Below are 144,179 nucleotides of genomic sequence, written 5' to 3'. Positions count from 1 at the left end.
AGCTCCATCAACCAATCTATTGATACTCGGTAATGGATATGAATCATTTGGACATGCTTTATTTAAGTCTGTATCACATTCTCCATTCTCCATTTGTTTTTTTAACAAGCACCACATTCGCTAACCACGTTGTATATTAAGCTTCTTGAATAAAACCAACTTGTAATAACTTCTCAGTTTCTTCAAAAGTTGTCTTTCGCCTCTTTTCCCCCAACTTCCTTCTTTTTTGTGCTACCGGCTTCGCTTCTTAATAAATAGATAACTTGTGAGAAATAACATCAAGGTTTATTTTTGACATGTTAGCTGCCTTCCATGCAAACAAATCTTTATTTCTTCTTAATATTGCAATCAATCTACTCACCAATTCTTCAAGTAGACTTCCACCTATATGCACACATTGTTTTTGATCTTCTCCTAACTGAATAGACGTTGTCTCTTCTTTCGGTTCCAACCTCTCCCCATCATTCATTTTTAGATCTAAGTCCACCATAGCCACCATGTTCCTGCTATCCTCTGTACTTGTTGTTCTTGAATTTTTCATTTTCAATCCTGCTGCATCACATTCTCGGGCAGCTCTTTGATCAACATAAATAGTTGCAATCTCACGATTCTTAGTTGGAAATTTCATGGCCAAGTGTGGTGTCGACACTATATCCTCTAATTTATTCAAGGAAGACCTTCCCAACAAAGCATTGTACGACGTGCACACATCCACAACTAAGTACTTGATTTTAATCTTCTTTGTTGCATTTCTTCACCCAAATGTTGTTGTCAAATCAATGTATCCCTTCGTATCCACCCTCTCTCCCGAGAATCCTATTATTTGTTCCCGGAAGGGCACCATATCTTCTTCCTTGAATTGTAACTTGCGAAAGGTTTCCCAAAATAATATATCCACCGAACTACCTTGATCGCAAGAGTCTTCATAACGACATACTCTACAATTTCTATTGTTATCACCATTGGGTCGTCATGATCAGGATCAATCTCTTGGAAATCTTCATCAGTAAAAAACATAGGTGGCAAAGTTCTCTCTTTAAAGATATGGTTAACCATTCTAGCATTTCTCCAATGTTGATTTCTTGTAGATGAGGACTCTCTTCCGGAAAAAACCTCCAGAGATCGTATTAATGAAACCTCTAACAGGTCTTCCCAGACTTCTTTCTCTACTTCTTCTTATCGGTTGAGAACTATGACAACTTCTTTCGTTTCTTTCCTCCATTCTTCTTTCTCTTTTTTCACCTCTTCTCTTTATCCTTCTGTTATCTCTCCTTTTGAATTGTTCATCCCTCATTTCCCCCATTTCTCTACCTCTTGGCTCTTTTTCTGGACTTCGCCTCATCCTTATCTCTCCATCCTTAACAAAAACGCCTCAACTGCGCAGCTTGGATTAACTATTCAATTTTATCCTTCAGAGTTACGCATTCTTTTGTATGATGATCATGGTTCTTATGACATTCGCAACATTTACTATGATCTTCTCTTTCTAGGGTTCTTGCCTTCCTTGATGTTGGGATTATCTCTGTTGTCATTTCCTCTTGTAAAATTCTCGCTCTATTAGTACTCAATGGTGTATATTTTTGGAACTTCTAGCTTCGAAATTCTTCTTTTCCTTTCCTAGATAAATGTCCTCCTTCCTTCTCGGGTACCCTCTTGTCACCTCCATCTGCCCTTGCTTGATTGTGAAATTCTCTCAACTCTTCCATCTGCATAAACTTTGATGCTCGTTCCCTTAATTCAACAAGATTTGTTGTCGACTTTTTGCAAAGACTATCAGCAAATGGTCTCGGTTTCAGCGCTGTAATCATGTGATGCATTGTGACTTCTGGACTGAGATTGCGAATACTTAGTGCCACCTTTCCAAATCGCTTCATAAATGTTCTCATAGATTCACCTCTTTCTTGCCTTATGTTTACCAATGCAATTGATGTTAAATGATGTGGCCGACTTGTTGCAAACTGTACTCCAAACTTCTCTACCAAGGTATCAAAACAATCAATAGATAGTAGTGGCAGCCGGGTGAACCAACTTAAAGTTGCTCCTTTCAGGGTTGTTGGAAACACTCGACACATAACAACATCATTCCAAGTATACAAACTAATATGAGTTGTGTAAACTGCAGTATGCTCATCAGGATTTCTACTTCCATCATACTTATCTATGGTCAAATTCTTCCAAATTTCAGGTAACGGAGTTTCCACAATGAGTTTCAAACGATGTGTTTAAAACTGTTTCTTCGTTTAACTTTCTTTTCATATATGCATTTTCTGCTCTCAACATGCTTAATTCTTCTTCATTACTCTTTTTGAAACTCCTTTTGCAACTGCATTAACATTGCCATCGGCATCATGCTTTTATTATCTCCCTGCTCTCCAAATTGTTCCTCTCTTCTACTCATGTTTGCTTACTTTCTCAGGTATCCTGTTTCTTGGTCCCACGGTGGACGCCAAAATGTTCTTACAAAGGGCCTAGAAACTATTCTTCTTTCAGCAAAATGTGTTGACTTCTCGAATCTTCTGGGCCTCTCGGTCTCTACTCTTGGGTTGGGCTTTCGGTTCACTCCTACTTTGACTTTAGGTTGGGCTTATTTGTCTGGCAAGCTCACTTGGTTGGGCTGGATCAATTGGATCTCTCAGCTTCTCCTCTCGGTTAGGTGTGTGTACCTGCAAGGTGCTCCGATGCCAAAGTCAGAATCAGTTTTATATAATTATCAGATAAATTTACGCTACATACCTCTTAGATTGATGACCTATTTATAGTGTTCTCTTATTGGACCCATAACCTATTTGAACTTTTTTTTTTACCTAATATTTTTTAAACACACACTTGTTAATTTGGGCTTTGTTATTATAGGTTTTGCTACCGTAACCAATTATAATTTTATTTATTTTTTACACTCCACCTTTCAGCTTGACCTTTCGGTTGACCTCTCAGTTCACATTTCGGGCCTAGCAGTATAATAATAATAATAATAATAATAATAATGTCATCAATTAGTGAGTGTTTTAAAGATATTAATTGAAACAACTTATTACTCTAATTTAAATATAGTTATAGTTAATAGGTTGTGTAGTCTAAATAAACCTGTTTTATTTAGCAACTTGTATAACAATCCCAGTACTTAACGTTAATTTAGTCCTAATGACAAAGTTGTCTATTTATATAGATATGGTGAAGTCAAGAAGTACGACAGCGGTGTTAAGTATAAGTGACGTATATCACATGGACGTAGGTGCTTGTGTTTCTCCCCCATCAGCTCATGTTACATCATGTTCCTAGACGTACAAACATTTTTCCTTATAATTTTCATCACAAAAATAAAGATCTTTTTTTAATCCAATTGATGCAATTTCATACAAAAATTATTCAAAATGGATATATTTTTTATTTATATGAATAAGTCATTCGAGTATCACTTAATTTATTATAAAAAAATCGTTCATACACAGCATGTCTAAAATTATTAAAATGAGATTTATCAACTTTAATATGATAGAAAAATTTATGTTTACTTCGACAATTTTTATTAATATTATTACTATTTTTTTATTTTAAATGAAATTGTGTATAATTTCGGTTGTTTTTATGTTAAATTAAAATGATATTATGTCTATACGATTTCTGTATGATATTATTTTATTTTTTAGTATTAATATTAATACATGTAGTTTTTTTATATAAAAAATATTAATGTTAATATTAATAGTTTATACAAAAATATTATCTGTGATATGTAAAATATATTATCTACACATTATTAAAAAAATATGAGACCAATAGCTAATTTTATGAAAATTATAACAAAAATAAAATATGTTAACAATAAAGAAATTATTATAAAAATTGTTATCACTTGGAATGTAATGAAAATTAGATTATTACTTTTATGCAGTTATATATTAATATTTGTTCGACTATTTTGTGTGATGGTAAAAGAAAATGAACTTATAAATTGATACTGCAAAATAAACAAAAAGAAAGAAATTAATAACTGAAATTGGAAGTAAATTTTACTATCAACTTTCTCTATTGTTTCTTCACTTTGACAATAACAACAATTTTTTGTTTATTTTGGAATTGACTTATCTATTTTGTTATGGATACAATGAGTATTTGGTCTTCCTCATTTGTGTTGCCGCATCATGGGATTAGTATGGAATTTGTTCTCGTAAGTAGATAAATAATCCTTATTTTAAATTAGTTGACCAACCTCAACCACAACCTCTTTATCAACATGTTGAGACTCTTTTTATGGTCAACAATTACATTTTGGTCAGTCAAACCGGTCATCTACAATCATTGATGTCTAGATACATATCATCATCACCACTTTTCTTTTCATTCTTCACACCAAAAGTTTCCCTGTACATACAATGTTTTTCTACTAAACCAGATCTTTTGTTCAGTCCACCAAATATCTTTAATAGATAAATTACTTAATGTATTCATATTATAATTTAATTATAATTTACATTATTAACTTTTTCTCTTTCTTCATTTTGCAGTCAAAATTTTTACGAATCAAACACAAATTCTTCTACCACATTGAAGTTCACAACTTCACGAACTCATACTTGAGTCATGCATACACGACTTCTTCCTAATAATAAAAATCATGTTATACTTATACGACTTAATCCCTCTTATGCTCAACAATTTCATGTTGATCAATTAGATCGGTCTTCACAACCATCGATGTCCACATACATGGATCACCGTTACCATTTTTCTTTTCATTCTCCACATCAACATTTACTACAAGAAAAAATGATTATAACGGGGTTTATTTTTACATTTTTCAAGGTTAAACCCTCTATTAACTCATTTATCCAAGATTGCACTTTCCCCCGCTAAACCATCCCTGGGGAACGTGTTCCCCATGTTTTTTAAACCTCGAAAAAGTCTTTCAGAACTCATGTTAAATACCATTTAAGAGCCTCCGTAAAATACCATAGGTTTCAAAACTCCGTTTAATACGATGAGTTTAGAACCCTCCGTAAAATACCATGGGTTTAAGAACCTTAGTAAAATACCATGAGTTTCAAAATTTTCGTAAAATGACTTGTCGTTTGAAATAACATTCAATCCCATTTTCCACCATCTCCAACGATCATCCTAACTTATCTCTTCCACCACAAACACACTACTCTCTGGCACAGGTTCAATGGTCGTCGGCGGCGGTCCTAACAAGGAATCACAATTCAGCCACACTTTTGTCTATTATATCTAAGAAGAAACACTAAATAAGACATTATCTTCTTCTTACTCCAATATTGCTTCTTCCATCACCTTACTACCCCAACTTGGGTCACAAGCCATTGTTACATAGCTTGGAAACAACTGGTGTTTATCATTGCTTTATAAATCCTAAATAATTGCATTATTTGACAGACGTGGACTTCAAAGTCATGTGTGTTCTTGGCTAAAAATTGCAAAAACATATTGCAAGGAGAAATTAAGTTTATTACTTCTCACTTTCACAGTAAATTAATTATTAAATGTATTTTAAAATAAAGACTTTAATTTAAAATATTTCAAAATTATGATAATTAAATATTAACAATTATAACTAAAACTAAAATTGCAGATAAAATATATTTACATCAAAAGTTAAAACAAAATAAGTCATTTTTTTTAAGTATGAGCTCGTAACAAAGAAAAAACTAGGAATTATACAAACCAACTACCATCAATCATAAAAAAATGCAATAATGTTAAAATACTTATTATCCAAGATTAGTTGTTTATATACTTATTATCCAAGATTATTTTGCTGAGTTTTTAAAATAAATTTTTGAAACTTTAAAAAACTTATTTGTAATGTAAAGTTATACACTTTCAAAATTTTAGAGAATTATAAAATATATTAAAACTATTTAATTTTTAATTTTATTTATAAATAGATTTAATTATATTTATTTATTGAAGTTTGAAAAATACAAAGTGTTTTATTAAGGTTCTACAATACATCTTTGGAATTTAATGAAGGTTAAAAAAATCTTCGTTATTGTGCTGAGGTTTTAGAAAAAACCTTTGAAATTTAATGAAGGTTAAAAAAACATTTGTTATTTTACTAAGGTTTTAGAATAAACCTTTGAAATTTAACAAAGGTTAAAAAAAACCTCTGTTGTTTTGCTGAGGTTTTAGAATAAACCTTTGGAATTTAAGGAAGGTTAAAAAAATCTCCGTTATTTAATAAACCTTTGAAATTTAATGAAGGTTAAAAAAATCTCTGTTATTTTGTTGAGATTTTTGAAACCTTTGGAACTTAGCGAAAGTTAAAAAAACTTCCGTTAATTAAATCAATTCTTAGGGTTATATCAACCTCTGCTAAATAACTTCTGTTAAAACCATTTTTTTCTTGTAGTGATTTTCTATACATACAATATTTTTCCTAGTCAATCAGATATATTTTTTTTGGTCCACCAAATATGTTTAAAACTTTGACATTCAACCATCCTTTTGCATACAATCCAACATCATCAATGTAGTGACTCAATAATGAAGGTGCTAACAATGATAATTCACCTCCATCTCCATCTCCACCTCCTTTCGACCATCACTCTTTGCCTAAAACACAAACAAGAAGATCACCTTGTGAATAATTTACTTGATATAATATAACAATATTTATATTATATTTTAACTACAACTTTCATTATTAATTTTTTTCTCTTGCTTCATTTTGGGTTCAAATTTTTAACTTTAAATTTTTTCTAATTTTCTCACATTTAATTACTAATTTCTATATTCTTAATACATCATTTTTTTTTATAATTTCTAAAAAATTATCTAATATTCTTATTTATTTTCTAATTTCACAATATTGATTTTTAATTTCATAATTAATATTTTTATTTAAAAAATATTATATTAAAATATAAAATACTTTTATAAAATAATATAAAAAGTGAAAATATCATGCATAAGTCATGTAAACATACAATGAATATTTTTATATAAAAATAGCTTAAATCCAAAGAGTATGACACGTAGTTTAAATAAAATAATAATAATTAATATTATTCAAAGTTATATCAAACACAAATTCTTTATATATTACTAATACTAAAGTTATACAAAAACTGAAACAACTTTATTTTCACACATTCATACTCATATAATAAAGTCATGCTATACTGATATGAATTAATTAAAATATAAAATACTTTTAATAAAATAATATAAAAAGTGAAAAATATCATGCATAACATGTAAACTTATAATGACTTTATTTTTGTATAAAATTAACTTAATTAGTATGAGTATGACACGTAGTTTAAATAAAAGTAATAATTAATATTAATAAAGTTACATGAAACACAAATTCTTTAAAATAATACTAGTATTAAAGTTATAAAAAACTGATAGAACTTTATTTTCACACATTCATACTTTTTCATCATATAATAAAGTCATGTTATGCTGATATGAATTAATTAAAATATAAAATATTTTTTATAAAATAATATAAAAAGTGAAAAATATAATACATAAGTCATGTAAACTTACAATGACTTTATTTTTGTATAAAATTAACTTAATTAGTATGAGTATGACACGTAGTTTAAATAAAAGTAATAATTAATATTAATAAAGTTACATGAAACACAAATTCTTTAAAATAATACTAGTATTAAAGTTATAAAAAACTGATAGAACTTTATTTTCACACATTCATATTTTTTCATCATATAATAAAGTCATGTTATACTGATATGAAGTAATTAAAATATAAAATACTTTTTATAAAATAATATTAAAAGTGAAAAATATCATGCATAAGTCATGTAAACTTACAATGACTTTATTTTTTATAAAAATAACTTAAATAGTATGAGTATGACACGTAGTTTAAATAAAAAAATAATTAATACTAATCAAAATTATATCAAACACCAATTCTTCTATATAATACTAATACTAAAGTTATTTATTTTCACACATTCATACTTTTTCATCATATAATAAAATTATGTTATATTGATATGAATTAATTAAAATATAAAATACTTTTTATAAAATAATATAAAAAGTGAAAAATATCATGCATAAGTTATGTAAACTTATAATGACTTTATTTTTTATAAAAATAACTTAAATAGTATGAGTATGACACGTAATTTAGATTAAATAAAAATAATAATTAATATTAATAAAGTTATATCAAACACAAATTCTTTTATATAATACTAATACTAAAGTTTTACAAAACTGAAACAACTTTATTTTCACACATTCATACTTTTTCATCCTTTAATAAAATCATGTTATATTAATACGAATTATTGATATGAAAGTTGTTTTTCAAAATCTGAAGAAAATGTAATTTTGAAAATAAAGACATATGAAATGGTAAAAGTAAAGTTTAATTGTGAAACATGAGAAGAGTAGGTGGAACTATTGAATACTAATATTCTTAAGAAGAATCCGATGAATCTTCCCGCATACTATTTATATAGATTACACTCAACTTAGATAAGATGAACGCTCCACTTCAAGTTTCTTTGATAGGTGTGAAAAAAGTAATAATTAAAATGAATGAGTTTGATGAACGTTAACAAGAAGACACATAACTCACAAGTTTTATTGTTTTGTTTTTATTCGCACTTTCTATTTACACTTATTTTATTAACTTACTTTTCTTTCTGCCACATGATCTTAAAGTTTTGAATTTATCCTCTCCCTTAACAAGTCCTACCAATTGTAAGCGTACTTGTCAAAATTTTCTGCTTGTGAAGAGATAACTCTATTTTTAAAAATATTAAAACATAATTATTTTCATAAAATTAAAACCCCTCACGTGGTCATAAGGATGAGATGTTCCAGCAGTAACATCCTGCAGAAAAAGGAGGAACGTGGAAGATTGAGCTGAATGGAGTTAGAATTAATAAATGAACTTCGATGAAATATTATAAATAGAAGAAGTTAAGCTCAAATTGAATTTGTACAACAAACTACAGCTTTCGTGGCATCACTCGCTGTTACTATTCACAACACAAACTTTTTTTTTCCAACACCACCACTACAATCAATGGGCGACACGTACGTTTTGGCCACTCAGAAGCGCAACCGCTCCGACGATGCCGACGCCGGTGACTCCAAGAAGCTCATGCTACATGCCGAGGCGGATCCGGCGGCGGCGCTGGCCAGCGCGCGCCACGAGTTCGGGGAGCACGGTGGAGTGAACATGTCCATCGAGGCATCTGCGACCTTCACGGTGATGGAGCCGGAGACGATGCAACGCATGTTCAACGGCGAACTTGGCCCTGACCGCGACTTCTTCATCTACAGTCGCCACTTCAACCCGACGGTGCTGAACCTGAGCCGCCTTATGGCCGCACTGGAGGGCACAGAGGCGGCGTACTGCACCGCGAGCGGGATGTCGGCGATTACCGCTGTGCTGTTGCAGCTGTGCAGCCACGGGGAACACATGGTGGCGTCAAGAACGTTGTACGGCGGGACCCACGCACTGCTGTCGCACTTCTTTCCACGCACGTGCGGGATAATAACAAGCTTCGTGGAGGTGACGGATCTTGAGATGGTGGATGACGCGATGGTGGAGGGGAAAACAAAAGTGCTTTACTTCGAATCGATTTCAAACCCGACTCTGACGGTGGCGAACATACCGGAGCTGTGCCGTATAGCGCACCGGAAGGGGGTGACGGTGGTGGTAGACAACACGTTCGCGCCTATGGTGCTTTCCCCGGCGCGTCTGGGTGCTGATGTGGTGGTTCACAGTATCTCCAAGTTCATCAGCGGTGGGGCCGATATAATCGCAGGTATATTTGTCCTCTCCTCTTTCTCTCTCTCACTGTCTTCTCCAGTCTTCCTTATTCACCACTGAATCAATGAATTAATATTAAATAAATAAATAATATTATTAATAAATAATTACTGTTACATCTCTATCACCCTAACAGTAATTTTGTTGTCCCAAGATACTCGTCTTTATTATACTGCTATACACAACCCAACAATTTTATGAAAAAAAATATGTAACAATTTATTTCCCTTAGTTTGACAATCAAAATTAGATGTATTTACTATCAATTAAAAATAAACAGTAAAATTATTAAAAATTACATGACATCTTTTTTTTTTACCTCTTCAAATTAATATTTTTATATTTAATTATTTTAGTTGATACATTTAATAATTTTTTTATTTCTTATAGAAGGTAAAAGCATTATTCTCAGTTTAAGTTTAAGGCGAGGAAGAAAGTGTGAAAAGATGAAAATCTATAAATATAATAAAGGAGGAAAAAAACATAGAAATTTACACATGTATTGAATGAACAAATAAAGATACCAATAGGAATATAGAGAAAATAGAGAAAAAGAGAGAAATTTGTAGTTATATTAAATGATTACTGACAAAAATAGAATTGAGGTAAAAAAGAAAGATAAAAGTTAGAGGCATAAACAACTAGGCATATAAACAAAACAATCCCTTAAAAAAAATTGTTTGCCTTGTGTTGTTGAGTTTATTAGGGGTATCTTTACAAAATGTTCTTAAAATAAAATAATTATAAAACAACTACTTTTTATGGATCACGAATCTACATAGGACAACTAATCGAGTTTATCCTGATAATGATGTGTACCCATCTCACATGTTGAAGTATCATTACTACTTAATAAAAAAAAATTAATTATTTTATACTACGTAGGATGAATTTTAAAAACATAACATGATAAATGTGATTTTAGATTACACAAGATAGTATATTATTATTTATTTATTATTGTAATTTTGTAATAACTCTGAACAGTGTAGATAGAATTAGAAAAGAAGAGATAAAAAGGAGAAAAAGGAGATGGAGGAAAGTAAAAAACAAAAGATGAAAATTAGGGTTGGTGATTTTTAAGATAGGAATATCCTTAGCAGTTGATGGACTAATGAAAGTATATCACGACTGTGTGAGGATATATTAAAAAATATGATAATGTAGTTTGTCATTGTTCCAACAACTCTCTTTTCCTGCAGCGTTGGAAAGTTGGAAGTGGGGTCATAAACTTTTTAAAGTAAATGACATTGTTTTTTAAAACTAATTCCCAAACATTTCCTGAATTCATTATGCATGTCAGTGTAATTATAGTTTTATTGTCAACCAGAATTGTATGAGTTTTATAATATATTATAAAAGTAAATAAATTTAAAATTGACCATATATTTAAATATTTTATAACACCAAATAAACTCTTCAACCGCACTAAAGTCCTATTTAGATGAATTTTGCTAAATAGTTTTAGGACAAAAAAAATTGAATTAGGTTGTCTTATACTTTATTTTTCATTTAATGAAAAATTGTTTATAACATACGTGCATAAGTTAATTTAATTTACAAGATAAATATAATTTATTTTACAATAATTTCTAAAAACTACTCTTTGAGAAAATAAAGTTAATTATATTTTTGTCAATAGTTTTTAGAAGTGTTTAGACTTGTCTAGAAGCTGAGCACTCTATTTAATTACTATATTGGATGTGAACAATTGAATTTATTATTATTCAGCTAAGCAATTAGAAGAAAATTATTTCACACAACCTATCAGTGTTTGGATTTCAAATTTTGGTTGTTTTTAAAACAAATTTTTTTAAGTTTCTTTATAAACTATAATTATTTGTATATGCTTAAATATCTATAAAATAATATTTCTTTTACAGCTATGAAACACATTTGTTGAAGTTTGTTTACAAACTTTATGCAATTTTTTTTTCAAATATCTCTTTTAATTAATTGTCAAACATGTCTTATTTTATATTTATGAACGTATACAATAGTTATATCATACTTTTTTTTTTCATCTTATACCCTTTATCATATTTTTATTTATTTTCTTCTTCTTTTAGTGTAACTTTTATATTAAATTAAAATGATCATACATAAAATTTAAAAATATTACACAATTAAATAATACTTTTATTAATTTATTTCTTATATACTCATAGTAAGTTTAGCAATAATTTTACCACTTAATATATTAAATAGAATATTTCTTTTTTGAACTGATGTGATGTTAGTGTGGCCCTGGATTACTGACCTCAATATCACGTGAATTGGCTAAACTTTCTGCTCCCTTCTTTCTGACGTGGTACACGTGTTACTTTGCTTTTAAAAGGACTTGGTTTTAACCACAAAAAATAGAAATAAAATAAAACTTATTTTCAATGCTCACAACATTTAATATATTTTTACTTACATATATATAAAAAATACAATTTTAGCTATTATTGTTTATTAAACTGATATATGTAGTATCTTACTACAACAAAATTCTATCCTTTTAGAAATAATAAAATTAACAAAAGGTTATATATCTACAAATGCATTTGGTGTAGAAAATGTTAAACTATTTTGATAGAAGCGATAAATAGAACAGCAAAAGCAATAAAAATTATAGATTTAGAAAAAGTGTAGAAAAGGAGGATGTAAGAAAAATATTTCCATATCCTAACAGAAGAGAAAATAATATTTTATTTGATAATGGTTATGATTGAAAACGTAATAGGGGCTGTGTGTGGGCCTGAAAGCCTGGTGAACAAGATGATGGACCTGCAACAAGGGGCCTTGATGCTCTTGGGCCCTACGATGAACCCAAAGGTGGCATTCGAACTTTCAGAGAGAATCCCGCACCTTGGGCTAAGAATGAAGGAGCACAGTCAGCGGTCCTTAGTGTTCGCAAGGAGGCTGAAAAGCATGGGCCTGAGGGTGATCTACCCGGGCCTGGAGGAGCACCCACAGCACCAGTTACTGAAGTCGATGCATAACGCTGAGTACGGGTTCGGTGGGCTTATCTGCGTGGATATGGAGACTGAGGAGAGGGCGAATCGGTTGATGAACCACTTGCAGAACTATGGGCAGTTTGGGTTCATGGCGGTGAGCTTGGGGTACTATGAGACTCTCATGTCATGCTCTGGAAGTAGCACAAGCAGTGAGTTGAACTCTGAGGAAAAGAAGCTGGCTGGAATTTCACCTGGGCTTGTGAGAATGTCCATTGGGTACATTGGCACCTTGGAACAGAAATGGGCCCAGCTCGACAAGGCCCTAACTAGGCTTCAGGAGCCTCCCTTTAAGAATTGAATCGCATTAGCACCTCTCTCTTCATGCTTTCAAACTAATAACAGTATGCGTAATAAGTTAATTCTGTATCAGAACTTTTTCTATTCTCTCTAATGCATACCGATTTACTTTTCTATTTTTTCTCTCTCTCAAACTCTTCACTCAAAAATATATATTAGTTTTAGTTAGATACTTCTTAGTGGCTTCACCAGTTTATAAAAATTAAAAAAAAACATAAAATATCATATCAAATTAATTTCTGTTCTATATATTTTCAAATGTCTATTATCATCGGATTTAAATCAAATAAACAATTCTTACAAAATTTCAAACGGAATTGGATTCTCCCAACTATATATACTTCATGTAAAACGTTTTATTCTTGACTCTGGGTACCTCTCTCTCCGGGCCCAAACTCACAAATTAAGGCAACTAACTTTAAAAAGGATAAAGAAACATCGAAAAAAAAAAATCAGAAGGGGGACTCATATTGTTGTGCAAGATAACTAAGGCAATTAATGTTCAATATAACATACTACACACATCACACAGACACACCAGTGCGCACTTCACATGTGGACCTATAACACACCACACATACACAACTGCATCTGCATTTCATCCTTAAAAAGATTATGCATGTTGCTTGAGCAACACTAGTTGTATATAGGAAAGATAACTAGTTTAGTCTCTTTTTTCTCAAACATTTCTCATATTATTATTTTTATTATATCGCTTAAGTATCACGTCAATGTTTGAACTAGAATATTTGTTGTATAATCCAACAACTTTTAAAAAACACAAAACATTACTCTTTTCTCTCAAATCATCAGGAAATAAAACTTTTTCTCTTCTCTCTCTTCTATATATATATATTAAATAAATGATGACTTTATATCATGATTTTTTACTATACCAATAAATTTTTACTAAATAATTTCATCTGAAGGATCACCAATGCCACTTTTTCCTTAACTATTTTTTTTTTCTTTTTGTTAATTTTTTTATCTATTTAAGTATATGATTTTTTATTTTATTTCAAATTATGGTTGAGATTATTTTAAGTTTTAATAAAAAATTAACATTAAAATGCACAATATAGAATATATAATAATTGAAACTAAATAAATATATATTTTAAAAAATAATAATTAAAATTTAAAAATAACTAAAATATTAAAGTTATAATCACAAATAATACATTTTTATTCATAAAGTAGCATTAAAATGTATATAAAAATATTATACAAACTTTATTTACGATATGCTTTAATAAATAGTTTTATCAGGCTCCTTTTACTCTTAGCTGAATAATAACTACTAAAACCGTTTAATTAGTTTTTCAAAACGTTTGTTAAAAAGTAATCGGACATGACAAACACCTTCCTTTTATTTGGTACACGAGGAATCACGAAAAATTAGGAAAGAGAGAGAATAAATATGTGAAAAATAAAGAATTAAATGTAATCAATAGATGGACGATGATGTTAAAGAATGTGACTTATGATGGAATGATAAATTTCATTTATATATTAAATTTTTAGGAGATTGTTCACATATGATAAAAGTAAAGCATACAAAAGTTAAAATTATTATATGTATAAATTAGTATGTAAATTTCTGTTAAATTTTTTTATATGTAACATGGATACATTTTTTTTTTTAATTTTACGTTTCTTATTAATTGTGAATAGGATAGGTGATGTTCTCAATAAATATAGAGATACAATATAACGGTCGAAAGATGACATGGATGATATAGTTAATAGAAGGTATAAATATTCAATTCACATGTCTCACACCTACGTAGACCTAACTATTCAAATAGTATCATGATTCATATGTATGCAAATAAATGTAGAAAACTTACTATGAATCAATTGATTTAATCTAAAAGGTGACACCACTCATAAAAATTTAAAGAGAACACAACATTTAATGGTATAAAAATCACTTTTCCTATCAAAAGTTTAATCTAACATCAAACCATATTATTTGGTAAACAAAATAGCTTTGATATTATTACTGAGAGTTGAGGTAAATTTAAGATTTGGTATTGGAGTCAATTTAAGGATACGATATAAACCTGAAAAATTTGTTAAGTTAATAGATAGGAATATTTTGGTATAAACTACTAGTATTTTTATTAATGGAGTGACAACTGGTATCAAATCAAAACTATTTTATGTGAAGTAATTTAGCTAACAGAGGTGCCTTAAACTCATGGTATGTATGTTTTCGATTAAAAACTTGTGACTGTTTTAGGTTAGTTGGTTTGTCTTCTCCGTATTGATGAGGAGTACTTGATTTTGAGAGAAATTTAAGTTGTAGATGTTCATGTTTTATTATTTATTGGCTTGGTTGAGATTGTTTGTTTGGTAGATAGTTGTAAGCACTCCGTTGGGATGTGTTTTATTAAGTTATGTATTAGAGTTGAATCATATTTTTTTTTTGTTATAAAAAAATTTAGCAGTAAATAGTTGATTAAAAAATATTTTTAAATTTATACTCAACAAAAAAATTTAATTGATTGATAGGGTAAATTTTTTTACTAGAATAAATAGAGGTTAAGCTCTTTATTAAAATAAAAATAAATTATGTATACATTAACATTATAAAGAAGTTTTACCCTAACTTATAGTCAATTAACAATTTAACTTAAAAGTTATAGTAATTATCATTTTTGTTTGGTTGCTTTTATAAAAAAAAATTAAAGCAATGGTAGATATTATTTAAAAGAATTCTTAAGAGAATTCTGACATTTATTATTTTTGAGTTTGAAAGTAATTTTCACAGCCATCCATTATAGGCTTTTGCCTACTAGGAAAAATTATGCTATGTCTTACTAAATGGTGTTCACATGTTTGTGGTTCTTTTAAAAAACAATTATCAAATAATGATTTTAACGAAAAACATAAAATGTATTTTAGAATGATTCCATTTTAATATAATATAGAATTTAAATTAAGTTAATGTTTTATGGTTTGATTTTGATATTTTTAATTTTTGCTATTATTAAATTATTATTTTTTTTATGAGAAAATGATTAAACATCTTATAATAAAAAGAACTTAAATTGAGAAATATATACTGTAAATTTTTATATAATCTCATTACATTTATAATTTAAACTTTCTTCCATATTTATAAATAAATTGACTATTATATTTTTATTAATGTAGGTATATTATCAAAAGGTAAAACTTGAAGAAAAAAAAATACATATATGCCTATAAATGTTATATCAAATTTCTTTGATGAGTTATAATTATTTTTTCTGAAAATATTTATTTATGTAGTATCTTCTCAACCTTCTCCGATTGAAGGGTCATCATTCATATATTCAAATCTCCATTACAATTTTGGACATTAGAATTTTTGGTAGAAGAATCTTTTTGACAAATTAGAGTATAAGTATAAACTTAATCTATATTTTAATAGGGTTACCTATAATTATTTGTTGTTCTTTTATTTATTTATTTATATATATATATATATATATAAGATATAATTTCATGAATTAAACTCATTATTATTTTATAAATGATCTAAAATTTCAAATATATATAGTCTTAAATATTTTCTTATTACAAAACTTAATCTAATCATGATGTAAAATGTATTCACATAATGCATAGTAGTTGTTGGTGATATACTAAAAATAATATACAGTAATAGACTAGTAATGTGGACATTTGTTGATAACTTTGGTGGTGAAGGTATTGTTTTGTAATTGAAAAAAAAAAATTGTTTACCATATGAAGTCGTCATGTGAGTATGTTTATATTTTCTTTATTATTTTATAAAAGATAAATGGTAAACATGAAAAACACAGGAAGTGAAAACAATTATCATATAATAAATTGCATAACACAAATGATAGGAATATATATGGAACGGTCAATACAATCAATTAGACTAATACAAACACAAATGATACTATTAGTCAAACTCAATAATACAAACTCAAATGATGTAAGTAATTAGACTCATTGGTATAAATACAAACCAAGATATAAGTACAAATGATTAGTCAAACTCAGATTGTGAGACTTAGACTTACTGATATAATTGTATTCTTATCTTTTTGCATTTTATTGATTATTTTATTCTTTCTTTTATCACTTCACAATTTGTAATTGTTTTTATGCTTAAACATTTTTTTTAATGTTGCATCAATTTTATGTTCAATTGATGCTTTTTATATAGTATATGCGTCATTATTTATTTTTAACACATATTCCTAATTTGTTGTTTCCCACTTCAAATGCTTTGTTTTGCCTAATTGATAAGATATTGAAGTTTGCTTAAGTTACCTTTTGTATTTTTTTTTGCCTACAATTGAATGGACTTGAACCTTGAAGCTTATGAAATCTTTTTGTTACCGTTATGATAGTGGCAGTTTAATAATGCTAACTTAATTTTGTACCCTAGTGAATATGTGTTAGGAAGATTTATTATTGGTTCCAAAGTCATGCTTGTCATGTTATAATGCACAATCCAACATCTCTCTTTAACTTAAATGCACTGTTGTGTACAACTGATGTTTTCACACTATATAACTTCGTACACTTAAATTTTTATTATAATATTTTCTTAATTTATTTTATAAAAATTGAAAATGAATAACTTTCAACAAATTTTTATTTATTCCAAGTAGTGGATGTTGGAATTAGTCCTCCATCACCAAACCAAAATATTGTAGGATCAAACAGAGGGAGCAAGACAAATTAAGATGTGTCTTGTATCAAACATTAAGAACAATACTTATTTTTCAAATCTTAAGTTATATATCCATGTACTCATTCTTTGGTATACTTTGTTAGAATATATGGCCTTAAACAAGAGGGGGATGAATTGTTTATAAGAGATTTTCGAAGACTTTTGAAGGTTTAATGAAACTCAGTGAAGAAATCCAGAAGAGGAATCAAGTTAGCGAAGAACACAATCTGTTTTAAAGTAAAACACAGAAAAACAACCGGTTGTTTCTTCGATTCAACAGTCAAAACTTAAACAACTTAAAACAGAATTTAAAAGAGATTAGGGAAAGAGAAATGCACACAAGCAGTTTATACTGGTTCACTCTTACAACAAGAGCTACATCCAGTTCCCAAAAACCACTGGGTAATCCACTAAGCAATCAAACCAGATTACAAACACCACACACCAAAGTAGTGATCTTGAACCCCTCAAGAAACACACTACATTTGGCAAATCACACAAAAAGTATTGATCTTGAACACCTCAAAAACACACAACACTCCTTGGAAATACAACAACAGAAATACAAAAGATTGAGAAAAGAATTACACCTGATCAAAGTACAACTGAAAAGAATACAATTGCAATCCTATTCCACTCTCACTTGAAAATCCAAAGCTTGATGTGAATCTTGAAAACTTAAGATCAAATTTGTCAAACTGAATTTCTCAAAACTATTTCCTACTCTTCAGAAACATATAAAAAATTATTTATATTTTCCAAAGATTGGTTAAAACATTTAATGAAGGAGCGTATTCAGTTAGAAAACATTTAAGACAAATTTACCATTCAAAACTGAATTTTGTTAGGATTTTCAAAGAAACAATCCGTTGAAAACACGAAACTACCGATTGAGTTGGTTTGACAGTTAAGTCAACCAAGTCAAACAACTTTCAACCTTTTTCAAAACCTCTAAGACCAAAACAACTGGTTGATTTGACAAAACAACAGGTTGTTTTTCACTTAGTTGGAAAAACATCTAATTTAGAAAAGGTTTCAATTCACATCAGTTTTAGATTTAACAAAAGGAGTGGATCACACTTTTAATCTACCTAGATCCCACCCACACACAACAACAACACTAGCCTTTCATCAAACACCTTGGGTTTGGATTCTTCAAAGCTCTTGATCACTCTTGATTAACAATCTCCCCCTATTTGACGAAGAAAAATCCCTGGTTGCTTGTGTTGATCTTGTTTGAATCTGAAACAACACCTACAAAACATAAACTATGTAGACCAGAGCATCTCTAATAGCAGATTTTGATGACACATTAACTAGTTTTCTACATAACCACAAGAGTAGAAAAACTAGCCACAAACTATGCCAAAACTAACCAAACTGCAGCACCAAATCAACCAACATATGCAGCAGAAACTTAAAGCATACTTAAATCAGAGTTATAGTAGTTTTAAGACAAAACATAAACCATATTCTCCCCCTATTTGTCTTCACAAATAGAACTAGGAAGAGATAAAAACAGAATAGTTCAAAATAAAGCAATATTAGCATAGAAATTTAACAAAACTTGGCTTCAATCTTCTTCCCCATACTGCAGCTCAAAAAGTTGGTTTTGAACAACTTCAATTTGTTCATCAAGGTTTTGAAAACGTGTATCCATGCTTTGAAATCTATTGTCAAAGTTCTAAAAGTTTGTAGCACAAAGATCATGAAGATTCCTTTGATTTTCAGCAAAGCTGCCCAACCTATTGACCATAAATCTCTCAAAATGGGACATTGAGAGAATTCTATTTCCTTGATTTTCAGCATTTGTTCCAGCACTTGTGTCAGCAGCAGGTTGATCTTCATCTTGATCATCAACATCAACACCTTCAACAACTTCTTCTTCTTCTTCATCATGTTTAGCATGTGCATCACTTGAGGAACCACCTTGTTCACCATCCTTGCTTACCCATCTTCTACCAATCTTGGTAAAACCCATCTTGGTTAGTGAACCATTGTTCACTTCATGTGTTGATTTCACCAATTCAGATATTTCTTCCTCAAGATCTACTTCAAAATAGTTTAAGAATTTTGAAATCAAGATAGCATAAGGATAATGATAGTCACTTAACCTCATAGATTTCTACATGTGTTCCTTCATGATATGGATTCAATTGATCTTGACTTTGCTCATAATACAGTATATGTAGATAAGATCTTCCTCAGTAGGAACAAAATGATTGCTCCCTCTTGGTGTTAGAATCCAAGTTACAATGAGAGACATTAACCTTTCATTCAACTTCAACCCTCCAACATAACAAGTTCTCACTTGTGCTTGAGGATTCTTCAAACAACTTCTATAATATTGAATCTTGTTGAAATCTTCCACCACACCAATGTTCCCTTTGTTGATTCATAACATACTTCAATCCAGTTACAGCAGTCCATACCTCTTGAGTAATCTCTATATCCACACCTTTGACATGAGAAACAAGGTTGTTGTCAACAAACTTCAAGTTGGTGTAGAAAACCCGAATAAAATCAGGGTAAATGTTCCCTTTCATCTCCAAGAACCTCTTTAGCAGTTGTTCCTTGAGAAGATTTCGCACATCATCCAAATTTTGAGTTTTTAGCCAACTGAAAGAGACAACTTTTGGGTTGTTTATCACTTTTCTACTTGTTTCAAAGCGATATTTTTCAATCAACTCATTGTCTCCTGAAAACTAACCTTCAAGACGCCCTCCTGTTCTTACAGTCCTGGTTTTGATCCTTTTTTATGATGGAGGAGTGGAATCCATGGTGACAGAATAGGAAAAAATGGAAACAGAGAAAAAATTGAGATGTAGCAAGAGATGTGCCAATTGGTTCTTTTTGTGTAGAAAAACAACTGCAGAGGGTTTTATAGCAGCACAAAAACCCTCTTTGGTCCTCTGGTTGTAGTGGGTTTCGATCTTCTAGAAGAGGAGTCTGGTCCAAGCTTGCACAGGAAAAACGTCAGCCCACAACAGAAAAAACACATGGCCAACACATGTGAATTTAACTAGTCATAAAGGCACTTGAATTTCCAAGATATGGAATATATTCCTTTTATGACAAGAAGTAACCTCCTCCTGAACCAAATCAGACCCATATGACTGCTTTTTGGCTCAAAATTCCTTTAAGATTGAAATTTGTAAAAGATAGAATGCATAAAGAAATTAAATCAATTTTATGCAGTGCTGTCATAGGAGAAACAATCGGTTGTTTCGAGAAAACAATCAATTGTTTTTCTGAAACAACAACTAATTAGAATTTTTTAAAAGAAAAGAAGAATCAAAATGTAATTGCTCCACATATATCACAACTAGATGAAGATTTAACACAAATTAAGAAAATAAAAACAACATATACAAAGAAAGCCTTATCCTTTTGTCATAAAGTTCCTTCAATGAGTCATTGTCCATGATCAAGAAAACTTATTTTGGCTTTTAAGAAGACTTAAGCCGGTACATAATCCTTAGTTCAATTCCAGACAAATTCCTTTCCTTCCAAATGCTTGATTTGATGACTCAAGAGTCCATGCTTCCCTTAGTATTCCTACAACACAACAAATTCAAGCAACAAGATTTAGTCCCCTTACAAAAGTGGGTCCTTTTGTATTACATTTATCACTGGGAACTTCAGAACCATTGGGAATCCATCTCATAATACCTTTAGGAACATAATATTTCCTAATTTTACATAATTTAACAGAGTGACCTCTCTTCATGCAATAAAAACATGTAACAACCAGTTGTTTCGATTTTTTAATCGGTTGTTTTTCTGACACTTTTGAAAAAGGCTTTGAAATCCCATTTTTCTTGCTTTGTGGATTAAACCCCAAACCAGATTTTCCAAAAACATATTTTTGGGATGCCAAGACAGTTTCAAAGTTAGATTTACCCTTTGAAAGTTTATCCACAGTTCTCACAAGATAGTGGACTTTACTCTCAAGAGTTTTACAATTTTCACAACCTTTTGAGTCACACAAGCAAGAAGATTTCTTGTAAAACAGTTCAAGTTTTTCAAAATCAGTTTTTGAATTTTTCAATTCTTCTTCTAGTGTCTTGACTCTATTTCCAAGTCAGTTATTCAACCCTTTCAACCAGTTGTTCAAGAGAGCCAATCAGTTAGCTTCCTCATGAGTTTCTTTAAAAGCTTGAAGCAATTGACTATAATTTTCAGCATTTAAAGAGGCACAAGAACTTACACTACTTGAATCATCTTCTCCCTTTGCCATCAAACGCAGATTGGCTTTTTCATCTTCACTTGATGAGGAGAATTCATTTTCATCCCAAGCAATGCAGGCCTTTTTTTTTATTTCCCTTTCTTGCTTGATTTCTTTTCCTTGCCTTCTTTATTTGGGCATTCAGCTCTCATATGCCCATGTTCTCCACAACCGAAACAAGTATAATTGTTAGGATTAAAATCACTAGTTTTCTTGTTTCCATACCTTTCTTTGTTGGATTCTTTGTTGCGGTTTCTCTTCAAGAATTTGCTGGAATTTTTGGACAACAAACTAAGAGTTTCTCCCTCACTTTCATCACATGAGTCTTGCTTATTTTTGTTCTTGGCAACTTTCAAGGCTATGTTCCTTACATGCTTGTCTTCACTTTCTTGAACATTGAGTCTATTCATCTCCAACTCATGTTCTCTAAGCTTTCCAAACAAGGAGGTTGTGGTTAAGGATGTCAAATCCTTAGACTCAAAGATGATAGTAACTTTTGGTTGCCAAGATCTATAAAGACACTTTAAAATCTTGATGTTCAACTCTTCCTTGTCAAAGATTTTTCCAAGACTCATTAGATAATTGACTATGTGGGTGAATATCTTTTGCACTTCAGCAATTGATTCTCCTTTGAGCATTTTGAACATCTCATACTCTTGTATTAAAGTATGTTTCCTTGCCCTTTTCACATCATTTGTCCCTTCATGGGTAACCTCTAGAGTATCCCACATTTCCCTAGCCGATGCACATTGTGAGATCCTGAAAAATTCATCAGAGTTCAAAGCAGAGGTTATGATATTCTTGGCAATGCAATCAAACTTGGCCTTTTTATTTTCAGCATCAGTCCATTGGGACCAAGGTTTCTCAATAGAAGCACCTTCCTTTTCAAATTTAGGAATAAAAGGGTCATTTTCAATTGCATCCCAAATCCCTTTATCAAGAGATTCAACAAATATTTTCGTTCTAACCTTCCAAAACCGATAATTCAAACAACAAAACAAAGGTGACTTGTTAATTGAGGCACCCTCCCCAAAAGGTAGTTTTTCAGCCATAGAAAAAAGATTTAGGATTGAAAACTTGAGTAACTACAAGAACTTAGCTCTTGATGCCAATTGTTAGAATATATGGCCTTAAACAAGAGGGAGGTGAATTGTTTATAAGAGATTTTCGAAAACTTTTGAAGGTTTAATGAAACTCAGTGAAGAAATCCAGAAGAGGAATCAAGTTAGCCAAGAACACAATCTGTTTTAAAGTAAAACACAGAAAAACAACCGGTTGTTTCTTCGATTCAACAGTCAAAACTTAAACAACTTAAAACAGAATTTAAAAGAGATTAGGGAAAGAGAAATGCACACAAGCAGTTTATACTGGTTCACTCTTACAACAAGAGCTACATCCAGTTCCCAGAAACCATTGGGTAATCCACTAAGCAATCAAACCAAATTATAAACACCACACACCAAAGTAGTGATCTTGAACCCCTCAAGAAACACACCACCTTTGGCAAATCACACCAAGAGTATTGATCTTGAACACCTCAAAAACACACAACACTCCTTGGAAATACAACAACAGAAATACAGAAGATTGAGAAAAGGATTACACCTGATCAAAGTACAACTGAAAAGAATACAATTGCAATCCTATTCCAGTCTCACTTGAAAATCCAAAGCTTGATGTGAATCTTGAAAACTTGAGATCAAATTTGTCAAACTGAATTTCTTAAAACTGTTTCTTACTCTTCAGAAACATAAATCAAACTATTTATATTTTCCAAAGATTGGTTAAAACATTTAATGAAGGAGCGTAGTTAGTTAGAAAAAATTTAAGACAAATTCACCATTCAAAACTGAATTCTGTTAGGATTTTCAAAGAAACAATCGGTTGAAAACACAAAACAATCGATTGATTTGGTTTGACAGTTAAGTCAACCAAGTCAAACAGCTTTCAACCTTTTTCAAATCTTTTAAGAGCAAAACAACCGGTTGATTCGACAAAACAACATGTTGTTTTTCACTTAGTTGGAAAAACATCTAATCTAAAAAAGATTTCAATTCACATCAGTTTAAGATTGAACAAAAGAGTGGATCACACTTTTAATCTATCCAGATCTCACCCACACACAACATCAACACCAACCTTCATCAAACACCTTGGATTTGGATTCTTCAAAGCTCTTGATCACTTTTGATCATCATACTTTTCAAGACATGTGAACTTTAATCTTTGAATGAATGAATGCCTTCTTTTATTATAAATTTGTGTATATTGTTGAATTATTTTATTAGTATTTATTTTAATTAAATTACGAAAACAAGTTTAATTATATTATGAAACCTAGTTTAATTATTATGAAAATAGGTTCAGTTAAATTATGAAAACATGTTCTATTAAATTATGAAAACATGTTCAATTAAATATTAAAAATTATAATATTTAATACTCGAATTACAATAGTTGAAACTAACGTATAATATATCACAATTTATCATAATAATGACCATTACAAACGTTGTACTATAACATCAATAATAGCGTTTAGATGCACGGTTTTTTGAAATCATTTTGACTAGTTAAATAATTACGACATTTATAACTAACATAAATTATAAGCTTAAAATGTCACTTTATACAAGGTGATAAATGGTGCGTCCTCCGATAGTTTTCATTAGACCAAACCATATTATACTTTGTGGCGGCCAGATCTATGGCGTATGCAGAACCACCACACGTGTATATAACGACATTTGTAAATGACATAACATAAAAAAATAGTCGTCACTATTTACACAAATTGTAGTTCTTCCCTTACTTGATTTCTTTTGAAGATTGATGTATTGATCCAATGTTGTTATTCTCACTTATGATCTCACCGTTTCTCTTGTAATAGTGGGTGTACCCATCTTATGATAATGCTCTTATTTATAGTATAATTTGTAATGATTACACTTCTCTCAATTTAAATTCTAGTTTTTTGCATTTAGGTTCCAATTGAGTTGAGATTCCAACAATATTTTTTAAAAGATAAATCTTCTTGGTGATTGGTAAAAAGATAACTTAGAAAGTTTGCACTTGAAGGATTTTTAGTGTAATAGAAGGAATTAAGTTTATCCTTACATTAAAGTCTTCGTATCATGAACAATAATTTTTGTTCTTATCCTAACAAGTGAATTTCGTAAGAAAGATTCTAAATTATATTGTATCTGATCTTTTGGTTCATATGATAACTTTTTACATGTTTTTATGCTATTTTCCTTCTGACATGGACTATTTGTCCTCTTATTTTTTCAATCTAGTTTGTCTGGTCTGTCTAGAGTGTATCAGATGAAGCCTTTAATCCACTGAATTAGGCACATTACTTTAGAAAAATCCTATCATCTATTAGTTTATTTCTCAAAATATTAAATCGTCAAACTCATAAAATGTTAAATACTTTATTAGAAAGTGTAGAGGAGGTAATATGGCTTACAAAGTTGATATTCATAAAGCCTTTGACACTCTGAGTTGGAAGTTCTTATTATTAGTTTTGACACGCTTTGGTTTTCACCATTCATTTTTCGGTTGGATTAGTACAATTCTCCGTTCAGCTATGCTTTCTATCAGAATAAATGACAGTTTGGTGAATTTTTTTTCCTTGTAGTAGAGGTGTCAGACAAGGTGATTCTTTGTCTCCTTTAGTTTTCTATCTTGCAGAGGAAGTTCTTAGTAGAGGTATCTCTAAGCTTGTGAATGATAAGGAGATTCTACATATGGCTAGTCCGCAAGGTTATCTCACTCCTTCTCATATTTTATATGTTGATGACATATTTGTTTTTTGTAGGGCAGATAATAAGTCTCTTAGAAATTTGAGTATTTTTCTTAAAACATATGGTGATTTTCCGGGTCAATAAGTTAATAATTCTAATAGTAGTTTTTCACCATGGATAATTCTGCAAGATTTGTCAACAAAATTCAACATATTCTTTTTTGTAGTCATGGTTGTTTGCCTTTCACTTACTTAGGAGTGCATGCCTTTGTTGGTGCTCCAAAGTGTCAATTTCTTCAACCTTTGGTTGATAAAGTCAAATTGAAGATAACATCTTGGAAAGGTAAATCTATTAGCATGATGGGTCAGATTCAATTGATCAATACGGTGATTATTGGATTTCTAGCTTATAGCTTTAACATGTATAAATGACCTATAACTTCTTAAGCAAGTTGAGAAGTGGTGTCGAAATTTTATTTGGACTGGTGATATTCTGAAAAAAGGCATAACTACCGTTAATTGGGCTACAATTTGTTCTCCTCTTGAGAATGGAGGTTTGAAGATTATTAACCTTCATCATGAAAATAATGTGTATCTTCTTAAGCTTGTTTGGAACTTTGCTTATAGCAACATGCCTTTGTCTTTTCTCCTGAAAGCTAGGGTTCTTAAATCAAAATACGAGTTTAGAATGGTTTATAGATCCTCATCTCTTTGGCCTGAAATTAAGTAGTTTTATTCTACTATACTTGATAATACTTCTTGGACTATTGGTACAGGTAATTTTATTAATTTATAGAATGATAAATGGTGTTCTACTATTTCTTTAACAAATATTGCAGGGTTATCTAATTGTGCTAGCATTTCGGATACAGTCTCTCAGTTTTGGACTGGTTGCGATTGGAATATTCCTTTGTCTTTACAACAGACGCCTCATTTTTTTAATCATATCATGGTTAGGGAGGAACAAGATATTCCTAATTGGATTCTATATGACTTTGGTTGTTTCACTCTTAAATCGGCTAAGAATTTTTCTTAGAACCAGGAGTTCCCTATGGCTGGGGTAAATTCATTTGGTCTTCATATATTCCACCTTCCAAAACTCTAGTACTTAAGAAATTTTTCATGGGAGGCTTCCTTCAGATCAATATATTCAGAATAAAGGTTTGCATATTTGTTCTATGTGTACGCTTTGTGAAAAACACGAGGAATCTATTCAACATTTATTTTTTGAATGTTTTAATGCTTTGCATATTTGGAGTTGGGTTCGACAAATTTTCTTACTTCTCATTTCTCTAATAAAGATGATCTTCTTTCTTTTATTAAGAGTGATGATAGTCCTTTGATTAAATTGATTAAGCTTGTTGTGATAACTTTTTCTATTTGGATGATATGGTGTATGAGGAATTATACTAGATTTCAGGATAAGATTGATGTTTCTAGGGCTGTTTGAGTAATTAAAGATTTAGCTTATCTAGTGGAAAATTCGTCTAAAACTTCCATGAAGAATGATATGTTGGATTGTGATTAATTTTTTTGGTATTAATACTCCTACTGGTAAAGTTCTTCATCCTCTTCCCAGGCAGGGTTAAAATTAACAGTGATGGGGCTGCTAGGTGATATCCTGGTCTTGCTACTTGTGGAGGTATTTTCCGTGAGAGTATGTGGGAGTTTATTGGTGCTTTCTCTACATTTCTTGAAGTTCAAACTGTTATGGTTGTTAAGTTTTATGGAGTTATACATGCTATGAAGGAAGCTCAAAAGATGAGGCTTACTAATCTATTACTTGAATGTGATTTTGCCTTGGTTTGTGTTGCGTTTATTGCTAGAACTAATGTTCCGTGGATGTTTCGTAATCGATGAAATACTTTTCTTAATTATAGTTGGAAAATATGGTTTAGGGTTATTCATATTTTTCGTGAAGGGAATGCGTGTGCTGATAAGTTGGCTAATTTAGGATTTATTCATAGAGAATAATTTCATTGGTATAATAGGCTTCCATCTAGTGTGTTCTTAGACTTCTTTATGAATAGGTAAAGTCTACCTATGTATCGTTTTTGTTAACATATGAGTTTTGGTCTGGTATCTCCATATTTTTTTTGTATTTTCTTTTTTTTTAATAATACTTTTTTCATGTGATGGCAAATGATTGTTGTTACTTAATGTGTCAACCTAGTGAGATGTAAATTGCATAGTAATACCTTATACATGAAAGCTTTTATAAAAAAAATACTTTATCACAAAAATATAAAATTTCAATTTTTGAAATGTTACGATAAATAAATAATTGGATCAAAGTGTTGGTTGGAAGAGCTTCATCCTCTTATATTTTATGGGCAAAATAAAAACCAAAGGTTTGGAGAAACAAAAAGTTTTTGAATATATATCTTAGAAAATGACTTTATTTTTTTATAACAATAGAATAATAACATTAGATGGTTTTAAAGGTGTTGATAAAGAAATGCAGAAGAATAGAAACATGACACATGGTTGAGGGATCATGAAAAGCCATGCAGCTAACAACCACATGCCCTTAGAAATTGAGCAAGTTTGAATTAAAATGGTAACTCCACTTTGGTTATTACTTACACTTGTGTTGAAGGTCCAGCTCATAAGCATTGATAGTTTTAATGTCCATGCCTGGTATTCCAGCAAATCAAGCCTCATAAAGGGACCATACGCAATGCATCGCAATTCACAATACATCACTGTGGAGGTAGTAATTAAAGTCAACAATTGCCCAAGCCACAATAACTCTCTCTATTTCATGCACTCCTCAACTATAGAAGGATGAGTCACCAATGAACACAAGAAACCTCGTAGCGTCTTCCTCGGAGAGGTAGCATTGAAAAGGTAAAATCTTCATAAATTAATTAGGTGAAGGAAAATTGAAGTACCCATGTCTCCTATGAGTCTAAGTGGTGTGGTTTTGTTTCTTTGGGAGGTCTACCAAATTTTTTGAAATAAGTCTTTCATGTCACATCACTCTGCACCAAGATTAAATTGGAACCAGAATTATAATGCATTCATCTAATTTTTGTGAGACATGTGGCTTGTGGTTTGGTGTGGAAGAGGTTTGACTTCTGATGAGTAAAATTAAAAGCCTGCTGCAAAAACAGTTCTGCTGCCATGCATCCTCTCTCTCTTGTTGACCTTTGCTTCTTTAAAACCTTCACCTTCCAATTAATGCTCTTATACCATCATTAAGATATATAAATTTTTATTATAACAGTATAAAATATTTAAATTATAAAAAATTATTAAATAAAAATCAATTTTAAAAATAAAAATAATTAATCTCTATATAACTAGATTAAATATTATTTAAAAAACTAAAAATTATTAATATCTAAATTAATTTTTATTATTAATAAATATTTTTTAATATTTAATTAGTTACTAAAATTTTAAGGATAAATTTAAAAATTTAATTAAAATTCAATAAATTTTGATAATTAATTAAATATTAATTTTAAAATTATTTAATAATAAATTTTTTAAAACTATTTATTAATAAAAGAAACCAATCAATTTGTAATTTCTAAAATAATATCTAATTTAGTAATTACTTATTTTTTAATTTTAAAATTAATTTTTATTTAATAATTATTTTAGTTTTATATTGGATACCCAATATCAAAAGTATCTCAATGAAGAGAATTTATATATAATATACCATATGCATTACAGGTTGTTTTCCAATTATATTTAGAGTTTTACTATGGAAATATTATTTAATAAAAATATAAATCTAAATAAACTTCAAATATGATTAGAGAATAATATCGCAATACCTAAAAACTTACAATATCCAATTATTTTGCATAAGTTATGTTCAAAGTCAAAGTCTAATCCTGATATAACTGTGTAGTCTCTCTCCGTAAATCACTTTTAACATAATCCAACATACTAATGAAAATAATTTAATATATGTTTACCATTATTTATTAATAAAAATACATATATTTAAAACAAACAAATTTTTTAATATATACTTCATATTAAACTTGTAAATTATCCTATAGAAAAACATAAATTTCTTATAAAGTATGTTTTATATGAAGTAATTTTATAATTCATATGTAAAAGAACCAAAACATCATTTAATGATTGAAAAAAACAAAAATATTGTCATATTTATTAGAAGGTTAAAAGTATATATCGCCATAGGTTTTTAATAGTGAAAAACTACATTTTAAGTGATTTTTATTCTCATAAGAAATGAACTAATATCCCTCATTCTCACGAGAATGTGTATATACTAATTATTTATTTTCACTACATTTTGTACGTTTTTTTTTACTATTTTCCAATTTTAAAAATTAAATAATTTTTTTTTATTTTCTAAATTATTAAATATCAATAAAAAAATTCAACTATATTGGATATTTTTTATGATAAATAATTTAGATAAATATCACTACTTAAAAAACATATGTATAAGAATATTCTCTCTTAAGTATAATATTTAAGAAAATACAATCTTAAATTGTAAACATTATGCCATAAAACAATCCTGTGACATTTTTATGCTTATTTTTTCAAATCAAATAGTGAATACTGTATGAGAGATATTTTTTTCTCTCCAAATATAAGATTTTAACCCAATATTATGTGATACATAATTATTTGATACATTAACAACTTGGATGTGGATGTTCAACTCTCATAAAATATTTCACATTTACAAGTCTAAATAATAAATATCTATCAATCAAACTAGTATAAATTTTATTTAATGATTAACATGAATAATTTAAAATTTTATTATAAAAATATTAAATAGAAACTAATTTTAAAACCAAAATAATTAATTACTATTTGACTATATTAGATACTATTTTATAAACTAAAAAAATTATTAGTATTTAAAGTAATTTCTATTATTAATAAAAACATTATAAAATAGTTTCTAAATTGGTATCTAACCATTAGCTACAAAGGTTTTAGTTAATTACTACTTTATACTCTAAATTAATCTCTATTAATCTTTTAGAGATTAATTCAGAATATAAAATATTAATAACTAAAACCTTAGTAACTAATTTAGATACCAGTTTATAAACTATTTTATAAATTTTTATTAATAATAGAAATCCCTTTAGATACTATACATACTCCCAATTACGACCAGATACATTCAGACAACACTACAAGAAAATCAATAAATAGAAACTAATTTTAGAGATACCAAAATAATTAGTTACTATTTAATTAAATTAGAGACCATTTTATAAACTAAAAAAAACTATTGGTATCTAAAGTAGTTTCTATAATTAATAAAAATTTATAAAATAGTTTCTAAATTGATATCTAACTATTAGCTAACAAGGTTTTAGCTACTTACTACTTTATATTCTAAATTAGTCTCTATTAGTCTTTTAAAGACTAATTTGGAATCTAAAATATTAGTCACTAAATCTTAAGTACTTAATTTAGACACAAATTTAGAAACCATTTTTTTATAAATTTTTATTAATAATAAAAACCACTTTAGATACTAATATTTTTTAGTTTCTAAATTAGTATATAATTTAGTTAATATAGTGACTAATTATTTTTTGTCTCTAAATTTGGTTATTATTTAATGATTTTCTTGTAGTGCCATAACTGCTTGTTTAATATTATATTTAAGACACATAAATCGGACTATAAATCAGTTATAGGTTACTAGCGATTATAGTTACTATTATAAAATGCATTTATATCTCATGATAACCATTCAGACACCCTATCAATATGAGTTCTAATGGCAGAAGACCCAGCTCAGGACCAACCACTAGGGCAATGACAAGGAGGATTAAAAAAGATTGGGACTCTGTTACTGATGGCAGAGACACCCTTCTATACATGTTAAAAAAATGTCATAACCTAATGTGTTTTTTCTAGAGTAGAATTTTAATTTCTTGCTAAAATTGGAATAGGAATTTTACTTGTAATTTGTATTAATTGAATTATGGTTAAGGTTAGGCATCTAAAAACCAACCTAGGTTAAATTAGGATTTCATTAAGCTCCTAAACTAACCTAGGTCAGTCATTTAGACCTAAAAGGATCACATGAAGCACACCTAGGTCATGCTTGCAATATGACTCCAATTAGGTGCCACTTTCAAACCTAAATCATTTGAATTTTCCTTCTCAAATTTGTGTAACCTTGGTCAGACCTCTAGGATATATTTAAAGGGGTGCTTGGCCCATGAATTAATAAGATCAACTTTGAGTGTTATGTTGCCAAGTTGCTAGCCTATTCACTCCCTTGTTTAAACCTCTTTAGGATAAACGTCTTTGGTCTTCTTCTTCGTCTTTTCAAGTGATATGGCCCAACCAATCTCTCTCTCTACTCTTCATGCACCTTCAAGGAATCCATAGCTTCATTGGAGTCATCCTTGTTCCATTTCCTTCATAAGCTTCTGCCAACTCTCATCCAAAATTCAAGAAGAAAAGCAATTCAGAATGAAGGCACCTATAAAGTTCTCCATAGAGTAACACAAACCAATAACTCGAGGCTCTACTCTGAAGAGTGATGTGAACTTGCAAAGAACAATGAAGGACGCCTGGCCTAGATGCAACACAAAATGGAGTAGGACATGTCGTCCATGAAAGAACAACAGAGGGTAGAATTGCTGGTACCATAGGATCAGATAGTCCGTAGGGATGAGGATCACACTCAGGATGACCCGGATTATTCGGGGCATACGGCGGAATCCCAGCAGAGCTCCCCTAAGCATTCCACTCGTCTAGAATAAACAACATCCCGCACCTACACGCGTAGATTGTCTTGGAGGGGAATCCATACGAGCTTGTTTCAAGTTTGACAATACAGGAAAGTCAGGGCCACAAGCACCAGCCTTTTAAGACGATCCCCAATTCACTGATCAACCAAACTATGAAAAACAACTTGAAAGGCTTTCATCCCTTCACATTCGAGGTGACGAGAACCCAACTACCTCGAAGGTGAAGTGGCCCAACTTGGAGAAATATGTGGGAACCTTGGACCATGTCAAGGCTTACATGACACAAGTCAATTTCTTCTCGGAGAACATGGTTGTGCACTACAGGTTGTTCCACACCACTTTTGCGGGAGTAGCCCTGGAATGGTATTACTCTCTATCTTGGAACTCGGTTGACTCTTTCGACACATTGTGTGGCGGATTCCTGGTCCGATTGGCCGACTCCAAGCCCATAATCATCACCTTTGCATCCCTACACAATGTAATACAACGAGAGGGGGAAGGCCTTGTTAGAACTGTAGGCCTTAAACAAGAGGGGAGTGAATTATTTTTAACGTTTTTCGAAAGTTTATAACCTATAAAGAGAATCAAAGAAGAATCACAGCCAAAGGAATAAAAGAATGCAAGATAGAAAACATTTTTAGTTGAATTCCAAAAATTCAACCAGTTGTTTCTGCGTTTCAACTGGTTGTTTTTATCAGCAATGTATAAAAACAACTAAAAATAGTTATACAATAATAAAGGGAGAGAAAAAATCACACAAACAATTTTATACTGGTTCACTCTTATACCAAGAGCTACATTCAGTTCCCAGAAACTTCTGGGTATCCACTAAGTAATCAAAAACCATATTACAAACACACAACCACCAAAGAAGTGATATTGATCCCCTCAAGAACACACACTTCCTTTGGCACACACAATCACACCACATATCAGAACACCCTCTGACTCTGTGAACATAAATCCTTACAAAAATACAATTGAAGGAAGAAATAGGATTTATCACACCTAGTACAAATCAAATCAAAGTACACAACAAGTTCTACTTCACTCTTAGAGAAAAATCCAAAGCTTTAAGCAATCTTGGAGAAAAACCTTGATTTTAAAAGCTAATCTTGTAACTATTTTGCTAGGAGCATATAACAGAACATTTATATTCCAAATAGTAGTTAAAAACATTTATTATTAAAGTCAAATCAATTTGAAAACATTTAAAGCAGATTTAACAAACTTAACAAAATTTTGTTAAGGCAGTTAAAAAAATAGTCAGTTGTTTTGTCGAAACAACCGATTGAATTGGTTTGACAGCAAAGTCAATCAAGTTCAAATCTGCCAAAACTAGTTTCAAAAACCTTAAGTATGAAACAACCGATTGAAACGATAAAACAACTGGTTGTGTTTCTGCTTCTTCATAAAACACTCTTTTAAAAGGATTTGAATTAAACCAGATTTTGGATTCAAACTAAGAGTAAATTAACAAATTCAAACTACCCAACACACCCAACTAAGCTACAATCAGCCTTCAAGCAATCCATGGAGATTTGGAGTCATCAAAGCTTTTCCTCAACAATCTCCCCCTATTTGATGAAGAAAAATCCCTGGTTTGCTTTGTTGAGTTCTGTTTGAATTTGAAGGTACATGCAAAACAATCAAAACAACAGTACCAGAGAACAATTCAATCTAGAACCTCTTACACTACTGAACCAGTTTTCACTATGTGATTTTCTCAAAGAGAAACCACAAAATCAATGTGCAAAACCAGTGAAGTAGGAGAGAAAATAAGAGTTTCCTACACAACTACATATTAGTTATTAAAAGCAATTAAAAATAACAATCAATTAGCAATCAAACCAGCATATTCTCCCCCTATTTGTCTTCACAAATAGAGTAAAACAATTTGATAATATTAAGTTTAAGAAAGATTTTGAGAATCAACAATTCCCAACTCATTTCTTAAGAGATAGAACTTGTCCTTTGGCAAAGGCTTGGTGAAAATGTCTACCAGCTACTTTTCTGTTTCAATAAATTTCACTTCACAATCTCCATTACTGACATGATCCCGGATAAAGTGATGTCGGATCTCAATGTGATTTGTTCTGGAGTGTTGAATCTGATTTTTGGTGAGATTTATAGCACTTGTGTTATCACACAACAAAGACACATTTCTAACATGCAGTCCAAAGTCTTCCAATTGTTGTTTGATCCAAAGAATTTGTGCACAACAACTCCTAGCAACAATGTACTGAGCTTTTGTAGTTGACAAAGCCACACAAGCTTGATTTTTTCAACTCCAAGATATAAGACTCGAGTCAAGTAAATGACAAGTCCCACTTGTGCTCTTTCTATCCAATTTACATCCTACAAAATCAGAATTAGAATATCCAACTAAATATATAGAAGAATGTGAAGGATACAATAAACCCACAAATGTTGTTCCTTTTAGATATTTCAGGATTCTCTTGACAGCTTTGAAATGAGATTCCCTTGGACTAGATTAAAATCTTGCACAAAGACAAACAACAAACATGATATCAGGCCTACTTGCAGTGAGATAAAGCAAGGAGCCAATCAACCCCCTGTATTTAGTTTTATCCATTGCTTTTCCAACCTCATCAGCACTCATGTAACAGCTTGTAGACATTGGTGTTGCTGCATCTTTACAATTTTCCATCTCAAACTTTTTGAGAATCTCTTTGCAATACTTAGATTTACATAGAAAAATTCCATCCTTAGTTTGTTTGACTTGTAATCCCAAGAAGAAAGACAGCTCACCCATCATTGACATCTCAAACTCCCCCTGCATGGCTGTCACAAACTCTTTACACAAGTTATCATTAGTAACACCAAAAATAATATCTTCAACATATATTTGTACTAAAATAATATCAAGATTAGACTTCTTAATGAAAAGAGTCTTATCAATTTTCCCTTGTTCATACCCATGAGACAAAAGAAAATTGTTAAGCCTCTCATACCATTGTCTAGGAGCTTGTTTCAGCCCATTTAAAGCCTTTTTCAGCTTGTACACATGATTGGGAAGCAAATGATCCTCAAATCCAGATGGTTGTGATACATATACTTCTACATTGATAATTCCATTCAAGAAGGCACTCTTCACATCCATTTGAAATAATTTGAACCCACTCACACAGACAAAGGCAAGCAACAACCTTATAGCCTCCAATCTCGCCATAGGAGCAAATGTCTCATCATAGTCAATTCCCTCTTCTTGATTGTACCCTTTGACAACAAGTCTAGCTTTGTTCCTTGTGATCACTCCAGATTCATTTAGCTTGTTCCTGAAAACCCACTTGGTTCCAATGATGTTCATCTTATTAGATCTAGGAACCAAAGTCCACACATCATTTCTGGTAAACTGGTTAAGCTCCTCATGCATAACAACAATCCAACTTTCATCCTTAAGAGCTTCACTAATTGACTTAGGCTCAACTTGAGAGACAAAGGCCATGTGTTTGCAGTAGTTTGAGATAGTTCTTCTTGTAGACACACCTTTCTGAATCTGCACAATAATGTTTTCCATAGAAAGATCCCTTGGAATTCTCCATTCTTGAGGTAATCTATCCTGCTGCATAAATTCAACCGGTTGTTTCGCAAAAAACAATCGGTTGTTTTTCTGGACAGTTTTCCAGATTCTTCAAGGTAATGATCTGCTCATCTTCCTCTGCAAGATTTCTTTGCATGGTTAGTTTCATAAAAAATGACATGTATAGACTCTTCTACAATCATAAGTCTTTTATTATATATTCTATGAGCATGACTAGATAAAGAATAGCCAAGAAAAATACCAACATCAGTTTTCTCATTAAATTTTCCAAGACTTTCCTTACCATTATTGTAGCATTTGCATCCAAATACCTTCAGATGACCAATGTTTCGTTTCTTGCCATTGACTAACTCATATGGAGTCTTCTTCAAAATAGGACTTATGAGAACTCTGTTCATGACATAGCAAGCAGTGCTGACTACATTCGCTCAAAAGTACTTGGGCAAGGAAGATTCACTCAATATGTTCATTGCAAGCTCTTCAAGGGACCTGTTCTTCCTTTCAACAACTCCATTTTGTTTAGGGGTTCTTGGAGCAAAGAAGTTGTGGAAGATTCCAAGCTTTTCACAAAATGAACTAAATTTTTCATTTTGAAATTCTCCACCATGGTCACTTCGTATAGAACAAATGTTGTTGTAGGTGGTGTTTTGCAACCTCTTGACAAGCTTCTTGAAGGCAACAAAGGCATCACTTTTTGATTCAAGAAAAAGTGTCCAAGTGAACCTGGAAAAGTCTTCAACAACAACAAGAGCATAGTAGTTTCCCCCAAGGCTCATAGTTCTTAAAGGACCAAAAAGATCCATGTGAAGCAACTCAAGAGGTTTTGAAGTGGAAACCACATTTTTCAGTTTAAAGGAATGTTTAATTTGTTTTCCCTTTTGACAAGCTTCACAAATGTGATCTTTCTCAAACTTGAGCTTGGGTAATCCTACTACAAGATCCTTAGAAATAAGCTTATTCAAATGCAGCATAGAATATGAGCTATTCTTCTATGCCATAACCAGGATTCTTCATGTTTGCTTAGAAGACAACCAATGGAAGAAGGATGGGAGATATCAAGTAAGTAAACATTGTTGACTCTTTTACCAATCAACAATACTTCCTGTGAATTTGGTTGACGAATCTCACATGTGTTGGATTTGAAGGTTACTTGATAACCTTTATCACACAACTGACTAATGCTTAGTAAGTTATGCTTCAATCTTTCTACATATAGGACATCATGAATTAGGAAGTTGCTCTTGTCACCAATGGTGCCTCTCCCAAGAATCTTTCCTTTATTGTTGTCCCCATAGGTCACATGCCCTTCTTGCTTTAAACTAAGGTGGATAAACATGGATTTCTCCCTTGTCATATGCTTGGAGCAGCCGCTGTCAAGATACCACAAATGCGGTTTTTCTATCATGAGATCCTGCATAAGAAAAAAATAAAGCAACAAGATTTGATCCCCTTACAAAATTGGGTCCATGATTATTAATTGGATTTGTTGAAGCTTTAGGATTTAGGAATCCATTTCCTAACACCTTTAGGAACAAAAAAATTCCTAATTTTGCAGTATCTAACAGAATGACCTCTTTTCATACAATAGAAGCAAGTAACAACCGGTTGTTTCGATTTTTCAACCGGTTGAAATTTCCTAACATTTGAATAAGGCTTTGAAACACCACTCTTTTTGCTCTGTGGATTAAACCCCAGTCTAGACTTCCCAAAAACACAACTTTGAGATGCTAGGACAATTTCAAAATTTGTTTTTCCTTTAGAAAGCTTGTCCACAGTTTTCACAAGATAGTAAATCTTCTTTTCAAGAGATTCACAATTTTCACAAACATTTGAGTCATTATTGTAAGAAGATATTTTGTAAGATTGTTTCTGATTTTCAAAATCATTTTTCAAGTTTTCTAGTTCTTCTTCCAAGACTTTGACTTTCTTTTCCAGCCAATTATTCAACCCTCTTAATCTATTGTTTGAAATAGCCAATTTGTTAGCTTCTTCATGTGTTTCCTTAAAAGCATTGTGAAGTTGACTATAGTTTTCACTATCAATAGAAGAGCTGAAACTTACACTGCTAGCATCACTTTCCTGCCTTGTCATTAAACACAGATTTGCTTCTTCTTCTTCACTTGAAGAGGAGCTTGATGAACTATCATCGTAAACTCTTCTTGATTTTCCTTTCTTCTCATGATTCTTGAAGTCTTTCATCTCTTTGTTAGGTCATTCAGTTTTAATATGACCTTGTTCACCACATCTAAAGCAAGTATATTTGTTAGAATTAAAATTGATAGGTTTCTTGTTGTCATACCTGTTGGGCAGGTGATTTTTTGTCATTTCTCTTTTCGAGGAACTTGCTGAATTTTTTTGACAGCAAGCTAAATGTTTCCTCATCACTATCATCGCTTGAGTCTTGACAACTTTTGTTCCCAACAACCTTTAGTGCAATTGTCTTCACCCTCTCATCCTCATTTTCTTGAAGATTTAGCCTATCCATCTCCAATTCGTGCTCCTTTAGTTTTCCAAATAGTGAGGCAATGGTCATGGAGGTGAGATCCATTGATTCAGATATGTCAGTGACTTTGGGCTGCCATGACCTATCAAGACACTTGAGAAGTTTGATGTTAAGTTCCTCTTTGTCAAAAGTCTTTCCAAGACTTAAAAGATGATTTACTATGTGAGTGAATCATTTTTGCACTTCAACAATGGTTTCACCCTTTTGCATTCTAAACATCTCATACTCTTGTATGAGAGTGTGCTTTCTTGCTCTCTTCACATCATTTGTTCCTTCATGAGTCACCTCAAGAATGTCCCACATTTCCTTTGCAAACTCACATTGAAATACCCTCGAAAACTCATCAGAACTTAAAGAAGATGTGATAATATTATGAGCAATTCAATCACATTGAGTTTTCTTACTCTCTTGCTCAGTTCATTGGGACCAAGGTTTTTTAGAAATAACTTTTTCATCTATAACCATAGGAATAAAAGGTCCATTTTTAATTGCATTCCAAATGCCTTTGTCAATAGATTCAACATAGATTTTCATCCGTACCTTCCAAAATTGGTAATTCACACCACAAAAAAGTTGTGGTCTGTTTATAGAAGCACCTTCCCCAAAAGGTAGTTTATCAGTCACCAATTCAGAATATTTGATCAACTTGATATCTTTCAAGAACCTAGCTCTTGATGCCTATTGTTAGAATTGTAGGCCTTAAACAAGAGGGGCGTGAATTGTTTTTGAATATTTTTCGAAAGTTTAGAAGGTATGAAGAGAATCAAAGAAGAATCACAACCAAAGGAATCAAAGAATGCAAGATAGAAAACATTTTTAGTTGAATTCTAGAAATTCAATCGGTTGTTTCTGCGATTCAACCGGTTGTTTTTATCAGCAATGTATAAAAACAACTAAAAATAGTTATACAAGAATAAATGGAGAGAAAGAATCACACAAGCAATTTTATATTGGTTCACTCTTATATCAAGAGCTACATCCATTTCCTAGAAAACTTTGGGTATCCACTAAGTAATCAAAAACCAAATTACAAACACACAACCACTAAAGAAGTGATCTTGATCCCCTCAAGAACACACACTTCCTTTGGCACACACAATCACACCACATATCAGAACACTCTCTGACTCTGTGAACACAAATCCTTACAAAAATACAATTGAAGGAAGAAATAGGATTTATCACACCTAGTACAAATCAAATCAAAGTACACAACAAGTCATACTTCACTCTTAGAGAAAAATTCAAAGCCTTAAGCAATCTTGGAGAAAAACCTTGATTTCAAAAGCTGATCTTGTAACTATTTTGCTAGGAGCGTATAACAGAACATTTATACTCCAATTAGCAGTTAAAAGTATTTATTATTAAAGTTAAATCAGCTTGAAAACATTTAAAGCAGATTTAACAAACATAACATAATTTTGTTAAGACAGTTAAAAAACAATTGGTTGTTTTGTCGAAACAACCAATTGAATTGATTTGACAGCAAAGTCAATCAAGTTCAAATCTGCCAAAACCAGTTTCAAAAACCTTAAGTATGAAACAACCGATTGAAACGATAAAAAAACTGGTTGTTTTTCTGCTTCTTCATAAAACACTCTTTTAAAGGGATTTGAATTAAACCAGCTTTTGGAACTAACAAATTCAAACTACCCCATAACACACCCAACTAAGCTACAATCAGCCTTCAAGTAATCCATGGAGATTTGGAGTCATCAAAGTTCTTCTTCAACAGGCCTAAGGCAGTACATGGCTAGATTTTCTCGGGCCACACTGAATTAACCTTACTTGCACCTAGTAGTGTCCATGCACGCCCTACTAGTAGGTTTATGTCTTGGAAAGTTCCTGGACATTGTGTATGTCGAACCATCGTGAGACATGGACCAACTACGGGCCAGGGTGGCAAGAAATATGAGCATTGAGGAGAACACAAACGCTTGAAGAAGGGAAATAAAGGCACCAACCTTAGGGCCTTCTAAAATATTAAAAGAAAAAGGTTAGGGAAGTTTGAAAACTACACCCCCTGAGTGCCTCAAGGGAGATCATACTCTAAGAGGCCTACAACTTAAAACTCATATGCCTGCCAACAGCAAGCCCCAACAATCCTTCAGGGGACTCAACTAACCGTTGCAGCTATCACCAAAATCAAGGTCATAGGACGAAGAAGTGCTTTAAGGTAAGGGATCTTCTGCATGAGTTGGTCCAATCAAGGACCTTAAACCACTTCATACATTAGACTGGGTCAGGGAGGAGGCCGCAAAGCATAACACAACTCACCGGTATAACTCCCACGTTAGAGCTTGGGTGCTCCACAAGGGAGACCTTGTTTGGAGAAAGGTTGGTGAGGCAAGAAGGTGCAGAAACGAGGGAAAACTGGCACCCAGTTGGGATAACCCATATAGGATAGCAGATACCTTGCAAAATGGAGCGTATAAACTCCAGGAACTAAGTGACAAGTTGATTCCAAATGTGGAACATAACCCATTTAAATATGTACTATAGTTGAAAACCAAGAATTTGTACTCTTTTTCCTTTGCTCAATTTTTTTCCCTAAGGGTTTTACCAAGGTTTTAGCGAGGCAAGCTCGGTAAAATAAAGTCCATTTTTTCTCGGTACAATCTCGTCAAGTTTAATCAAGAACTAAAAACGCTCAACCAAGAGCACACAAAAATAATAAACTTCAATCAATAACTAAAAACGCTAAACCAAAAGCATAACAACTCGCTCAACCAAGAGAAAGCAAAAATAATACAAGTTCAATCAAGAACTAGAAACGCTCAATCAAGAGCACGATAACATGTTCAACCAAGAGAAAAATAAAATAATGCAAGTTCAATCAAGAACGAAGCATGTTCAACCACGAGTATAGCTAAAAACCAAATTCAAACGGAACCAAGTTGAACTCGTTCATCCTTCAAATTGCTCCACCTGTACATCTTCTTGATTTCGAGCGGGGGGCACTTATGTACATACTCCCAATTACGACCGGGTACATTCATACAATAACTTTTTGTTTAATATTATATTTAAGACACATAAATTAGACCATAAATCGGTTATAGGTTACTAGCAGTTATAGTTACTATTATAAAATCCATTTATATTTCATGATAATCATTCAATGCTTTTCTTAATGGTCTGAGTCAAACAAGACCTATAAAGAGGTGATGACTCTCTCAATAAGAGGACACATCAAACTCTATTTTATAGTCTTACTCTTAACTCTTTGTTAAGAATTTATCATCATCTTTGTGCTCCTACTGACTTAAGCATTGGAGAGTTCCCGAGTTCATTTCTGGTAGAAACAAATACTGATATTCTTTTATTCTCTAAAATATTATCTAATTTAGTCAATATATTGAATAATTATTTTTGACTTTGCTATTTAATGATTTTCTTGTAATGTTAATTTAATATTATTTCTTTAAAATTTAACAACTTTTATAGTCTTAATTGATAGGGTAGTAAGAAATGCAGTATGTGAATTAATGTGTTTATAAGTGTGTATTTCATATTGACATTAGTCACGTTTAATTATGTTAATCATTTTCTTGACAGACAAATATGAGTTAAAGAGGGGTGTCCTATTATTTATGCAGTTTATCATTTACACTTCAACAAAATGGTTTGTTTTTTTTTGGAAGAGTAATGAAGTTTTCCTTTTTTTTCTTTATTTTGGCAAGAGTATCAAAGAATCAATTTATTACTATCTAGATAGTTTAACAATCTCACCCTAAAAGTGCTACTATACTGTACCTTTTCATCTTATAATTATATATATTTTTTCCTTTTAAAAAAATTAAAAAGTTTAGGATATTTTTAAAATTTATATAGTTTATTTTTTAACTAATGTATTGTAATATTAAAAAAATATTTTAAAATGAAGACCAATAGTTTTATTTTAGTTTTTCAAATTAAACTACATTTTCCAATAACACTTAGATATAATTAAGAAGATAAGCTAATATTTATTCTTTTCATTTAAAATCATAAAACAAACAAGATGTTATGATGTATTTATGATGAGAATATATATTTTTTTTATTAAAACTCGTGTTAGGTAACATCTTTTATTAAAATAATTTGTTATTTATAATTATTATTTATATTATTATTAATGTTAATGTAACGTAAGTAAAAAAATAATAATAAGAGTCTCCTATCCTTTCTCTCTCTCTTTCTTTTTTTCTCTTTAATTCTTCTCCCATATTTCATCTATTCCAAAATCTAATCACGTCAGTCAAGGTACATTCCTACCTGATCATATTTTCAAACATAGTAAGTTCATTTTTACTTTAAAGATCTCTTATTCTCTATTTTTTTCTCTATGATTTAGTCATCAATCTTAATGGGGTGAGTTGAAAAAAGTGTTTCTCTCAACTTGATTAAGCTCATACTAAAATTTGATCATGTTTGGATAACTTATTCTAGGTTCCCAAATTATTCTCTATTTTTTTCTCTATGATTTAGTCATCAATCTTAATGGGGTGAGTTGAAAAAAGTGTTTCTCTCAACTTGATTAAGCTCATACTAAAATTTGATCATGTTTGGATAACTTATTCTAGGTTCCCAAATTTTGGAGTGGTTCCCCTGTTTGAGGTAGAATTTCCATCAAAATAAGGAATTTCAGGTAAGGGAAACTAACTTTAATTTTAATAGTACCCTAGGCTAGAAGATTTGGATGTGGAGGGACGTGATTCCAATATTCAATTTATCTTCCAGGGATGTTGTTTGTTTATATATTATTTAAACTTGTAGAAATATTAGATTTTGATGGTTTAGTAGTTAAGTGTTGTTTTTTTTATGTTAAATAGGATTTTGAATGTTGTAGATTGCGTTTTGAATGATATTGTATGATGAAAATTGTAAGAAATTGAATTCATACATTTAGGATAATGTATGGACTGATATTTTTTTGTGTATTAAGTATTGATGCGTGTGTGGTAACAAAGATCTCATAGCTTCACTGATGATTTAAGTCACATAGACTAAGATCTCGAGTGGTAAGATGTTGATAGAGGAGTTCAGGCACACTGTGACATGTGAGATGCACGACTTAGGTTGTATTGAACTTCCCTTATCCTTTCTCTTGGATTCACTAGTAATCTAAGTCTTGGGTACTGGATCAGGTGTTAGTCTCTGGTAGGACTAACTTAATACGGGGTTCCGAAAGACGTTCATTGTTATTTTGTTTGTTGAATATCTTGGATGTGTAGATCCATGTGGGATCTATGTGATTTTTTATGTTGGGATTTGAAGAAGATTGAATAATAAGGAAATTGATCAATGTAATTTGGCTTGCTCTTTTGATTGAATTGTGTATATTATAAAATTTTATTCTCACTACCTTACCCTTGCTTTTCTTATTGTGTTGTGAACTGCAGATCATTGTACTATGTACACGAGCAAATAATCATATAGGTGGAGGAAAGTCTGGAAGGCTTTAGAATTTTGTTTTGAGCTATGAACGGTAAATATTTTGTATTTTTATACGTTCTAATCATGTATTAGGAATATTTTTAAAAACTCTAAGCTTGTATATAAACATGTAGAATTTGTATTGTAATAGTTCGATATATTTTTGGGTGTTACCGTTAATAATAAACTTTTCTTATAAGGACTCAACCCACATGAAATGTAATTATAATATGTTGTGTCTGAAAAATATTGTATTATAAATCTTTAAATTATATCACTATGTGAAATTGAACCCAGAAATATATTAATTAAATATTTTTTTTAATTAGTATACCACAATTAAAAAATATATATATATATATTGAAAGAGAGGGAATCATAAATAACTAACTAACCTTATCTTGGAGAAAAAATTAAAGACTCACAATGTTATATTCTTTTACTTTATGGTGCTAAATTATTTTCCTATAATTTATAAATTTGATAAACTAATAATATATTCTTGTAATGTAAGTGGTACAAGTAAGTTAGGTAGGAATTAATGGATGAAGTACCCTTCAGAATGGATAATGTACATACATAACTCTTAGGAATCAAATTGTACAGATAACAATTATTTTCATATAGAGAAAAAATTGTGTGCTTATGTGAATGTGAATTGGTGTAATACTTATCACAAATATAAATTATTTTAATCTATTGAATTTAGAATATCGGTTTTTAATTTTATATATGTTTAATTTCTGTTATTTCAATTAATTAAAATTTAAGTTTAATATATTTATCTGATCCTGCCTGCTGACCGGGACGCTAGAACCTTGCCTCGTCAAACCTGGATCGACTTCCGCGCCGTGTTAGCCTCTGTCTTTCACCGCGATCCACCTCAAGAACCTGCAAAAGACAGAACGGCGCCGCTGCGGCCGATCACGCTCCGACGCCCAAGTCAGCGACTGAACCACCAATTACCAAGAGAAAACTCAAGAACTCTAAGGAATCGTGCAAAGTTTCTCTCTCAGCGTACTCAAGATTCGCAAGCGTAAAGAAGCAATCTAGACGTGCGTACCTCAGAAGTTCGTTAGAATCTCTTATATACCTGCGCACTTTCTCTCTTCAAACAGTTACACTTCTGGACACGTGGCTCGCATCCAGCTGTACACGCGTCACCATCTGGAGCATCCTTGACTTGGGCGCCACTTCTTACTCTTCAGGTTTTTTGGCTAAGTTACTTATGCATGACACAACTCAGTGCATAGTTGCCTTGGAGCGTGATCTCTTCTGAGTGGCGAGTTCGGGTGCCTTCGTACACACCTTCCCTGTGGTCTCGCCGGTCGTCTTCATGATCTACTCTACCTGCTTCACCGTGTATGTTCAGGTAAGCTGTCTCCTGAGCTCATTCTCTGGCTAGCTAGGAAATGACTATCTGACTTCATCTTCGGCGATGTCCTCGTTTCGGCGATCTCTAATCACTTGGTCGCCTGGGTTCACATCTGGCGACTTCATCTTCAACCCGGTGACCGCCGGTTTAGGTATGCTGGAGATCGGAGCACGCCAACTTAATAACTGGCGACTACACGAGCCCCCCGACTTCCTTCCCTTCTGCCAGCCAGGTGTCCCGTTCAACACGCCTATATAATAGCCCGATGCCACGTCATCACTTCCGACTACCAGGGCGGTACACAAGCCCCTCAGTCTTAAGCGAAGACTTGTCCAGCGAAAAGACTAAAGGAGTCACGTCACTACCGATCTACGTGGCGCTGGCGCAGAATTCCAAACGTTCGTACTTTCTGCTTTCCTGACGCTCCACCAAATACTTTCCCAATCGCCCGACACGTGGCTTCATCAACGGTCATCTTTAGTTGTCGTTTACGCTTCCAAAAATCATTTGAAAAACCCTTAAACCCATTTCATTTCTACTGTTCCATCATCTCTTTGCCTTCTCAAACGCTCTGAGTTTCTTCTGCAAAACCCACGACGCTCTTCAACTCTCTGAATCCCCAACTTCCTTCAGCGTTCGTCTGATCATCGAAAGGTACTCCCTTTACTTCTTGTGTTGATATCTACTGCATTTTAACCGATTCGCATCATCCATTAACTGTCTGGTGCATACGCTGTGGGTGGTTTCTTCTTCTTCTCCCTTTTCGCACTTAGGGTTTCGTCTTCCATTTCTCCCATCATAACAAACTTTCGTTCGTTCGTCTTTTTCATCCTTCGTTCACAATCAAGTCGACCTTTGCAACCTTCGCTCACCTTTCTTTTCTTTTTTCCTTTGCAGTTCCTGCGATGGCTCGAACAAAGACCACCGCGAATCCTCCTCCCTCGTCACGAAACCCTCCATCTCAAGCTCATAACCCACCGCGAGCACCTGGTGCTTCCTCCTCCCAGGCTGAGAGGCCTGCAACCTCTCGCCCCAATCTTGCTCAGGCAACTCCACCCATAGCCGGAGGTGCCTCCATTCCTTCCCCAGACTATAAGAAGTTATACCCATGGGCCACTTCAACTTTACTGAAGGAGACTTCTTCAGTAAACTCCGCTGTGGCAGTGCTTCGATTGAAGAAAGGGGACGAGCCCAACCTTTCGTTCCACAAGGAACACGATGACAAACTGACAGTGCTGCCTTGCCCCCCCGACGTGCCAGTCTACGCAGATGACAAAGGGAACAACGGCGAGTTGTTTTGCTTTGTGTACACCACCTTATTCAAGAAGGTGAAACTTAGGTTCCCCCTTACCCGTTTCGAACGGGAATTACTAACCGAGCTCGACATCGCCGCCGCCCAGCTCCATCCCAACAGCTGGGCATTCGTGCGGGCGTTTCAAATCGTGTGCGCACATTTGGGACTACCGGCCTCGGTAGACGTGTTCCTCTTCCTGTTCGAGGCCAAGAACCCGGGAGATCGCCTTTGGGTGAGCCTGAACGGGATTGCTGGGAGGTCGATCCTCTCTATCTTCCAACAATCTTACAAGGACTGGAAAGGTAAATTCGTCCAAGTGCGCCAGAATGATCGGGACACCTCGCTGCTCGACGGCTTTCCCTTGTACTGGGTAAACAAGGGAAATAAAGACTCCAAGGGAAGCTTTAGAAAGCCAAGAAGCCCCGACAACATGGGTGCTTTAGACAAGGACCTGTGCCTCTTCTGGAAGAGCATGGCAGCCGCGAACATTACCTTTCTCACCTCTGCGATCATCTCCTTTGAGTTCTTCGAGGGCCAACTCGAGGCTCGCATAGGTTAGTGCTTACCTTAACATCTAAGTTATTGCCCTGTGCTGCACCTCTGTTATCTGTTACTGGGCGTCTTGTCTGTTGCGCACTAGACTTGGTCTTTATTTTCTACACCACTTGTCTGTCTCATTGCATACTTACCCATGTGTTTATTTTTGTCTTTGAGCTGACCTGTATACCTTCGCATTATGCAGATCTCATGCTGGGTAAAGGCAAGCTAGCTGAATTGAGGGCGCTCGCCCGAGCTCATGGGTTGGCGTCGGGCTCCCAGACTGTGCCCAACTCAGTGGTGGAGATCGCCGCCTGAGCAGATCGCCCCCTCAAGGCCCAGCTCCTTCAGAAGCCTTGCCCGCCCCACAACGCAAAAAACTCATCCTTAGGAAGCCAAAGAGGAAAACTCCTCAGGTGGTGAGTGATGAAGAAGAGGACGATGAGGCAACTGAGGATGGCCTCATCACCAAAAGGAGAAGGGTGGCACCTTCTTCACCACCTGCTCCACCTCCTCTTCCAACACCAACACCGCCTTCTCCCCCAGCTGCAACTCCGCCAGTTCAAGCAGTGCCTTTGGCGGCTGCACTCCCTGCAGTTGAGGCTACTGAGCCCAACTTCATGGAGAACCCTCCGAGCGCCTCCACGCCATTCATATCCGCTGGAGAGGGTCCTCCTTCAACCGCCTCAAACGCCGAAGCCGCGCCAGGTGGGGATGAAGGTGCTCACAACTCGCCCATCATCATGACTGAGTCCCCCACGTCACCACCACGCCAAGAAGCTCTACCTCAACAACCAATCCAAGAGGGCGTTGGTGAGAGCCAGCACCAGGCTCCTTCAGCGCCTCCACAAACAGCAGTTGCAACCCTCCCCCTCGCGGCTAAGGGGATCTGGGAACCCTTCACGGCCAAACTCAGAATGATGGCAGAGGACCTCCCCTCCATCATATCAAAGGCTGTGGAGAGTTCAAGCAAGAAACTTCAGGACAACATCTTCGTGCTCCAAGAGGAGAATCGCCTAATAAGGATCGAGGCGGAGAAGTTGTCTTGCAACCTTATGCTGGCAGAGATCGACCATTCGAGAGTGGAGGACGCTATGAGCACTGAGCTGAGGGTGGCGCGCAAGGAGGCCACCGATCTACGCCATAGGGTGCACCTCTTAGCTCAAGAGAAGATTGAGCTGGAGAGCAAACTGGTCCCCTACCGTCTCAAGGTGGCCGACCTGGAGGCATCGATCAAAGCAATGCAGCCAAGGTGGAAAGCCTTGAGAAGAGGTCAGTAGATCGGGAGGTCCTCTTGGGGAAAGTTGAAAAAGAGAGAGATGACACCATGGCTAAGCTCGCTGAGGCCAAAGAGGAAAACGAAAAGATCGCCGCAGAGCTGGCCCAGGCGCAGGCGGAAAACAAGAAGGTTACTGAAGACCTCTTTCAAGCTCGTGAAACAACTGAAGAACTAAAGAAATGAGTTAACGAGTTAGAGCAGCAGACCGAGGGGCTCAAGAAGCAAACTGAAGATCTCGAGCTGAGCTCTGCCCAAATCCTCGCTGCTGGGTTCGACGCCGCCCTGGAGCAATTTGCCTGCCAGTACCCTGATTTGGATCTCTCCATGGTGTCGCTAAACAATGAAGTGGTGGATGGGAAGATCGTTCCTTCTGAAGACTAGTTGCTTCCCTCCATCACTTATTCATCTGTTTTCTCTCTTACACACACTTACTTGTAATAATTTTTCCCTTTTTGGTACATGTATTTTGAACTGATGCCACTGTGTTATGACATTTCCTGCTTCTTTATATAATCTCCCTGTTAGCTTTATTTCTTCTTGTATAAATCTCTTAAACGAAATTGACTTAGCAATTCTGCGAGCGTGACTGTTCACTAACTGCTTCAAACTACCAACTTTCGAACGATAGTCTTCTAACAACTTGTGGACTTTTAAGATAATGAACCTCAGCGCGAAACCACTTTCCAAACAACGAGTTTCAACCCAACTAATAGTTTAAAACATAGCTCACCCGATCTGCCTTATCAAACGACGTATGTTCAGGTAAGCTGTCTCCTGAGCTCATCCTCTGGCTAGCTAGGAAATGACTATCTGACTTCATCTTCGGCGATGTCCTCGTTTCGGCGATCTCTAATCACTTGGTCGCCTGGGTTCACATCTGGCGACTTCATCTTCAACCCGGTGACCGCCGGTTTAGGTATGCTGGAGATCGGAGCACGCCAACTTAATAACTGGCGACTACATGAGCCCCCCGACTTCCTTCCCTTCTGCCAGCCAGGTGTCCCGTTCAACACGCCTATATAATAGTCCGATTATGAAATAATTTAACTCATTAAAATGTAATAAAATAAATGCAAAGTTAAAAATTTAACGTGGAAATTGACGCCTTTGTCATTGTTGTTGGTGTACTTATCCAGGACAACCACCCATTATCCTTTTTCAGCAAAAGAATTTGTTCGCGCCTCTAAGTCTCATCTATGTATGTCCGAGAGATGTATGCAATCACATAAGTAGTTAAAAAATGACGTTAGTATTTGTTGGGAAACCATTTCAAAATTTATACAGATCAAAACAGTTTTAATACACTTCTCTTCCAAACAATTCAAACACCAGAACAACAAATATGGATAGTAAAATTACAAGGCTTTGACTTCCAAATACTGTACAAAACTTTGGGAAAACAACGTGGTAGCCAATGCTCTCTCGCGTCAAAGGCCTCCAACTTTGTCATTGTTGTTAGCCATCTCATCTGCACCTAGGAAACAACCACTGCCTCTCACGTCAAAGGAAACAAATTAATTCAAGCTTGCACCTAGGACCAACCACTGCCTCATGTCTTCTCCATGCGTCAAGGCCTATTGTTTTTGTACCGACCCGTCCCCGGGCGTTGACCAAAGTCAAAGTCAAAGTCAAAGTCAAAACATATGGTGGGACCCACCAAGGGGCCCCAAGGGAGGAAGTCAATAGGTTGACCACTTTGGGCGTTGCCAGGTGTGGGCGTCGCCAGGTTGAGGCATCGTTGATGTCACCCCCCGATACCCACAGGTAGGGAAGACCGTGGAGGGGGCGGCACAGTAAGGGGTCACGGTATGAGCAAGGAGGCCTCGGGCCCCGGTACCTCAGAACAGTAATGAAGAGAAGAGAAATGTGGCTTCAAGGCCATAATCCCAGTACCAGTAGGGGGTAGCCTGACTCGTGAAGTACCCACGCCACCTCTGGAGAATCCCTGGGACAGATACGACCGGGGAGAGGGCCACGCCCAGGGGTGAACCATGTGCGTGGTACGAGAGGAAGGCAGATACACTTCCAGGGCGAGTGACTAGAAGCTGGGGCGCATGAGTTGGCACCCAGGTAGTCACCCCTCGCGCCAGATGCACTTCGAGGAAGGAAGACTTACACGCTGGAATTTCCCTAAGTTGGGTTACAACGTTGTAAGGCCTTCCACGTGGAATCGCGGTCAAGTCAGAAGGACACGTGGCAGTAAGCACTGAAACCCAACGTATATAAGCTTTTCTGAAACCTTAGTAAGGTACGTTTTCACAAAGTTTACACACTTTCTGATCATTTGCTCGCTTACTCATTGTATGCACGGGTGGTTGGAGAGAGAGAGAGAGTTAATTACGATTCAGTTACACACTTTCAGAGCATTCAGTTACGGTGCTCCGAGACGGAGGTGTTTGGTGTCTCTTGCTTGCTGACTTGATCGTCGGAGTGCAAACGGCCGCGAGGGCGCCTTTTGCTCACTCCTTTTCAGGTACTCACGGCGGAGTAGGGTGAAGATCTGAGTTGGAGACGAAGGAGTCCTTTTCGCGAGTCAAAGCTACGCACGAAGATCTTCTCAGTCAACCGGCAGTAACATTTGGCGTCCACCGTGGGGCGGATTTAAAACCTCAGTCCCACCGCAAGTGTTCAGTGGTTCAGTCGCAGTTTTCGTGTTAGTTTTTCAAGAGTTGTCCAAGATCCACCGTTCATCGTCAAGATTACGCAGTTTCACCGATCGCTTTCGGTTCAGTTCGAGTTTTCGTCGTTCGTTGGTGGAGTTTAGATCGTTTCACCGTTCATTGTGGAAGTTGGCTTAGTTTCCACCGTTTGTTCGTAGTTTCTTTGAAGTTTGCTGAAGAGCCACCGTTGTTCATGGTTTGTTTGTGGTTTGCTCTGTTTTCACCGTTTTTCCTCGATCTTGATCAGTTTCAATTGCTAGTTCTTCGTCTTCTGGAGGTTTCTACCGTTCGTTCGTATTTTCGTTTGTTTTTACCGGAAAAGTTGTCAAGAACCACCGCAACAGTTTGAAGATTTCCAAGAACTGCAAGAAAATGAGGACAACTAGGCAGAGTTTGACACGCGCTGAGAGTGGAGATATGACCATGCAGTAGGTCATGGATATGATGCAGGGATTGCAGGAGGCAATGGCAGCATCGAAGGTTGAGCAAGAACGCATGCAGGCGGATCTCGCGGCATCTCAGGCGAGAAATGAGGAGTTGTGTCGTACGAATGAAGAGCTGTGTCGCGGGTTGCGCAACAACTCAGGGCAACGTGATGTAGATGATCGTGATTGCTTCACTCCACCGAGGGAGTTTTCCACACCGTTCTCACAGTCAATCATTGAGGCGGTGATCCCTCATACGTTCGTGGGTCCTAAGGTGACTTTCACAGGGATGGAGGATTCCGAAGCACATCTCACTGCGTTCCACACGCAGATGATGCTGGTAGGCAGATCCGACGCCGTAAGATGCAAGCTCTTCATGAGCACTTTGACAGGGATGGCCACATCACATCGTTCGCCCAGCTCTCCCAGCTGTTTTGCGAATAATACATAGCAAACAGGGCTCCACCACCAGTATCGTATGACTTGTTCGATGTGAAGCAATATATAGGCGAGACCTTGAAGGAATATATCAATTGTTTCGGAGCCTACGTTGTGAAGGTTGGCACCACAGAGGAGCCCATGATTGTCTACGCGTTCAGGAAGGGGGTGTGCCCTGGGCCTTTCTGTGAGTCAATCATCCGCAACCGCCCCCAAACTTTTGCTGAGATAAGGCGTCGCGTTGTGGAACACATTGCCACTGAGGGCGAGGTATGCGAGAAGCGCACAAGTGTTGCACCCGCACGCCCAAGAGCACTGTCGCGTGCACAACCCGCCAAGGTCAACGAGGCCACGACGGGAAGGAAGAATTCGGAGAGGAGGCGCCCATACGATGCGAGGAGGCCCCAGGCTAGGGGGCGAGCAGTGGGGAACAGGCCGGCGAGGGAGGGGAATAGGCCGCTGAGGCACAATTTTGTGGTAGAGTTGAAAGATCTCATCGTCGTGCCTAACATAGCAGATAGGCTGAGGCCACCAGTGAAGACTGACAAAGTAGTGGGACCTCACAAAGACTTGTGGTGCAAGTTCCACCAGGCCTTTGGGCACCACATCAACAACTGCTTGGCATTGGGCCATCAGTTGGATGAGCTTGTGAAGAACGGTTTTCTGAAGGATTATTTGGCCGGATCATCTACTTTCGCAGCTCTGGCGATACCAGAAGAGGAGCAGGCACACGAGATGCCGATCCATGGGGAAGTCCACACAATCTCTGGTGGCTTCTCAAAAGGAGGGCCCGTTGCCTCTCAGCGCAAGAGGTATGTGAGGTCAGTTAATTCAGTGGCTGAGGAAGGTTCAGATGACCCGTGGGAGTCAGACCTTATGTTTACCAAGGCTGACCTACGTGATGTCGTCCCACATGATAATGACCCCGTGGTCATTTCGGTCGTCACCGCTGGGAGGAGGGTGCACCGAGTTCTAGTGGACCAGGGCAGTTCAGCAGATGTCATGTTCTGGTCCACCTTCAACAAGCTGCAGTTGTCCCCAGATCTGTTGATGCCCTACACTAGATGTTTGTATGGGTTTGCAGGGACCAAGTAGAGGTACATGGCTACTTGGAGCTAAGGACGACGTTTACGGATGGAACGACATCACGTACCGAGAGCATTCGATACTTGGTAGTGAATGCCAATTCAGCTTACAACATTTTGTTGGGAAGGCCTGCGCTGAATAGGCTAAGAGCAGTGGCCTCCACACGCCACATAAAGATGAAGCTGCCAGACCTTAGTGGCCGGGTGATCGTGATCAAGTCTGATCAGGAGGAGGCCCGGAAATGCTACGAAAATAGCTTAAAAACGAAGAGGGGCGTGGTCATGGTGATGGAACGCCCGCCCGTTTCAGATACGCCAATGAAGGTAGAGCCCTTGGAAGAGGCGATGCCCGCGAAGTCGACGCCTGTCGAGGCCACACCCGCGGAGGAGACGCCTACCGAAGACGCGCACTTAGAAGAAACACATGGGGAGGCCTCGCCGATGGAAGAAGTATACGAGGGGGTCTCGCCCATGGAAGAGTTATCAGAGGAGGCCTCGCCTGAGGTACCCGGTGAGGCGACACCTATAAGAGAGGGCCGCAGAAGCGAGTCTCGTGCAGAGAGCGTGCGAGACAGGCGACCCCAACCAGTAGACAATGTGGTCGAAAGGTGGATTGGTGGCAAGGTATTCAAGTTGGGACGATTGCTGAGCCAGGAGGAGCAAGATGAAGTGGCAGCGGTGATCTCACGCCACCTAGACGCGTTCGCATGGTCTGCCTCGGACATGTCAGGTATCAACCCAGACTTTCTATGCCACCACCTCACCAAGGACCCCAAGGTTCGCCCTGTACGACAGAGGAGGAGGAAGTTCAACGAGGAGAGGCGCCTCGTCGTGCAGGAGGAAACGAAGAAAGTGCTAAGTGTTGGGCACATCAGGGAGATCCAATACCCTGAGTGGCTGGCCAATGTCATCTTAGTGAAAAAGGTGAATGGAAAGTGGAGAATGTGTGTCGACTTCACGGATTTGAACAAAGCGTGCCCTAAAGATTCGTACCCATTACCTAGCATCGACGCGTTGGTGGACAGCGCCTCAGGCTGCAAGATGCTGAGTTTCTTAGACGCATTTTCGGGGTACAATCAGATAAAGATGCATCCACGTGATGAGAGCAAAACGGCGTTCATGACCGAGACGTCTTGCTACTGCTACAAGGTCATGCCGTTTGGGCTGAAGAATGCAGGCGCCACCTACCAGAGACTGATGGATAGGGTCCTCGCACCTATGCTAGGAAGAAATGTGCAGGCCTATGTTGACGACATGGTGGTAACCTCTCAAGAGAGAGGGCGACACACAGCTGACCTGGAGGAGTTGTTCGCCACAATAGCCAAGTACCGCCTCAAGCTGAACCCGGAGAAGTGCGTTTTTGGGGTTGAGGCGGGAAAGTTCTTGGAATTTATGCTCACTGAGAGGGGGACAGAGGCGAACCCCGACAAGTACGCAACCATCATAGCCATGCGAAGCCCAACCTCGGTGAAGGAAGTGTAGCAGCTAACGGGGCGCATGACGGCTTTGTCAAGGTTTGTATCAGCTGGTGGAGATAAAGGCCACCTATACTTTCAGTGCCTAAAGAGGAACAGTCGTTTCGTGTGGACAGAAGAATGCGAAACAACTTTCCTCAAGCTGAAAGAGTACTTGGCGACTCCTCCCGTGCTATGCAAGCCACAGGCAAGCGAGCCCCTCCGTTTGTACTTTGCAGTGACGGAGTGGGCCATTAGCTCTATGCTGGTCCAAGAGCAAGATCAAGTGCAGAGGCCCATCTACTTCGTAAGCAAGGCCTTGCAAGGCCCAGAGACGAGGTACCAATCGTTGGAGAAGGCAGCGCTGGCAGTGGTATTCTCAGCCAGAAGGCTCCGTCACTATTTTCATAGCTTTATAGTGGTGGTGATGACGGACCTCCCCATTCAGAAGGTACTACAGAAGCCAGATGTCACTAGGAGGATGGTTCGCTGGGCAGTGGAGCTGTCAGAGTTTGATATTCAATACGAGCCCTGGGGGTCCATCAAAGGGCAAGTCTATGCAGATTTCGTTGCAGAGCTCTCACCAGGAGGTGCCCCCCAAGAGGTGGAGTTAGGATCGCAGTGGATGCTTTCAGTGGATGGGTCCTCCAATCAACAGGGGAGTGATGCGGGGATAGTTCTGGAGGGGCCTAATGGGGTGTTGATCGAGTAAGCCCTACGTTTCGCCTTTAAGGCAAGTAATAACCAAACTGAGTATGAAGCTTTGATCGCTGGAATGATCTTGGCCAAGGAAATGGGTGCACAGAGCCTCTTGGCAAAGAGTGACTCGCAACTGGTCACAGGACAAGTGACTGGGGAGTATCAGGCAAAAGACCCGTAGATGGCGACATATCTGAAGTATGTCCAAGCGTTGAAGAGAGTTTTCGCTATGTTTGAGCTGGTGCATGTCCCTAGAGAACAAAATGCCAGAGCTGACCTGCTCGCCAAGCTGGCCAGCTCAGGCAAGGGGGGAAGGCAGAGGACAGTCATCCAAGAAACGATCAAAACGCTGCGAAAGTTTGTGGCAGATAATAAGGTGGATGTTCTTCACATCAGCGCGATGAGAGGAAAGCCGAGGAGTCATCGGTCGTTAATTCAAGATACGGCGAGGGCACCCCGTGTCAGCGCTTATGCGGCCTCGCCCGAAGAAGAGAAGTGTGTGCAAGTGTGTGTCGTGGAAGAAGGGGATACATGGATGACGCCTTATAAGCGATACATTACAAATGGGATTCTCCCAGCGGAGCTTGGAGAGGGCAAGAGGATAAAGAAGAACTCCGCAAGGTACACTCTCATTGATGGAGTGCTATTCAGACATGGGTTCACGCACCCAATTCTGACATGTGTGAGTGGCAACGAGTGTACGAGGATCATGTCGGAGATCCACGAGGGGATTTGTGGAAGCCACGTAGGGGGAAGATCATTAGCTTCCAAGGTAATTTTCACAGGGTTCTATTGGCCATCGGTGAGGGAAGATTGTGTGAGATACGCCCAGCGATGCAAGTAGTGTCAGATGCACGCTGACTAGCACAAGGCGCCTCCAGAAGAGCTGAGGTTGATTTATAGCCCGTGGCCTTTCCACACATGGGGAATCGACATTCTGGACCCTTTCCCTCTGGCGATAAGGCAGATGAAGTATTTGATAGTCGCCATCGAGTATTTCACGAAGTGGATAGAGGCAAAACCAGTGGCGCAGATCACTGCACATAAGGTACAACACTTCGTATGGAAGAACATTGTGTGCCGCTTCGGCGTGCGGAGGCATCTTATTTCAGATAATGGCACTCAGTTTGCTAGCCTGCAAATGAGTAAGATATGCTCTGAGGTAGGCATCAAGCAGGTGTTCGCATCTGTCGAACACCCCCAGACAAACGGACAGGTGGAGTCCGCGACCAGAATTTTGTTGAGGGGGTTGAAGCGACGACTTGAGAAAGCTAAGGGGGCGTGGGCAGAAGAGGTACCAAGGATCGTGTGGGCTTACCACACCACGCCTTAATCTTCCACCATGGAAACGCCGTTTAGCCTAGTGTACGGGTCGGACGCCATGATCCCAGTGGAGATCCATGAGAGCTCACCCCGTTTTCTAAGCTTTGTGGCAGAAGAGTCCAACGAGGAAAGAAGGGTGAATCTAGACCTGTTGGACGAGGACAGAGAATAGGCGAGAATAAAGGCTGAAGTTGTGAAGAGAAGGATGGAGCATCAGTACAATTCTAAGGTGAAGCCGCGGCAATTTCAAGTAGTTGATCTGGTCATGCGCAAGGCTCATCCATATGAGTTGGAGAACAAGTTGTCTCCCAAGTGGACCAGACCCTTTAGAGTAACCGAGGCTAAGGGGAGTGGTTCTTACAAACTTGAGACTCTGGAAGGAGGCCTCATCCCACGCAGCTGGAACGCGGCCAATTTAAAGTTTTATTTCAGCTAAAAACACTATGTAGTACACAGTTTAAAAGGGGACACTCTTTTTCCCTTTCGGGGGTTTTTTAATGAGGTCACCCAAGTAAAAAAGAAGTTAAAGAATACTTTGTCTCATCTCCCTTTACCCTTTTTCTTGTAATGTAAGGAAACGCTAGAGGGAAAGGCCGCCGCTTTGGGCGTCGCCAGGTGAAGGCGTCACCAGGTGCGGGCGTGGACGCCAAGTGCGCAAACCAGCTTGGACGTATCGCCACCCCCAAAAGGAGTGGCTGGAGCACACTCCTCGGGCGTGGGCGTCGGGTTTAGAAGGTACGTATAAGCAAAGTTAAAAATCCGGGCGTTTAGTCCCTGGGCAGAGGTTAACGGATTCCTTTGGGACGCCCCCTCCCCAGGTGAGAAAGGCTAGCCCCGGTGTCTGATGCCTCGGCACCTCACAAGGAAGTGGTGAGGGGCGTTTCCTTCGAGTGTGGGCATCAGGCAGTAAGAAAGTTCAGAGCAGTGGAGAGCCAAGCGACGCTGGTGCAGATACACGCCATATAGGAGAAGCGCCATCCTTAGGGAAACCTTCTCCTTAGGCGTAATCACCAAAGTCCCTGGTCATCTTGGTGTTTAGACGCACCAGGGATGATACGGAACTGCTTTCAGCATGCCTCTCCCTGGGCGTGGGCACCAAGAACACTGACCGCCTTGGTGTTTTTAGACACCCTGAGGACGAAACGACACTACCCCCGGGCAGGCCTCTCCTCAGGTGTGGGCACCAAGCGCGCAGACAAAGATACGGCGCTGCTTCAAGCAGGCCTCTCCGTGGGCGTGGGCACCTAAGCACAACTTTGTCCCAAGTGTTTAGACACGTTGAGGACAATACGACCTTGTGTTCAGCAGGTCTCTCCTCGAGCGTGGACACCCAGTGCAGGTAAGCAGGCTTCGGCTAAGATAAACTGTCCTCGCCCTCGAGCGATGTCAAGGCCACGGAAGAGATAAGCCTTCCTCGCCCTCGAGCGATGTCGAGGCCATAGAAGAGACAAACACTCCTTCATCTTTAAACGATGGTTAAGGAGAAGTAAATGAAGATCAAGTTGAAGTTATTACAAGTCAAAGAAGCAAAAAGGATTCGAAGAGTAAAAGGAAAGGCATAGAAAATACAAGTCATCAAAGGCATTAAGTGCAGAAAAGAATGTACAAGAGTATAAAGCCAGAGCAATCAATTATATTCAAAGTGTGCAGAAGAAAGAATTCACAGCAGATGAAGCCAAAGATCAATTATATTAAAATTATATGGAAGAAGATGTTCATAGCGATTACAAAAAGAACAACTATGTACACATGTACAGTATTACAAAGGTGTTACAAAGTTGTAAGGATAGGCTAATCCTCTGGAGCCGTCAAAGGCACGATCTTGCCTTTGACCACTTCGCTGAAGGGACTGCACTCTGATACGTCGATACCAGGGTTCGCGCAAGCCGCTTGGACAAGGGCCTCAGTAAACCCGTCGGCGAACCCCGTCGCAGCTTCTTGGACTAGCCTTTCCTCCGTTGCCTGGAAGTGTTTTGCTTGTGAGGTCAGCTCCTCATCTTTGGTCGCTACGGCTGCGACCCGCTCTTGATCTTTGACCTCCAGAGCCTTGGTCATCTCTGCCCGCAGCGTTGTGATTTCAGCAGTCAGCAAGTCACAAGAGTTGGTCTTGGCCTCAAGTGCAGCCTCAGTCTTGGCCAACTTTTCCTCTCGATCGACGCAGTGGTCTTCAAGTTTCTTCTGTTGTGCCTTGGAAGCCTCCACCGCGTCTTGGAGGTCCACAACTTTTACGCGAAGGGGCACGATCTGCCCCAGAAGTTCAACATGGGCTTGCCCCGCCTCATGCAGCCTTTTGCTAGCCTCTTCCTTGGCCTTCTGAGCTAGTTTCAGGAATCCTTATAGGCTTCCTCTTGGCGGGCCCAGTGACGCGCCAAAGTCTCCTTCTCCTCCTTCAGCAAGGCGTTTTCCTTCTCCAAAGCTTGGACAGCAGAGGCCTCGCTAGCTTTGGCCTTGGCTTTATCACGCCAAGTGTTGGCACAAGCCATGAAGGCACCAAGATAGAAGTTCATGCCTTCTTTCTTGGCTCCCTCAGCTTGGCTCCCTAGGGAAAGCTTGTGGAAGTAGCCCCTCAGCATCTCTTGGACTGGTGGGGAAAGTTCTGGAGTAGGTGGTGGAGCAGATGTGGGCTCAGTTTCAGTTCCACCCTCCAAGGCCATTGGTTATGGGGGTGAGGTGGCACTTGGAGGGTGCTCCCTTAGCGAGTCAGCATCATGGTTTGAGGAGGATGTGGAGGTAACAACATGGGGGCAGCCCGGGTGGTCCTTCTTCTCTTGAAGACTTGTCCTTCAGCAGACTCATCTTCATCCTCAGAAGGAACCACCACCACCCCTTTGGCTTTTTCTAGGGGGGCTGGTTCAACAGTGGTTGCGGCCAAGGCAAGTGGGATGGCCGCTATGGGGGGTGGTGAGTGCGAAGGGTGAGTTTGAGAGGGTAGAGTTTGGGGAGTTGTTGTTGGAGGTGGATTTTGGGGGGTGAAGGGTTGGGGAGGTGGGAGCGGTTTCAGAGGTTGGAGGTATGGAATCCCCACCCCCTTTTGACAAAGCTTCGCTTTTGGACTTCAAGGCTTGGGCGAGTTTCCATCTCCTTTGCTTATCCATTTTTGAATCTGTATCAAGATGGCAAACACAGTAAGAGTTAGGCATAAGCTAAATTGCGGCATGAGAAAGCAGATAACTCATATACAAGCGAAAACAAGCAGAGGCAGAAAGTAAATAGTTAAGGAGGGTGATTCTCGTACTTATGTAGCGGGTGAGGCCTTCAGCATCGTATTCACGACTTATCAGAATGGAGGTATCAAGGACCCCCACGCTAGCCAGGATTTGACAAACCTCTCGATCAGTCGAGGGCAACTCGTCTAAGGACTTGGGTTTGGTCAGTTTGACTTCTTACACCCAGTACAGGGGGGAAGCCATCCAAGGCGGCGCGGTCGTACTCAGAGCAGCACACCTTGAAGAATTTTGCCCTCCAGCCTTTGTAAGATTGCTGGAATAGGGAAATGATGACTCTTCCGGCGATGCTGCTGAAGCTCGCCCATAAGCTTTTTCCTTGCTTCTTCACCTCGAAGAAGTGAAGGAAAATGTCTACTGAGGGGGGCTGACCAAGTGCCCACAGAGAATCCTGAAGGCCTTGACAAAAGCCCAACTGTTGGGATGAAGCTGGGCAGGGGCAACGTTAATCTCCGTGAGAAGCTCCCTCTCGAACCCAGAAAAAGGTAAACACATTCCAATACGCTTGAAGACTGTTTGGTAGAAGTAGAAGAATGGTACCCCGTTGTTGGACCTCTCATCCCCACAGACAGGCTCGCCTGGAGTACAGGGAAGCACAGCTATGTCCTCATCGTGCCTCCTAGCAAAGGCGCGATGCTGGTAGACGCTTGGCCCGTCAATATGATCCCTCCAATCCTTCATGTAGGTTAGGCTTGAGCACTCATCGAGCAGCTCATCGGAGGCCCACGGGTAAAGGGCTTTGTAGTTGACCCTTGGGGGTGGAGGATTGGCCGTCGTTTTAGTACGCGCCATTGAGGAAAGCTTAAGAATGAAGAAGAGAAAAGGTTTAGCAAATGGGGGTTAAGGCGAAAAGGGGAAAGAAACCCTAAGAAAAACCCTCCCCACGCGAGAGATCGAGAAGAGGTGAAACAGAGAAATGAGGAAGAAGAGCGTGAATGCGAAAGAAATAAACAGGCCCAGGCAGTTATATCAATACAAAATATTAAAGGAAAGAGCCATCGGAGGAGAAAAATCATACCTTTTGATGATCGAGTTGAGGGAAGTTCGAAGTTCGAGGTTCGAAGAGAGAATGCAGAGGAAGCTTTGAGAAGATGAACAGTGGAGAGGAATGTGAAAGAGTGATGAAACAGTAACTGGAAGCGTGCGTTTTTGAAAGATATAACGTAAACTTGAGGAGCACGAGTGGCGTTAAGTTGTGGTCGTGCGATTGGGCCACGTGTCAAGAGATTAGGGCATGACTTAAGGAGGCACATCACCAGTGCAGAGAATGTCACGTCACCGGCTCAGAGAATATCACGTCATCATAATTTTAGTCATTAGTGTCCTCTATTATTCTCGCAATATCTTAATATAGTTGTAGCAAATATATCACAATAGTCATTTTATATTCCCTTTAACACTTTTAATCCTATTAAATTAAAACTTAATTTTTCAAAAATATTTTTTAAACGAACTTTGATTTATATGATTTGAAAACTTGACTTTAAAGAATATTGAAAAAAATCCAAACTTGATTTCTTTTCATGTTAATTTTGAAGTTTAATATAATGTTAATGTTTTCAAAGTTTTAATCTATGTAAACGCCTCGTAAAAAATCCTAATTGAATTGTCTTTTCGTCAAAACTTATGTATCTCAACTAGTGGAGATGAACCAACAACCTCTTTAAAATGAAATATTTTTGTAATGCTGCCAAAACACATCTTTTCTCAGATTAATTTGCTATCCCCATTAAATGTGAGTTTTATTTGTTGGTGTCTTAAACGCACATAATTTTCTACATTAATAACTTGTATTTCTATATATTGATTTACTAAAAAAAGTAGTTGTCTCATGAATAGAGGTGGTTGAGTTTATGGATTTGCAACATCAATGATGATAAAAGCATCTTAAATCTATACTGATATAACTGTTCGTTCTTAGGACCCTATTAGGTGGATTATTATGTAAGGGATCTAACAAAAAAGAAAAAGAAAACAAATGTACATTTTCGAATTGTGATTGTTCTTCTTCTATCAGTATAGTATTTATTACAAGTGCTGAAGGATATATTTCTTAACGAGGAATCTTGATTTTTGGATACCTGTGGAATCTGGTATCTTTGCACACTCTACTGTGAATCTGTGACACTTGAAGAATTCACTGTCAGAATATAAATAATTAAATAAATTGATTGGTTTTGTAAATAAATATGGCCCTTGTGTAGATTGAACAAATAATTAATCGTGTTTAAATTTTTATTTTATTTTTTAAATTATCCAAACCTAATTAAAGGTTTTGCTGAGAATAATTTATAACAAGAATTAAATGGTATTTAGACAAAATTTTGAAGCATTTTATAAATAATTTATTTAACCTTATTAAAATTATTCATGGCCATTTTAGAAGTCCTTTTCAATTTATTTCAATTAAATATCTAAACTATTGACATGTACGGAGTGGTTTGAATAAATTCTCTTTATCAAATAAAAATAAATAAAGAACAACATTGATTTTAAAGTAAGGATTGTCCTTTAAAACAATGAACGGATAATTAATAGTGTTTAAAAAGTAAGTTGTTGGACAGTTAGAATTTTCCAACCCATATTAGGACAACTTGTGGAAACAATATATACAAATATATGTAACTAATAAAAAAAGGTAGTTAATTAGATATAAATTTAAAAATTATAAAAATATTTTAGATATTAATAATTTTTTTAATATCTAAGATAGTATTTAATTTACATTACAAGAAAATAATGAAAAAGAAACCAAATTTAGAAACAAAAAATAATTAGTTGCTATAGTTGTAAATTAATATATGATTAAACATGATTATGAACACATACAATAATGTTCTCATACAAATTTTATCATATCATGATTCTCACATATATCCATACAATAATAGGCACTTACATTGATCCATGAGCGATCCTACTTGAGCAATTACTTTATCTCCTTTGTCTCAATCTTTCTCTTAGCAATTCCGTTCTTGTCACACACTTTCGTGATGGTTAACAGCGAGACAACTATTATTTGCATAGACAGAACCCTATAACTTTTAGTTCCCAATCTCCATCAGATGTAGGTTTTCATTAGGTATTATTATTAAATCATATTTGGGTCCAAAGTCCAAACTTTAAGTCATGTGAGTCACTTTATATAAATTAATTTACATAATTTCTTACATTCTCCCACTTGACTCATATGAGTTATAGTACTTTCATGATTTAATAATTACATAAATGCACATTTAAAAGGTCTTACATAAATTGGTTCTATCATTAATCAAAATTAAGGATACATAAATAATAAGAGTCATGGCGGTTACATGTCATTTCAATCGACACATTTCCTTTCATGTACTACTATATCATCCTTTATCCTTAATATCACTTTATAATGACAAATCCATAATAGGTTCAAATATAATTTCATTTTCATCAATAACAACATAATTTGTTTTCCACAACATAATTTACATGCATATACATAAAGTAGAAAACATAAATTTCAGAAACTTTATTTATCAATGAGCTTAGAGTGTCAAATAAGCATTAATAACAACATACATCATTCACTAGTAGACATAATGCCCATATTTACAACATGACCAGTAAATGTTTTGGGCGGTAACCCTTTTGTTAAAGGGTCAGGAATCATAAGATCAGTGCTAATATGTTTTATTGACACTCTATGTTTCTGAACTTCTTCTTTAACGACAAAGTATTTCAATTCCATATGTTTAGCACCTTTGGAATACTTGTCGTTTTTAGAAAAGAAGACAGTTGCGGAGTTATCACAGTAAATTCTCAGCGGCTTGACAATATTGTCAACAATTCCAAGTCCTGAAACAAAATTCCGCAACCAATTAGCCTGAATTGTGGCCTTGAAGCATGCCACAAATTCAGCCTCCATGGTGGATGCAGCAATGACTGTCTGCTTCGCACTTTTCCATGAAATCGTTCCTCCGGCTAAAAGATACACATAACCAAAAGTAGACTTTCGTGTATCCACACAGCCAGCAAAATCTGAATCTGTATATCCAATCACCTCAAGATGATCAGATCTTTTATAAGTAAGCATGTGATCCTTCGTTCCTTGCAAGTATCTTAAAACTTTCTTTGCAGCTTTCCAATGATCCAATCCTGGATTACTCTAATATCTTCCAAGCATACCAACTGCAAAACTAATATCTGGTCGTGTAAAAGTTTGAGCATACATTAAACTCCCAACAATATATGCATAAGGTATATTCTCCATTTGTTTTCGTTCCAAGTCATTCTTTGGACATTGCATGAGACTAAATTTGTCTCCTTTCTGTATTGGAACAAGAGATGTCGAACATTTATCCATTCTGAATCTCTCTAAAACTTTATTAATATATGCTTTCTGAGACAAACCTAACAGTCCTTGTGATCTGTCACGGAATATTTCAATTCCTATCACATAGTATGCCTCACCCATATCTTTCATCTCAAAGTTATTAGAGAGAAACTTTTTAGTCTCACTTAATAGACCAAGATCATTAGTTGCAAGCAAGATATCATCAACATACATAATCAGGAATATAAACTTGCTCCCACTGACCTTCAGGTATATACATCGATCAACGATGTTTTCCTTAAACCCAAAGGACACAATAGTATCATTGAACTTAAGATACCATTGCCTAGAAGCCTGTTTAAGCCTATATATTGATTTCTTGAGTTTACACACCATGTGTTCCTTTCCTTCTTCAATGAACCCCACTGGTTGGTCCATATAAACATCCTCTTCTAAATCCCCATTCAGAAAGCCAGTTTTGACATCCATCTGATGCAACTCAAAATCATAATGAGCTACTAATGCCATGATAATTCTAAAGGAATCTTTCTTAGAAACAGGTGAAAATGTTTCCTTATAATCAATGCCATCATTTTGAGTAAAACCTTTGGCAACAAGTCAGGCCTTGTAACGTTCGATATTGCCATGAGAGTCACGTTTAGTCTTAAAGACCCATTTACACCTGACTCTTTTGCATCCTTCTGGCAATTCGATAAGGTCTCATACATCATTTTGTGCCATTGATTTAAGCTTATCTTTCATGGCATCTAACCACTTATCAAAATTATCATCATTGATGGCGTCTGAAAATGAAACTGGATCATTATCAATACTTAAGTCATTTTCTGAATCTTGTAGATAAACCACATAATCATTCGAAATAGCATACCTTCTTTCTATTTGAGATCTTCTTAATACTATTTATTGTGGTTGTTCTACTACAGGTTCATTGTTAACTTCATGATCATTAATTTGTTGTTCTTCTTCATCGTTGAGTGATTCAACTACATTAGGAACAACAATATTTGAAGTAGATGTACTAGTTAAAGGAACTTGTACTCTAACTTCCTTAATCTCCACATTTTGTGAAGTATCACTCCCACTGGTTTCACCATTTTCAATGAACCGTGCATTTCCAGATTCAACAATTCTTGTGTTATGGGTAGGACAGTAAAACATATACCCTTTTGACTTTGTTGGATAACCAATGAAATATCCACTGATTGTTCTTGCATCCAATTTCTTTTCTTGCAGATTTTATATTCTAACTTCTGCCTGACATCCCCAAACATGCAGGTGTCTCAAACTGGGTTTCCTTCTTGTCCACAATTCAAAAGGTGTCTTTTGAACTGCCTTAATAGGAACCCTGTTCAACAAATACATGGCAGTTTTTAAAGCATACATCCACAATGAAACAGGTACAGTTGATTTACTTAACATGCTCCTAACCATATCCATTAAGGTTCGATTACGCCTTTCTGAAACACCGTTTTGTTGTAGTGTACCTGACATTGTGTATTGAGCATAAATACCACGTCTCTCAAGGAACTTAGCAAACGGACCAGGGTGTTGTCCACTTTCATCATACTTTCCATAATATTCATCATCTCTATCTGACCTGACAATTTTCACCTTTCTGTCTAATTGTCTTTCCACTTCATTTATATAAACTTCTAAGGCATTCACTGCTTGCGATTTTTCATGCAGTAAATAGACATAACCATAACGTGAAAAATCATCAATAAAGGTGATAAAATACCTTTCTTTATTGAAAGAACTTGCATCAAAAGGTCCACATATATTAGTGTGTATAATTTCAAGAAGTTGAGTACTTCTTGTGGCTCCCTTCTTTGTGTGTTTTGTTTGTTTGCCTTTAATACAATCCACAGATACATTCAGATCAGTAAAATTCAAACTTGGAAGTATTTCATTCTTTACCAATCTCTCCATCCTTTCTTTGGAAATATGTCCCAAACATTTGTGCCACAAGAAAGCAGAACATTCATTCACTAAACTACGTTTAGTGTCAACATTATGATGCGAGGTCATAAGAGTTTCAGCATATAAATTATCAAGGTTCAATCTATATAATCCATCATAAAGAGTATCAGATTCAATCAAATAGGTACGCTGATATAAACTGAAACATTCATTCCCAAATTTAAAAGAGTATCCGACAACATCAAGTTTAAACAATGAAACTAAATTCCTAGATATACTAGGTACATAAAAAGTATCCATCAAGTCTAAATAAAATCCAGTGTCGAGGATTAAACGATAAGTCTCGACTGCTTCCATTGGAACCTTCTCTTTATTCCCCGTAAAGACAAACTTTTCATTTGGCTTTATGGTTCAAGTTGAAAGGAATCCTTGCATCATGTTAGAAACATGAGTTGTGCATCCATAATCAATCCACCAAGAATTATGTGGAACTTCAGTTAAGTTTGATTCAAAACATACATAATAAGCATTCATGGTGGTTGATGTACTCATTGATGTCTCAGCAAGAGACTTATCATCTTTTTGGGAGCACTCTTCCACAAATTTCATAAATTCTTTTGCATTCTCGATTTTAGGAAGAGCATACTTAATATTGTTTGCTATGCTCATTCGCATAAACATCAGGCTAAGTCTATTTGACTTTTCCCAAGCCCTAAAAAGAGCTTTCTCCTCATTGCTACTATCATCAGTAATAGCAACAGGTTTCTCGGTTTGAATGGTCAAATCAAGATCCAATACACCTAAGTGAAATTGGACTTTTTCACTCCAGTCAGAAAAATTTAGACCATTAAAGACTGGAACAGACGTAGCTTGCAAATGTAACGCTATAGGAACAGATACTGCAATCACACATGCTTAACATTAATACTTCGAGTCATAAACTAAACATACAATACAGATTCAGAAAACATTCTATGTATACTAATGTTCTCCTTTGAGAGTTTCATTAATACACAAAACATAATGATGCTAATAGTATTAACTTTATTTGGCAAGATATATGCATTAACTAGAAACACTTGTTATCTTTGGATATACAAACAAAACTAATAGCACATACTCACTACCAACAATCATATTCATTAATTATAAGGACAACTAATCAACCTTTGGGTGATCCAAAAATGTCTTATAATAATGAATTTTCATTTACCCATATATAAATAATTTAGCATTCATTCTATAGGTAATTGAAATAAAATTTATCAGTAATATGAAATTAAATAAAACTTAAATATTTGATCACTTTGGTGATTAACAAATCTATCATACAAATAACTCCAGAAATTATATCATTAATTGAAATAAAATTCATCCATAATTTAGAATTAAATAAAACATAAAGATTTGATCACTTTGGTGATTACAAATCTATCATACAAATAATTCCAAAAATTACATCATTAATTGAAATAAAATTCATCCATAATTTGGAATTAAATAAAACATAAAGATTTGATCACTTTGGTGATTACAAATATATGATACAAATAATTCCAAAATTTTAATTTTAAAAAATAATACATAAAGCGGAAAAATTAATTTTCCATTCCTCACTTTCAATCAATTAATTAGACTTTAATATAATTCAAATAGAATTAATTATAATAATGACATAATAAAATTTGAATTAAAAACTTTAATTAAACTTTAATTTAATATAAATTAAATTACATTATAATATAATAAAACTTTAATTAAGATTTGATAAAAACATTAATAAAATAAATGACGTAAGGTGCAAGAATAGATTCATGCTATTCATAAATTGAATTTATCATTATATTATAATTTAATCTAAAATGCAGGAAGAAACAATTCATGTTTTTCATTAATTTATATTATAATATATATTATATTACAATTTCATCAGGAATTGAATCCACATCATCATCTTTCTCACGCCTTTCTTTCCAAAAGGCTCCTACCACCGTCACAGCACTACCACCGTGCAAACAAGGTTCACGGAAGCGGCGAAGGCTTGCGGTCAATTTATCATTATATTATAATTTAATCTAAAGTGCAAGAAGAAACATTTCATGTTTTTCATTAATTTATATTATAATATATATTATATTATAATTCCATCATCGGGAATTGAATCCACATCATCATCTTCCTCACGCATTTCTTTCTGAAAGGCTCCTACCACCGTCACAGCACTACCATCGTGCAAACAAGGTTCACAGAAGCGGCGAAGGCTTGCGGTCCCACTAATAGGTTCATAGGGTTTTTAACACCGTTAATGGTGTTGGGTGCAGGAAGATTAGGGTTATGTTAATGGAAACCTTAATCCATAAACCCTAATTTTAAAATTAGGGTTCTTCAATTGGGATTATTTTAAAAATAGGGTTCTTTGATTTTTGATGGTTTAGGACAATTAGGGATCTATTATAGAGGAATGGAAACCTTAATCTATAAATCCTAATTTTAAAATTAGAGTTCTTAAATTGGGAATATTTATATTTAGGGTTCTTTGATTTTGGAAAAGCATTAATGGAGAATCACAACATGAGCAACGAGGCTCTGATACCTCATGCAAATTAATATACGATTAAACATGATTATGAACGCATACAATAATGTTCTCATACAGATCTTATCATATCATGATTCTCACATATATCCATACAATCAAGAAGGAATATGCATTTACCTTGATCCATGAGTGATCCTACTTGAGCAATTACTTTATCTCCTTTGTCCTAATCTATCTCTTAGCAATTTCGTTCTTGTCACACACTTTCATGATGGTTAACAGTGAGACAACTATTATTTTCATAGACAGAACCCTATAGCTTTTAGTTCCCAATCTCCATCAGATGTAGGTTTTCATTAAGTATATCATCAGATATATATTTCTCACGTTAACCAATGGGCCTTTATTCTGTTATTATTATTAAATCATATTTGGGTCCAAAGCCCAAACTTTAAGTCATGTGAGTCACTTTATAGAAATTAATTTACATAATTTCTTACAATAGTAACTAAATTAGAGACATTTTAGAGACTAAAAAATTGTTATAGGTTGCTTTAGGTTTAAATAATTGGTAGTTAAAACTTTGGTAGCTAATTAGATATAAATTTAAAACCATTTAATAATAATAGAAATTACTTTAGAAACCAAAAAAAAAAATAGTTTCTAAAATTATCTCTAATTTAATTACTATAACAACTAATTATTTTTATTTTTAAAATTGGTTTCTATTTCATGATTTTTTTTTAGTGTTAAGACTATTGCACCTAGTAAATTAATATTTCTTTTATAAATACATTATTGATAACAATAGCAATAAAGATAATAAACATGCATTAAAAGAATATGAGAAAAAACTTAACTAATTTAGAATTGGTGTTACATAATTTAGAATTGGTTTTCATACCTTGGAAGTGATGCTTTATGGTTCATAATTTACATCGATTATTTCTTTTTTAATGTATAATAATATTCTAGCTTTCAACTTTAGTTAAGAGTATAATCAATATAGAATCTTAAGATTATAAGTTAGCTCTTACCTAATGTAGAAAATTTCCACTTTTAACATTGTAGAAACAATGTTGAACAATATTATAGTGTAGTGGTACAATAGCTATGACAATAATTATCTTTTTCACCATTATTAACAAAATGTTTACCATTATCATCATTATTACCATTTTGTTAGTTCTATTATGATATCACCTTTACCATAACATTTACCCTAAATTATTAGCATTACAATTTATATTATTATTATTATTATTACTACCATATTTTTTTACTATTGTTATTAAATTTAGACGAACGTTATCAACACTATTATCATTTTTTTTTAATTGTTATTACAGACACTATCATCCTTGTCATTATGGTTAGTGTGAATGTTATCTTGATTCTATACTACTATATCTTTTTGAAGTTTTGCTAAAAATGATGACAACAAAACTAATTAAATAATATTAAGAGAAAACTAACAAATAAATAGCCCATCTAACATTACAATAATTATTTATAACTTTTAAATTTTTTTATTAATCTTTTATCACAATATGTTTGATTAAGTCTTTTCATAAATATTTCAAAAAGAAATAAAATAAAATAAATTTTCAGAAGATAAAATTAGTTTATATGAATTTATGTATGAGATTAAAATTAACATTTAGAAAAAAAAAAATCTTATATAAATTAACGAGTAAAATAAGTTAATTTTAGTATATAAGTTTTTTTTTCTTATTTTATCTATTTATGAAAAAAAAATACTCAAACCCTACCTTATACAACGAGATTAACATATAAAAAAAATCATAAAAAGACCATAAAGCTTTTTAAAAAAAATACCTATTATTAATTCATCTTCCTTGTCTTAACTCGAAACTCACTGTGTTTTCATATTTGTAATAATATCTTTTACTCATCGTTCATGAAATATGTGTAACGTTATGTGAGAATAAAAATTTATGGTGAGAGAAAAGAAACAATGTAGGTTTACATCATGCATGTATCTAAATTGGATATCATTAGGATATGTGATATCAAAGATAAGGACGATGTTGAAACATTTTCTAAAAGGGTGAAAGATGGTGTTTGTTTTACCTAATTGATGAGAGTTTATAGGCATAAAAATTGGTCTGATCAGATCTAACAAACTGGTAAGATAGAATCTATGACTTTAATACTATATTAGAAAGTGAACTTTAAATTTAACTCAACCTTGTAAAATTGACTCAAAATATGAAATTTGTACCCAATTATATATTATATGAAAGGTTTTTATTTCAATTTCTAATTGATCTGAATCTCCAAAATAACACCTAAAACATGTGTGTCAAAATTGACCAATACAAATAGGGAATGAACAACAAATCTAGCACTACTATTTAATTAGATTCATATCACACTCCAAACTTTCACTCAGCTTTTTCAAACAAACATATGTTGTATATATATATATATAACAATTTTTTAACTTTTTATAAATATATAGGTTGTGTCTGAAAATTTTACAATTAATTAAACATAAAGTCAATTCATAATATAAAAATAAATACAAACCTCATTTTTAAAACTAAATTAAGTTTAAAATTTCCTTTTTAATAGAATGTCATTATGTGAATACCCATCTAAAAATGTTTCCACTACCATTCATAAATTAAAATAAGAAAAAAAATTCATTTCTTCACAAATTTAAGTTAAATTATGCACAAGTTAGATTCATAATTTTTGAGGAATTAGTATAAATCAGTTTTTACATATTATAAGTTTATTCAAACTTATAAAAAAATATTTAGTTATTTATTAAAAAAATTATTTAGTTATTTATTAAAAATATTATTTAGTTATTTATTAAAAAATGTTCAAAATAAAATATTGAATTAACGAAACTTATGACAATGTATCATGTTCTCCAAAATGTGATGTGTAAATGCCAATTCATATATTGTTTATAATTATTGCAAACTAGGTATATATGTTAGGCAACTATATGATATATTTATCAATAAAATTGAATGCGTATTCAGACAGTGTGGTTGAGAACAGTAATGGTAAGTAAGGGAGAGAAAATTTAACACCTGCTTCACTGTTAAATCCTTGTTTAGTAGTTGCTAGAACCAGAATTTCTCAAATTCATTAACATGTAAAAAGATTTAAAGTGGAAGGTTAATGCAATTAATGTGGGTAAGCACAAACACTGTTAGTTTCTTAATGACTTACTTAAAAGGAATCCAATTATAAAAGGAAAAATCTATCATTATTCACTGTTATTTATACACCAAAATTTTCAACTTATTCTTATAAGAAATCATTGTTCCTTAGTACAAACACAAATTCTCAATTTTTAAACAAATTACTAAAATAAAATTTAATTAAGATGTAATTAAATAATATATATATATAAGTACAAGTTTTTTAAAGTTTCGTGAAATTTTTTATAATTAAAGTAAAATTAAGTATGTTAAACAAATGACGGCGTCTGAAACCACACAAAAAGTATTGTGAGTAATACAAAAGATGGTTTAAGAAAATTTTCTAAGAAATTTCAATTGGAAATGTTTACATGTATGAAAATTCATCAATATTCTAACATTAATATATATGTTTTACTATATAAAATTCGAATTTATTGTTAATTATGTTTATCTTTTTTGGAAATTAAAGTTTTAGTTTTAATTATTTCTAAAGTCTACCTAAATTAATTATGCATCTTGTTATTTTAACAACTTTTTTATCTAGTAACCTTTTTAATTCATTTTTAAGTTTTAATGATATTCAAAAAAAAAGTATTTATTTAATGTAAAGATACTATTAGTTACACAAATTATTTAGCATAAGTCATTGAACTGACTCATTTAATTGTGTTCAATTAAATGCTTGTTAATATAATTAAAATAGGCGAGGATTTTATTGCAATTCACTATTAATAATATAAAACAAAAAGAATTATTCATTCGTACATTGTTATTTGAGGTAATATTATTAATTTTTTATAATACCATGCAAACTAATTTTAGAGAAAAAATAATAATTATTGACTACATTAACTAAATTAAATATTATTTTAAAAATTAAAAAATTATTAGTACCTAAATTAGTATTCTAAGAAAACCATTAAATAAAAACTAATTTTAAATATCAAAAATAATTAGTTGTTATATTAACAAAATTAGATACTATTTTAGAGACTAAAAAAATTATTTGTATCTAAATTAATTTCTATTATTGATAAACAGTGATAAATAGTTTCTAAATTGATATCATACCAATATTTTAAATACCAACTTTAGAATCTAAATAATTGGTAGCTAAAACTTAGGTAGCTAATTAGATACCAATTTAGAAACTATTTATCAAAAATATTTTCATAAGAATTGATAGACACATATTTGGATATGATCTCTAAATTTAAATTTGAGTCATTTATTTGATTAAGGTGTGACAAATTGGTTACATTGAATAAAAATTTTGAGACTCATGTTTATGTTTTAAACTTGTAATATTGCATTGAAAATTATTTGGTGAGTGTAGAATTTCTTGGATGATTGGTCTTACTAGACTAGACTTGAAAGTTATTAATGTATACATATTTTGTTCTATTGAGACAGTGACCAAATACAAGACTTCAAAATTTGGAACTCCTCAATCAAGTGAACAAGTATTACTCAAATGATCGTTTAAGCAAGAAGAGAGTTTAACAAATCTTTTACTTTTTTAGGTTGTCACTCAAGTGATGTACACCTTCTACATCTGAGTGAGGTGATTGCCACAAACGAGCTATAATTTTACTATAGAAAATATTATTTATGGGAAAGAACCTCGCTTAAGTGATATTTCTCTGCATTTGATTACTTATTTAACTTAGTTTTGTTTTATTTTTAAATGATATATTTTGTATATAAGAGTTTCAATGTAGTATTCTTTGTTTTAATTTCTCTATTTCGTCAAATATACTATATTTATTAATGTATGATGATTGTGATGTACAAATACCTTATTTAGTGTTTAGTGAATGAGATGAGAATGTATGAGTCAATTGGTGTAAAAAATTACCTTAAGGTAATACTATCTTTTGTGTATAATGTAAGTATTCACATTGTGAAATTTGTTAATAAAATATTCGAATCTTTCTGGTAATATAAATCATATAAATTAAGATATCAAATAATAAAGAGTTGATAAACGTTTCTAGTATCTTATATAGAATATGAATGACCAGAACATATTGAACTATAAAATAATTATTTTAAGAGCCCTATAAAAAAAATTAGTCTCACTTATTAAAATTTGGTATACTTCTAGATCAAGTTTTTTATTTGATTATATTTTTTTATATATATAAAGTGGTTGATAATCTATAACTTGATGCATTTAAATCATGTTTTCATGTTATAAATTCTAAATTTCATAAGATGTTAAGAAATTTCTTAACATGTAATAAATTCCTAAATTACTTGCATGAAGACACAATATCAGTACCATAAATTGATAGAGATAGTTATTAGATGAATCCATAAAAAAAATGAACCTTCTTGACAATAAATAGTTACATACATACAACTTAATTGATTGATGAGTGATGAAAGAAAGATAAGAAGGCAGATTAATGAGTTTTAGAATTGTATATCACTGAATTTGTTACAAAGTAAAAGGTTTTAGAATGCAATAGGGGAACAGAGTTAGTCTTGCAGAGTGTGGAAGCAGGTTTTGACAGAGTCATGAAAGCAAGCATTGTGAATGAAGAGGGTTTTAAATGGGTACCTAATGGCATGACTCTCATGTGGCATAGAAAGATTGCATTAAATACAAGAGGTTTTGGTCCGAATTTAAGGATTTATTATTGTATGGACTAGGATGTAATTGTAGAAATCAATTAGGGTGGGTTTCTAATTAAATCTGTGTAAATTGAATAGTGAATGAAGCAGAAACGGGTGAGAAAAGTGGGAAATTGGTGCCTATAATTTCGTATGAGCAAGAAAGTGACGTTAATTCTTAGCATTAGGCAAGTCTCACTTTTCTTTTTTCTTGTTATATATACCTGTTGGCTGGTTTGTTTGTTTACACTTCATCGGTGTGGTGCATATTTTGTATTTTGGGTGAAGGGTAAAAATGTTTCTTCTGCGAGAGGTTCAACAACCAACTACTTTTTTTTCTTGGCCAACAAATGGTGTTTAATGAACAATCAATTCTTCTATAACTTCTCTCTCTTCTTCTCCCTCTTCTCCCTCTGTGACCAAGTTTTAATTTAAGAGAGGGAATCCCACACGCTTTCATCAAACCAAACATAACATAACCAAATAAGAAGAGAAGGGTAGTGGTACTTGGCCTTGCCTCCTTCCACTAACCCACCCTTCAACATCTTGTTCTCCTGTCTTTGCAACTTTAGCAAATGCCATTCTCCACTCCATTTAGGATACATAAATAGACACAACTTCTGTTCAAACCCTTCTTCTGGCTTGCCACAGTCATCGCCATTTCCCTTTTCCTCTCTCTCTCTCTCTCTCTGTGTTGTGTGATCTGCATGCAAATGGCTGTAATGGCCAAGGCTAGATCCGCTTTGGCATTGAGTGGGAGGGTTGTGAATGAAGCAGTGAGCTTCGTTGCTTTCTGTGTGCTGGACCTTGTTGATTTTCTTTTGTGTTTTGTTTTCAGAGCTGTGGACTTGTGGATTGAGGCAGACTTTAGACCCTGCTATTGCTCTTCCACAAAAGAAGCAATCACTAGCAGTGGAAACATCTTGGTCTCTGAGCAAGGTGGAGAATCCAAGATCGTTTCCCTTACCTCATCCAAGCTTCACTTGGAGGATATATCTGACACCCTTTACTCTCGACCCTCTTTGGTCTCTGAGGTTTCAAGACTAACCCTCGCCGAGCTCAAGAGGTTTAAGTTGGAGGATCCTGTTCTTCACTCCAAAAGAGGAAACTCCCGTTGCTCCACCTTCACTGTCAACACCACCATTGTAGAAATGCTCCAGGCCAAAATTGGAAGACACCTCTCTCACCAAATTCCTAGATGGTCTGACTGTGACTGCAAACTATGCACAAGTTGGATCTCTTCTTCTTCTTCCCCTCCAAATACTAAACTCTTTGTAAACTCCCAATGCCCCACCACAGGTACCAAATTTTCCCATCACAAATATGTTCTTTTTTTAGTACCTTGTTAATGTAAAATACTAGGATGTTGAAAAGTATTAATTACTAAACTTAGAATAGTTGTTTAATGTTGAGATGAAAAAATAATAGGATACTGTGATGATGCAGGTGAAGCAGGAGAAGCTGTGGTGTTCATACACGGATTCATTTCATCGTCATTATTCTGGAGTGAAACGGTGTTCCCAAACTTTTCCAGAGCAGCAAAGTCGAGTTACCGGTTATTCGCGGTTGATCTGCTGGGGTTTGGGAGGAGTCCAAAGCCGAAAGAATCAATGTACACATTAAGAGAGCATTTGGAGATGATAGAGAGATCAGTGTTGGAGGCCCATAAGGTGAAGTCCTTCCACATTGTGGCCCATTCATTGGGTTGCATTTTGGCACTTGCACTTGCCGTCAAACACCCTCAATCCGTCAAATCACTCACCCTGCTTGCCCCAGTAATTACCAATTAATCATATCTCCATCAACGTTCTTCTTTCTCTCTTACTTTTATGTTTTTTTTTTTTTTTTTTTTATGTGAAACTGACATATAAAAGGGTGAAATTACGCAGCCATTCTACCCAGTACCAAAGGGTGAAGCACAGGCCACACAATACGTGATGAGAAAAGTAGCTCCAAGGCGCGTGTGGCCACCCATGGCCTTTGGCGCGTCTTTGGCATGCTGGTACGAACACATATCAAGAGTCATTTGCTTGCTTATCTGCAAAAACCACCGTATCTGGGAATTTATAGCCAAACTCATCACTCGAAACAGGTAAACCCACCTCTTCTCTTTCTACAAATATACACTTTCTTTCATCTTCCAACTTTTATCATTCTCTGTTTAGTTCGCCAATTATTTATAATCAAACTCTTTTCTTTTTTTCAAAACCAATTAACAAACATCGTAACCTAATTTAATTTTCGCAACTACAATTGCGGTTTATTGCTATATCCATTAAATTAAATTCTTAGCTTTTTAAATTTATACTGTTTTTTTCTTTTTTATATAAGTGCCTTAAAATAAATCTTAAATTTACTATTTATAAATTAAAAAAGGTTGTGATTTTTTTAGATTTTAGTTATTAATATATATTTATATTTATTTTTTAAAACTTGGAGGTAAAACACTATATTTTTTTCAAATTTGAATTCAACTAAAAATATAAATAAGTCTTTTAATATTTTTTATTGTGTATATTTTTTAAAATAATTATAAATACTTGTATAAATTTAGTTTTTATTACAATTTGTGTGTGAATGTAAGAAAAGTTTTATAAATCTAAGCATGGACGCTAAGATAATAGACCAAGAATCAAATTATTCTCTCTCTCTCTCTCTTTAGTTGCTGTTAAAATTAAGCAAATCAAAATTAAAGTGATTCTAGTTAATTATTACCACATTAAAATTGTTAAAAAGGTAAATAATAGTCAATAGCATGTGTAGTATAGTATCTGAATGAATTTTATTTTTTTGTTTTAAGCAGCACTAAACATGCTGATAAAAAAAAAAGCAGCACTAAACATTTTCAGGGCAAGTTTCTTTTAAAAGAGTATTGGAATTGTTTATAATTTATTTATAATAAAAATATTATTATTTAACATAAAGTATATATATTCAACATCTTCAAGACGAGTTGTTTTGTAAGAGTATTCAAAATATTTATAATTAAAAATAATATTTTAATATAAATTCTGAATGTCCACAAATATATTTATATGGCACTCTAGTCAAATCAGATATTTCTTTTCCATGAATGGCAACGATATTGGATAAAATTAGTCACAAATTCACAAATTGTAAGATTACACACTAGTCATCTTATAATTATTTTAGAATATTTTTGGTTGTTGTGTATATATTGTTTAAATTAAGAAACTATCTTTATTTTAGTTTTTGTATCTCGCACTTCTGCGTTCATTTTTTTAAAGAGTTAGAATTTCTCTATTTTGCATTGAAAAAGTAAACATTAAAAAGTAACCTGTTTAAAATATGACGCGCCTTTTATAATATTTTACTGCATTGCATTGTTTTAGAAATTGCACTATTACTTAATTAAATATTTAAATTTGATGTAAAATAATATATGTAATGAAAACAATAATCTTTTTACACTCAAAATAAAAAAAAAATAGAGGAATACGAACATGATAACTACTATAACATAATAATAATTTAAAAATAACATATATATATATAGCTTTATACATAAAAGTGTTTAGTAACAAAAAAAAAAACATATGTACTTTAAGCCTCAATCAAAAAACTATCTTGGTGTGTAAAGACTAATCAAAACTTGAGGGCAAGACTCATGAGATGTGTCATGTCATGTCCAACTCTCTTTAATAAGTAGAAAGGGATGTTTTTTCAGCCATGGAGTTATTTCACTAGTTTGTGAGGCACACAGCTTCTTATTTAATTACTTATTTTAAAAAAGGGAAAAGATAGTGGTGATGGAAAACATATATAGATTTTATTATTCTGTTCTGTTTTTATTTTAAGATTAATATGTTTATAGTTATACAGTCGTAAAGTTATAGAGAAAGAAAATATAATAGAATGAGAAGATCTTAAAATAAATAATAGTATATACAATGATAATAAATGCACCGATTTCTTAATTAATGCACCGTTATACATAGTAACATAGATTATTTGTTTGATTTAGCATCCCTAATATGACATCGATCTGATAATTGGAAGTGGAGTTGAAAAAGAAGAGCATAGCATCTCTAATGTTTTAATGGTTAGACCCCACAGATGGGGAAGAGTAGTCAAAGATGTCAGAATCTAAGGACAGAAGAAGGAATGAGATTTTATTTTATGGTTGCATTGATTAATGAATGAAGGTTTGATAGCCATGAATGAGATGAAATTATATTGAAGTGTGTTGTTGGTGAAGGAGACTCTTTATCTAACATGAACTCCCATATTAATTTGCTCTCAACTCCTTCTTCCATCAGGGTGAGGACCTTCTTGCTGGAAGGATTCTTCTGCCACACACACAATGCAGCGTGGCATACCCTACACAACATCATATGTGGAACTGCAGCTAAAATTGGATCCTATTTGGATGCTGTGAGGGAAAATCCAAACTGCAAAGTCACCATATTCCATGGCAAAAACGATGAAGTCATCCCAGTAGAATGCAGCTATGAGGTCCAGAAACGAATTCCACGTGCCAAAGTCATAGTTATTGACAACAAGGATCACATCACTATTGTTGTTGGAAGACAGAAAGCCTTTGCTCGAGAGCTTGAACTCATTTGGAACACCACCAACTAGATAAATATTAATATATATGAATATGAATATGAATACATAATTATGCTGCTTGTCGTGCCAATGCTACGACCACTGGTAGCTAATACATTAAATTTCTGTTCGAAACTTTTCCTATGCCAACTCAACTGTTGTTGTATCTTTTCCTATAACAAAAAAAATGTGTCTATTTAACAAGTTTGGGGTATTTGGATCACAACAAAGAGAAGACAAAGTTGAATAAAAAGTTACATGGAACTGTTGCAATGTGTTTCTCTTTTCAAAGAACTTTGTTATTGTATAGAGAAATAAATAAACACTTATTATAGTCACTTGTATCATGAATGATGTGTTCAAACTTTCACCCTCAAGTTAGGAGGATTTCCTTCTACATGCATGCATGGAGAAAACCTAATGAAATAAATAAAAAATTGAAAATTATAATATTTTACTTTTCTCATTCATATCTATAACTAATAGCCAATTAGATATCCATTTAAAAATTAATTTAAATTTTTTATTAATAATATAAAAATTATTTTAGGATTTTAGATATTAATAATTTTTTTAATTTCTAAAATAGATTTAACATAGTTAATATAGTAATTAATTATTTTTTATTTTTAAAATTAATTTTTATTTACTGAATCTCTTAATAGTTAACACGAATCACATATATCTTTATTATTAGAGTCGTTTAGAATAATTACATATCATCAAAAGGTGGGAAATGAACTAAGTGGGATACACTGAAATAGGTACTTCAACTCGCCATGTTCTCATCATTTCTGTTTAATATGTAAATCTAGTAGGATAATTTATCAGTTTGTTTTTTTAAAATAAAAACATTACAAAATGTTTTAGGTTTAAAAATTTTGTATGCAATTGTTTAAAGTAATTAGTGCTTTTAAGAAAATCAAATTTATATATTCAATAGTTTATTATTACTGTTAATACATTATCCATCAAATTTATGTTAGACCAAAAAAAGATATTCAAAAACAAGCTTAACTTGTGTATACTAAATTTTATATACTTATTCACTTTTAACTATATTTTGTGTAAGTCATAAATAAATAAAACTAAAAATATTGTATTTAAATTCTCCATGTGCTTCTAGAAGGAGAACACAAAAAATCAATTTTATTTCTCACCATCTTATCGAAGTATTTAGGGTCAAATATTATATATATATATATATATATATATCGCCGATAAAAAAATATATATATGACTTTGTCATTTGTACTTTTATTTCGATAATATAATATTTTATCTGACAATATCTTTTTAGTTTTATAAGTCGCACTTTATATTTGGTGTAAAACATTACAAGAACTTTCTTTTTGTTTTATATGAGAGTGGGATAATTTAGAAAAAGTAATGATTTAATTTAATTTACAATATATATATATATTATATATTGAGTGAAATTAGTAAATGTAGGTAATACACATAGTAAAAATAGTTGGTCTTTTGCTTTTGGGTAAAGGCATAATAAATGAGTTAGGATAATGGTGATCTTAGTAAGTACATGTGTTTTAAATAGTAATTTCAAATTCCTTTCTTACTTTCATAAAACAAAATTTTCATTCATTCTTTCAATTTTTCTTCTGAAACTCCTTTTTCTCCTCTCAAAACCCATACCTTTAATCTCGTTTTCCTCTCTTTCTAAGCTATATTTAGTCATAGAATTTTGTAAAAATTAAAGAAAAATCATTAAGTAATAAAATATCGCTCATGTGACATTCTTTTGTGCTAAATAGGTGAGTTCTCTCTCTTTAAATTAACTTTAAAGATTTTTAAAAAATTATTTTATGATTCTAATACAATATTCCATATAATAGAGTATGGAATCATTAATAAAGTGTTGATGCTTAAAAAAATAGATATTGCATGTAGTTAAATAATTTATGTGATTATGTGAGAGGGATTACTAGGAATAATGTAAGTTGTATGAGTATAATGCATGTATTGAGTTATGGAATGTGTTATAACTTATGAATATATTTGGTGAGAAAGTGATGAAAGTTTTTGTCATTCACTCAAGGGTAAGAGTCACCAAGACTCGATGGGTATGCAAGAAATTGACCATAATATATATAGGTTATCTAGTGAGTTGAATAAGAGTGAGACAATTTGTTGATTATAACATGGACAATTCTTGGCATACTATTGAATTTATTAAATGTGTTTTAGTTGCGGATATTTGAACTCAATATATGTTTTCTAGAAATTGTTGAGTCTTATAATTATTTATATATAGTTTAAATCACTGATGCCCTTGATAGACATAAATGTATGAGATACTTTATTAAATCAATTGTGTGTTTTTATATATATTTTATATTAAAATTATTATTTATTTCTTATTATTGTTAATATACCTATTATTTATGGTTATTATGTAATTATAGCGATCATATCTTAACACAAAATATATGAGAATATAGATATGAGACCAATTGATGATTAGGAGTAGAGACTAGTCTCAACTTCTAATTTACAAAATGTTTTATATATATATATATATAATCTTTTATGTTATCCATTATAATAATAACATTTTATTTTTTAATTATTTAAATATTTTTATCTATTTCACTCCAAAATTTTAATTTGATATTTTTCTTAAGTGATATTATTCCATCACTGCTAGTAGTTATATACAACTTTTTATGTTTTTTTATTATCTAAAATAAAGAGATATTTAAAAAAAATTAAAATATTAATATACCTAAGTCTGTTTGAGTGTATATATATATTATGTTTTCAATGTTTAAAACTAATTAGCTCACCAAACAAATAATTCAAAACATGATTTAGTTTTCTTTCTTGGTAAGACTTTGTGAATTTTACTTTTGGAGAATAATAGCATATGATCTTTTCCTTTGAAAACTAGGTATAAAATATTAAGTCCAAAATATCAATAATTATGATTTATTTACTAATTGTGTTCTGCAACAAAAAATCTTCTATATTTTTCTTTTTTTAAAAAAAAATATCTATTTATTGATAAAATCTTTTTGAAAAAAAATGGTTTCATATTATATATTTCAGCAAATGTATTTTACAATAATTTTAGAGTACCTTACAATTTTAATTTTAATTTAGCCTTATAAATTAATATGCTTGTCTAGGGATTAGAAAATAAATAAAAGAAATATATTGATTAAGTGCCAATGAATCAAAATTAAACCAATAAAAAAATTGACTTTTATTTACATGTTAAAAGGGGGTTAAACAAAAAAAAAAACAGTGAAATTAAATTCACACCATAAACATGAGAAACAATGGAGTTGTAATTACTTTCAATCATCCTTCACTTTCTGATAAAAGAATGTTAACTTTTCCTCGGATGGTCTACATAATGGACTTTTGCTTCCGTTCCAGCGATTCCCTCGTGAAGAATGGTAATTATCAATCAAGTGTAAATGTACAATAAGTAAAAATGGCGCTTAACAAACTAACCATGTGTTATCTTATAACATATTTTCATATAAACATATTCCAAAGTTGAAGCTTGATTGTCATATATCGATTTCATTTAGACGCATTCAGATCACTGCTTTGATGCAAGTGAATAAGAAATACAACAATAAGAAACAGAAATGCAAAGCCTAAAAATGTTACAATAAGAACTTTACAACAATAAATCAATAACCGTTAATGAGTAATTATCCTATACATATACATTGTCCCTTGCAAAGCTACCACATCTACTCCTCCTTCTATACCCATCCACCCATGACTCAAGACCAACGAGTGTTAAATTAGATTATCATATACCAGGCTCCCAGCGTCCAAGGTGGTTTCCAAATTAGTATTTCCTAATCAAATCCAATTGTACATTCTTGCTTCCTATTTAACCCAACCTAAAATACTAGTCACTTAAGAAAATTCTACACGACCTTCTGCCTTAAGCATGAAAAAAGATACAACTACTGCTACAGGTATTTACACAACTGAACCGGCGTGACATCGCATCCAGCAATAGCAATCCATCCTCTCATTAAACAAGCTCGAAAAGACTGCAAGCCAACAATTCTTATTCTTGCAACAACAAATCTGAGATATTAAGCCACAACATATTAGGCACTACCTGCCTCATCTGATGTACTTCCTGCTGGGCATATTCTGCCAACCTGAATTTCATCTTCACTGAACATGCTCTCTTCACTAGAATTGGAGAATGGACCAACATCCTCATCCGTTAGGGAGTCAGCTTTTTGTCTCCTCCTCACATCCTTCACTGCTCTTCCCTGAAGAGCGAGGCGTCTACGTTTTCGAGCTTTACGCTTGCCTTTGGGGAACTCTTCCTTTTGCAACTCAAAGTTCTTCCCTTCAGCCTCTTTCGGAGTTCTTCCCTTGCCATATCCATTATCATCAGATTCTTCAGCCTCCAGCTTACGCCTTTTTCTATTAGAATTTGTCTGAAACATTTATTCATGTTTAGATTGAAAGTTTTCTCGACAGTACATAATAGCAGCAATGTCACAGAAAGTAAACTACGATAAAGAAAGTCATTGCAAGGAAAGACTAGATGAATAATATTTGGTTTAAATGCTAGTCCCTGCAAATGTAGCAAATTTTTAGGGGTCATTAGGATCAGTTCATCGAGTCAAAAACTCATTTAGACAAGGTAGTACCATCAACCCACCACAAAAAGCACAATGAGGTGGAGGATCTAGATCATCCTCAGCTACAATCATTTGCAGTAGTTCCGCTTGCAATACAGTCATGTGATCTTCTTAGTATAAGCACAAAGGCTCCAAGACACTATTCCATGACAAAAATATACGGCTGAAAATATAGTACTAGAGGAGAATGGGTGGATTCACATGTTTCTCTTTGTCCCATGAGGAACGGAAACTATTCTTTGACTGCAGGGTGGAATTGGCTTAGCCATCATGCTTAAAAAAAGTGAACAGCTTGTAACTTCTGAAACGAAGTTAGTTCCATCATCTAGGCCATCTCAGCCTTTAGCACCAGCTGACTTTGCTATACTATTAATGGTGTAAAAGAGGATTTTTGTGAATTGAGCATTACATCATTATGTTTCAAGCAATGGGTTTGGCTAAAGAGAAAGGTGGAAATATAGAGATAATATACTGTAATGGAAGAGGAGGTAAAATAAAATCCCGAAACAATTTAGTGTACAGTCAAAAAATTATAAATCACTTTCCCTCCCACATCCAAATTCCCCCAATAATGAGGGCAGGAGGGATTCTGTACCCTTCAATTCACCTCCCCTTCCCTCCAAAATTTTTAAACTAAACAAGGTAGAATTAAAAAATTCTTCCTCTCCCCTCCCTTCATTTCTCACCAACCAACAACCGGAAAGGTAAGATGCTTAGCACCGTGGAGAAGGTACAATAGATGAATTTGGTACTTATTACATCTTTCAATTTTATAAATGGCCCGTGGCTCTTTTGAAAGATATAGATAGATGGACGAGGAATTTCATTTGGACCTGATATATTAATAAGCAACCTCTTGTTTCTATGAAGTGGCAATCTCTCTGTTTGAGTGAGCAAGAAGGTAGGCAACAGGTTCTCAATATATTTGAAGAAAACAAAGCTTCGTTTAGGTTGGGATTTTGCTTATAGTAATATGTCTTGGGCTTGTCTTATGAGAGCAAGATTTTTAAAAAATAAATACTGCAAAATTGTTCTTTATAAATCCTCTTTAGTTTGGCTTGGCATTGCTGATTGGTATGATTCTATTTTGGAAAACACTCACTGGCAATGGGGAAAAGGTCAATTTCTAAAATGACAAATGGTGCCCAAATTCTGCTATTTCTGATTATGCATGTGTTCCAAGTATTGAGAAGAAAAGTTTCATCTCTACTGTTGTTCATGCTTGGCATGACAATTCTTGGATGCTGCCTTTTTCTTTACAGCAGGTCCCAGGTCTTGAGAATCTACACTATATCTCTATTTCTGACTTGCAGAATGTTCCCAATTGGGTTCTGGAGGAATCAGGGCTCCTTACACACAAGGCTACACAGGAGTTTTGTCATTCTTTGATAAGCTCTGTTGCTTGGGATTCCCTTATTTGGAAGATTTTTATTCCTCTCGCTAAATCTCTGGTTTTGTGGAAACTCTTTACATAATAAATTACCCACTGATAATGAATTTTAATATAGATCTATAATCTTTGTTTTAAGAGAAGTGTTTGTAATTTGCTAGCTGAAAGTCCTCAACATATCTTTCATGACTGTCACATGGCTGTCAAGTTTTGGGTGTTGCAGCAATTTTTCCAGGTTGGTCTTTCTTAATAACTTGGATATTTAAATTTCTTAAAGGAAAAAAGGAGTTTGCGGTTAAAGATGTTGGTTAAAGACATTCGTATTGCTGCTGTAACAATATCATTTGGATGTTTTGGAGAATGAGAAATCATGCTAGGTTTCAACATAAATGTGAATTTAAATATGCTTTAAGCAATGTTCAATGGTATACCAGCAAGTTAGGTCATGCTTCTAAGAACAATGAGTAATGATATTACTAGCTTTACTATGAAGTTTTTTGATGTCCAAGCTAGACCTAGGAAAGTTTCAAGAATTGAACAAGTTAATTGGTGCATGCCAAGTGTTGGGTGGGTGAAAGCGAACACAGATGGTGTGGTCAGAGGTTGTCCTGGTCATGTTGGTAGTGGTGACATTTTTAAAAGAAGTGTTGGGGAATATATTGGTGGTTGCGGAGATTATGGCTGCTATTTTGGCTATTGAGCTTGCTAAAAACTCATGGTTTTAGGAGAGTGTGGCTTGAATGTGATTCCATCTTTATGTGTCAAGCTTTTAATAATCCTAAAGATTCCATAGATTCTTCGTGGGCGTTTGTTGAAATGTTTCCCATTTCGTAGAGAGATGGACTTTAAAGTTTCTAACATCTATGAGGAAGGCAATCATTCTGTTCCGTTGATAGTCTGACTAACATGGAGATTGATAACAGACAGGAATTTGTTTGGTTTGATGGTTTGCCTCCTATTCTTAGTATAGATTTCTTTCACAATAGATACAATTTCCCATACTTTAGGTTTGGGTAATCTTGTTCTCTTTGGAGTTTTCCAATTTTGCATGGGTTTGCTGTGATCCCCAGAGCTCTTTGTACCTTTTTTTATCTCTTTTTTATGGTATTCCATGTGATGGCAAGCCTCACTGGGATGTCAAAGTCTCATAATGATGCCTAGCATGTGAGCTTTTATTAAAAAAACCATAGAAGATCTTCAAATTGGTCGATACAGAATCACACAGAAGGTTACACATGAAAGACATTTATAGGACTTAACATATATCACATCCTAACCAAAGTCCATGGAACAAACACAAAGGAAATGGAAGACAAATTGACACGGTATGATCAAATAGAACTATCATATCACATACTGCCTAAAGTCAAATATTTATGCAGGAGTAACAAAATCAAGTGCAACAAGGATTCCAATTATTCACAAATTGATGTAACAGAATTTTATAAAAAAATCATAGGATAATTTGTAAGTCACAAAATTAATAAAATTCCGGTTGACAGTTTTTGAAAATGAAACCTTCATAATTATTCAATAACCAGTGTAGACAGTCGAAGATTTGTTATGACAACTACATCCGTATACCTTTGGACCACGATCAACCAACCTTGCCCATTCTTGCCGGTTCCTCAAACAATCAAGAACAGCCTGGGAGTGACTTGAGTATGCATATCGCTCACCATTGTGTTTCCTCAAGTTATGCCAGTGCTGTGACAAAACACAAGAAAAACAAACATGTTCACAGTCAACCCCATTTTCAACACATAACAATAAAGAAAACTAGGTACCACAAAAAGCAACAGTAATAAAGAAAGAACCTTACCGGTAGAACAGCATTACAGAGTTCCTCATAGGTCATGCGCCTGCCTTTGCTCATAATAATAATTTCATTGATTAAACCTGAAATTGGATACCATGTATGTATAGTAAGAAAATATCAACAAATTGCTCAATAGACATATTAAACACAGATATTCAGTGTTTTCCTGCCTACAAATTGCAAGCTATGAAGCGTCCCTTTCCATTTGAAATGTGCATAAGTGATGGATGTTCAAAACTTCTCATTAGGTGTTCAATTTAAAAAAAAAATACAACTTAAGAGATTTGAGTAGACACTTCCATATGAACAAATACAAATTAATATTATTAAAAATATAATTTTTTTATTAGTAGAAATGTCAGCTTAAAATATCATGTAAAATATTGAAATAATGTCTCACATCTTTTGTGAGGCTCATAATCATAGAAAAAAAAACCTTAAAAGTTGGTTTAAGCAATTGAATATACATTTCGAGGAAAGTTATTGTAAGAAAAAGGTAAATATATATATATGTGTGTGTGTGTGTGTGTGTGTGTGGTTTCTTGGTGTCCTACGTTTTAAACACTAGTTGTGTCAAAGTGGCTGCATAAGACTCCATGCTTCATAGATTACAAGGGCTGACCATTCCTAAACCTACATGCCCATATAGTTTATTATGACTGACTATGTAAAAGTAAATTTTGTTGATAAAGTCCATGTATTTGTTGGGGAAACCCCCGCCTGCATACACAATAAGAAAAAAAGGATAGAAACACACAAAGACACCACAAATTGAAATAGTGGAAGAAAACATATTATCACAATTTGACACCTCTTACATATGTCCACGAAACGAAACCATATTAAAAGTGTTTCAATATTTACAAGATTATAAGTTCTTTAAAATAAAGTAGAAAAAACTCTCTAAATAACACATTGCCTACAATCTCAATCTTCCTCTCAAAAGTTACAAGGAATAATAAATACTCCTGCCTTGGACTTATAAATCTTATACTAGGATATGGGAACCCCCTTTTCAACTTGGGGTGGTTCTTCTCATTCTAAGAACCTCATTTTTAAGTGGTGATGATGACTTCTAAACAATGTTTGCATAAGCGTTAATTAATTGTTTCCTAAAATTCTAAGAATTGTGCCCCTATAAATCACACCACACATACTAAAGAGTTACAACCTTTCACTTATCAATTTATCAAATCTCAAAATTACGGGAATTAATCATCGGAATGTTGAATTGAAATTCCTAACACTCCCTCTCTTATTTAAAATTTTCAAATTCACAACATTGGCCTTTCCAACTCCCATTGTCATGGGGGAAGTTCGCCATAGCTATCTGTGTTTTTGTTTCCAAATCATATTTCTATTGCATAAAATTTTATTTTTCTCCCCATCATACCTCTAATCTCAATATTCCTCAACAAGATTCAGATGGTGGCACTACTTATACTTGCACCGCAGTTTGCTACCACCAATATGATGTGCCTCTAGGCTTTCAAATGACAAAGAAGACTTTTTGACAGAGGGACTCTAACATGGATCCAGCATCACCATCATTTTAATACTCATCTAATTGGTTACATGGTCGCACCATCATCTTTGATACCATTATTGGGAGAAACAAGAATCAAAGCATAGAACACACACAAACACCATAAATAAAAATAGCACAAAACACAAATTAACATGGTTTGACACCTCTTATCTATGTCAACAAAACCATCTTAAAAGTGTTTCACTGTCTCATCACATAAGAACAAGTTGTTTGAACAATCTTGAAAAACCCTCCACAAAACTTATCACCCTACAAATTTTAGTTTCACTCGAAAGTTACAAGAACTGATAAGAATTCTGCCATAGGAGACTTTCTCACATCCTTCTACTTGGGTACACAGCCCCCTTTTCAACATGGGGTGGTTTTTCTCATTTCAAGAATCTCTATTTATAGTGGTGATAAGTTTTGATACCATAGTTGGGGGAAAACTCACTGCACACACAAAGGATAAAACGCAAACAAAGGCACACTGCAAAGAAAAATTGCAAAATAACACATTATTGTGGTTCAACATGTTTTGCACACGTCCATGGAACCATCTCGAAAGTAAGATTACAAGTTTTTGTACAAAACTTGAAAAACCCCTCCCAAGTACCTTATCACCTAACAAATCTAAATATCCCACTCAAATATTACAAGAAATAATGAACATTATCTCACTTGTGAGTGACTTTCTCACATTTTTTGGATTGACATCTTTTCTACTTGGGGACATGACCCACCTTCACCTAGGTACAACTCTTCTCATTCTATTTATACTGGTGGAAATAATTGTTGATATCACTGATGAAAAAAACCCAAAGTGTGTGCAACAAGGATCAGAAGATAAAACACACAAAAGCATACCACAAATAGAAATAGCTGAAGAACACAAAAATTAATGTGGCTTGATACTTCTTGCCTACATCCATGAAATCGTCTCAAAAGCATTTTACTATATCAGATATGGTTACACGTTTTCAAATTTGAAAATCCCTCTCCAAAGAGTGTATCGCCCTACACTGAATTTTACACTAAAAAGTTGCTAGAAATGATAAACAATCTCTCACCCACAAGAGACCCTCTCACATCTCTTCTACTTGATAAATGGACCACTCTTCAACTTAGGGTGATTCTATTCATCAGTGGTGGTGATGACTTCTAAAGACTTTTTGAATAAGCACTAATTAATTAATTGTTACAATTCTGAGAGTCACCTCCCCTAGAAATAACCATCACGCACATAGCTGTAGTCATAAACTTTCCCCTACCAATTTTTTATATCTCAAAACTCACATGAATTAATGCTTGAAAATCTGGAATTGACACTCCTAACAGTAGTTGCCAACGTACTTGAAAACTGAAACTGAAGTTTAGATAATTCAATGAGTTTTAAAAGGCAAGCAATCAAAATTTGTAAACTCACCGTTTTATGGACCATTAATGTTTCATCTTATAATGTAGTCTGGATATTAAATAGCAGAGAAAGACACGAATTAAAAAGCAAAACAAACACAGAGTAGCATTCATTATTCACCGACAGGAAGCTACCAGGTAAGGTGCGATGAACTGGCCTTCCAGCAGTCGCTGTATCATCATCAGAGATATTCCTAGGTGAGTTACGCATAGATGATAGATTCTGATCACCGGGAGGAGAGGATGGGTCACTGTTTGCAATTGCAGAATTGGAAGAAACCGTGTTGTTTGTGATGGAGTTTGCTGCTGTCACAGATGCAAGGCCTTCTTCCCTTGCAGGAGCATCTTCCATATATGACATATCTTGTTTCCTCTGATCAGAAGAGGATGGACACTTCTCCTTCTCTATCTTTTTAGCTTCATCTTCCAGTTCACGAGAACTTCCAGACCCATCTCTAGATGCATCCTTGTGTTTCCGTCTAGATACCTGTGCAAATTATAATTATAAAGGAGTCATCTTCATTGAAAAGCATGTGAATTCTAGAAATAAAATTTGTATATGAAACCATATTTATCGATTTTGTTGTTGGTTAAAAATTATACCAAATAGTGATCCTTTCCTCCACCCGATGTACGCTTCATTAGCATGCTTGTAGGACTAGCAGAACTCAGCTGGGGCAAGCTACCTGCATGGCGTGCTCGTGGTACTCGAGGTACACGGGGTGAACTATTCAGTTCTTGGTGCAATAGCAGAGCGAGCTGCCAACAAAAAAACAAGTGGATACGTTAATAGAGAAAAGGAAACAATAAAGGATATTTTGTAGAGAAACTTATTTGTATATTGATTAAAAAAGTAGAAGTCCAGCTCCAACCTCTTCATCACTTAACATTGAAGAATTTGATATTGGAGAAGGATTCACTGACGGCACATGACCTTGGTTCAACTTAGAGGAAGTGGCGGTGTTTGTTTGGTTAAGTTTTTCAACTTTCTGTGGTGCTGAAGATAAAATCTTATTCTGAACTTGTAGAACCTTCTGATTGGGCAATGATGCATTGGACTCACTAGAGCCTAATATACTTGCAGTCTGATGTATCAAAGACTTAGAAGATACAGGAACAGAATCTCTCGGATCTGAACTCGCTTGCTTGGAGACAGAATTATGCACACTCCTGCTTGAATGCAATCCCTTTGAATTGGAATTCAAGGAGGATTTTGGCCGCTCTCTAACAGACTTCTTTGGATTTTCATCCCTGGCAACATTACTTATACAATTTTCATTCTTTATCTGAACACTACAATCAGTAATCACTCCATGCTTCGTAAAAGGATTAGCAGTTTCAGTATCTTCAGATTTGATATCATGACCCAATGATTTGGAGTTCATGGTTGACGAAGTTGGAGATGACTTTCCAACACATGCTAGCACTTTAGGTGGACATCCGAGTGCTTCAGATTTTGATGGATCTTTAGCAGAATCTGAACCATCTTTTGTTTCAGAAAATACCTTTTGTGTTTCCAAGGAACCTTCATAACCCTCCAGTTCTTGTTTTCTAGGACAAAAATCACCAGATAATTCATTGGGCTTATTGATATGATCAGCAGGTATTACTTCGGATGAAATGTCAACACTGCCGACCTTATTTTCACATGATGGTAAAGTAGGAACTGGTGCTTCGTTCACTTTAACATCAGATTTGTGATCAGATAGTTTTTCATTGTTTTTAAGATCACTGGTAGGAGAAGGATGAAAAATTGAGGGCTTCTTAAAATTATCAATGTCATCTTCCCTCTTCATCTTAACTTTGCATTTTGTAGAGCTTGTACGCATGCGGTCAAGATCTTGAGAAACTTGGTTATCCACGAGCTGTGGAGCAGAACTGCAATGACCTTCTGTTTGAGGACTTGCAGCACTTCTTACTACTAAACTATCATCTGCATTATCAGCTACTGAGCAATCCCCATCCTTGTTTATAAAAGCAAGAAACATCATCCAAATGCAGTGTGTCGTCAAGTCTAAAGGATATAAGACATGACAAAACATCCATAAAACTATGCATGTATAGTAGACCTAGTTAAAATATTTTAAACAGTGACAACAGCGAATAACCTAATGTCTCCCAAGCTGAAATTTTAAGTATCCCATGTTCTGGTAAGATTACAAGCTCGGAGTATCAAAAAAGCAAATGCGTTCATGGAAAATCATATTCTTGGAGTAGAGGAGAATAAAGGTCTACCACTTCAGTTAGTACTGAAGTCAAGAGATATACGAAGTTTTCTCAAATTTTATTTTCTTAAACCGAGAAACAAGTACTCCCTAAATTCCTTTGTAATAGTCGTTTAAGGTTTTTCACTCAAGCATTTAATTTTTCTATTTTTAATACAATTTTAAGTGAGTTACCTACTATACCCCTTTCCGTTTTCTTATTTCAATGTTTATATTGTCTCTCTTGTTATTATGTTATCTTGAAATTTAAAAAAATGATAGATAAAAGGGAACAATATTTTAATATAAAAATTGACAACTAAAAAGGAACGGACGGAGTAGTGTGCAGTAATACACCTAGCAGAGCATTACCAATATTGATGCAACCATATTAAACATGGAATGGGCAAAAAAAAGAGCATCACTAATTAACACATGCTAATCACAAAACCTAAACTTCATTGCCAATCTTTGATTATGGCAGTGTAAGTAATGCATACCTTTTCTTTAGCTGAAGCATTTCCAACATTATTCTGATTTAAAGCTGATGTAACGGCATCATCAGTCTTAGAAGACATCTCCACCACAGTAGGAGGTTTATGATTAGGCTTCTCTTCTGCTAGTACATCTACAACAGAAACACCATGCCTAGTCATGTCAGGATATAATGGTTCCAAAGAATCCTCCGTAGTTGTTAGGTTATTATTTGGCTCCTCCATGATGGTATCAGCAGCCAAATAATCATCAGAAACACATTCTTGAACAACTATTTCTTTCAAGTTTTTATTCTTTATGCTCCGAGTGTCAGCCTTTAAAATCCTTGGTCCTCTGTCCTCATAAAAGTCCACTTGTTTCGCCTCACCAGTGGGTGTAAATACTAGTAACCACATCAGGAAGAAAAAAATTTAGTCAGCAAGAGCAGATGAAGGATGGCAAGATGCAAAAACACCACTACAGTTGATGATACTTGCTCATGGTCACATAATGAAACAACAATAGGGATAACCTTTTCCCAAGTAACAAGTAACTCAACAGTGGTAATGATAGGGAATCCTGAGCACAGATCTTGACGAAGATATAGGTATTGAAGAGTAAAAATCCAGACAAAATGTTTTAAAAATACAGTCTACCACAACAATTGAAGCCAGGTTTTTAGGGACTTTATTACCACAATTGCAGTTGCATAAAGAATAGCATCAAAACCACAACGACCGCAATTTAAAACCTTCAACTCCCCAAAATGACAATAGCAAATAGCAGAACAGTTTTAAAAAAGGGGGAAAACGAAATAACCTGATTTAGAAGAATGCAGAGTTCTCCTCCTGGGATCCACCTCTCTGTCAGAAGTAGTCCTAACCCGCTTCTTCCCGCTACGGTCTTTTGAATTTGAAGACCCGAAATCCCCTTTGCTGCGCTTACTGTGATGAACAACAGGAGGTCTCAGCAGAGTCCTCTCCTTCTTCACCTCACTGTGGAAACGTGGCGGCACATCCTCGCTGCCAAACTTGCCCGTTTCGGTTTCCTTGGCGTGGCCAGATCTCGCATCAGCAGATGAAGGATCCAATAGAAGAGCAGAACCATTATTATCACCGTCTTTAGACAAATAAACAAGAGTCCCAGCCCCATTCTTGTTATTATCCAGTGCCTGTGGTTGAGCTTGTGTTTGTTCGTGTAAACTCTCGTTAACGTTATCCTTACCATCATCATCGTTTTCGCTCCAGAAGGGAAACTCCTTGTACTGAAAATTAAACTTCTTGGGAACGTACCCACAGGCCTTCCAGAGGTGAGGGGAGAAAATCGAGGAGACAGAGGGAGAGGAAAAGATGGAAGGGTCACCTCCGAGTGCGCCCTGGACGTGGACCCGGTCCTGGATGGGCTTATCGGTCCAGAGCCTGGGCCTAGAGGGGAGGGCCTTTTTGTTGTCCATGGAGATGGTTTTGGTGGGGAGTTCCACGAGGAACTGCGCCACCTCGGTCTCCTCCGGGTTGTTGTTGTGCCTGGCCTTGCACTTGTCGCAGGCGAAGGTGTCGTCGCCCTTCACGTACCGCGAGCAGCGGGTGTGGACCCACACGCCGCACTCGTCGCACTTCACCATCTCCTCGCCGTCATCGAAGGTCACGCCGCAGATGCAATCCACCGTCCACGAGCCGTCCACCCACTCATCCGGTGGGTCAGAGCTCTGAGGGCGGTGCGATCGCCCCCCTTTCATTCTGCCCGCGCTGATTGAGGGCACAGAAATGGGGAGCGAGTTCAGCCGGTGAGGGTATCGCAATTGATTCGGAGTGCGGAAGATAAAAGGAGGAAGAGAAGAATCTACGCTCTCACTGAAACTGGAAGAAGGGGACACACAAGGAGATGGCGAAGGTGAAGAGAAAGAATGAAAGGGATTTTCGGGGTTGAGTACTCTGGTATCTGATTTTTTTATTTGGATCGGATTCAATTCAACCCGACCCGTATCTATCATCCATGCATCATCCCATTCCCAGCTTCTCTCCATGAGGAAAAACAAAATTCTCCACAGGATAAAATATATACCTTAATAAATTATCCTTAAGTATTAACTTCTTATTAATATGAATATTAATCTACATGTTTATTAAATTATAAATATGTGAAATATCATGGATTATTGAGTTTTGATATAAAAAAAATAGAGATGTAATTACATTTTGTGCAAGTATTCTTTTTTTCTTTTAACAATATACATGTCCTTATTAATATGTTTAATTAAATTGTAAGTTTTTATTATTTTTTTTTCTATTAAGTACTTCAATTTATTTTTACATTTTTTAATCGATTTGATTATCACATAGTTGTTATCTTATTTTGTTTCTAACATAAAATTATATTATTACAAATGTTTGATTTTTATTATTTTCATTAGAAATTAGATAACAAAGTCTTTCTGATTATTTTCATGTTATCGTATACAATTATTAAGGAATTAGTATTATTGATTTAAGTGACTACTCGTTCTTTGATATCCAACACATTTCCAATTAAAATCATTTATTTGCCATTTTATATTAACGATTCTATTATCTTATAATAATCACAAAAATTTCAATTTTTTTAATATGTAAAAACAAATAATCAAGATAACAGAACAATAGGTACATCTAATTAATAGAAAAAATAAATTATAAGGACTCATTTTGAAAATTATAAAAAATTTAAACAAAATAAATTAATAAAAACATAATTATAAATATTCAAATTTATGAGTAACTTCAAACTTAATTTGCTTGTGTTCATGAAAATGATAAAAAAAATTCATAAAAATTATAGAAAATAATTATAAAAGATTAATATTAGTAATAATAATTTATGCAATGATAGTGATATAAATATATAGCTTATTATTCTGATGTCATTGTTTACTATTCAATTTATATTTTATAAATAATAGATTTATGTTTCTTTATATAATAGAAACAATATATACTTAAATTATAAAAAATAAATATATTGAATAGATTTATTGTTTAAGATATCAAGAGACATAAATAAAAAGATTAACTATTAAAAATATTAAACATTTATATAAGATGAAAAAAAAAGTAAACGGTGTCTTGTTTTAGGAAAAAAAAATATAAATGTAATATATTTTTCTTGTAATTTTTTTTTTTATAAAATTTATGTTAGATATTATTATAAAATATTCATATCAGCAACGTGACACATTAAGTTTTAAGTATTGTATGTCATCACATGATAGATGACATAAAAAAATATACAAACAAACATAGGAAGATTGTGTTAAAATTCAGACTAAAAAGCATTAAACTCCCAAAAATTTTACAAAACCAAACATGACAAGTTGAAACTTGTAATGAAAGAAGTCTACAAAAATGCTAGGAGGAAAACTACAATATAAAACAAACTCCAACCTATTAAGTAACCTAAAGAGGCAAGTTTATCAACACAATGGTTGTCTTATCTAAAAACACGAAAAATTTTAAAATCAATCTCTCTACAAAAAGACAAATATTTATTCCAACTATTGTGCAAAAATCAAGGGACAAAAAATTTAAAAGAGAAAGTTGAGCAAACTAAGGAAGAATCACACTCCATCCAGAGATATTTATAGCCAACTTTTTGCGCCTCCTCTATAGGATAGTAGCTCCCATGAAGTCTGCCACTAGAGAAGATTGAACACCAAGAAAGGAAGAAAATCTCCTAACATATTCACCCTTGCTACATCTAAAAAACCCAACACAAGAAGTAAGTTTTTGGAACCCTCTAGATGTACCATCTGTATTGACCTTTACAGTTAGCTAGGGGGAAATTCCAAACGACTTGAAAAGGTTAAAGAACTTTACTCGATCTCGTATGAATATAAAAAAAAATTAACATTGAAAAGTGAAATATATCATTATTTATAGATTTATTAGAAGCATTATCTAAAAATATGATAAAATATTTAATAAAATTTATGGCATGATTCATGCTAATCTTTTGTTGAAATCTAGTGTGATTTCACATTTTCTAAAGCATCCAGATCGTGAAGGTGATGACGATAAGCCTAATGTGTTTAATTAAAGGATCCATAGGAGAGTTAAGAAAATCAATAAGATCATAAGAAGAAGAGAAAAAAATTCCTCGAAAAAACTTGTTTAACCCATTACCGTGAGTAAATTGCAGTAAAACGGCCAAAGAAAACAGTCATGAGTAAATTGCAGTAAAATTACAATACCATGAGTAAATTGCAGTAAAACGGCCAAAGAAAATATGAGAAATAGAATCTTGCTCATTATTACATAAAAAGCGCGTAGAGCAAAGAGTCACACCTTTACGCTGAACCTCACTATTAGTGAACACCCTACACTGCAAAATCTTTCATAAACACGAGAGTCTTGATTGGAGGAATAACAAATACTAGATAAGTTTACCCCAACTACAAATCCCAAACAGGAAAAAAAACCTTTCAGCAACTTTTGACTAAGAATTCAAGAATCCTAAGGAGTCCAATTCAGAATATCTCTCTCATTAGAGATAACAATGTCCTTCATAAGATGGATATCAGGCAGATAAGATAAAACAAAAGGTAAGAGGAATTGTTCTAAGCCTAAGAAACTTTAGAATAAAGTTTGAGTCTATAAATATGAGAAACACCTGCAATAAGAGAGATACACCTAAGAAACACCACAAATCATTCAAAAAATTGATATCAATACTTGAATCAATTGTCCAATAAGTATGCTCAAGAACCACATCATATAAGTCTTTAATCTCATACCAAATAGAAGAAAAGTGATATATGACAATCTTATAGTATTTAGATATGAGATATCTAGCCTTAAGAAGAAAAGTCCAAGGCATGTTTGTGACTCATAGAATAATTAGATAGATTAGAAATAATAGAGTATGGTTAGAAAAACTTTTAACCAAAACATGATACTTGTAGGAGGACAAAACATCCTTGCATTCGAGATTGCGAAAGACTCTGTCTAAATTTCTATCAGTTATATTTTGCACTTCTACCATTGTTTCAAGTAAAAGTATGACTAAAATAAAGCATCTCTAAAATATTATTAGCATTAATCCAATCTAGAAACTCAAAACGGGAAACCTGATTAGGAGCAACACCCTTTTTACAATCAATTGTTGAAAGAATAACATTAAAGACCTTAAGAACAAACGAGGGACCCTACATGGAAATCAACTCATCCCATAAAATTCTCCTTGTAGTATGAGAATTGGCTCCATAAACACCAGAAAAATTAAAATCTTTTCCATGCATACTACCAAAGATAGTAATAAATTTAGTATGAACAGAAAATGTACTAATAGTTAAGGGTGGTCATGGATTGGATTTTGGAAAATCCAATCCAAATCCAAATATATGGATTGGATTTTAAATCCAAATCCATATTTTTTTATGAAACTAATTTGGATTTTTACAAAATCCAAATCCAAATATTTGGATTGGATTTTAAATCCAAATCCTTATTTTTTATAAAACCAATTTGGATTTCTATAAATCCAAATCAAATTCAAATCCATATTTATAAAACAAATTAATTGGATTTTAAATCTAAATTTATATTTTCTAAAAAACACTAACATAATATTAATATAATAATAAATTCATTGGATTTTAAATTTAAATCTATATTTTCTAAAAAAAACTAACATAATATTAATATAATAATATGTAAGAAAAAAATTAATATTATATAAATATAAAAAAATATAATAAAATTATAATTTAATAATACCAAAAATTATAACTACTATTTTTGAAAAATTTAAAACTAATTAATTTTGCTCATATCATTCTAAAACCAATCTTGCAAAATGAAAAGTTGGAAGCATTAAAGAAAAAAAAAATAGATGGATCTTAACTAAAGTTGAAGTGCAAAAAAGAGTTCTCATTTCGGTAAGTATATGGATGCACCTCTACAGATATTAGCAATTCATATTGTCATGTGTTTGGCTCCAAACCATTCATTCATGGAAGACAATACAAAGATTACACATTAAAGAGGAGACATGTCAAAACAGATAATGCAAGAAAATGAAAAGTATCAAATCCATAAATCTTACGAGAGAAAATAAGCCTTAAAGAACTGTACATACAGATTATGAGCACGTGCCCTGGAAACAAGATCAGTAGGAGTTAGCATATAATTTTTTGCTACAGGTACCAACGTGTCTTTCCAAGGTCCAATTCCTACAACATATTGCTTTATGTAGTTTAGGTATTCATCAGATGTAATCTCCCAGTATGACTGCACATAATCATCACAGTACTATTTTGTTAGACTTTGGAATAGACAATCAAAACAACATTGTAACATAAAATGGAGACAATACAAGTATCACTATGATGCTAAGGCAGAAATTAACAAATGTTGCTAAGGTCTGAATGTATCACTATGATATAAATTATGAACTTCACAAGTATAACAAACTCCATTAACAAAACATTTTGTTCTGAAAAGTTGTAGACAAAACAGAATAATCCTATAGCAGGTTGCACATATGAGGTAATATGCATTACACACCTGATTGGTGTCTTGCGTTGGAATATCAATATCGTCAATTAACAAAATTTTGGGCAAGTCCGTTTTATTTGCTATATACACGAGTGAAGTTGGAGCAAATGACTGAATGAATATAGGTTGTCTCAGCCAATTTTTTGACAGGTAGGAACCCTTGAACCCATACTTCTGAAGTGTGTCCACAAACTTGTCCTCAAATCTTTTTCCATTTGACCATTTAAGCCGTTGATTGTATCAAGTCAACTTAATGAACGGAAAAAAGACAAAACCTCTAAAGAACTTGGCTAAAACATAATATTATTAAGACGAAATTAGCAAGCATGACATTGTAAAACATTCGAACAGGCATAAGAATTCTTAATGCAATTTGCATTTAGAATCTCCCAACAATATAATCTCACCTCCAGTAATACTCATTATTAGCTTTAATTTGAAAATTGGTGGATTCTGTTATATTCTTCAGATGAATTATATATCAATAACTCTGCCTTTCATTTAGGCATTTGTTGGATTCTAAAAATAAATACTCACATGTTGATTGATATATACTGGATTTTTTATCTCTGGATATATTCCAACAACTCTGGGTGCCTGCAGTATGGTAATGAACTCTTCAAAAGTGATGATTTGAAACTTTCCTGAAATAGATTACCGATAGTTATAGACTAACAACCACTTTTTATGTGTGCAAAAGCGATATTAGTTTCATGTAGTAATCACAAGAAAAAAAAAGTCATCAGCAGTAAGCTTCCCTAAAAATGAAAACGAAAATTAGTTCCACTCTTCAGTGAGTAGGCGAATAATGCAACAGAATGCACAATTAGCAACAAGGCATTGAAGAGGAAAAAATGAGAGAGACTACTCTGTGGAAGGAGGGACTAACCATTAAATTGTTGATCCCTGTATGTATACCTCTGTCTCACCCTCAATGACTTTAACTCCTTTAATGTGAAATCAACTGCAAATATACATACAAGTAAACTTATTTTGGAAAATTAGATTATTACAGCATGAAGAAAAATGGTTTAGATGGCAAATAGAATTTTCAACAAAACTAGAGAACTTGAAACATATGCAAACCTTTTAGGATACACGTTACTAAAAACAATGAAAACAGAGAGCAATTTCAAGCTTATGCATCACAGACAGTAGCAATCATATTGACCCCATAATTATTTTATTAAGGAAATTTGCAACGAAGCTGAACTAAGAGAAGGGAAGGATTAAGGCTTGTTCTTAGTCTACTCACACACGCAAGTTTATTTTGATTTGCTATGGTTTATTTTCTCTACAAGGGAGTCTCTCAGCTCAAACAAACCTTACAACCCTGTTTTTTCAAGTACTCTGTAGAATGTGCAGGAATATACTACATATTAATGGAGTCATATATGCATTATGGTACTTGTTTAGAAAAAGGAAAACTAAGTGAAGACTAGGTCCATGCACCCTAAATATGGTAAAATGAATCAAAATCTCATGAAGTAGTGCCAAAATGATTAAACCCCAAAAGCGGATTTGTTCAAGAAAAGTGTAAGAGATTCTTAATTATCATTTTTTAGTGCTGATTGAGAAAATTTATAGTTATTTAAATATAAAACTGCACTATTAATTGCAATGTAGGAACCCTAGAAAATGGGAGTTAATCATACCAAAACATTGATTTGGATAAACTATGGCAAACATATTTGGAACTGATAAGATGACTCATGGCTAACAAGTAATAGTGAGTTGAAAAAATATCAAGATGCATCAAGAACAACCATTCAAACAGAAGTGTTTATGGATGAAAACGAGACCTACATGCAAGTTGCTTTTGCTGCAGAGACAGAGTGCTTCGACGCAACGAAATCGATTTGTCAAGGCGGTGGAGAGAGAATCGTAGGGGGTGGAGAGGGAGTCGGAGGCGGTGGAGAGGGAGTCGGAGGCGGTGGAGAGAGAGTCGGAGGCGGTGGTGTGCGTCGTTCGTTTTGCTGAAGGTGCAAAGAAAGAGTGGTTCGCAACGAAATCGATTTGCCAAGGCGGTGGAGAGGGAGTCGGAGGCGGTGGAGAGAGAGTCGGAGGCGGTGGAGAGAGAGTCGGAGGCGGTGGTGTGCTTCGTTCGTTTTGCTGGAGGTGCAAAGAAAGACTGGTTCGCAATTTTCAAATGCAGAGCGGAGTGGAATATGATTTGGATTGAAAATTTGGATTTTTTTAGTTTTTAAAATCTGTATAAATAAAATGGATATCTGATTTGTAAAAATTGCAAAATGTGGATCAGAATAAAATCCAGATTTAAATAAACATATTTATAAATAAATTATAGCAGTTTAAAATTGGATCAGATTAACCTAACCAGATTTTTTGCCCACCCTTACTAATAGTATTAAGAAGAGCAAGACATCAAAGTCTCTAGCTTGCTTTTGATTTCCATTAGTCTCGGCAATGAGGGAAAGATTAAGACCCTTGAGGAAGGCTTCTCTAAAAATACATAAACCCATCTTGGGTTCAACAATGAAGACAATTTGAGGACGTTGTTGTTTAATAAATCTAGCCAACATATATACAAATTTTGATTCGATAAACCTCTAATATTCCATAAAATACATTTTACCTCAATCATTTTCTCTTGATTTGTCCAACCTTTGTAGGTTTCTTACTTCCTTTGTCGCTAGCCTTAGAAGGTCGCCTTGGTTTTCTTGTAGTTTGTACTGCATCTTCATCATTCTCACTCAAGGAGTCCTCATTTTCCACCCTATCAACCGAGAACTTGGAGACAATCTTACTTTCATTTTAAATTTGTCTACTGCGATATACTTTTTAGGATCCTCTTTTAAGAGAACAATGATCGCTTCTCCATTTTCCATCCTTCTCCATTTTCCATCCCTATAAGAGAAGAAAAATTGTTTGTGTAGAGGCATGCTATTAATGTCATATTTAGAAAGAACTTGATTAACATCTGCTGAAAATAGTTCTACATCAGAGTTTGCAATAGTATAAGTATCATTTATCACTTCCTTTTGATGTTATCCTAAATTCTGCAGGAGATTTTCTCCCAATTCTTAAATGGTTTCCAAAGAAGACATATCAACAAAGAATCATCCTCCTCTTTCAGCATTAACTACAATATCCAAAAAAAATTATTAACTTCATCTTTCTCACATTCCACAACATAAGGACTTACTTACAAATCAACATATCCAGGCTTTACAAAGATATTATTAGTGTTATGCTCCTATGAAGAGGTCTTATGCATAATTTAATTATGTGTTCCCTTAAGACTATAAACTTGCATGTGTTATAATATATGACCTTAAATAAGAGGGGGAGTGAATTGTTTATAAAAGATTTTCGAGGTATAATGAAAGCCAATGAAAAATCACAGAGAAGGAAGCTAAGGAAAGCAATACACAAAGATGTTTTAGTTGATTTCCAGAAAATCAACCGGTTGTTTTTATTAGCAGTTAATAAAAACAACTTAAAACAAATATATGTGAGATTAGGGAAAGAGAGAATCACAAAAACAAATTTATACTGGTTTACTCTTACACCAAGAGCTATCTCCAGTCTCTAGAAACTACTAGGTATTCCATTATGCAATCAAAACCAGATTACAAACACCCCACACCAAAGTAGTGACCTTGACCCCCTCAAGAAACACACTACCTTTGGCAAACCACACCAAGAGTGTTGATCTTGAACACCTCAAGAACACACAACACTCCCTGGCAACACAAATACAGAAATACAGTAATCAAGGAAGTAGGGAATATAATACACCTGGGTATTACAAAGCGTAAAGATCAGAAATTACAACCCAATCCTATTCCACAAACTTAAGAATGATTCAAAGCTCTTTCAAATATTAGAAAATTTGTTTTTGATAAACTCTTTTTCTTACTCCAAGATTAGAAGCGTAAAACCACATTTATATAGACCAACCAAGTGGTCAAAAACATTTAATAAAAGAGTCAAGGTAGTTAGGATCATTTAAAACATATTAAAACCACTTAACAGAATTTTGTTAAGGTTTTTAGAAAAACAATCGATTGTTTTTTCGAAACAATTGGTTGAATTGACTTGACAGCAAAGTCAAGCTTTTCAAAACCTTTTCAAAAACTACTAAGGTAAAACAACCTGTTGTTTCAAAATTTCAACTTGTTGAAATTTCAACAACATTTTAGAAAACTCATCTTTTCAAAAGGTTAAAGATTCAAGTGAACTTGGATCATCTTAAGGAGTGAACTAACAAGTTTCAAACAACTAGACAACACACACACACAACAGCAAGGTCTTCAAGCTTTCCTTTTGGATTTGGAGACATCAAAACATTTTGTTCAACAATTTCCCCCTATTTGATGAAGACAAATATCTGGTTTGTTAGTGTTGTTGTTTTTTAGGTCCTACAAAACAGATTTTGTGCATATACAAAGCAAGTATACCAGCAGGATACCAAGGCACACAAAACCAATTTTTTGCATAAGCCTTTAAGCAGAAAAACCAGTCAAATAACCATAAAAACCAGTACCAAAATTAGACTTGTGTGCAACAAAACTATGGTGAATAAGAGCATGGCAACAACAAAATTAACCAAAGTGTAGCAGCAACAATACAACACATAAAACCACACCATTCTCCCCCTATTTGTCTTCACAAATAGAATGAAAGAAGGGATAAAAATAGAATAACTTGTTTGCATCAGTGTTTTCCAGCATTGAAAACCAACATATAACAGCAACATAATAAACCAGAAAACCAGTGTGTGTAGCAGCACCATTGCAACAACAAATATTTGATATAATATCAGAATTGCAGCAAAATCTATGGTGTATCAGAGTTATGACAGCAACAAAATCAAAGTACCATAGACCCCAAAAATTTCAGCAAGGAGACAATAGTTTCTCCCCCTATCTTTTCTTCATCCAACAATTCAAGTTGGTCAAATGATTGCTCAAGAGGTGGATTTGGTAGAAATATTATTTCTTCTGTTAAGAGCAAACCTTCCAGACATTCCAAAGATACATTCACATATATTCATCAACCCCATGACCACCAATGTCGTTGCCATTCATAAAAAACTTTGAATTTCTAGGAAAACAAAGAATATATCTCTTTATGATCTAATTCAGAGGCACAAAGAATGCATATTTTACTCATAATGGGTTATGAAAGAAAAGAAACAGTTGTAATCATGCATAAGAAATCATAACAACTTTATTCAATCGGTTGTTTCGTGAAAACAATCGGTTGTTTTTCTGAGACAGCAAGAAAATGTTATTTTTCAAAGCAAATAATCTTTCAAAGTGATGGGAAATGCATAATGAAATACATTCATACCTATGCATTACCTCAAGCATGTTTAGAAATTCATTTGGTCTTATGAAGCCAAAAGCATATGATGAACATATACAACTTACTTTACATAGGATGAACATATACAAGTTACTGAGCCTCTCATACCACTGCCTTGGAGCTTGCTTAAGCCCATACAAGGCCTTTTTCAGCTTGTATACATGGTTAGGATGTTGATGATTTTCAAAGCCTGGTGTTTGTTCAACATAGACTTCCTCATGGATGGTTCCATTGAGGAAAACACTCTTAACATCCATTTGAAACAATTTGAATCCACTCATACAAGCAAAGGCCATCAACAACCTTACAACTTTTAATCTTGCAACTGGAGCAAAGGTTTCACCACAATCTATACCTTTTTCTTGATTATAACCTTTAGCCACAAGCCTTGCCTTGTTCCTTGTAATTACTCCAGATTCATCCAACTTGTTTCTGAAAACCCATTTGCATCCACTGATGTTCATCTGGTCAGACCTTGGAACAAGAAACCAAACATCATTCCTTGTGAATTGATGCAGTTCCTCATGCATTGCAACAACCCATTTATCATCCTTGAGAGCTTCTTCATTTGACTTAGGTTCAACTTGTGAGACAAAAGTCATATGCTCGTAGTAGTTAGATACAGTACTACGTGTAGAAACACCCTTCTAGATCTGACCAATGATGTTCTCCACTGAAAGATCCCTTGGAATTCTCCATTCCTTTGGCAGGTCTTCCTGTTGCAGAATTTCAACCGGTTGTTTCGCAGAATCAATCGATTGTTTTTCTTGACAGGATTCCAGCTTCTCCAAGGTGATGTTCTGCTCATCTTCTACATAAACCTTTGTAGAACCCTGATCATTATGAATGATTTCATCAGACACCACATGGACAAACTACTCTACAGTTATAAGACATCAACAAAACCAAATCAAACTCTTTATTCTTGAAGTTTCTTTACATAGGTAATGAATTTTGACTTGTCAAGAATATGAGTAAGGTGTATGCTCTTGAACCATAATAAGAAGCATCACTTTGATTAGTCTTCAACATAGCACCAGTACTTGAAAGGTCCTACAACACAAAATTGATGCATATACAAAACAAGTATAGCAACAAGATAACAAGACACACACAAACCAGTTTTCTGCATATACAACATTAGCAGAAAAACCAGAAAAATTGAAGTAATCAAGTGTTTTCAAGTGCAGAGAAGCAACAACATAATGCATCAGTTTTAAAGCTATCTTATACAACCAAATCAAGCATAAACAACTCCCCCTATTTGCTCTCACAAATAGATAATGAGAAGGGTTGTACAAAGCAAAAATCAGAATGATAATATAGTAGACCAGCATTACAAACAATGTTGACATTTCAAGAATAGAAAATGATATAGAGCTTTCAAGAAAACAAGTGGATATAATCTTTTATTATCAAATTTTGAGGCACACTCAATGTATATTTTTCCAAAAGCAATATTTGAAAAAGAGAAATAAGTTTAATCATGCATAAGCAAATTTGGCAGCATTAATAAGAGGTGTCAGAGGAAAAATAATCGGTTGTTTCAAAAAAACAATCGGTTGTTTTACCGTGATAGCAAAAAGAACATTTTTCATAACCATAAATTACCTTTTAAATTGATGAAAATGCAGTATGCAATTTGTTCATACCTTTGCACAGAGAACCCCCAATAGATTCACTAAAAAAGAAGGGTCATTTTCAATTGCATCCCATATTCCTTTATCAAGAGATTCAACAAAGATCTTCATACGTACCTTCTAAAATTGGTAATTCAAACCACAAAATAAAGGTGGCCAGTTAATTGAGGCACCCTCCCCAAAAGGTAGCTTTTCAGCCATAGAAAAAAGATTTTTAGGATCAAACTTGAGTATTTGTCAAGTACCAAGCTCTTGATGCCAATTGTTAGAATACATGGCCTTAAACAAGAGGGGGGTGAATTGTTTATAAAAGATTTCAAAAACTTTGAAGGTATAATGAAAGACAATGAAGAATCACAGAGAAATAAGATAAGGAAAGCAATGCACAAAGTTGTTTTAGTTGATTTCCAGAAAATCAACCGGTTGTTTTTATCAGCAGTTAATAAAAACAACTTAAAACAAATATATGTGAGATAAGGGAAAGAGAGAATCACACAAACAAATTTATACTGGTTCACTCTTACACCAAGAGCTACATCCAGTCCCCAGAAACTACTGGGTATTCCACTATGCAATCAAAACTAGATTACAAACACCACACACCAAAGTAGTGACCTTGAACCCCTCAAGAAACACACTACCTTTGGCTAACCACACCAAGAGTGTTGATCTTGAACACCTCAAGAACACACAACACTCCCTGACAACACAAATACATAAATACAATAATCAAGGAAGAATGAAATAGAATACACCTGGGTATTACAAAGCTTAAAGTTCAGAATTACAACCCAATTCTATTTCACACACTTAAGAATGATCCAAAGCTCTTTCAAATATTAGAAAAGTTGTTTTTGATAAACTCTTTTTCTTACTCCAAGATTAAGAGCGTAAAACCACCTTTATATAGACCAACCATGTGGTAAAAAACATTTAATAAAGGAACCAAGGTAGTTAGGATCATATAAAACATATTAAAACCACTTAACAGAATTCTGTTAAGGTTTTCAGAAAAAAAAAATCGATTGTTTTGTCGAAACAATCGGTTGAATTGACTTGACAACAAAGTCAAGCTTTTTAAAACCTTTTCAAAAACTACTAAGGTAAAACAACCTGTTGTTTCAAAATTTCAACTTGTTGAAATTTCAACAGCATTTTAGAAAACTCATATGTTCAAAAAGTTAAAGATTCAAATGAACTTGGATCATCTTAAGGAGTGAATTAACAAGTTTCAAACAACTAGACAACACACACACATCAGCAAGGTCTTCAAGCTTTCCTCTTGCATTTGGAGACATCAAAGCATCTTGTTCAACAACATGATTTCTCTATTAGGAACAACCACTAATTGGTTGTGACCAGTAGTTTTTTTGGACTAACTAGTGTTTGATGAATCTTGCACAAGATAGTTCCTACAATTGAACAAATCGTGGCCTAAAATTTTATAGGAAGAATAAAAGGGATGAAATCTCTCATATTATACATATGCAATGAAGGCAAATGCAGTTCTTCAACTAAGATTTTGTTAAACAAATTTGATAACATATCTATATCCACATGAACTCTAACATATAAGCTTCTAGATTTTTGCATAGTACAATCATCCAAGGTTAAAGGTGTACCAATCCCCCTAGCTATATTAAAAATCACTTTAGGTTGCCAATACTCTAAAGGCAATCCATAAAGTCCGACCCAAACTCAAGTTTCGTGAGTTTCATTAAAGATGGGACAAAATCTTTTGACCAAGCAAAAACTCTTAGAAATCCAAGATTGACGTTCCAATAAGCCATCGCGCGGACTCTCCTCATATCTCATAGGGAGTTAAACACAAGTTAATAAAATCCTCTCCCAAGGGGGATAACTCTCCAGGAATCCAACGAGTTATATGCAAGATTCAATGTTTTAAACACTTCAAGGTGAGTGAGAGGTCGATCCCCTTTGGAGAGAACAATCCAACTATGAAGATGATTATTACATTCTTCAAGACCTACAAGATAGACATCCTCAACAATATGAACAAAAAATAAATCCCCTTTGATACAAGGAGATGATAGTTGAGACAAAGGAATATCACAAGCATTGTTTAAAGCTTGGACAAAGGTCTTTTTTTGAACTTGTGCCACATAAGAGCAACACTATGGTCCTTGAGACAACTCCAATGGATTTGGAAGCCGACTGAGTTCGAGCCCATCCTACAAAAGAAAGGACAAGAGAAAAAAAGAAGAAAAGAATTAAAGAGAACCAAACCAATTAAGGTGTCACCAAAGAAACCTGAAGAGAATCTTAGTGTCTGTTATTTAACCCTTTTCAGTTCTTGGAGAGAACCAAAATTACTAGTAATTGCAACAAACAGTGAAACCAAAAGATAGAGAACCCAAGAAATTATTGTTCATTCATGAAATAGAACATGAGAGATATGCATGATAACAACCAACCAAAAGAAGTCATTCTTGGAATCCTAACTTTTTTCCGTGCTTGCCCAACATTAATGTGTCTTATTTTTATAAATTTCTTTCTTATTCATCATACCATTCATCACTTTTCTAAGGTTTTATGTAATGGGCTTGGACTTGTGTTATGAGATATACCTAACCTGAAGAACATTTTTGGTATATCTTATAAGTAAAGCTTATCATATTTTTTTTTCTCATTTTTTTCATTCCGAAATAAGATAAAAGTGTTTTCATTTTTTTATAATTATATTTGATTTAAATGACCTATTAAATAGTAATGATTCTATACAATACAAGTCAATTCACTCTTATTTATTTCAGGATAATAATGTAAAATAAAAACAATGAACATTACATTAAGAATGAATTAACTTAAGCATAATTTTGAGATTGGTGAGAATTAAACTTGAAGATGGGGAAATATAAGAGAGAGAAGACGCAGTTGAAAACAGTTTGTGCAGTGAGTGGGATCGTTTCATTTCGTTGAGTTGCACATTACCTTCCATGTCCTTGCTCTCCCTGCAATCTAGGGTTCGTAAAAAATTCTGTATCTTGCCTTAGCCTTATCTTTTTCCGTTTGATTTCTCCGTCACTATTCTTCCACTTCGATCTGTTCAATTCAGGTACTTGCCTTGCGGCAATCATCTTCTTCTTTTATTTTTTCACTTGTAATTCTGTTTGATCCCACTGTTCAATCTAACGCTGATTTGAGCATTAACACTTACTTAATCCCGACTATTTAGGGCTTTATTCGGGATCTCCGTTGTACGCTGCGTGCACAGAATTCACCATGACAATCGCCGATGATTCAGTTTTTCCCATGGATAATGTGGCGAGTTGCATACAGCTTCCGCCGGAGGAGGAAAACCGGATCGTATCGGAGTTGGTGAAGGAATCGGAACTTAATTTAAAAGAAGGCAACTTATATTACGTCGTTTCTAACAGGTGTTAATCTTATATAGTTTATTTTGTTTTAGTTTTAACGAACTTATGCTACACTGCGTTGTGCGTGATGGTTTCGGATATTATCGATTGAAAAATTATGATGATCGGCGCCTGTTTCTCTGCGTATGCAATCGATTCATTTATGTCTCTGCCATGAAGTGAATGGATCATATGCTAGTATGTTTGCTCTGATGTATCCTATCTTTTGTTTCTCCCCTCCCTACAATACTGCCAGGCTAGCTCTTTTAAAAATCTTGCTATGTAGTTGCTATTGCAAGGTAGCCCTACTACACCTGAGAGCTGATATGAGTTGTCAAATGTTTGTTGATTATCGTTGGTGTCATAGTATTCAGTCCCAAATAGTGCCATGGTGGGGCAACCCAAAAAAAGCTGTAGCAGGGTGCTTGCTATTTTGATCCCTAACCGTCGTTAATAATCAAGGCTGGAGATCGGGCAGAGATTGTAACACATGCTGTACATTTTTGTTTCAAAGCTGGAGAATGGAGAGAGATTGTAACAAATTGGTCGAGATTGTAACAGTGAAAATAGAAGTGGAAGAGAAGTGTAACAGATGTAGGATGCTGAGGATTGGCCAGAGAAGAGGTGTGTGCAGAAGTCAGAACAGAGCAGGAGCAAGGCTAGGACGAGTGCAGCATATGGAAGGAACAAGTTCAGGCTTGGGTATGAAGAAGGTGTTGAGAAAAGGAGGTGATAAAATGAATGACAACCGAGATTTAATGGGTCTGGTATTTTACAAGTTTGCCCCCAAAAAAGGTATGAGTGACTACATTTTAGGGGCTGAAAGGTATTCAGATGTATCTAACCCAGTAGTGTCCAATGATGCCTACAAAATGTCGTGATCTCGGCTGCGATTCCACTACCCTAGCTGTGATGCAACAGAGGAGAGAGGAGTGGATGGCCTTGACGGCATAATCGTAATCATGCTTCTATAATGTGCTATTAACTACAATGGTTGGTGTTGTCATAATTGTTTTAAAATTGATTGAATATGACTAGCAAGCCATAAAAGTTTGACAACTCACATTTGGGGCCAAAGCCTGAGAAGAAAGATGGGTATTCGGGTAATCACCATCTTATAATTATTGTTGTTTATCTGATTGTTCAAAGACGAGCTAATATCATGCTATGGCAATGTGTTGTATGGCCTGGCTGTGTAAAAGGGGCCTTTTGTAGCAGTTATGTAGAGCAAAGGCAGCAGCCTGAATTGCATAAATAGTGGACTAACTGCAGCCACTATGGTATAAAAGTCATTCAATCCTTGGTTGGTCTCCTTTTTGTTTGCATTATCCTCTAAGTTTTAGATGGTATTTGCCATTTTATAGTCCCCCTCCAAATCAAAACGAATTAGGGTTTTAAAGAATGACATTGGGGTGCTGATGTAGACTGCAACAACAAAAGAAAATAGGGGCAAAAAGAGATGCAAAGATGGAATAGAAAGGGAGGATCTATCATGTATCACTGAAAGGGGAAAACAAAAATATGCACTAGAAAGGATAGACCTTTCTAATACCGCAGAGCAATGGCTCCTTATAGAGAAGCATAAAAACTACTTGTCCGCACCATAACAACATCAACAAAAATATTCCCCTCCCTCACACATCTTGCTTAAGTACTCTCTCCCTAAAATTATTTTTTCTATATTCTCCCTCTGAACCACTTCTACCTTTGTTTCCCTTCGCGTTCCCCGTGTTAGCTATGAGGGTTTCCTTCCAAATACCACTTCAAAGGCAGTGGTTTGTGTGGACTCGTGGAATGCGGTGTTGTACCAATACTTGGCCCATGGGAGCAAATGAGACCATTCTTTAGGTTGATCTGTGATGAAACATGTAAATATGTCTCTAGGTTGCAGTGTATTACTTTTGTTTGACCATCCGATTGTGGGTGGTAAGCTATGCTCATGCTGAGAGTGATGCCTTGCAATCTAAAATTCTTTCCAAAATTGAGTCTTGCAAATGGCGTCCCCATCACTAACCATTGAGAGAGGAACGCCATGTAACCTCACTATTTTCCTCACAAACACCTTAGCCAATGCTTTTGCAGTATAAGGATGTTTTAATGGGTAAAGTGACTATATTTAGAAAGTCTGATCACTGGCAAATCCAAATAGATGCCGTCCCATACTCTCTTCGGCATGGGTAGTGGCTGCAAGAGCTTTGGCAAGGGTTTGGCCACCTTCCTATAATCTCGAATAAATTTCCTATAATGCCCGGTCAACCCAAGGAACTCCCTGACTCCTTTAACACTCAAGAATAGGCCAATCTAAAACTTCCTACACCTTTTCTGGGTGGACTGCCACCCCCTCTTTGGATATACCTTTGTAATACCCGAGAGCAATGGCTCCTTACAGAGAAGCAAAAAAGCAACTTGATTCCACCATAACAAAGCTTAAGTAATGGGATTCTACTCTCTCTCTAAAACAAATTTTGCTAGGTCAGCATTCCCTTTTTGCTGTCTCTGATCTTTAGACAATCCACTCTTTGGGCTTTGTAGTTGCCTCTTGGACTAGCATTTCTTCAGGTCCAATACTTCATTCGTTATCCCCATCAGTTTTTGCTCTGTTCCTTTGCACCACCACCCATTTATAATAGTTGATGCATTTTTTTGGCTTAGTCCTTGTTTTTCCAGCATCCACAACATATTTTTAGCCTTTTAACCTCTGATTAATTTGTTTTTCTTAGCGACTCTGTTCATAGTTCATACACGCAGATTTGCTTCATGTATTCTGTGCAATTTCTTCCATGATTTTTTTTGTGCCAATTATTAATTCCAACCCTTTGGTGGATTGATGGCCTTGTCTCAGTCACAAGCAGCCAATGCAGCTCCTCAGCCTTATCTTGTTATTGAATTGTTAATTCTGCCTAGTTTGATGGTGATTGCACGTTTGCCTTTTATATATATTAATACTGGTATTTATATTTAGTTTTTGGCAATTCTTTTTAATATTCGAACTAAGGTTATCCAATTGAGATGAACTTTGAAGGTATTTTTTGGATTGTGCAAATTGCAATAAAAAATTACTTCAAATATATCTCATAGATGATATATAGTGTTCAATTTAAACTAAAAACTGATAAAACAATTTAAGCAAAGTCATATAAAACAAAACTTTGTCAAGCCCTGTTTATGAAGAATGGAAACAAAGCAATTAAATAGCTAAATACAGCACATGCATTGAATGTGTGAGCGGCAAATAAAGGTGAAATAAAAACAGGATAAGTTAAAAAATGCTCTTTTGAATTCCTTTTTCATTTAAAAATGAAAGCTCACATGACTTCTTAATTTTTTTCACGAAAATTGGTGAAGTAAAAATATATGAATTGTTGAATATTGCATGAATCGTATTGATGGTATAAAATTACATAGATCCGTTCGTGTATCATGAGATACAAAGTCATTTAAGATTTATCTTTTGATACAAATTGGTAGATAGAAAAATTGGATCGAAAGATTCTGCTAGTTATACTTTTAGCATTTATAATCACTGTGCTGTGTGGGATTGACAACTACCATCCTTCAGAATTTACAATATAGTTTTCCATATACATCATTTGTGAATGGCTTGTTCCATTATTGTATTCATGCTTGTGTATTTTTGTATTGCATTGTAATCCCTATAAATTTCAACAACCAATTTTCTACTGTGGTTTTATGAGCTCATTTATTGTGTTCTTTCCCAAATATTTTTTTAATTAAAATGTTTAATTTTTCAAGGATAATTTGATATTTTATTTTCTTGAGAAAAAACTTAAAGCTATAAAAAAAATTCTGCATCTTTGATTTCACTCATTATGGAGTTTGGCCAGTTTTAAGAGAACTTTTGAAGAAGAAGTGATTATTTTGTCACAACAAACTCAATCAGACTTGCCCATCCATGGTGCTTTTTCTCACATGCTAGAATGAGTAGCTTCTGAAAGAAAGCAATAAAAAAATGTAATATAAGTGTTTTTGTGTAAAGCTTATTGCATATGCCTATTCTTTTTCTCTTGCATGCAGGTGGTTTTCAAGGTGGCAGAGTTATGTTGGGCCTTGTGTTGGTATGCTTTCAATTGACAAACAATCTTCTGATGGTCCCCTTACCAACATGACTAACACAAAGATTGCGGATAGACCTGGGCCTATTGATAATTCTGATATTATTTCAAAGGGAAACAACTTTGACAGCAACAGTTTAGATATTTGTCGAATGTTGGGAGAGGGTACAGACTATGTTTTAGTTCCTGAAAAAGTGTGGGAAAGGCTGTTGGAATGGTAAATTTATTGTCAAAATATGATTTTGCCTTTTAATTTGGAGAAAATTTATGCTGTAGTTTGTAGTTTGAAGAAAGAGCGCTAAAATAATATCTAATACATGTGATTAAGCATGCAATGGTTAATTTGCAGATACAGATTTAGTAGCACAAATTGGAAGCAGTTTCCTGATAGCTTATATAAACTGGGTTAGGAATATGATAAAAGAAGAGCCCAAAACATGTTAATTTTAAATTTCCCCCTTGAATCTTCATAGGCAATTTTTTGGTTGAATGTTTTACGTGTCCAGGTTTAATATTGAAAATTTGATGTTAACCTATGTATACATTATGGAGACCTCTTGGCATTCGGGCATGGAAAAAATGCATGGCATTAATTCAACATGTCATTGGATGACTTAAAATGCTTGATTTGTGTAATGTGTAAATATATTTCTGTCTCACAATTGTCCAGGTACAAAGGTGGACCAGCATTACCGAGGAAGTTAATTTCTCAGGGTATTGGACATAAGCAATATAGTGTTGAGGTTTATCCACTTAGTCTAAAGGTTACTGATGCGAGAGACAACAGCCCGTTGATTGTAAAATTAAGCAAAAAGGTACTGATTGATTTCGTTGCTGACTCTTTTGTCCTAGTTAGCTTTGCAGTAATCACAATGCTTAATAAGGGTGCTGGGTTATTGATTTTTTTTATTTATATGCTCTATATGATTGGTCTTTGATTATCACTACAAGAACAGATTATACTATTTTCTTTATATAAATTTTAATATAACCATACTATATTTCAAAATAATTGATTTTTATTTCCTATAATTTCATGTTTAATGAAGGTCATTAAATTGAAATTTCACACATGTTTTTGTGTTTTGTTGAAGAATGCCCATAAAAATTTAAAAGTGAATTTAAAAGTTGGAATTGCAAACCATACAATTAACGATATCAGTTACATGTTTATACTGGTGTCTTGCCACATTTTGCTTCTATTCTGGATTGGTACTATATTTGGTTGTATTGTAACATGATATGATTTGATGATTGAATGCAAATGAGCCATCATTCTGATTATTTTTTTTTTTCTATTCCCTAATATATTTTAGGCTACCATAGGTGAACTTCATGAGCTAGTGTGCAAAATTAAAGGAGTAGAACAAAAGAAGGTGCTGTTCCCCTCTATTTGTTTTTACTTTTATTTATTTCATTTGTTATAAAATCTTACACTTCTCCTTCTCTCTTTTTCGTTTTTGTTTGTTGTCAATTATATTAGGCCTGTATCTGGGATTACTTCAATTTGAGCAAACATTCACCACTGACAGTCTCAGAGCAGACATTGGAGGAGGCTAACTTGGTTATGGACCATGATGTGAGTAACCGTTAGTAATGTAGATCTTTAATGTATGTTTGGTTTGACATTTGGAGCCTTGGATCCATGTTTCGGATGTGAAAAATGGAATCTAATGAAAATAGCTTGAGAAAGGATGTGGATCATAATCCACTTTTTACTTGATCCTATGTCAACCAAGCATACACTTAATTGTAGTTGAATTATATGGTAATACGGCTACCTTTATGTAGAGATACGAGCTGAATATTCTTTGGTATTCTTCTAAATTTATGTTTAGATACTAAGACATCCTAGCTATTTTCTTGGTATTGATTCTTCTATAGAAGCTTGATGCTCCTGATTCTTCTCTTGCTTGCAGATTCTTCTAGAAGTACTACTTGATAGAGATCACTCTTCTCATTCTGGCATGGATTCAATGGGAAATGAACTAGCTTTGGTACCATTAGAACCTCCAAGGTCATCTATGTCAATTGCTGGGGGACCTACCATGTCAAATGGTCACTCAACTGGATCTAGTTTTAGTTTGTGTCAGGGAATTTCTGTAAGTTCGAGTTTGACCAATATGGATGATAAACATGATGTCTATAAAGGTGAAAGGGGTGGTTTGGCAGGACTGCAGAACTTGGGGAACACGTGCTTCATGAATAGTTCTATTCAATGTTTAGTCCACACTCCACCACTTGTTGAATATTTCTTACAGGATTACAGTGATGAAATCAACATGGAAAATCCTTTAGGAATGCATGTACGTGACCATTTAAATCAGTTTATGTGTATTTTTTCTAGTGTTCAACAATTACAAAAATAGGGCTTGGATATATTTTTAGTCTTTATAAAATAAGTGAATTTTGATTTTGGTCTTTATAAAAAGTTTCCTTTTTTTTTTTGTCTCTAAAATTTGAAAACTATATTTTTAGTCCTTACAAAATGAATGAGTTTTTTTTATTTTAGTCCTTAAAAGATGAATGAGTTTTTGATTTTAGTCACGTGAAACAATTTTCTTTGCTTTTCATCTTTTCAAAGTTTGAAATCATTTTTTTTGTTCCTAAAGTTTATTATTGTAAGATAGATACAAAACCATTTATTTTAGGGATTATAAATATTTTTTAGAAATGTCACATGTTGTCATTGTATTAAATACACCATTGAGTGACACCTAGGATGTTTAATTGACATTTCGTTCAACATATAAGCAGTTAATGAGTGTAATATAGTAATAGATAGGGATCATAAACAATTATTTCAATTTTTTGAGGGACTAAAACTAATAATTTTTTTCTTGGGACCAAAATTGAAACTCATTCATTTTACTGGAACTAAAACATCCTAAAATAGTGTCATTGATGACTTTACTTTCAAGGCAATTTCAAATTAGTTTTGAAATTGTTACATGTGTCTGGTATGCAGGGTGAGTTAGCACTTGCATTTGGTGACTTGTTGAGGAAACTGTGGTCTTCAGGGCAAACTGCCATTCCGCCCCGTGCATTCAAGAGCAAATTGGCCCGATTTGCTCCACAATTCAGTGGTTATAACCAGCATGATTCTCAGGTTACTTTATGCAAATTGTCTAAGTTCCTTATTTTTGAGATTACTGTCACGTAATAAACTCAAATGCTGTTATTACTTAATACTGTAACACTGTCTCCTTATGCAACATCCAGACAACTTTAGGCATTCTTCCACCAATCTTTTTGTAATATGAAATCCCTTCTATTGACCATTCACCATTTCCATGGGTAATGCAACACCATCTTTGGTCATCTGTTTCAATTCATGCATCAGTTGAGAATTGAGATGAGAGTAACTCAGTTAATTTTTTGTTTTTATGAAATTTATCTGTTGCTTTTGCTTAATTTGCATTGGCAGAATCCTACCCCCGAGAGTCTGATTTTGCGTTAAAATTAGACTTTAAAGAAAATTTGATGATTGCTTGAATTTTTGTTCAGTGACAGCTTTTAGTTGTTTTAAGTTGTCCACAAAATTGGAGTTCAGCCTTTTTATGATTGTTGTATGTTCTCTGATTAATGGATTTCTTTCTTTAGGAATTGCTTGCCTTTTTATTGGATGGTCTGCATGAGGATTTGAATCGTGTGAAACAAAAGCCTTACATTGAAATGAAGGATTCAGATGGTAGGCCAGATGAGGAGGTTGCATCTGAGTGTTGGAAAAATCATATGGCTCGGAATGATTCATTGATTGTTGATGTATGCCAGGTGAGTATATGTTCATGTTATTTCATAGGCATTTACTGCATTATAATTGATCCTTCATTAGTCATCTTTTTTCTTAGTTAACTGTTTAAATTTCTGCCCTGTTGTCACTTTTCTCCCCTCCCCTGTTTTGGCACAACAAGTGAAGAGAAGAACCTGTAGTCATGAGTTACTTACTATATTTATATATGTTTTACTCTATTCAATTTTAGTTTATAATTTGTTTTGCTCTGAAGTTTTTTTCCCTTCTCAATTTCTCTAATTTCTATCAATTTTAACTTTCATTTTCTACAAAAGCTCGACAATATTGAGTTTTAACTTCAATTTCATTCTGGTTACCTTTACTAAGCGTGGCATTTTGATTTTTGTACAATAAAATGCTCAGGGTCAATACAAGTCAACGTTGGTTTGTCCAGAATGTGAAAAAATTTCAATCACTTTTGATCCATTCATGTACTTATCATTGCCACTACCTTCCACTGTCAGTCGCACAATGATAGTAACTGTCTTTTATTGTGATGGGAGTGGTCTTCCAATGCCATACACCGTGACAGTTCTGAAGCATGGTTCCTGTAGAGATCTTTGCCAAGCATTAGGCACTGCATGTTGCTTGAAGAGTGATGAAATGCTTTTGCTTACAGAAGTAAGTGCTTCTCATAAAAGTTGCTTTTTCTTTGCTTTGATTTCAGTGATTGATGGTTTGTATGTCTATCTCTTAGGTTTATGACCATAAGATTTATCGATATCTAGAGCCTTTGGAATCATTGAATTCAATAAAGGATGATGATCACATCGTGGCCTATAGAATTAAAAGTGGAGCTAGCGAAACAAAACTTGAAGTTTTGCATCGATGGGTGGATAAGTAAGTTTACCTCTTTTGATGTGTGCTGTACGGTATACTCTTCACATTGAATGGGCACGAAGCTCTAATGCTTCATGGTTGTCTAAATGCGAGTTATTTTTGTCTAGGATGAGTTATAGTGGTTTTTGTCCTTAACAGTGTGTTTGGATATGAAGTTGAGAGAGGAATTCTCGAGTGGATTTAAAATATCACATATCAAAATGACTAGAATGGTTACCGAAAGCCTAAGAATTTTCAAATTGATGGGAATTTTATAGATTTTTCTAAAAGTAAATTGTAGGGATTTCAAGTAACGTCACAAAAGAAAGAATTTGAACATTTCTACGTTTCACTATCAACTCACATCTCAAAGTTTTGATTCGCTCTCTGTTTCTACTGTACGCTTCCCCTCTTTGTCCTATTCTCTCTCTTCTGGCCTTCTCTTTCTCTCACCCATTCCTTAAGTCTCTCTCTTCTGCAGTGCCTATCTCTCTCATTTCCTTTTCCTCTCTTGCATGCCTCTGTCCATTTCTTTTCTGCACCTCTCCCTCACTCTCTTTTAATCTCTTCTGCACCTCTCCCTCACTCTCTTTTAATCTCTTCTGCTTGTCTCTGTCCCCCTTTCCCCTTTCTCTCCTGCACATCTGCTCTTTCTTCTGCACCTCTCTCTTTCTACTTCCCTTCTCCCTCTCCATTTGTCCTTTACAGTTTTTTTTTAAAATAAACATTTAAAAATGAAATTTTACATATGATGGGAATTATATAACTTTTCCCAAACAAAGAATAAAATACAAGGAATTTGAATTGCTTTATTCAAACAGAATACTTTTAAATTTAAAAGTCTTTGATTTGAAGCAATTATACATCCATCCATTTCAAATTTCAATTATCTTTCCAGACATTTCCTAACTTTTTGGTAAATGTATTCTTACTTTTAACTGAAAGTAATATTGTTGGTTAGTTAATTCTGTTGCAATTTAATTTTTAATTTTCTGTAAATAGATTCTTCCCCTTGGAGGTAATTTGATTGGTTACACCATAGTTTTCGTTAATCCGTTAATCTCTTCCAGAGATGGGAATGAGTAATCCATAGATTTTTAATGGTGATTAATATCAACTGTCTCTGGATGCATTCATAAATATATTTCTGGTACTATGGAGAATTGCAGGTGCAATTCAAGGTGGTAACCATTATTCAGGATATCACCGCTATCACATAGGAGTTAGGATAGTATAAATAACCATTTGTGGCCTATCGTAGGGAATCTGCCATAGCATGATTCCTCAACTGGTTATAGACATTTCACCAAGTTGTTCTTGGTTCACTGACTTAGACAACTATGATAATGTTTCAATTTCTTTTTTACTGTTTGATTAGATTTTTTTGAATTACCTTGATTGGACAGTATGAAGGGTGGAGAAAGGAAGCCCTTCGGAACCCCCTTGGTTACTTATTTGAAAGAAGATCCTCAATTTGGAGCCAACATTGAGGATTCTGTACATCAATTGTTGGCACCTTTAAGAAGAGCATATTCTTCAACTAAGTCTCATGATGGGAAGGAAAATGGTTTCGTCTCAGCTGGCAGTGATGAGCAACCAAACATCTCCAATACTCACAGCGAATCACAGAGTCTAACAATTGGAAGCAATGAACAAGCAGGAACATCATGCGGGGAGTCATCTTTCCAACTTGTTTTAACTAACGAAAGTTCTGAACCCATTGGGAAGGCTTCTTTTACAAAGCCTAGCAAACTTATAAGAGTCTTTCTGGATTGGAGTGACAGAGAAAATGAATTGTATGATTCTAGCTATCTAAGGGATCTCCCGGAAGTTCACAAACCTGGATTCACTGTGAAGAAAACCAAGCAAGAAGCTATTTCCTTGTTTTCTTGCTTGGAGGCATTCTTGACTGAAGAACCTCTGGGACCAGATGACATGTGGTAAGATTTACTTTCCTGTTTTTGAAATGGATTCATACTATACTGCTGTGAGCTGTGCTTGAGGGATATTGCCGCCTAATTTTTTTTTTCCTTTTCAAATTAATTAGGTACTGCCCTAGATGCAAGGAACACAGGCAAGCTACAAAGAAGCTTGACTTATGGAAGTTGCCCGAGATTCTTGTTTTTCACTTAAAACGATTTTCATACAGTAGATATCTAAAAAACAAACTTGACACTTTCGTGAATTTTCCCATTCACAATCTTGATTTAACCAAGTATGTGAAAAGCACAGATGGACAGTCATATGTGTATGACCTTTACGCAATCAGCAACCATTATGGTGGTCTAGGTGGTGGGCATTACACTGCTTATTGCAAGGTATGTTAATAACATGCACCTGCTGTGATGCGAAGTCATGATTTTGTAATTTGTGAATTCATTCTGCCGTTTGAGATGTTTGTTTTAAACCTAGTGTTCAATTGTTCTTCCGATTTTTAACAGTTGATCGAAGACAATAAATGGTGTCATTTCGATGATAGTCATGTCAGTGGTGTCACTGAAGCTGAAATTAAATCCTCTGCTGCATACGTGTTATTCTATCAGAGAGTTAGACCTAAAGGCCAGATGGATGGAGAGACATCTCAGGTTCATACAGTATAGACCATGATGGGGCATTTTGTTGGTTGATGCCAGTTAGCACGAAACGGAGCTCATGTCCTGGATATTATTTTACTTAGCAGGGCAAAACTGCTAGGTCAAATGCGAGACAAAATGTTACCATGGCATGATGACAGGTATTAAACAAAAATGTTTTAGATGAGACAAAACATTTGATATCATTGGTAGTATCAGTTCAAATCACTACATGAATGATATCATTTTTTTGATAGGGAAATTTTGGCAGCCTATGATCTATTTGTTATTTAATTTCATCGGAGGTTACAAAGAACGATCATAATGAATTAATCATAATTGCTGTTTGACTGTTGTATGCATTCGTATCGTGTGCCTTAGGCGGCGCTCGTGTTTGTGAAAAAAAATCAATGGTGCCCTCCTTCCATCGTTATGTTGTTTGGATTCTTGGACCAGTGTCACGTGGAAGAGATGAACAGCACTGATTATATTTATTTATTTATTCATAATCGCTTGCCTCTCTTCTTTTATTGCTTTTCTATTTTGCACCAAAACTTAGTTAATCTGTTTGATTCTTGTTATATGCCGTCTCCTGTGGGCAACATGAAGTCCCGTTTCTGCTATCAGATTGCCATTTTTGTGTATGTACGGTACCTAGATTTTAGTGGGAAAAGGAGTTTGGGACAAACCATTTTTACTAAACAGCTTATACTTTTGAAATTTTTTAAGTGAGAAATGAAATGATAAATCTAACGTTTCTTATTTTACTTATTTTTATAAATATCTTATTTTGTGTATCTCTCATTTCATTTGGTTCTTGTATGAATAAAAGAAATTTCCTTGGGCCCTTGTTTAATGAAGTGATGAAAAGTGAGAGGGTGGAAAATGAAAAACAGAAAAAATTATAATGGAAAGTGAGGTTGTTTACATTAGGGTGAAAGAGATGAAAAATGAATGGGAAATTTTTAAGTGTAAAATTAAATACGAATACTTAAACTACCAACCTTGGATTCGTTGACCAAAAAAGAATTTCCAACCTTTAATTCAATTTTCAGTTGGATTTGCATTCAGAATGAGCATATAATCTATTATGGTTAGCTATTCTCTATTATAACCACTTAATATGTTAATACTTTTTTCAACTTATCAACATAATTTTTTTTAACATAATTGATTATGTGTAGGAATGGTAACATGGGTAAACCCTCCTCTTTTGACCAATCCTGCGTTTTTTTTGACTAAAAATGGGGTTGGAACGGATTGTCTTAAGACGTGTTATCTTTGCCGACAAAATATTTTTACGTAGTAGAGTATCTTTCCCCATAAAAAAAACTTACGTATTAGGGTGTTTTTTCCTGCACCCTCAATGTTCTTCTCTCACTAGATTTTTTATTTCAAAAATATTTTTTATAATATTTCAAATTATGTGATTCAGAAGTTTTTTTCCAAATTCGTAATTGGTTTCCAGATTATGTAATCTGGAAGTCTTTTATACATGATTAGTTTCTGAATTATATAATTTGAAAGACTTTTCTAATATGAGATTAGCTTCTAGATTATGTAATCTGGAAGTTTTTTTTCAAATGTGTGTCTGAATTATATAATCCATAAAGACAATTACTTCCTGCACCCAATCAATTGCTTCCTGCATCCGACAAACTTTTTAAAATTCCATTATGTCCTTGTATTCTTTATTTTGAAAAACAGTGTAGGGTGCAGAGGAATGCGTTACGGATATCATTATCCAGAATGGGTTTTGTATTCCGTATGTACATTCGGAATAGTTAACTATGTTCTGGATGTGGGCATGCTGAAGTATATTTTTTGACTTATGGATTTCTATATCCGAAAGCTAAGTGATATTTTTTTTCAACATTTTCAATGGATACAACTGCCTTAGAGGAGAAATGCGAACGAAAGAATGGCAAGACGACGCTGCCCACTGCGTTTAGTGCGTAAACGAAGGTGGCGGTGGCGGCTGCTGCGCGAAAACGAAGGGGTGCTTGATTGGATGCAAATTTCTCTCTTAATCTAATTTCAATTTCATTAAGGGTTTTTTCATATTTTCGCAAATTTTATTAAAGGGTATTTTGGTATTTTTGTAAATATTATTGGGTGCTAGTTCAAATTGATTGGGTGCAGGGAGAATCAACCATCTAGAAACTACTCTCAAATCTAGAATTCTGGATTATATAATTTGAAATACTTTTTATTAAAAATATATTATGAACTACATAATTCGTAAGTTATTTTCGAGATTAACTTCTGGATTATGTAATCCAGAATATGAGAGTGACACAAAAATGATTAAAAAATATTTTTATGTTTTGTATGGGATGACACAAGAACCTATAGAATTGCAGGAAGAAACAGTCTTTTTTTTCTCTACTCATCAAAGTTCTTTATGCACTCAATCAATATTTTTTTAATATTTGAAAAGATGATTTTATTTCTTTTTAAAACGACTTCTACATTAGTATTTTTGGAATGTTCCTGAACAACCCTTTCCAGAATTTATAAATGTATTCTGCAAAATGTTTTTTGAAATTTCTGGAAAGCATTTTTTGGAAAGAATTTTTATAATAAGATTTTTGGAACGTTATATATATTGGAATGTGTTTTTCATAAGAATTTTTTTGAAATGTATTTCGATAAAGAAATTTTTAGAATAAAACCGAATTAGATGGACAGTTTGATCATTTTATCTATATGATGAGTGCAGAAAGAACTTTCATGGGATACAGAAAGAAATACCTGTTTCATATAACCATGGGTTTGTGTTCCATATAACCATGGATTTGTGCGCCTGAGGATTAATTTGCATAAATTAAAAAAAAATAAAAATTATTTGTAATTTCTTAATCCCAAACTTCGTAAAAATAATGATTTATTGTAAGTATAATAATTAAAAAATAAATAAATTAACGATTTACTATTTATTTCAAGTAAATAAGAAACTATACTATAAGAAAAATATATTAAACTGAACCATGAAATAAATATATAGATTGTTATTTATAAATATATAATATTAATAAAATAGTGAATATAAATATTTAGTCATATTTAACATACAAAATATTATGTAATAATAAAATACTAAAAAGAAAAAATTAATGTAATTTATGTGATGAGATGAGTTAATCTACACTTTGATTTGAGTGAGTTATGAGATATGCATAGTGAATTTATGCAGGTTGATAAACATAAATATCCAATTCGTTTTACTTTTTACAACGAGTTGTAAATGGACTCACATGGTCCACTTAACATTATTATCCTTAATTATGTGGGTATAATACGTAAAAAAATTTCAACCTACACAATCAATTATGGACTTTACATTATGTTTAACTATGATTGTTGTTAAAAACTAAATGATCAATTGTGCATGTTACATATCATAAACAAAGTAACAAACTTATTATATGTCCTTTGAATTATGTTGGAGAAAGTTATGGTTATGTAAGAAAAAATAAATCACTATATCTGCATATCCATTTAAAGTTTAACATGTCGAAGTAAACCATTATTCTTAGAGTTTCTACACCTTTCCTTCCTCAACAATAATAAACCTATGGATGTAAACATAACATAAGTGATTCAAAATTTCAACATTAATTTCATTTTTCCATCCTAGTGTTAGGTTAGGATCCTTGTATGGCACCTTTTGAGGTTGCCACACTCCAACTTTTGGATTTTGTAACTCTTATGAAAGCTTATGTAACAATTCAAGAGAGGGAAAAAGAGAAAATTGCCGAAAAAGGAGGTGAAGAACATGTAAGGAAAAGACAAGTTGGGATCAAAAGGGGCTCTAGGCCCAAAATAATTAATATCAAGCACAACGATTACCATTGACTCAAGTATAAAAGAAAAAGTTATATAGGAAAGAGATTATGGTCCATTTAGGGATGGCAAAGCGGGGCGGGCTATGCGGGCCGGCCCGCAAGTAAAAAATGCGGGGCAAGCTTATCTTTTCAACCCGCTAACCCGCATTAGCCCGCGGCCCGCGCGGGCCAGCAGCGGGGCAGGGCGGGGCGGGCTGGTCCGCTAACCCGCAAGAAAAAAATTGTCATTGTTTTAATGTGTGCAAATGACGAGGAATATTATAATTATGAAAAATGGATGAAAGTTCTTCTAAGGCGGCATCCAATGTTATTGAAATGGAAGAATGACAATAATATTTATGTTTAATTTTTTGAATTAATGTTTATGTTTATATTTAATGTTTTGGAATTAGGTATTTTTAATGTTTTGGAAGTGGAAGAATAGTGATATTTGATATTTATCTTAATGTTTAATTTTCTGATGTTTGATTATGTTTGAAAAGGAAGAAAAAAAAAATTGGGTTTGATAGTAACAAATATATAGGTTTAATTTGACAATTTTTTAAGAACAAAATGTAAAAAAAAAATATTTAATTTAAAAAAAAAGAACGCGGGTTGGCCCGCAAACCCGTGGGCCAACTCTTATGCGGGGCGGGCTGGCCCGCTTTGCCACCCCTAGGTCCATCTAGCAATGTGCAGAACACATAATTTCAAGTTGGAAGTGTTAAGCTTGATTTTCCCAGATTTAACGGTTCTGTTGGGCTTCAATGGATATTCAAGGCTGAACCCCTAATGATCAATGTTCACTTATTACTTCATTCCATTTAGATAAAGATGTTGTTCCATGGTATTAAGTGATCTCTTGTGAAAATCCATTTCACTCTTAGACTGCTTTTACAAGAGCATTAGAAATCAAATTTGGTCTTTTTCCCTATGAGTGCCCAAGATCATAACTGCTCAAACTCACACAAAGTAGCTTAGTCTAGGCTTATTCAGTTTGGGAAAGGATATTGACGTCAAATAAGTCATGAAGTTTGATCGTCATAGGTTCCATGATAAGATCAAATTTGGATTCTTATAAGTCATAACTTCATAAAGTTTTCACAGAGAGAAAACTCAAATTTCTTTTAAAAAATTCATATATCTTTTATTATATTGCATTGTTTTATAGGAAGAATTAGGTAAGATCCTCTAAGTTTCTCACTAATTTCCACTAAGTAATCTTTAATATTCACTAGTAATTAACTCTCACTAGTGTTACCTTTAGTTCTCACTGTATGCATCACTATTTTCCACTATGAGTAGCATGAATGATTCACTTGAAGTTATTTTCTTATCTTCTTGTCAAACCATTCAACCTCTTAATTGAAATCATAATAAAAAATATGGTTAAATATGTTTTTCATCCTTATACTATAACATAAAATTGGTTTTTTTTCCATAGTCCAAACTTTAGACTTTTTTAGTACATGTAGTAAAGAAACTATTGGAATGAGTCTTTATTAATTAGTTTTTCGGCGTAACAAACGAATTTTCAATATGAACCATATTATAATTGTTCCTGCCGGTTGACCAGAACGTGCTTCGTGCGTAGCTATGACTCGCGTAACAAGGCCACCTTCCTCTTGGTTCCAGATCTTCACCCAACACCGCCATGAGTACCTGAAACAGAGAGAACAAAGGGCGCCCTCGCGGCCGTTTGCACTCCGACGATCAAGTCAGTAAGCAGAAAACACCAAACACCTCCGTATCGGAGCACTGTAACTGTGATGCTCTGAAGGCGCGTAACTGAATTGTAACTAACTTCTCTCTCCTTCCAATCACTTGTGCGTACAGTGTGTAAGAATGCAAATGATTAGAGTGTGTGTAAAACGTACCTCACTAAGCTCTCAGAAAAGCTTATATACCTTGAGTTTTAGTGCTTACTGCCACGTGGCCTTTCTGACTTAAGCACAACTCCATGTGGAAGGCCTTACGATGCTGTAACTTAACTTAGGGAAATCCTAGCGTGTAAGTCTTCCTTCTTCGAAGTGCATCTGGCGCAAGGGGTGACTACCTGGGTGCCAACACATGTGCCCCAGCCTCTAGTCACTCGCCCTGGGAGTGTGTCAGCCTTCCTCTCTTACCCTGCACATGGACTACCCCTGGGCGTGTCCCTCTCCCGGGTCGTATCTGTCCTAGGGATTCTCTAGAGGTGGCGTGGGTACTTCACGAGTCAGGTTACTCCATGATGGTACTGGGAATATAGCCTTGAAGCCACCTTTCTCTTCTTTTTACAATTGGTCTGAGGTACCGGGGCCTGAGGCCTCCTCGCCCGTACCGTGGCCTCTTATCGTGCCGCCCCCTCCATGGTCTTTCCTACCCGTGGGTATCGGGGGGTGGCACCATCGACGCCTGAATCTGGCGACGCCCAAAGCGGTCAACGCTAACTCTCCTCCTTGGAGCCCCCCTTGGTGGGTCTGCCATACGTTTGACTTTGACTTTGGTCAACGCCCGGGGACGGGTCGGTACAATAATATTATAACATCTATGTCAGCGATGAGTCAAACATGAAATATTTTAACATCGTAGTTCACACTGCAAATTTGCCACGTAAAAAAAATCTGGCAATGACCCATTCAAATAGTTTCCTTACTACAAGTATCTAGAAGGTCTAAAATTTGGACTAGGGATGAAAACCAATTTCGCGTGAAAGTACATAGAAGAAAAACATATTTAAACCTAAAAACTACAAAGAAAACCCAAAATTATATTGGTATCTCTAGATCATATAATTCCCTCATTCTTCAAGGATATCCATCCTCGAATGTCATGACTATACTTCCTCCAAGAGAAACATGATACTAAGATAAAATATAATCTTTTTTATTAGCTTTCCATTTCAGAATTGGAATCCTCTCCAAACATTAATTATTGATTGATGAGAAATGATAATTATTGATTGATAAGAAATGATGTGTTGTTCAGACATCACATGATTTTTTCTTCTTCACATTGTTGAATGGACAAAACAACAATATGTCCACGATTATAAAAAATAATTTATTAATATTTTTCTTTCCTTTTTGCTGGTTGTTCTCGTCGGTTGACTCGAATGGCAGTCTCTGGCCCGCCGGTCTCCACCTGAGAATTGAACTTCCTTGGGTTGAAGAACTCTTTCCTGCAAAGACAAAGGGCGCCCTAGCGGCCGTTAGCACTCTGACGCTTAAGTCAGTGAGGGCTAAAGAAACAGTAATGTGTATAAGCAGTTTCATTCTTAGAAACGACGTACCTTGCTAGGGTTCTTACCACCCTATTTATAGGTTGTAACTAGGGTTACTTTTGCGATTCTCCCACGTCTCTTCGTGGGCTTAGGGTTCCTGGGAGAATGTCCTTACGCCGCTATCACACAATCTTAGCATAATCTAGCGCATAGGACTTCCCTTTTCTGGAGTGCAAAGACCTAACAGCGTAGCCGCCAAGGTACCTATTCACGTACCAGCGCTTGCGGCATCATCTATTCTGCGGGTGCCCTAAGTATTCACGTGCCATGCATGCAGTATTTCTCTGGAAACCCTAACCCTAACGGGCCTTAGCGCCTCCAAGGAACACTTGCTTCTGTCATACCCGAATGTACCATACAAACCCCATGCATGATCCTCTCGTGACTTAGGTTTCTTTTGGTATCAAGGTGTTAACCCATGTTAACTCATGCAATCTGTGGGACCCAGCTTACGTGGCTCACCCTTATTATCAGTCCACCGATGTCCGATGTCTTTCTCTCAGGCTGATGACCAAGGTCTAGCCTATACACAAACCCCCCAGTCTCGAGCTGTAACTTGTTTTAGTGAAAAAACTAAGTGATCGCCCACAACGACCTACGTGGCATTGGGTGATAGGACGTGAACAGTGCACCGAAGTGACATCTCACCTTGCTTTTCAAATAGCGTAGACGTGGCAAGATCAACGACTAAGACTCGTTGGCGCTTGCATTTCTTTGTATACATTAAACATTTCAAAACCCCTATGCTCCTTCACTGTTTCATTACTTCACTTAACACTTCTCAAACATTTCCTACTCTCGAACGCTCTGTCTTCTTCTTCGAAAGCCTCTACCTTCGAACCCTAACTTATTCAAAGGTATGATTTTAATCCATGTTCACCCTTGTTTTATGATTATGATGCTCATAGCATGCTATAACTGTTCTGGGACTGTTTATATTTCTGCACTTTATGTTTTCTGTTCTTCGTTCGCGCACTATCGCACTATCTGTTTTCTGGGTTTCAGAGTCATACCATCTCCCCCCTCTAAACCTTCATTTTTATCTTTTCCTTTTTCCTCTTTTCTTCTCTAGCTTCCTCTCTTAAGATGGCCAGAACCAAAACTACACCAAACCCTCCACCTTCCATTGATTATAAAGCACTCTATTGTTGGGCTCCCGATAGCCTTCTGGCTGAAACTTCTCAAATATACACCTTTAAGGACATCGATGCGTACAAGAAAAGCGAGTCTGATGAGAAGTTCTGCGTATTTGGGAGGGAGTTCGACATATACATGAAGGTTCTGTCTTGCAAGGAGGGTGAGCCCGTGTGCGTTGACGACCGCGCAAGCCCCGAGGAACCCTTCTTCTTTATGTACGCAACGGTCTTCAAGCGGCTCAAGCTTCGCCTTCCTTTCTCGGGGTTCGAGCGCGCTCTCCTGATTGAGGTCAATGTGGCCCCTGGCCAGCTGCATCCCAACAACTGGGCCTTCGCGATACTTTGCAACCACTTTGGCCATACGCCTTCTGTGGATGTGTTCCTCTATTTCTTCGAGGCGAAGAGCCCTGGTAAGAAGCTCTGGATGAGCTTCAATGCGTGGCAGGAGGAGTCCTCCTAACCCTCTTCCAGTAGTCTTACAAGGGCTTCAAAGGAAAGTTCTTTAAGATATGCTGCGACAAGCATGATCTGACCTTGCAGATGGGTTCCCACTCTATTGGGTGGATAAAGCGGGGCTCAAGAAACCTAGGAGTCTCGAGGACTTGGCCCAACCCGATTGTGAGGTGTGCCAACTTCTTTCAAGCTTGGGAGTGGTGTTTAACATTGCTGAACTGATCAAGCTTGAATACAACCCCAAGCATCTCAAGAGCTACATTGGTATCTTGTTTGACTATGCTCTTTCTTGTTTACTTGCATATCGTGTTGTTTTACTTCTTATGGATTGCTATTTCCCTGTGTAGACATGGTGCTAAACGTGGAGAAGAGGAGGATGCTAGCTGAGGCAACCTCTAAACTAAAAGCGAGTTATGGTTCGCCCCTGGGCGTGGCCCTCTCATGGGTCGTATCTATCCCGGGGGTCTCCCAGAGGTGGCGTGGGTACTTCACGAGTCAGGTTACCCCCTACTGGCACTAAAACCATGGCCACCTTTCTCTTATTGTTCTGAGGTACCGGGGCCCCTCGGGGTGTCGCCCCCTCCACGGTCTTTCCTACCCGTGGGTATCGGGGGGCGACACCGTCGACGCCTTAACCTGGTGACGCCTCATCCTGGCGACGCCTTAACCTGGTGACGCCTTAAGCGGTCAACCTGTTGACTTTCCTCCCTGGGCTCCTTGGACGAGTCCCACCATATGTTTAACTTTGGCTTTGACTTTGACTTTGACTTTGGTCAACGCCCGGGGACGGGACGGTACAAGTGAGATAAAGGAGGAGCTCACCAACGATGCTGCTGGAGCCTATGGTGTTGGGTTTGAGGATGCCATGGCCCAGGTTTCCTGTGTGCATCCTGGGGTGGACCTCTTCCAAATGGGCCTGAGCAAGAGAATCATTGTTGGGCAGCTGGTCGACGCCCAGGAGTAGCTCCTTCATTCTGATGCTGACTAGACATTTATGCATGGCATTCTAATGCTGACTAGACATTTCTGCGTGGTGACGTGACAACTTAAGTTGTGCGCTAATATCTCAACACATGGCATGATCCTACGGCTGGGGATGAGTGTCACTAGCGCTTCCCAAGTTAACGTTATAACCTTTAAAAAACGCACGCTCAAAGCACTGTTTCATCATTTCTCATTTCTCTGTGCACTGTTCATCTTCCCTACGACGTTTGCGTTCTTCATTCACGAAAGCTCACACCTTTTCGACTTCTAACCATAAAAGGTATGGTTTTTCTACTCAGATTGCCCTTGTTCTTTACTGTATTGCTCTTATGACTTCCTGGGACTGTTTATATTTCTGCACTTCTGTATTCTTCTCGCTCCTTCGTCCCCCCCGTTCTTCTTTCTCGTGTGGGTAGGGCTTTTCTAGGGTTTCTTCCCACTTGCTCCTTCAAACCTTCTTTGCTAAGCCTTTGCTTTTTCTTCCTTCTTCAGCTTTTTCATCAATCCATGGCGCGTACAAAAACAACCGCCAATCCTCCACCCCCAGGGATCAACTATAGGGCTCACTACCCCTGGGCCTCTGATGAACTCTTAGCCGAGTGTTTGACCCTGACCACCGTCGAAGACATGGAGAACCATATGGGTGACCCACGTGCATACAACTTCAATGCCTTTTCCAGCAGACACGAATCCCACATCTCCGTTCGTCACTGCACCCCCGGGGAGCCGGTCTGCGTGGATGATAGGTCCAACGGTGGGAAGCCTTTCTTCTTCCTCTACCAAACGGTGTTCAAACGAACCGGTCTGCGCCTACCCTTCTCAAGCTTCAAGAGGGAGCTACTCACTGAAATCAACGTAGCCCCTGCCCAACTACACCCCAACAGCTGGGCATTCATCAGGGTGGAAGGGTAAGTTCTTCAGGTTGTGTTGCACAAAACACGACCCCACAACCCTAGATGGCTTCCCCCTGTATTGGGTGAAAGAGCCAAGGCTGATTAAGCCCAAGTCCTTAGACAAACTACCCTCTGCTGATAGAGAGGTATGTGTGGCTTTAGCTGGCATGGGAGTCGTCTTCAACACCGCGGAGCTCAGAGCTCGTGAGTTTGATGCAGACGCCCTTACTCAATATTTTGGTAGGAGAATCTACGCCCATACTTGTCTTCTTTATCTTTGCCTCTTAATGTGCTTTTCTCTTCTTGCTGTATGTGCTGTTTATCTGCTCCAAACTTCTGTGTGTAACTATGTGTATCTGATGCTTCATGCTTAACTGGTATTGGCTCTAACCTTTGTTCTTTTGTTTGTCTGGTGTAGCCTCAGTGATGGACTCGTTAAGGCGTATTGCACTGGCCAAGGCCTTGAAAGCTCACACCAAGGCGACTTCTGCGAAAGTTGGTGCTTCTGATACCCCCATGACTGAAAAAACCCCCTCAGAACCTCCACAAAGCCCAACTTCACCACATACCACCCAAACAACCAACTCACCCCACACCCTCCAAACGCCTAATTCACCTCCCCCAATCGTTGCAGTCCCACTGGCTGTGGCCAACACCTCTACCCCAGCCCCCCTTGATAAGGGCAAAGGCGTGCTCACCATCCCCTCTGATGACGAAGGTTCAGATGAGGGACATGCCTTCAAGAGGAGGAGGACCAACAGAGTCATCTCCTCACGATCTGCATCCCCCCAACGTGGAGGGTCCATAAGGGACAACCCCCTTAGCGCCACATCACCATCACAACAACCGGGCCAAGAGGAGGGGGTAGAATCCGCCCCACCACCAACGCAAACACCTGCTATACAAGCCCCTGCCCCAGAGATCTTAGAAATTCCCCCTCCAATCATACAACTAATGAGGGGCTTCACTGAGAGGTCGTCAGGAAGTTCTTCCGGCGAGGCAAAGAAAGAAGGCATGCCCTACTACATGGGGGCCTTCCTTGCTATTGCTCTCGAGTGGCGTGCACAAGCAAAATCCAAAGCCATCGAGATGCAAGCCCTTCAGGCTCTCAAGCGAGAGGTGGCCACCCTGAAGGAGGAGAAACTGAAGGTCAAACGCCTATGGGAGCACAAGGAAGGTGCTTACAAAACCTCTCTGATGGAGACCCAGAAGGCGGAGGAGGCGGCCAACCTGAGGCTGCACGAGGCTGGTAAAAAATATGCTGACCTTCTGGGCTCCATGGTTCCTCTGCAGGCGGAGGTTGCTGAACTGAAGGCGGCTTCTGTAAACTCCAAGGCCCTCGAGGTAAAACTGGGCGAGACTGAGGGGGAGCTAGCTGCGAAGGTCGAAGCTCTCAACCTTCTCCAAGCTGAAAATGTCAAGCTCCAAGATGATGTTAACAAGCTTCAAGTGGAGAAGGAATTTCTGGACAAACAGCTAGCCACCAAGAACTCCAAGATAGAAGAACTAAAGAAGTGCAACAAAGAGCTCATTGACGACATGGATAACACATTTGAGGAGGGGTTTAAAGAGGCTCTGGCTCAAGCAACATGTGAAAACCCAGAGATTAACACCTCAAATTGTTACCCTGGCAACCAAATCGTCGATGGGAAGGTGGTGCCCCTCGACCTTGGGGAATGAGCATGGGAATGAGAAGTTACTGTTATTTCTTCTTCTTTGTAAATTTGTATTTACAACATTTGAACTATCTATAACATTGATTCCCAATTTTATCTATTTAAATGTTATTCGAACATTATCTTTAAATTCTTGTTCGCTCTTAGCTTCTCCTGCACATTTATCTGCTTATGCTTTCTTTACTATATCAAAGGCGTAATTGGTACTTACCCTCGATGTATCTCTTCGTCGCTTTGCCTTTAATTCTTTAGGTAGCAAGTGACTTTCTCTCTTACTCTTCTTTTCTAAGTCGTGATGCATACCCTTCTCTTGATCTTTTCGCTCCATACTTCACTTGGCCTTCGTATCTGCGAGAGATCTACCTCATGAAGGTGTCGCCTGTCTCGTCATCACCCAAAGACATAGGAGGATTTAACTTCGTGCCCCATCATCACTCAAGGGTGAAGGAGAACTTCCCTTCGTGTACTGGTGTCCACACTCGAGGAGAGACCCGCTGAACGCGAGGTCGTATCGTCCTCAGCGTGTCTAAACACTTGTGACAAAGTCACGCTTTGGTGCCCACGCCCATGGAGAGGCCTATTACAGCAGCGCCGTATCGTCCACGGGGTGTCTAAACATCAAGGCAACTTAGCCTTTATCTCTGCGCGCTTGGTGCCCACGCGTGAGGAGAGGCCTGCCTGGGGTAGTGCCGTTTCGTCCTCAGGGTGTCTGAAAACACCAAGGCGATCAGTGTTCTTGGTGCCCACGCCCAGGGAGAGGCGCGTCGGAAACATCGTCGTATCGTCCCTGGTGTGTCTAAACACCAAGATGACCAGGGATTTTGGTGATTACGCCTAAGGAGAAGGTTTCCCGTAGGATGACGCTTCTCCTTAAGTGCGTGTATCTGCACCAAGTGACCTGGTTCTCCACTGCTCCGAATTTCTTATTGTCTGGTGCCCACGCTCGAAGGAAACGCCCCCCGCCACTTCCTTACAAGGTGTCTAAACATCAGACACCGGGGCTAGCTATTCTTACCTGAGGAGGGGGCGTCCCAAAGGAATCCCTTAACCCCTGCTCAGGGACTAGACACCCGGTTTTTAGCTTATACTGAGCGTACCTTGATCCCTGGGCATGAGCATGTGCTCTTGTTACTTGCTTTGATTTTGACGCTCGCTCCCTTATCTGGCGATGCCTTCACCTGGCGGTGCCTACGCCTGGCGACGCCTACGCCTGACGATGCCTACGCCTGGCGATGCCTACGCCTGGCGATGCCTACGCCTGGTGACGTCTACGCCTGGCGACGCCTACGCTTGGCGACGCCTTGAGCCTTTGTTTTTGTTTCTTAGTCTTTTCTTTACGTTGTGAGAAAAGGAAAGGCTGAGACAATGTTTTCTTGAACTTCTTTTTTACTTGGGTGACCTCATTAAAAAACCCCCGAGAGGGAAAAAGAGTGTCCCTTTTAAAACTGTGTACTTCATAATGTTCTTCAACTGAAATAAAATTTTAAATTGGTTGCATTCCAGCTGCATGGGATGGGGCCCCCTTCTAGAGTCTCTAACTTGTACGAACCATTTCCCTGGGCTTCGGTTACTCTGAAGGGGCCGGTCCATTTGGGAGACAACTTGTTCTCCAACTCATAAGGATGAGCCTTCCGCATGACCAAGTCAGCTACTTGGAACTGCCGTGGCTTTACCTTAGAGCTATATTGATGCTCCACTCTCCTCTTCACAGCTTCAGCCTTTATCCTCGCTTCCTCCCTGGTCTCGTCTAACAGGTTTAGATTCAGCTGTCTTTCTTCGTTGGATTCTTCTGCCACAAAGCTTAGGAAACGTGGAGAACTCTCGTGGATCTCTACTGGGATCATTGCATCTGACCCGTATACTAGGCTGAAAGGCGTCTCCATGGTGGAAGATTGAGGCGTGGTGTGGTAGGCCCACACAATCCTTGGCACTTTTTCTGCCCACGCCCCTTTAGCTTTCTCTAGTCTTCGCTTCAGCCCCCTCAGCAAAACTCTATTTGCTGATTCTACCTGCCCATTCGTCAGGGGGTGTTCGACTGATGTAAACACCTGCTTGATTCCTACCTCTGCACACAGCTTCCCCAACTGTTGGCTCGCAAACTAAGTGCCATTATCTGAGATGAGACGCCTTGGCACCCCGAAACGACACAGAATGTTCTTCCAAACAAAGTGTACCGCCCTGGTAGTCGGAAGTGATGACGTGGCATCAAGCTACAGTGTAGGCGTGTTGACAAGGCGCCAGATTTGCAGAAGGGAAGGAAGTCGGGGGGTTCGTGTAGTCGCCAGTTATTAAGTTGGCGTGTTCCGATCTCCAGCATACCAGGACCGGCGATCGCCCAGTTGAAGGTGAAGTCGCCAGATGTAAACTCAGGCGACCAAGTGATCGGAGATCGCCAGAGCAAGCACATCGCCAGAGATGAAGGTGGTGCAGATTATGAAGGCGGCCGGCGAGACCACAGGGAAGGTGTACGAGAGCACCCTAACTCGCCAATTCCAGTAGAGATCGCGCTCCCAAGTTAGCTATGCACTGGGCAGTACCATGCATAAGTAACTTAGCCAAAAAGAGAGTCAGAAGCAGCGCCCAAGTCAAGGAGGCTCCAGATGATGGCACGTGTACGACTGGATGCGAACCACGTGTCCAGGTCTGTAACTGCCAGGAGAGAGAAAGTGACCAGGTATATAAGAGTTCTCAACGAACTTCTGAGGTACGCACGTTCAGATTATACTCTTTACGCTTGCGAGTTCTTGAGCATACTGTGAGAGAGAACATTGCACGGTTCCTTGAGAGTTCTTGAGTGTTCTTGCTCTTAGTATTTGGTGGTTCGGTCACTGACTTGGGCGTTGGAGTGCGATCGGCCGCAGCGGCGCCGCTCTGTTCTTTTGCAGGTTCTTGAGGTGGATCGCGACGAAGCACGGAGGTAGAAGCGGTGCACACGTCGATCCAAGTTTGACGAGGCAAGTCCCAACGTTCTGGTCAACAGGCAGGATCATCAGGCGCCCACCGTGGGGCCGTGTAAAACCTGTTCCCATCCACAGCGTGAGTTCTTGGAGGTTTTCGTAGTTTTTTGCGTGGTTGTGTGCTGGTGCAACCATCGTTTCGCTGTTCGTTTGAGATTTGTTCGGTAATTTCGCGTTTTCCACCGTTCGTTTGGATTTTTGTTCGGTGAGGTGAGGTTTTCTGCTGTTTACGCGTGATTTGTTCGGTGGAGTTTGAGTTCTTTCGCTCGTTTGGTTATCCGTGGGAGAAGCGGTGGTTTCTGGTGGAGTTGCAGGTTTCTTTGGAGGTTCGCGGTGTTCTTGAGTTTTCTTGCGGAGTTTCGCGCAGTTTTTTCCGATTGATCGCTGAATCGATCGTAGCTGAAGTAAGTGTTGTTCGCTGCATTCTGTGATTCGCCAAGTTTCATGAGAAAAATGAGAAGCAATCGTTCAAGTCCGGTTGTGCCCGTCGCTGCTGAAGGCGCCGCCGCCATGACCATGGCGCAGATGGTAGAGATTATGCGCTCGTTGCAGGCAACTGTGGAAGCCTCGCGCATAGAACAGGCGAGAATGCACGAGGACCTGGCCGCCTCTCGGGCCAGGAATGATGAGCTTAGCAAGGTGACTGAGGAGCTGCGTCAAGCTCTTCAGGAGCAGCAAGGGCGTTCTATTGCTGAAGAGGTCGCGCCGTCGTCGCCACCTCGTGTTTTTCCTATGCCTTTCGATCAGGCGATTACTGACACGCCTATTCCTGCGAGTGTGGTTCCTGTTAAGGCTGTTTTCACCGGCGTGGAGGATCCTGAAGCTCATCTCACCACGTTTCATACGCAGATGATGCTGTCAGGGGGATCAGACGCCGTGTATTGCAAGATGTTCGTGAGCACGCTCCAGGGAACGGCGCTGGAATGGTTTGTGAGCCTGCCTAACGGTCACATAACCAGTTTTCAACAGTTCTCGAAGATTTTCGTCGAGCAGTACATCGTGAATAAGGCACCGCCCAGGGTGTCTTACGATTTGTTTGATATAAGGCAGTATCAGGGAGAGTCCCTCAGGGACTACCTCAATCGCTTTGGGGCGCAGATGGTCAGATCGCTGGCCAAAGATGAAGAAATGCTAGTCTATGCATTTAAGAAGGGCGTGCTGCCGGGACCATTCTGCGAGGCATTGATCAGGGCACACCCCGCCACGTTTGCTGAGGTTAGGCGACTTGCGGTGGCCCACATCGCCGACGAGAGCGAAGTCGCCGAGAAGAGAGGAAGCGTGGCCCCCACTAGGCCACGCGCCCAGACCAGGATCCAGCCACAGAGGGTGCTGGAGACAGCGGCGGCCAGAAGGGATCAGAGGACTCGCCATCCTTATGATCCAAGGAAGAACAAGGGCAGGGGCCAAGGACGCCAGCAACCAGCACGCCGGGAATACAATCGCCCGCCTAAGCACAAGTTTGTCATGGGATTGGCGGATATGATCGCCATTCCCAATATATCCGCTAGGTTGAAGGCGCCAGAAAAGGTGGGCGACAAGGTGCTAGGACCAAAGCCAGACGCCTGGTGTGAGTTTCACCAGGGCTTTGGCCATACAGTGGACTCGTGCTTAGCATTAGGATACCAGCTCGATGATCTGGTTAAGAGCGGGTTCCTAAATGACTATTTGCTGGACAGAAGGACGGGGGGCGCGTCGAGCTCCCAACCAGCAGGTGCTGAGGCTCAGCAGCACGAGATGCCTACGCACGGAGAAATCCACACCATTGCAGGGGGTTTCTCAGGAGGTGGATGCACCGCATCACAAAGGAAGAGGTACGCGAGGTCTGTGATGACGGTGGACATGTTTGAAGACCACTCGCCGGAAGTGGATATTACATTCACCAAGCAAGATCTCCGGGATGTTGTGCCTCATGACAACGATCCCATAGTAATTTCGCTGATAACAGCAGGAAGAAAGGTCCACAGGGTGCTGGTGGACCAAGGAAGCTCGGCAGACGTGATGTTTTGGCCGACTTTCACGCAGTTGGAGCTGCCCCTTGACCAGCTGAGGCCCTGTGGAGGGTGTTTGTATGGTTTCGCTGGTGACCAGGTGGAGGTCAGGGGGTACATAGAATTGAGGACAACGTTTACAGATGTGGCTGGTTCAAGAACGGAGAAAATCAAGTACCTTGTTGTAAACGCTCCTTCAGCATACAACATCCTGTTGGGAAGACCCACGCTCAACAGGATAGGTGCCATACCGTCGACCCGGCACATGAAGGTGAAGTTGCCGTCCATGGAGGGGGTGGTTATCACCATCAAATCCGATCAGAAGGAAGCGAAGAAGTGCTATGAGAATAGCCTGAAAAACAAGAGATCGGTGAGTTACGTAACAACCACCCCGCCTCCTGGTGTGAAGCCCAGATCGACGGTAACAGAAGAGACCGCCGGAAGGGACGTGGAGATGGTGGACGCCGAGCTGGGGGAGGGGAACGCTGGTCTGGAGGGGGAAGAGACAAGGAATCGCCCTGAGGAAGCGAGAGAACTGGGAATCGCCAGGGCGGTGATCGCCAGAGAAACCAGATCAAAACCCGTCGAGCAGTGGCTCGAGAGAGAAATCGGGGGAAAGATCTTCAAGCTGGGGAGATCCCTGGAGGTTGAGCTCCAGGACCAGATCGCCAAGGTGATTGAGCGGCATCTGGACGCGTTTGTATGGTCCGCTTCGGACATGCCCGGGATCGATCCCGACTTCTTGTGCCATCATCTGGCGATGGACAACTTGGTGAGACCAGTGCGACAAAGAAGAAGAAAGTTCAACGAGGAGAGGAGGCAGGCGATCAGGGACGAAACACAGAAACTCCTCGCTGCAGGCCACATCAGGGAAGTCCAGTACCCTGAATGGCTGGCAAATGTCGTGCTGGTGAAGAAGAGTAATGGGAAATGGCGCATGTGCGTCAATTTCACTGATCTGAACAAGGCTTGCCCAAAGGATTCATATCCTTTACCAAGCATAGACGCCCTGGTAGATAGTGCTGCAGGGTGTAAGTTGTTGAGCTTCCTGGACGCCTTCTCGGGGTATAATCAGATCAAGATGCATCCCATGGATGAAGAGAGAAGGCTGAACCTGGATCTACTGGATGAGGTCAGGGAAGAGGCGAGATTGAAGGCTGAAGCGGTGAAGAGAAGGATTGAACGAAGATATAACTCAAAGGAGATGCCAGACAGTTTAGAGAAGGCGACCTGGTGATGAGGAAAGCCCACCAGTACGAGATGGAGAATAAACTGTCGCCCAAGTGGACGGGGCCGTTCAGAATAACCGAGGCGCTCGGGAACGGCGCCTACCGCTTAGAGACATTGGAAGGAGGGGCGATTCCTCGCACTTGGAACGCTACGCACCTCAAGTTATATTACAGTTGAGAACTTTGTAAGTAAAGATAAACACGAAGTTACATTACAATGTCTCTGTTAAAACAGTTTGAAGGGGGCACTCTTTTTTCCCTAAGGAGGGTTTTTAATGAGGCCACCCAATAAAGAGAAGTTTTCAAAGTACAAGTTGTTTTAGATTGCGTGCCTGTTGTTTTCAGAAAGTTTTGAAGAAAGACCTTGTCACTTATATGTGACTTAAGGCAAGTTAAAGATATATTGCATGCTTTCTAAAAAGTTTTAAGTCCTCATCGTTTTTCGGCGATCGGAGGCATCAGTTAAAGTTTTAAGTCCTCATCGTTTTTCGGCGATCGGAGGCATCAGTTAAAGTTTTAAGTCCTCATCGTCTTTCGGCGATCGGAGGCACAAGTTAAAGTTTTAAGTCCTCATCGTCTTTCGGCGATCGGAGACGCCAGTTAAAAGACCTCAACGCCCTCGCGCGTTCTGAGGCAAGATAAAGACCTCCTCGCCGTCGAGCGAGCGCAGGCGAGGAAGAGTGAAAAGTCCTCAGTGTTTCTGGGGGCGAGAAGATGTAACCCCTGGGGCAATGTAGAGGCACCAGTGAAAAGTCCTCAGTGTTTCTGGGGGCGAGAAGATGTAACCCCTGGGGCAATGTAGAGGCACCAGTGAAAAGTCCTCAGTGTTTCTGGGGGCGAGAAGATGTAACCCCCGGGGCAATGTAGAGGCAAGTAAAAGACCTTCTCGCCTATGAGCGAGTTCAGGCGAGTTAAAAGACCTTCTCGCCTATGAGCGAGTTCAGGCGAGTTAAAGACCTTCTCGCCTATGAGCGAGTTCAGGCAAGATAAAATCCTTCTCGTCTCGAACGAGTTCAGGTATGGTGTTAAGGGTGGACGAAGTTTGGAAGGTGGCTAAGGTAGGTTCGAAGAGAGCGCCTAGCCACCCGGTCTTTTGTTCTGAAGTTCAGGAAGGTAGAGAAGGATCCGAAAGACGCCTCTACCCCAGATAAAAGTACAATGGCCAAGGCATGAAGCCAGAAAGAAGTTGATATCGCCAAGAGTCTTTGGCGACCAGGAAAAGTTCAAACAGTGGCGAGAAAGTTAAAGACCCGTTTTGATGAAGCAGATCGGGTGAAGCAATGTTTTAAGCCAGTAGTTGAGTTAAAGTTCGTTGCTTGAAGAGTAATTTTACGCTAAGGTTAATTGCCTTAAGATTACGAGTTGTTAAAGTGATTATTGTTTGAAGTTGAAGTGGCTCGAAGCAGTTAAGTGTATGATTGCGCTCATGAAATTACTAAGTCATTTCTCTGAGGTAGATCGCGCAAGGAAAGTCAAAACAGTTAAAGAAGTCATAAGAGGAAATACACAGACTTTGCCATTGAAATAAGTATCAGTTCAAAAACACATATACAGGAAAATATGAAGTTTTTTTACAGTTACATACAAAGAAAAAGCATAAAGGTGGTGGATGAGGGAAAATTGATCAGTCTTCAGCGGGAACCACTTTCCCATCCACCACCTCATTGTTAAGGGACACCATGCTGAGATCCAGATCAGGGAACAAGCAGGCGAACTGTTCCCGGGCAGCCTCGAATCCAGCAGCCAGAATTTGGGCAGAACTCAGATTAAGTTCTTCAATTTGTTTCTTGAGTTCTTCAGTTTGTTCCTTCAGCCCCTTGTTCTGCTGCTCCAGCTTTTCAGCTTGCTTCTTGAGTTGTTCAATGGTTTCTTGAGCCTGGAGAAGGTCTTCAGCAACCTTCTTGGATTCTGCTTGCACGTGGCCCAATTCAGCAGCGATCTTCCCCTTCTCTTTGTTGGCTTCGGCAAGCTCAGCCATGGCGTCGTCCCTCGCCTTTTCCACCTTTCCCAGGAAGATCTCCCGATCAGCTGACCTCTGCTCCAGTTTCTTCACCTTGGCGGCGTCAGTCTTTATTAAGGCCTCTAGGTCAGCCACCTTAACGCGATAAGGTACAATCTTGCTTTCCAGCTCAATCTTCTCTTGAGCCAGAAGCTGCACCTTGTGGCGTAGATCGGTGGCCTCCTTGCGCGCCAACCGGAGCTCGGTGCTCATCGCATCTTCTACTCGGGAGTGTTCAATCTCCGCGAGTGTCAGATTGAAGGACAACTTCTCCACCTCAACCCTCATAGTGCTATTTTCAGTTTGAAGGTTGAAGAGGTCATCCTGGAGCTTCCTGGTGGAGCTCTCCACAGCTCTAGTTATAATGGTGGGGATGTCCTCTGCCATCATCTTCAGTTTGGCCGAGAAAGGCTCCCACACCCTTGTGACCTCGAGAGAGAGGCTTGCTGGTGGAGGCACCGGGTGGGCCTGTTGTTGGCTCTCGCCGCCACCTTCTTTAGTTGGTTGTTCAGCAGGTGCTTCTTGGCGCGGTGGCGACGTCGGGGATTCAGTAATCAGAATTGGAGAGTTATGGGCAACTTCATCCCCGATTGGAGCAACGTCTGCGACTGAGGCATTTGAAGGGAGACCCCCTCCAGCTGTTGCACAAGGCGTGGAGGCGCTCGGGGGGTCCTCCATGAAATTTGGCTCGGGGGCTTCAACCGCAGGTGGCACAGTTGCCAGTGGGATTGCTTGGACTGGTGAGGCAGGAGCTGGCGGAGGAGGCAGTGTTGGAGGTGGAGCAGGCGTGGATGGCGGTGTTGATGTTGGAAGAGGGGGTGGAGCAGGTGGTGAAGAAGGTGCCACCCTCTTCCTCTTCGTAACCAGGCCATCTTCAGTGACCTCGTCGTCTTCCTCCTCCTCCTCGTGGACTACTTGGGGAGCTTTCCTCTTGGGTTTTCTGAGGACAAGCTTCTTGCGTTGAGTGGCGGGTTGGACATCGGGAGGCGAGGGACCCTTGGGTGGCGATCGGCCCTGTGCGGCGGCGATCTCCACCACCGAGTTTGGCACGGTTTGTGAACCCGTTGCCAACCCGTGGGTTCGGGCGAGCGCCCTCAATTCAGCGAGCTTGCCCTGGCCCAACATATTATCTGCATGGAGCAAAAATGCATGGGTTAGTTCAGAGAGAAAATAAATGCATAAGGCAATATGCAGCGAAGTAGATAAAGGGTGCAGAAAAATAAAACCAAAAGTCTTGCGCACAACGCACAAGACGCCCAGAAATAGTTAACAGAAGTAGTATTAGAACAAGAACTTAAATGTTCTAACCTATTCGAACTTCGAGTTGGTCCTCGAAGAACTCGAAGCAGATGAGTGTGGTGGTGAGGAAGGTGATGTTGGCGTCCGCCACACTCTTCCAGAAGAAACAGAGATCTCTGTCCAAAGCGCCCATGCTATCAGGACTCCTGGGTCTCCTGAAGCTGCTTTTTGACTCTTTGTTCCCCTTGTTTACCCAGTACAAGGGGAAACCGTCGAGCAAGGAAGCATCCTTGTCGTTGGGGCGTATCTGGACAAATTTGCCCTTCCAGTCTTTATAGGATTGCTGGAAGATGGAGAGGATTGACCTCCCAGCAATCCCATTCAAGCTTACCCACAGGCGGTCTCCTGGGTGCTTGGCTTCAAAGAGAAACAAGAAGACATCCACAGATGCTGGCAACCCCAGGTGGTCGCACATGACTTGGAATGCCCGCACAAACGCCCAACTGTTGGGATGAAGCTGGGCGGCGGCGATGTTGAGCTCGGTGAGAAGCTCCCTCTCAAAGCGAGTGAAGGGAAACCTGAGTTTCACCTTCTTGAACAAAGTTGTGTAGACGAAACAGAAGGGTCAATCATTGTTTGCCTTGTCGTCAGCGCAAACTGGCAGGTCGGAGGGGCAAGGTAGCACCGTCATTTTCTCGTCGTGCTCCTTGTGGAATGATTGGTAAGGCTCATCCCCCTTCGTCAATCGCAAAACTGCCCCAACAGTATTCACAGAAGATGTTTCCCTCAACAGGGTCGAGTTGGCCCAGGGATAGAGTTTTTTGAAGTCTGGTGGGGGGACGGAGGCTCCTCCGGTGACAGGCGGAGTCGCCTGGGCCAGGTTGGGGCGGGAAGGTGCAGGCCTCTCAGCCTGAGAAGACGAAGCGCCGCGTGCTCGCGGTGGGTCGTGTGCTTGTAAGGAGAGGTTTCGTGATGAAGGAGGAGGATTTGGGGTGATCTTTGAGCGAGTCATTGTTGAAGCTGCAAAGGAAGAAGAAAAGGAAAAATGATCAGGGTTCGCAGAGGCTGACTCGATCATGGGAGAAGGGTGAAAAACGAACGAACGTAGGTTCGTTGCAACGATTGACGAAGCCCTAAGTTACGAGAAAGGAGAAATGGAAAAAACAACCCACAACGTATGCACCAGACAGTTACAGGATGATGCGAATCGGTTAAAATGCAGGAAAAACCAGCAGAAGAAGGAAAGGAAGTACCTTTTTATGATCAGGAAGGCGATGGAGAATGTTGGTGATTCAGGAAGTTGAAGAACGTTGAGAGCTTTTTTGCAGAGGAAAGTTGGAGCGTTTGAGAATACGAAGAAAAGTGATTTTACAGTGGAGCGAAAATGGGTTTAAGGGTTTTTCGAAATGGGTTCGGGAAGCGCAAACGTTAACTGAAGGTAACCGTTGATGAAGCCACGTGTCGAGCGATGGGTGAGGGGTTTGGTGGAGCGTCAGAGAAGCAGAAAGTACAACCGCTTGAAATTCTGCGTCAGTGCCACGTAGATCGGTGTTGACGTGACTCTTTCAGTCTTTTCGATGGACAAGTCTTCGCTTAAGACTGGGGGCCTTGTGTACCGCCCTGGTAGTCGGAAGTGATGACGTGGCATCAAGCTACAGTGTAGGCGTGTTGACAAGGCGCCAGATTTGCAGAAGGGAAGGAAGTCGGGGGGTTCGTGTAGTCGCCAGTTATTAAGTTGGCGTGTTCCGATCTCCAGCATACCAGGACCGGCGATCGCCCAGTTGAAGGTGAAGTCGCCAGATGTAAACTCAGGCGACCAAGTGATCGGAGATCGCCAGAGCAAGCACATCGCCAGAGATGAAGGTGGTGCAGATTATGAAGGCGGCCGGCGAGACCACAGGGAAGGTGTACGAGAGCACCCTAACTCGCCAATTCCAGTAGAGATCGCGCTCCCAAGTTAGCTATGCACTGGGCAGTACCATGC

The 144,179-nt window shown here is 36.2% G+C and overlaps 8 protein-coding genes across 11 annotated transcripts; 5 read left to right on the top strand and 3 right to left on the bottom strand.

The window, feature by feature from the left end:
- Nucleotides 1–8,657: 8,657 nt before the first annotated feature.
- LOC137816940 (methionine gamma-lyase-like) lies at nucleotides 8,658–13,202 on the top strand. Its single transcript, XM_068620122.1, has 2 exons — nucleotides 8,658–9,782; nucleotides 12,516–13,202. The coding sequence occupies exons 1-2, from the start codon at nucleotides 9,035–9,037 to the stop codon at nucleotides 13,085–13,087; spliced, it is 1,320 nt and encodes a 439-aa protein (XP_068476223.1). The 5' UTR covers nucleotides 8,658–9,034; the 3' UTR covers nucleotides 13,088–13,202.
- Nucleotides 13,203–51,558: 38,356 nt separating this feature from the next.
- On the top strand, nucleotides 51,559–53,081 carry LOC137816967 (uncharacterized). The gene is made up of 2 exons (XM_068620159.1): nucleotides 51,559–51,888; nucleotides 52,107–53,081. Exons 1-2 carry the CDS (start codon nucleotides 51,559–51,561, stop codon nucleotides 53,079–53,081), a joined length of 1,305 nt encoding a protein of 434 aa, XP_068476260.1.
- A 2,324-nt stretch (nucleotides 53,082–55,405) lies between these two features.
- On the top strand, nucleotides 55,406–56,068 carry LOC137816966 (uncharacterized). Its single transcript, XM_068620158.1, has one exon. The coding sequence runs from the start codon at nucleotides 55,406–55,408 to the stop codon at nucleotides 56,066–56,068; it is 663 nt and encodes a 220-aa protein (XP_068476259.1).
- Nucleotides 56,069–74,613: 18,545 nt separating this feature from the next.
- LOC137816956 (probable lysophospholipase BODYGUARD 3) lies at nucleotides 74,614–79,290 on the top strand. The gene is made up of 4 exons (XM_068620149.1): nucleotides 74,614–75,666; nucleotides 75,814–76,142; nucleotides 76,257–76,459; nucleotides 78,648–79,290. Exons 1-4 carry the CDS (start codon nucleotides 75,075–75,077, stop codon nucleotides 78,967–78,969), a joined length of 1,446 nt encoding a protein of 481 aa, XP_068476250.1. The 5' UTR covers nucleotides 74,614–75,074; the 3' UTR covers nucleotides 78,970–79,290.
- A 3,282-nt stretch (nucleotides 79,291–82,572) lies between these two features.
- Nucleotides 82,573–94,460, bottom strand: LOC137816939 (uncharacterized). Of its 4 annotated transcripts, none has more exons than XR_011081902.1 (8): nucleotides 93,236–94,434; nucleotides 92,443–92,819; nucleotides 90,611–91,702; nucleotides 90,342–90,497; nucleotides 89,897–90,225; nucleotides 86,798–86,874; nucleotides 86,560–86,682; nucleotides 82,573–83,378 (listed from the first exon to the last, which is right to left on the bottom strand). XR_011081902.1 is itself a non-coding variant. In XM_068620119.1 (8 exons), exons 1-8 carry the CDS (start codon nucleotides 94,437–94,439, stop codon nucleotides 83,037–83,039), a joined length of 3,723 nt encoding a protein of 1,240 aa, XP_068476220.1. In that variant the 5' UTR covers nucleotides 94,440–94,460; the 3' UTR covers nucleotides 82,573–83,036. The 4 variants fall into 4 exon arrangements, 2 of the variants coding, with proteins under 2 accessions (XP_068476220.1, XP_068476221.1); XR_011081903.1 differs by having other exon boundaries at nucleotides 86,582–86,682; XM_068620119.1 differs by having other exon boundaries at nucleotides 89,874–90,225; nucleotides 93,236–94,460.
- A 3,995-nt stretch (nucleotides 94,461–98,455) lies between these two features.
- Nucleotides 98,456–104,879, bottom strand: LOC137816965 (uncharacterized). Its single transcript, XM_068620157.1, has 6 exons — nucleotides 104,372–104,879; nucleotides 103,789–103,925; nucleotides 100,750–101,146; nucleotides 99,833–99,907; nucleotides 99,481–99,587; nucleotides 98,456–98,676 (listed from the first exon to the last, which is right to left on the bottom strand). The coding sequence occupies exons 1-6, from the start codon at nucleotides 104,877–104,879 to the stop codon at nucleotides 98,488–98,490; spliced, it is 1,413 nt and encodes a 470-aa protein (XP_068476258.1). The 3' UTR covers nucleotides 98,456–98,487.
- A 3,834-nt stretch (nucleotides 104,880–108,713) lies between these two features.
- Nucleotides 108,714–121,061, top strand: LOC137816943 (ubiquitin carboxyl-terminal hydrolase 9-like). Its single transcript, XM_068620125.1, has 14 exons — nucleotides 108,714–108,993; nucleotides 109,114–109,315; nucleotides 113,330–113,584; nucleotides 114,038–114,182; nucleotides 114,684–114,743; nucleotides 114,851–114,946; nucleotides 115,287–115,673; nucleotides 116,336–116,476; nucleotides 116,971–117,141; nucleotides 117,524–117,781; nucleotides 117,858–118,000; nucleotides 119,386–119,919; nucleotides 120,027–120,297; nucleotides 120,421–121,061. Exons 2-14 carry the CDS (start codon nucleotides 109,161–109,163, stop codon nucleotides 120,577–120,579), a joined length of 2,775 nt encoding a protein of 924 aa, XP_068476226.1. The 5' UTR covers nucleotides 108,714–108,993; nucleotides 109,114–109,160; the 3' UTR covers nucleotides 120,580–121,061.
- A 13,188-nt stretch (nucleotides 121,062–134,249) lies between these two features.
- Nucleotides 134,250–134,666, bottom strand: LOC137816964 (uncharacterized). Its single transcript, XM_068620155.1, has one exon. It carries the CDS (start codon nucleotides 134,664–134,666, stop codon nucleotides 134,250–134,252), a length of 417 nt encoding a protein of 138 aa, XP_068476256.1.
- Between the last annotated feature and the right edge of the window lie 9,513 nt (nucleotides 134,667–144,179).

The sequence above is a fragment of the Phaseolus vulgaris genome, unplaced genomic scaffold (genome assembly GCF_000499845.2).
Source record: "Phaseolus vulgaris cultivar G19833 unplaced genomic scaffold, P. vulgaris v2.0 scaffold_14, whole genome shotgun sequence".
Classification (NCBI taxonomy): domain Eukaryota; kingdom Viridiplantae; phylum Streptophyta; class Magnoliopsida; order Fabales; family Fabaceae; genus Phaseolus; species Phaseolus vulgaris.
This window is presented reverse-complemented; position numbering and strand designations above follow the sequence as displayed.

Bases quoted from the DNA above. Each gene is read 5' to 3' on its own strand.
- LOC137816940 (XM_068620122.1), top strand. From the start codon at position 9,035: ATGGGCGACACGTACGTTTTGGCCACTCAGAAGCGCAACCGCTCCGAC. The intron at 9,783-12,515 runs GTATATTTGTCC...AAAACGTAATAG, and splicing joins TGGGGCCGATATAATCGCAG to GGGCTGTGTGTGGGCCTGAA.
- LOC137816967 (XM_068620159.1), top strand. From the start codon at position 51,559: ATGGATATGATGCAGGGATTGCAGGAGGCAATGGCAGCATCGAAGGTT. The intron at 51,889-52,106 runs GTAGGCAGATCC...TACGTTGTGAAG, and splicing joins TCCACACGCAGATGATGCTG to GTTGGCACCACAGAGGAGCC.
- LOC137816966 (XM_068620158.1), top strand. From the start codon at position 55,406: ATGGCGACATATCTGAAGTATGTCCAAGCGTTGAAGAGAGTTTTCGCT.
- LOC137816956 (XM_068620149.1), top strand. From the start codon at position 75,075: ATGCAAATGGCTGTAATGGCCAAGGCTAGATCCGCTTTGGCATTGAGT. The intron at 76,143-76,256 runs GTAATTACCAAT...GAAATTACGCAG, and splicing joins CACTCACCCTGCTTGCCCCA to CCATTCTACCCAGTACCAAA. The intron at 76,460-78,647 runs GTAAACCCACCT...TTCTTCCATCAG, and splicing joins AAACTCATCACTCGAAACAG to GGTGAGGACCTTCTTGCTGG.
- LOC137816939 (XM_068620119.1), bottom strand. From the start codon at position 94,439: ATGGAGAGAAGCTGGGAATGGGATGATGCATGGATGATAGATACGGGT. The intron at 92,820-93,235 runs GTTATTTCGTTT...TGTGGTTACTAG, and splicing joins TCTGCATTCTTCTAAATCAG to TATTTACACCCACTGGTGAG. The intron at 86,683-86,797 runs GTAAGGTTCTTT...GTTTTGTCACAG, and splicing joins TCTGTAATGCTGTTCTACCG to CACTGGCATAACTTGAGGAA.
- LOC137816965 (XM_068620157.1), bottom strand. From the start codon at position 104,879: ATGACTTTTGTCTCACAAGTTGAACCTAAGTCAAATGAAGAAGCTCTC. The intron at 103,926-104,371 runs GTAACTTGTATA...AATGTCTGGAAG, and splicing joins GCAGTGGTATGAGAGGCTCA to GTTTGCTCTTAACAGAAGAA. The intron at 98,677-99,480 runs GTGAGTATTTAT...GATTATGTGCAG, and splicing joins CAGTATATATCAATCAACAT to TCATACTGGGAGATTACATC.
- LOC137816943 (XM_068620125.1), top strand. From the start codon at position 109,161: ATGACAATCGCCGATGATTCAGTTTTTCCCATGGATAATGTGGCGAGT. The intron at 114,744-114,850 runs GTGCTGTTCCCC...CAATTATATTAG, and splicing joins AAGGAGTAGAACAAAAGAAG to GCCTGTATCTGGGATTACTT. The intron at 118,001-119,385 runs GTAAGTTTACCT...TTGATTGGACAG, and splicing joins TTGCATCGATGGGTGGATAA to TATGAAGGGTGGAGAAAGGA.
- LOC137816964 (XM_068620155.1), bottom strand. From the start codon at position 134,666: ATGGAGACGCCTTTCAGCCTAGTATACGGGTCAGATGCAATGATCCCA.